Source organism: Numenius arquata, chromosome 9 (assembly GCF_964106895.1).
Source record: "Numenius arquata chromosome 9, bNumArq3.hap1.1, whole genome shotgun sequence".
NCBI classification, from domain to species: domain Eukaryota; kingdom Metazoa; phylum Chordata; class Aves; order Charadriiformes; family Scolopacidae; genus Numenius; species Numenius arquata.
This window is the reverse complement of record NC_133584.1, coordinates 2231884-2376062: the sequence shown is the minus strand read 5'-3', so window position 1 is coordinate 2376062 and position 144179 is coordinate 2231884. Positions and strand designations below refer to the sequence as shown.

General features: G+C 46.2%; 1 protein-coding gene across 2 annotated transcripts; it reads left to right on the top strand.

Moving 5' to 3' along the window:
- The first annotated feature begins 80563 nt into the window (after positions 1-80563).
- Positions 80564-135238, top strand: KCNMB2 (potassium calcium-activated channel subfamily M regulatory beta subunit 2). Of its 2 annotated transcripts, XM_074153586.1 has the most exons (6): positions 80564-80637; positions 82864-83013; positions 117243-117353; positions 124110-124280; positions 127260-127455; positions 132998-135238. In XM_074153586.1, exons 1-6 carry the CDS (start codon positions 80564-80566, stop codon positions 133280-133282), a joined length of 987 nt encoding a protein of 328 aa, XP_074009687.1. In that variant the 3' UTR covers positions 133283-135238. The 2 variants fall into 2 exon arrangements, with proteins under 2 accessions (XP_074009687.1, XP_074009688.1); XM_074153587.1 differs by lacking the exon at positions 82864-83013.
- The last annotated feature ends 8941 nt before the right edge of the window (positions 135239-144179 follow it).

The following is a 144179-nucleotide window of genomic DNA, read 5'->3' as shown; positions in this document are numbered from 1 at the left end:
GAGTCTCCTTCTCTGGAGACATTCAAAACCTGCCTAGACACGTTCCTGTGCAACCTGCTGTGGGCGGACCTGCTCTGGCAGGGGGTTGGACTGGATGATCTCCAGAGGTCCCTTCCAACCCCATAGCATTCTGTGATTCTGTGAATGCTTTCTCTCAAGCAGGATATTTAGCAAGTTGTCCCAGGCTCTGAGTGCCATTTCTCTGCCCAGTGTGGACAGACTATTTCCTTGGTCGAGAGTCCCCTCATGTCAGACCTGTCACAGCTGTCCTTCCGACCCCTTTCCTCTCTGCATTCTCATCTCGGCTTTACTTTCTATTTAGTTGATCCTTAAAATCCTGCTCCACATAACAATCTAACAGTTGCCACCATGACAGTGTGACAGTCTATGTCCGTCTTAGTCACAGGCAGCTGCATCCTGCTTTTCTTTTTTCTTTTTCCCTTCCCCTCTGTCTTTCTCTTCTCTACAACTGACTGTATAGACTCGCACAACACACAGGCTCAGTTCAGAAGAACTAGAGGGAAAATATCAAATACGAAATCAGTCATTATTACTGCAGGTGGGACATATATTAATAAGACAAACTCCTCATTTTCTGAGCCAGAGGTTATATTTAGCATGGGGAGGAACCTTCACTGTGGACATGGAGGAGACCGAGGTACCCACTACAGACATTTCAGGATCCAGTATTAAGTGTGTTCCTTGGCCCAGTCTACACTGGCCTAAACCAGACACGATGCCACCTCTTGAGTCACAGACATTTTCTGTCAAATGCTCGAGATTCAAACTTGCATAATAACAGGGCTGATTATGCTTCAGCATATTTTCTAATAAATTATTTCTTAGAAATCAAGCACTCAACAAATGGGAATTGTAATGAAACGAGACAACAGTGATAATACCATTGCATGTAGTTGGAGTAATGACGAGGCTGGATCAGATAATGAAGGTGTAAAATGGATAAACACTGGCATCTCTAATACCCATAATAAATTTTAGGACATCGAAAAGACTGCATGATATCAACAAATAACAGTTCATAACACTAACGACAACAGTCTCATAGAAAAAAATGATATTTAGAGTGCTAGTCATCAAAGGAAAGCATCCCAAAATGCAGAAACCACCACAGGACCATATAAAATGGATATATCCCGCATGCAAAAGAATCAGAGCGATTCTCCTGCCTGTCCTCAGCTTCTTGGCTCACCCTGGAGCTCACAAAGCACCTCTTGCTCTTCGAGTTCCATCCTCACGTGTGCAACGGGGGTGGGCACCGCTAATGATAACAGCGACTGTAATTCCCATGGCTTTGGCATTAGCAAGTACTGTGCGGATTCCTCTGTCTGAGAGGCAGGAAACCTTGTTAGAACAGAACATTTTATGCCACTTAAAAGTCACCATGTTTATAATGGGGGGGGAGGGGGGAGGAAGGAAGAAGATACTCTGGGCCAGAGCGCTGGCTGCGGGGATGGCATCGCTGCTGGTTTGCTTGGGGTCGCTTTGCCCTCTCTCACCCAAAATACATGCCCTGCGATGGCAGAGGTGAGAGTGGGGAGCACGTTAGACATGACCGTGGTGACAGCTGCTGCGCGGCTCAGATCACACTGCGAGTCCCCTGGTTTCAAAGGGAAAGGGACAGATACGTCTTTCTTAACCGCACAATCCTCACTTTCAGAGTTCAAAAATTAAAAATTAAAGTGAAAACCAACAAATCCGCTGAGGTCCAACAGCCCCAAATTTAGCGATATACGGTAATAAGCCATAAAAGCTCTGCAGGGTCCCTCTGGGTGCCACTGGGGATGAAGAGCGAAGGAGCGAAACCAGATATCTGTCAGCATTAGCGGGCTAATAACCACGTCTCACAGACGGTAGGGCTGTGACTTATCCTTCTCCTCCAGAGCTCCCTCATCATTTTGCAGCTGGGGAACCGAGGCACGGTAACGGCGTTTGTAAAAGAGATTCCTTTCACCATAAGATCATTGTCCAGCAACAGCTGCCCCTGCCAGAGGCACTTGTCTTGCAGTGCCATGAAACCAGACCCAGCCACAGAGATGTTCCACCAGCCCCGTTCCTCCTCAGAGAGCAGTCAAAATACGCTCTGCCTTCACATTGAGTTCAGCTTTGCAGCGGATGCGGCGCGTTTGCAAGGGATAAGCCATCCCTGTCATATACCAAAATTAATTTCTCAGACAAATATCTGCTTCATGGAGAAGCCAAATGAGCAGCAGACACATCAACACAAGCGTGTGGCCAGCAGGACAGTGACGACGTTTGTGATAAAACAGCCTTTCCCTTCGTTCCCTTCCCCAACAGGATAATTTAGTTACAGTGCCATTTTTCCAAGACAACTAAGTGCACAGATTTTTCTCTTTACAGTTGACTGCTGCGGAGTGGCTACGCTTGAGAAAATTAGTTTTTATCATTTTAATCATCTAATCTTCATAAACCTTTTAACGCAAAAACAAAAACTACTTAACGCACAGCAAGATAATTAATATTGAAAATAGACTCTGCGGGGGAACTGTAGTACCTGCTGCCTTGCATTAGACTCCCAGAATAATGAATTAGCCGGGAGCTTTAAGTAAGTTTGTGAGAACAATATAAACAGTACCGACACAGACACTACTTCCGTTCGCTTTAGGTATATCACATCAAGAGGCTACTTAATATCCTGCTAGCCCAGCATTAAGAATAACTTCCCCAGTGTCCCTGCTGAAATCTTAGCGACTCTTCAAAGAAAAATCTTTCGATTTAAAAAATCAGCACTTTAGAATTGACAGCAAAAAGCGGTAAAGGTTTACCTGGCCTGGAAGAGGAGAATTTGCCTTTACCCATACCCCACCAACTGAGGGAGGGAGGCAGGGAAGGATTTGCAGCTGGAACTTGATGGGAGCAGCCCTGGAAGGAGTCAAATTATCTTAACTGTGCTGCCCCCGCCCAGGGCAAAACCTTTTCAGCTGGACCCGGGGCCCAAGATGAGCCTTTCTGCTGCCCTAAGGGGGCAATGAAATTAGATCTTCCTTTTCCCAGCAAACAGCAAATTCATTGGGGTTTGTTTTTTTTTTTTTTCCAAAAAAGAGCGCAGGGAGAGATAGCAACTAATCCTTTCTGCTGAACACATCTACCCCTAAGCAATGTCACACAACTCATTAGTGCCGAGAGCCAGGAGCTGCCAGCAGGGACTGAAAGGACCCCTAAATGCCAAAAATACTGCGCGCCTACAGAGCACTCAACATCTTCAAAGTACACGGCAATTATTAAATAATTATTTAAGGAACTAATTACTGACAGGAGGATGTTGGGTGGATGCCAGGCATCCTTTGAAGGACCCTGTTGAACTTGCTGGGGCTGGTGGTTGATTTGGGGGGTTATGGGTGGTGTTTTGGGGTGGGAGCCCACCTTCAGCTCGCCTGGCTCATAGGAGGATGCTCAGCTTTGGAGTCCCCGATGCCAATGGTCCCTGTCCTGACCCAGACCCTGTACCCATCATTCACAAGGGGCCATTTCCAGATTTGACCCCTCCAGTCTCTATGGCAGTCAGGTATGCAGAAATCTGCATGGCTAATTAGCATGGGCGTGAAAAGTTCGTTATTGCCACAGTTACAGTCACTTCGCAAGGGACTGCTCAAGGATGGGAGGTTAAAAAACCTGTGCTGAAATCCTTCTGTGAAGGAAGTCAAACAAGAATACAGATTCATTTAAAGCTCAGCAGGGACTGGATAAGGATAGCAAAAAAAATAAATAAAAAATCAGAGTGAATTAATGCCGCCAAAGGATTTAAAGGGAATACGAAAGACATTTATTATATGAGTATCAGGGGAAGAAGAGCAAAAATCCTAGAGAGAAAGGATGTCCATTAATTAGTAAACTAGAGTGGGTATGAAACTAATGATGACTAGAATCTATCTTTAATGAGACAGATAAAAGAAATGTGAACAATTCAGAAATGAGGAAAAGCCAATAAAATATCTTTTCTTAGTAATGTGTGAGAAAATACTTGAGGGAAAATGAGCCTATACGTGATTCAGCTGGTAGAGAGGAGCCCAGGACACTGGGCAAAGTGGTGAGAACGCCACACTGCATGTGATTATTTCTCCTAATTTGTGAACAGAAGACTAAGAAGTGACTGAAGCATATATAGACAGTTGAAAGGGGAAATAAATGATCCCAAAACACTGTTTTCTGAAAATCTACCTTTCTAAAATGAAGAAATCAGCCTTGCTTTGGATTGTGAGGAAGACAAAGGCACCCAGAGCAACCAGGCCCATCCAAAAGTCCCCTCAGTGGTCCCTGGGTGGCTGCAGTCCCTGGTGGCAAAGGCCACCGCTGCCCACCAGCCCATTGCTCCTAAATCTGTCACGGGACTCCAGGCAGGCGGTCCCCACGTCCCCAGGCTGGCCAGGCACCATGCCACCATAGAGGGAGCCCTGGGAGGGATGGCTGGCAGGGAAACAGGGATGATGCTGGGCAAGACGTGCTGGGACAGGGCTTTCTGTGGTGTGTGGGGTGACCTTGTCACAAGACAAGAACGGTTTCTTTCAGCAGGTGGAGGGACCACAACCCCTGGGTACAGCGCTCCAGGGAAATTGCTCCCCAGGTGTCGTGGTTTTGGCTGAATTTACCAAAACCGGACCGACAGATGGCCCTCCCCCCACCCCGTTCCCCCCCCCCAAAAGAGGAGAGAGGAGGAGAAAGAGATAAGGAGATTCAGAAGTTTAGAATGAGCTAAACTACTTTAATGAAGAATTAATATTAAAATAAAAATTAAGATGAAAATAATGAAATAGATACAATATATACAAAACCGTATCAAGCTCCCAGGATGACAGTCACGTCACCGGCAGGCACTGGGGAAGTCCCAGACTGGAGTCAGTGACGAATGGGAACTGGATTCCGGCTCTGGAGTCAGGAACACACGGATCGGGATCAAAGGCAGATGAACAGACAGAGTCCTCTCTGGACGTCGGCCATCGCAGGAAGGGGACTGACCCTTTGATCCCTCAGCTTTTATACTGAGCATGGGGCAGATGGGATGGAATACCCCAGTTGGTCAGGTTTGGGTCACCTCTGCTGTCCACTCCTCCCCACCGATGTGACCCCTCTACGTTTTTTTTCTGTTTCTGACCCTCTAAGGGGGCAAATAACAAGATTGGCTGACCTTGGTTGTTATGGCAATAAGTATAAGCAAGGGCCTCCCTGCTCACCATCCCTTGGCATGGAGCACAAACATTGGGCTGATCATTCTGAGAACGAGCAGTTTTCTCCACAATATGCCGTTAATTTCGGAGAGTTAGAGGAGGCCTAGCTAGGATGTAAAGTTACAGAACAGAAAATTGGTTCGGTTTTACTTCAAACCGGGACACCAGGTCATTCTGCAGGATCCCAACCATCTTGGACAGAAATCACAGTCCTGCCCGGGCTTGTGCTGGTAGAATAATGACAGAACTGCTAATTAGCTCAGCCCACAGTCTAGGATTAACATAGTATTTCCCCCCATAAACCCATTTTCAGAGGTTTTGATACACCCAGCTACCTTGGAGGCAGTTCTGGTGGTGGGTGTTTGGGATGCCTGAGAGCTGGCCCCGGCAGCACGGAGCCTCAGACACCATCATTCTAGCACGAATAAATCTCGCCAGACAAACTTGATTGCTTTTTTGATAGAAACAGAAAATTAACGGATGAAAGGAATGCTGGAGCTGTAATATATTTGCATCTTAGCAGTGCATTTGATACTGTGCCTCATGAAATCTTTCTAGAAAAATTAATTTAAATCAGCTTGGAGATGAATACTGTCTCCTTGATTGAAAACGGGCTGGAAGGCTGTAAAGAGAGGTTAACAGTGAGTGGCAAAGCATGGAGTTGAAGATGAGGAGACCATAGAAGAACCACTAAGCTTACTCTTAAATAAGTTTAATATTGTCACTCTTCATCTAGAAATGGAGGAGGAAATGACATTCTAATAATATATGCAGATGAGATGAAATTAGGAAGAACTAAAATCCTCCATAAAAGATGCAAACAGATGCAGGGAGAGAAGCAGCTGGGTCAGGATGCCGTAAAATGAATTCAGGGCTAGTTATGGAACAGGAGAATTTGACCAGTTTTCCTGTTCACTGGAACAAACCAGATCAATCCATTTTCACTGGTAGGAGGAAAGGAATTTTTGGTTCGTAATTTTGCAAGTCTGCTTCTGCAGATGCGAATCTCGCTAGTCTGAAAGACGTATGAAAACCCACTTGTATCCCAGCATCCTCCCTAAATGGGAGGTTTTGAATTACACATGGATATTTGGGTATTTTCTAAGTTAGTGACATAAGGCAGGGTTTTGACTTCCCCATGGGGTGATGCAGCTTAGAGTTCAAACTGCAGCCTTCGGGAGAGATGTGCACCCCCAAAATTACTTGCTGAAAAAAAAAATAATATTCAAATTTCACATTTTAGAATCTGCTGCTAAGTATCTGAAACGGAACAGGAGGTTAAATTCCATCTTCTCCCTCTAAACATGTAGGCACGAGTTAGACCCAAGCTAGAAATGAGATATGGCAGCAAAAGGGCAGCGTGGTTTGAGGCAGGTTCAGACCACCTTTATGTGGCTCTGCTGCTTCTGCACCTGGAACACCGTGTTCAGTTCTGGGAAACTCATTAGCAAGGAGCTATTGAAAAATTGTGGTGAGTTCAGAGAAGAGCAACAAAAATTATCAAGGGGATGGAGAGATTCATTTATAAAGAAAGATTAAAGGAGCTAAATCAGTACTGGAAGGACTGAATTTGTAATACACTGTCACTCAGAGAAAAATGGCTACAGAGAGACATTACAATCCAGCGCTGAAAGGTATAAACACCAAAGACAGAGAGGAATTAAGTAGCACGGTTGGGTGTAAAAGAAAGTTTGAGGAGTCAGAAGGGAGAAAGGGCAACATAGACTAAATCTCCACAAAAAAATCCTGGCAAGAGAAGCCTCACAGGTTGCAACGCTTGAAGTTAGAGGGGAAAAAAAAGCCAGAATCATAGAATGGTTAGAGTTGGAAGAGACCTTAAAGATCATCGAGTTCCAACAGCAGATGTGCAATGGGGGATGATGGCCCAGTCCCCTCAGAGAGCCAGAAGACGACTTTGCTTCTTCCTGCTTTCTGTGGGAAGGGCACAGCTCCCCAGCCGGGGGTTAGATGACAACAGTGATTGTCTGAATATGTATGAGACTATTGTTCACTGCGAGCTGTGGTGACAGTATCATTTCCTTCATATAATTTCAAATTTCCTCTAGTGAGGGTTTAGTTCAGAATGAAGAATTCGGAATCTGGTCTCTGGACAATTTTTTTTTTCCTTGATTATCTGAGAGTTTTTTATGCTTGGTGGGACTGCGGGACCCGACGTGCGCAGAGACTTTCCTCCTCCATGTAAAATTTCCAGTTTAATCTCTCACACTCAGAATCGCTTGATACCACTCTACAGAAGTGCACCTTCGTGTTCTCACGTGTGGCTGCTCTGTGCCAACGGCAACAAGCCCAGGGCAGGTATCCTTACTGCCTTGTCCAAGCCAATACAAGTTATTCTTCAGGATTCCAGCCTCCTAAGGATTGTGTAGCTAATGCAACACAGCATCTCGGTTTTCTCATTTATTTCGCTTTGCTTTATACAGGTTTCACCTCTCAAATATTGATTAAGTGAAGTCAAAGCCTTGTACTAATCAGCGTAGCACAGTTTGCGTTGTTATACACGTTGTACCCATTACGAGTGTTTTTTGTAAAGTAGTTTGTGAGCTATCTGTTTTCAGAATTAGACAAGGTCGGCGTGTTTTAGCTGAGATCAGCTCCTGTGCGTTCAGTACCACCTAGGCTCTGTTGACTAGTAATTTTCTGTGCATTAGAAAAGGTAGTTTGGTCCTCCTCCCCTCCTAGTGATGGTTAATTAAAGCAATTCATGTGAAGTAAATCAACTTCCGCGGGTGATTAGACAAAGGGAAAGATCAGATAGATGAGTAATATCTACCTTGGATATAAGCTTGTGCTATCAGAGGGAAAAAAGTGGAAATAAATGTAATTAAGCCTCTTTGGGAGTACTGTTTGCCCCCATCCCAAAAGTAGCAGCCCAGGAGAAGACAGACGCTCTCGTAGCACTGAGAGCTAAATTCTTCTGTCCCTTTGCACCAGGTAGAACTCCTAAAATGAGCAAAACTTGTTGAGAACTTATCCGGAGAGGGACCACGGACCTGATCTCCGAACGGTGGCAACCAGTGGGGTGAATTCTGCCTACCTGGTCCCTGGCAGCTGTCGAGTGGGAATTTCTAATCTTTGCATAAAGCCAGAGATACAGTCAAATGACTTTGTATTCCTGTCATTTGCATTCTGCCTCCGGACGCTCTCGTTCCTCTTGCTTTGAGTAATATTTTTTCAACCTTGTCTTCTCATTAAAATTTCCTCTTCATTATAGCACATTTCAGTATAATTTCCTCCTGAACCGAGCTCAGGGTACAGCCCAACTAATAAGAATTGCATGATTTGCATTATTATGCACACACAACCCATTATAATTGAATCTTATTCCACTTTAATTGCACATGTTTACAAACACCGTGTTCACTGCAACAGATTATGTATTTTAGTTGATTGTGCCATTAATGATTGAAAAGCCAGTGCCATTTTGCATTAAGCCCATTTTTTGGCTTGCATGACAAGTGGCATAACATAAAACTCTTCTGGAGAGCCACAAGATACATTTCTAACTTTCTCCTGTTTATTTTTAAGTGTTGAGAAGGGTTCTCCCCACATTGAAACCATGCATCCTTTGAAAGGCAACCCTTCCAATCATCCAAACCATCTCCAGCCTTCCAGAGCGTGGCCGGGTTTTGCTCAAATACTCATTCCTGGTTGAATCGGGAGGCCTGATTTATTTTACTTTGCATTTTCGGAGAAGAGCTTTGCGCCCAGAGCTCCTCCTTTTGGGAACCTGCTTAAATGCTCCCCCCCCCCATGCTGACTGCCTGGTGGTTTTTTTTTTCTGGCCAATGCGATAAGGTCAGCAGATGCAAAATTATTTAGGAAACGGAGCTCCCGAGACTTCAGATACTGAAGGGAATTGGAAAATTTGGCAGCACACTGTGCTGTTTTGGTGCAAGGTCAGTCAGATAAGGTCAGGCAGGATGTTAAATCTGGCCCCTGCCTAGTTTGTCATCAGGTTTTATAACATGAACGAGCGAGCCTGACAGACCAGAGTCTCCAGAAGAAAAAAAAAATATTTTAAAAAACCCCAGTGTTTTCACCAAGATTCATGGAAAATATACTTCTTTTTCTGTGCTTTTCCTCAGATGCATTTGCCCTGTGCAGCATTAACAGAGCTGGATGTGCTATATCTGGGCTCTGCTCAGCTTTTTCCTCACATATATTTATCCTGCTGCTCTTTAAGCATCTATGCAGGGCGTATTCTCACCCTGACAGCTGTCCTCCAGACATGAGTAACACCTTGCTGAAGATGCTGACAGGACCAGGTTGCCCAGAGAAGCTGTGGCTGCCCCATCCCTGGAGGGGTTCAAGGCCAGGCTGGATGGGGCTTTGAGCAACCTGGTCTGGTGGGAGGTGTCCCTGCCCAGGGCAGAGGGGTTGGAACTGGATGGTCTTTAAGGTCCCTTCCAACCCAAACCATTCTATGATTCTGTGACCACCAACTGCAAGCGTCTTGTCAAGAGTCCTCAAAACTAGCAGTGTTTTTTGCCACCACTGCTTCACAAACCCAGTGGCTTTTCCCTTGAGCCCCTCCTTCTACACAAAGCCGGGAACTGGGAGCTGACTTCACTGAATTTCACTGAATTTTTTTAGAGTTGGAAGGGACCGTATAGATCATCTAGTCCAACTCCCCTGCTGAAGCAGGATTGCTTAGAGAATGCTACTCAGGACTGCGTCCAGGTAGGTCTTGAAAATCTCCAAAGAAGGGGACTCCACACCCTCCCTGGGCAGCCTGTTCCAGGGCTCTGCCACCCTCACTGTGAAGAAATTCTTTCTCATATTCGAGTGGAACCTCTTATGTTCCAGCTTGTGCCCGTTGCCCCTCGTCCTGTCACTGGGAACCACTGAAAAGAGTCCGGCTCCCTCCTCCTTCAACCCACCCTTGAGATACTTATAGGCATTAATAAGGTCTCCCCTCAGCCTTCTCTTCTCCAGACTAAAGAGTCCCAGCTCTCTCAGCCTTTCCTCATAAGGGAGATGCTCCAATCCCCTAATCATCTTTGTTGCCCTTCGCTGGACTCTTTCCAGTAGTTCCCTGTCCCTCTTGAATTGGGGAGCCCAGAACTGGATGCAATACTCCAGTTGTGGCCTCACCAGTGCAGAGTAGAGGGGGAGAATGACTTCCCTCGAGCTGAATGACTTCACGGCCCCAAACATGCATATTGGCTTGTTAAAATTAATCATCACTGAAGAAAAGACTATTACACTGGTGAAGGAGAAATAAAGGGTTCGTCCTGAGCGGGAGAGAGGTTTTGGCAGAAATCAAAATGCAGGTGATGTGCTCAGCATCTCCAAGATGCGATTGTTTATGTCTTTGACAATAAATAATACATCACAGGCGTTGACAAATGGAGCTTCACAAAAGCCTTGTGGAGTAAATCAGCAGTAGTTATCCAGGACAGGGAGGGAGATGGGGCATAAAAAGGTTAAGCAACTTGACCAAGGGGTTCCAGCAAGCCTGTGGCAATGTGCAGCTCTGGTGACGGCCGAGTCTATGCTGGTAACCACAAGCCCTTTCCCTCCAGATTTTCTCTTGGCTGTTACCGACTGCAAAGGAATGGCCACTGATAACGCATTTGGATACTTAGTTGTCAGGAGGATGTGAAGCCAGGAGATAAATTAATGATTTTTATGTTCTGCGATGGATTTACAGAGAATCTCACAGGCTTTAATTTGGACAGTCTGGGCTCTGCCATGCCTTTTTGGTTTAATCTATTGGATTTGTGATAACTAGAAAGCTCTCCGGTGGGACCGGGGATCTGAAGTGTTTGGGGTGGAATTAAGCAATAGAGTGTGATTCTGTGTTTGTAACAGGAAGGCTTTTGTTTTGTGCTTGTAGGGATTTGGGCAGCAACTGCACTCTTGTTATTAATTGTTGTGCATTATGACTCATAGTAAACTTACTGCATTGTCTAAACTGTTTTCTAGGCATCATGAAATGTTTAGAGGCCTCATATATCTTGAAGCGTGAGATTTTGTCCACCTTTACACAGCCGTGTAAGTAGGGATGGCTGTAAGATTATACGTCGGGAGGTAGGCTGGTAATGCAGGGGTGATCTTGCAGGCATTTATATTTACTATGATTTATGGCAGCTTGCTGTGACTTGGAAGCACTTTGGGCTGAATCAGTTGAATTCACAGGCTGGATTCAGTAAAAACCAGGATCTCGTTGCTCTCACTGCCTTGTCCCTTCTTCCTTCCTTCCTTCCTTCCTTGCAGGACATCCTGCCTGCGTGGCCGGTCATGTCCAGACCCCTGGTCCTCCAAGCACCAGCCAGGGTCATAGCAGGAGGTTCTGGTGAGGCTTGCATTCAAGTTGAGAATTTTTTTTCCGCTTCCAGGGTAGAGGCCAGCACGCCCCTCTTTTCCAAAGTTATTCCAAGCCTGTATCCAGGACCTAGTGCCGCTCAAACGCTTTGCTCCCCTGTGCTGAGCAGTGTGGCAGAAGCGACAGGCATTACTGTTATCACTGTCCTTTGAAATGCCGTCCCCGGGGCAGCTTGACATTTGAAGGATTCGCCGCATGGGGTGAGGTCTGCCGTCAACCTGGGAAGCCAGGATCCGGGAGCGGTGGCTTCACAGAGAACTGTGTGCCCCACATTGAGGAGGTGAAGCCCTTTGTTTGGGGAGAAGAGCTCTGCAGAGCTCTGGAAGGAGCAGTCCCTGTGGCTACAGGAGAAGGGTTGGTACAAGGTCAAAGCTTTTAGAAAGGGCAAAGAGAAAACAACCCATGGGTGCGTGGGCCTGGGTGTATTTGCATGCATGTGCATATGCAAGTAGGTTTTGCGGACAGAATTAGCTCCTGGATGCATTTGGAGGGCTAAGTATGAAGTTGCAGAATACAGCCTCATCTTTCTGTGAACACAACTGCATTAACCTTAAAAGAGGAGGGATTTAAAGCACTGCAATAATGCCGTATTGAGGATGAATCCCTTGCAAAACCCTTGTGCTAAATCAAACTCATTTTAGTTAAATAAGCTCATAAACTCCTCCATCACGCAGACTATTATTTTTTTACGCTTTCAGGACTGAAAAATGGCCAAATGTATTACCATTGTTCTTAACCTGGCAAAAGATATTTGCTCCTGGCCTGAGATGCTGTCTGCCAAGCCTCAGGACTGAAGCAGATTTTTATGCTTGAAGCTTTGTACACAGAAGCCTCGGGGGGGAAAAAAAAATAAATAAAGGAGGGTTTATCACTGACAAGCTGGCACAATCTTAACTAGTGTTGAGCATCTGGAGAATCTGGAAAGCACATCAGACTTGGAGCCAGTGGGGAAAAGAGGAAATTCTGCAGTTACCAGAGTCTTGCCATAAAAGGGACAAATTAAAGGGAGAGGTGATCAGGCAGAGCACTTCAAAGACGGGGTGGTTTGCAGACGGCAAAGCCTGTTGATAAGACCATTAGAAACCAGCCAGCAAAGCGATTAACGAAGTGGAATTGCCTTTTGGTTCTTGGGACCGACAGTCAATTGCATCCCAACGGGATCGCCCCAGATCTGAGGGCAGAAGTCAAGCCACCACTGAAAATCTGTGCTCACAGCCCGCGCTTTCTCACAACCCCCCCAAACACCTCCCCTCCCAGAAATCTCTGATAATCTGAACTTCCCAACCAGGCTGCTTTACTGGGATTTTAGCGGGGAAGGCAGGTAGGGGAGAAAAAAATGAAAAGAAGTGGGGGAATATGATTAGTGGCCCATAGAGCTTAAAGGAAATATTTAGGAGTACGTGGAGTGGGAACCTGGAAGCGAGGATAACTTGGCTCCCGGCCCCAAGAGTTCCCTGAAACCCCGGGAATGCCTGCAATGCAAATGCCACAGCCAGGGCAGGAGGTCACGTCTCAGCACAAGCGTCCCCTGTCCCTGCTCTACGGGAGGGCTCCTGGCTGTGGAGTGGCTCGGTGCTTTCAGCTGATACCCAGGAGCAAATGGAGGGGCTTTCAAACGCCCGAAATACCCGGCGATTAACTCAACGGTGGCTAAAATAAAAGAAGCGTCATGCACGGCAGCGTGCCTGGCATATTTCCAGGCCTTAGCAAATACAAAACCCCATCAGTCTAAAGGAGCATTAGGAGTTTATGATGTGGAAATAACTGGCTGGTGTGTGACGCATTTCCAGCTTATGGTGAGCCGTCTATTAGAAGAAAATGTTTCAGGCATTCCGGGGCTGGAGTCAACCTCGCTGCTGCAGGCCAAATGCCGTGGGCATGAGGCGAGCGTTTCAGAAACGGAATAGCCTACCATGTGCAAAGAGGGAAGAGATCAGGAAACATTAGGCGTAATTACTTCTCAGCTATTTAGATGAGGTGATGGGGAAAAGTCTTCTGTAATAGCTGAGTTCGGGCAGCTGATGCCTGCTATGGTGTCATCTTTGCTGGCTTCCTCTCAGTCTGAGGCATCCACCGGATGGACAGAAACCTTTTACAGTTTGACCATTTGACTTGAAGCAAGCTCTCAGACTGAGAAGGAATCTGCCGAAATGGCAAAAGGGAGTGAACTGCATCTATTTTAACAGAAACAAACAAGAAAAAGGCAGCTCAGTCGTGTCCAGCAATCAAGGTCGGCATGACCTTGCGTTTGAGTAGCAGCCCTCTATCCGCTCCAACAGAGTTGGGTGAGAGTCAGGAGGTCTCAGAGCACTCCATGGATACCACCTGGCCTTACAAATACCTTCAGCAGCAGAAAAAATACTTGCTTTACCGATGAGTAAACTGAAACACAAGGAAATCAAGTCTTGCCCAAGAAGTCAGCAGCACATTCAGCAACCACAGGGACTAAAACTGCCAGGACCTCTTTTTCGCTGCATTCTCCTTAGGAGTAAGCCAGGAAAAAGTCTCAGCATCCACATTCACACATATTGCTCAGTGACAAAAGATGGCAATGAGTCCCTCATCGCTCAAAATAATCCCAAAAGTTGTTCACAAGATCCATAATCATTTCCTTAAGGAGCAATTTTTGAAGAGTGTTTCCTTTCTCAGGAGGAGTTCAGCATTGGAAGAAAATCTTAGGTAGTTTCAGGAGGGCAAGTCTGTTCCTTCCATATCCCCGGGGGTGCAGGAGCTGCCCCGAGGTGTCTGCACTTGGGATGGTGGTAGCAAACCCAATATTGGACCTTTAACTCCAAGGGCTGCTGGTATTCATATAGAGAATACGAGAAGACGTGAACCAAATCTCAGTCAAACTGAAAAAATGGGCCTGTATCTTTTCTCTTTCTTTTAAATACTCATTTTCTGTCCCTCTGGGTCTTTCTAATTCTTCTATCTGCTATTTTTGTCAAAGACACAGGTCTTTATTTGACACAATCTTTTCAATTCCTATGGAAAAAAGAGGAGCTGTAGGCACTTCAGTGCCAGTTACAAAGGACTACAAGAGGGCTTCAGTGAAGATGTCTCTGCTGGAGAAGCTCTAGAAGGTGTCACACAGCACCAAAAGGAAAGGAGATTTGGCCTGAGCTCTTTACCGCTGGGAAACTGTCTTCTCTGCAACGATTACAGATCAAGGTTTATTTTCCCATCTTTAACCCTGTGACACAAAGAAGCTTCCCAAAGGCAAATGTTCATTCTTCTCTCCTGAAGTACCAGGTACTTCTCAAATGCGTATCAAATCTGGACACTCACTCTCACACTTTTATTCTCATTTCAGACAATACCACCTGGATACTCTGCAGAACACTCTTCATGGCCTGAGCTTTTAAAAAGAAAACGTACAGACACTTGCAGGAACAGAGGATCTCCTTTGTTTCCTGACTTGATTGTGACAGTAAATTTATGGACTTTACAAGTACGTTCATGCCCAGAAAGCAGGATCGGTTGCAGGATGAGCTGAGGAGATGCTTGTTCAGATAAGAACAACTCCTTGACTGGCATCCTTGCTGCTTCAGTGACTCCTAAGAAAATGTGTCAAGAGGTATTTTCATGGCTAACATGACATCTCAGCCATGCTGTTCCTCAGCTAGCCTTTCGTACATGAGCCGAGGAGACATCTACTTTATGCCAATAGAAGGAGAACGTTTTGCTGTGCTCCATGAGAATCGTATCATTCTGCTCTAATCCCGCTACCTGCTGAGGTGCATCACTCTTGCATGGAGCTATGGCATTTTCCAGCAGACAAGTGCCAAGCCAACCTCAAGACATGTCGTGCATCAGCACTGCCCTGACTCACAGCACTGCATCTCAGCAACGCGATTAGCAGAAGGCCATCACCAAGCTAACCACATCCATGCAGGTTTTGGTGCAATTAGACTGGGGGCAAAACGAGCTACAAAATCCCTGCGGGAGACTCCACATATCCCAAGAGCACTGGCCTGCGAGGACACTGCAGAAGAGCAGCAGCCCTGTCTGCAGCAGCCCAGACTGCTTGCAGGTCATGGAATTGGAGGGGTTGAAAGGGACCTTCAGAGATGGTCCAACCCCTCTGACAAAGCAGGGTCACCCAGAGCAGGTTGTACAGGAACATGTCCAGGTGGGTTTTGAATGTCTCCAGAGAGAGACTCCACACCCTCTCTGGGCAGCCTCTTCCAGGGCTCTGCCACCCTCAAATTAAAGTTTTTCAGCATGTTCAGGCAGAACTTCCTGTGTTCCAGCTTGTGCCCGTTGCCCCTTGTCCTGTCCCCGCACCACTGAGAAGAGCCGGACCCCATCCTCTTGCTACCCGCCCTTTAGATACTTATAAGCACTGATGAGATCCCCTCTCGGTCTTCTCCAGGCTAAACAGCCCCAGGTCTCTCAGCCTTTTCTCAGCAGGGAGATGCTCCAGACCCTTGATCATCTTTGTAGCCTCCGCTGGATTCTTTCCAGCAGTTCCCTGTCCTTCTTGAACTGGGGAGCCCAGAACTGGTCCCAGTGCTCCAGATGCGGCCTCACCAGGGCAGAGCAGAAGGGGAGGATGACCTCCCTCCACCTGCTGGCCACGCTCTTTTTAAAGCACCCCAGGAGACCATCGGCCTTCTTGGCCACAAGGGCACATTGCTGGCTCATGGTCAACTTGTGGTCCACCAGGACTCCAAGGTCTCTCTCTGCAGAGCTGCAGATGCAACAGCCCTCCAAAGGGACACTGCTTGGTTCATTGCTGCTCCCCAGACGAAGGTGGCAGCTGGAGGTCACTCAGCAGGAGAGACAGAGGAGGGAAAAGCAAAGAAGAACTGCAGTTTCTGAGCTCATGCCTGCCTGCTCCACCTTCTGCTGCTGGCTTCCTGGGAGCTGAGGATCAGACCGGCTCTATTTTCAGGATTTAGATAAAAGTTGCAGTCACAGGTCATGAATCTTTCAGTTGCAAGAAAGCCTGACTCTTTTTTTTTTTTTTTTTTTTGTCCCTTTTTCTGCGGGGCAGGAAGAAGAGAGCAGCCGCTCTGCTCTGCCTGCCAAGCTCGATGTTGCCTGGCTGGAGTGCCCAGCTCGGAGCGAGCTGCTGCTTTCATCCAGAGGCCATAAAGATGCTGACACCCACGAACGTGCACACCAGGGATATTCACGCATGGGCTCACAGAGCTGGCCTTCGGTAGATATTTTCTGCACTCCTGCCTGGTGCGGAGTCTCTTCTCTGAGTCCTCTTCAGCCACTGCCTTGCGGGGGGCGGGGAGGATTTCATAGAATCATCCTGAAACTAAAGATCTCAGAGCAGAAAAACAGAGGGCTGGGAAGGGGTTCTGCGTCACCGAGCCCGATCTGCTGCAATCACAGGCCACCCTTTCGTAAGATCCCTTTCATCCAGAAGCGAAGCTGTACCTTAAAACTAGTTTGTTTTTACCTCCACCTCTTTGTCGAGAGGACTAAATTAGTGCCTCATTCTTCTGATGGCTGGAAACCTCAGAATTTCCAGCCTAAGTTTATCCATGACCCATTTATACCTATTTGTTCTTATGCCAATGCTATTCTTGAGTTTAAATAGCTCTTCTCACTCTCCAGAGTTGACCCTCCTCCCCCCTGCATTTACAGACAGCCATCACATCTCTCAAAGCCAAATAAAGGCTGCGTTTCTCTGCAGCAGATCCTATTTTAACGGACCTTTTCTGAGCTCATATGCCAGGACTGACTACCTCTCTCCAGGAGGGGTCTCATCAGGCCCTGGATCAGTGATGTTCACACTGGATGTCACATGGGTTCACAAATTCCTTCTTCAGTGTCCCTCAGTGCACCCCAGAACAGCCAACTTCACTTTCTTCTCTATCATTTCCAAAAGATATGCCCCATTTCACAGAAATCATGCATGGCACGATTCCCTCAGTGCTCAGCCTTGCTTTCTCTGTGATTACATCCATCTTCACGCTTCCATCTGTCCTGCTGTAGCCCTCAAGAACATCCCTTTTTTATTTAAATGCAGTTTTCTAGACCTCCACGATTGGTCTAATCAACTCTAATTTCATCTCAGCCACAAATGTTAAAGCTTCTCCTTTTGTGCCAGGAACATTAGAAATAGAAATGCAATCAGCCTTCCCCACCAAGCCTAAAGGGACTCCAGGGGCAGCCACTGCACCCCAAACTTTCCCAAATACATTATATACTCTCCCTAACTCTCCAGATGTTTCCTCCACAATTCCACTAATCCCCATTTTCTCCACTTTGACTAATCTTTTCACTATGTCAAATACTTTGTAGAAGTCCAGAGAGATTAAATCTACTGCGCCGCTTTTGTCAAGAAAATCAATTATCTTATCAAATAAAATCACCAAATTCATCTGACACAATACCCTTTTGGTGAAGCCGTATTGCATCCTCTCCTTCAGACACAAGTCCTTCTCCTTCATAAAGCTTTGTGTAACGTCGAGGTCAGACAAACCAGCCCTTAGTCACATCCATCGCATTTTTCTCTTAAAATATACTAAGCGAGTACTATAGGAAGGGGTGAGAGGAGCAGTGCCCTGTCTGGACACAGATTCCCTATGTACTGGCTCCAGCAAAGCCACAGCAGAACAGCAGTTAACCTCTATTACCTGCTTTTTCTACTTTTTTTAATGTTTGGAGTTTTCTACATTCTTTACTTCAGAATTGGTTTGAAATCAGGCTTTTACAGTGTCAAAGTACAGGATCAAACACACCACGTTCTAGAAAAATAACCTAAGACCTGTATTTCCACATGACCACTGGAAACTAAATGCTGTATCTTTTCCCACAGCAATTAGGGAGTCTGTTCCTTAAATCAGGATAGCGAATTGCAAAGTGCATAGAAGCAGGTGATTAGAAATGAAAATAAAATTGACAATATTACATGTGTTTTGCTTGTGTTTGATCCAAAGGCTTCTGGCTGGTGCCACTAACAGGCTATTAGGTGTTCACAGCCTTCTGGCTGGGAATCTAATTCTTAAGCATCTCTGTATCCTGCGGTCACTCATGGAAAAGGACCTGGATTTGGGGACCAGATAGGCGCCTGTGTGCTAAATTTTTGTTAGCAAGTTACTCATATTAACATCTTTTCTCTCCCCTGTTGTCCCTATTCCCTTCATCCTACCCACCAAGGAATCCTTTTTCTTTGCTCAGCCAGGGCTGCTTTATGAGTTTTCCCCCTCAAACCCCTGGTGCTTCACCTTGCTTTGGGGATGTTACCACCCCATAGGATGGCCAGGTGGGATTGTATCCCGCCAGAAAATAAACAGCACCAGCTTTTCATAGACCTAGTGCATGAGTAAGCCCTAAGGAGATCATTAGCCTGCCTGACATGCAGTTTATCCGAGGGAGGAAGATGAGGGCAGAGGAGAGCAGAAGATTAAGGAGAGGTTTCAGTCCCAGAAATGCTGTGCCTTGCACAGGTCATGTCACATCTTTATGCTTTGTTTTTTCTTTCACGTGGCCAATGATACACTCTTGAGCTTGCCCCTTACTATGTTCTTCATTCATGGAATCATAGAATGGTTTGGGTTGGAAGGGACCTTAAAGACTGTCCAGTTCCAACCCCCCTACCAAGGACAGGGACACCTCCCACCAGACCAGGTTGCTCAAATTCCTGTTCAACCTGGCCTTGAACCCCTCCAGGGATGGGGCAGCCACAGCTTCTCTTGGCCAGGGCTCTGCATCTCACCCTCCCTCCTCATTCTTAGATCCATCACAAGATGTAGGAGCACCAAGGCCATGGAAATAGCTACTGGGACAACCTCCAAGCCGTACTGTACAGGACTGCAATATGGTATTTTACTAACTGTTTATACTACATACAAACAACCAAGTTGACGCGTTAATGAAAATTAAGAAAAATGAGTGCGTTTCACTGGAGCTGTTCTAGGACCGTCTCAAACAGCCTTGCATGGACAATTAATCTCCTACTCCTATTATAAAAAAAAAAATGAACGGTCAGTGACTGGGATTAGAAGAGAAAGGAATGAAACCAAAACATGATTATTATAAAAGACAGACCCTAAAAGGATACCACAGTCCAGCTGAAAGTTCAGACAAATTGGAACTTAGTGGCAAAGAAAACCCTGCTTCATTTTCTGTGTTTCACAAAACAGTTTTATGAACCCAGTAAGAAAATTTTAGCAAATCTGATTATGCAGGGAAAAAAGCTCTTGTCATAATTAATCCAATTCAGAAATCAGATGCCAGCAAAGGGGGAAATTTCCTTCTCATTTATATTCCTGTCAGCCCACTGAAATCAGAAGGGCTTCAGGAAAATTTAAGACTTCCTTTGTAAAACTATATTGCTTGAAAGTAACGGGGCTCATAGTTACATTTAGGTGGTTCTCCCATCACACTCAAACATTATTGAGTGTTACTGTTAAACGGACAAAAGATCTCTGGAGAAAAATCCCACTTCAGGATTTAAGTTTTTAAGAGTAAAATGCATTTTTACATCTAGAGTCAGGAATTATAGCAGACAGTAGTAATTATACAGTAGAGAATATATCTCATATATATCATGCCAAATATATAAATGCAGGGTCTTGATCCTCTATTTCATTAAAAATGGCTATATTAAAAATTAATGGCATAAAAATTCTTCACACTGTCTAAAATATTTCACGTGGTCCAAGGAATGTTCTAGTAGCTAAAATACCAAGAGGCTACTGAAATAAAACCCATTAATAACTTTGGGCAGACGGTGTCTTTTTGCTCAGCGGTTAAACAGCTCTTGACACAATGGAGCGGTCCCTGAAAGGGAACCCTGAAAGGACCGAGCTGTCCAAAATAATTAAGGCACATGATTGACTTCTTTGCAAAAAGAGAGGAAAGAAAAAGCAGATCTTCGACTTTTGGGCTCAGACCTGTATTCCTCATCGCGGTGTGTGGGAGAGACATCACTTCCTACCAGTCTAGTAACACTGGCTTCCTAATTGGCTCCAGATCAAGGATCCTTCATGCTATTCTGGGTTTGATGAGGCCAAATTCTGCCCGTTCCCACCAGCACGGGTAGGAGTAACTTTATCAGCTGCTGGGCAGTTGCTCTGTATTTACACTGGTAGAGCTGGGAGCTGAATTGGGTCTCGATACTTTTACCTCTTCAAAAGGTAAAATTTGGATTTCCTCTTGCTTGAAAGCCTATCTTGGAAAACGCACCGAAGTATCTCATTACTGACCTCATCAACGGAGACCCTGCTTTGGCTACCCCCTGAGTTTTCCTGCAGGAAGCCTGGGAAAGCAAAGCCCCATCGCAGGCAGCTTCACGCTCCAGGGCCATCCCCACCATCATCCCAGTGCTCCTCTGCACCATCTACACCACACAGCACCCCACGCGCACCCACAGGGAGAGACCAAGCTGTGCTGCGATACCAGATAGCACCTTTCACGTTTGATGGGTGCCCCCCAAGCTCTTCAAATCTTAAGAGACGACCCTGCTTACATGGGCTTCCCAACCCTTTTTGTGTCAGACAGCATTAAACCTCACCAGAGCAGAGGTTTTGCACTGGGCCAAGAGGGACAGAAAAGGACCTGGGGGTGTTGGTCAACAGACGGCTGATTACAAGCCAGCAGGGTGCCCAGGTGGCCAAGAAGGCCACCAGCCTCCTGGCCTGTATCAGGAATAGTGTGGTGAGTAGAACTAGGGATGTGATAGTCCCCCTGTACTTGGCACTGCTGAGGTTCCACCTCGAGTGCTCTGTCCAGTTTTGGCCCCTCGTGACAAGAAAGACATTGAGGTACTGGAGTGAGTCCAGAGAAGGGCAACAGAGCTGGTGAGGGGTCTGGAGAACAAGGAGAAAGGTCTGGAGAACTTATAAGGAGCAGCTGAGGGAACTGGCATGGTTCAGCCTGGAGAAAAGGAGGCTGAGGGGAGACCTTCTCGCTCTCTACAACTCCCTGAACGGAGGGTGTAGAGAGGTGGGGGTCGGTCTTTTCTCCCGAAAACCCTTTCAGTGTAAAAATTCTTCCCTATATCCATCCTAAACCTCCCCTGGCACAACTTGAGGCCGTTTCTTCTTGTGCTATCGCCTGTTCCTTGGGATTAGGGCTTTTTTACTACTTTCCTGCACCAAGATGTTTGTGAAATACAAGCATGAAAATGAAGTGAAGAAAATACATCCTTCTTGCTGTGGGTGGGAGGAGAGTGGATTAGAGGAGTGAGCGGAGATGTGGTGTGTTTGTGTGTATGGGAGGCACATCAGGGTGCTTTCATCTTTAAACACAGGCAACTGCAGCCAAAAATGCCCCCCCCTCCCCCCCCAGAGCCTGATCCTGCAACATCCAGCTGCTCACGCTGGAGCTGGGACATTCCTTGCCAAAGTAAAGACTCTCTGGGGCTGGTTTTTTTCGGGTCTGTTTTATTCGCTCACCATTAAAACACAGGGTCTAAAGCCCCAGCTGGGAGCCCCTGCAAGAGAAGGGCAGGATTTGTGTACTCCTGGACAAATCCTCACCCAGGGCTTTTTTTTTTTTTTATTGCTAAGGATACGGCCCCTCATCCTGGTGGGGCTGAACTCCACAGCTCGCAGTCACTCTTCTGTGCCTCTCCCTCCCAGGCCACAGTTTAAAATCAAGGTTATTTCTAAGAGTCCCAAAATAGAGCAAGTACAGACACAAAATTTTAGAGAATCTACTTAAAACTCCTCAGAGCAGAAAAAAGGTCAGATTACAGGTGTGTTTATGGACAGGTTATTCCTTTTTCTTTTTTTCTGTTTTTAAAATTACCTGAAGGGGAGAAATAATGAAACATTACTTCAATGGGCATAGTGAGTATAAAATAATTTCTAACAGATGTAAACAAATCGCGTTAGGTAATTAAAAACAGAGATAAGTCACTGGCTAAATTCCTCTGGAGTCCTCTTCACTTCAGCCTTTGATGATACATTAATATTTTTGCATATGCAAGATTGAAAATCATATCAGAGAGGATGGAAAACAGATTTCTTTTATCAATGAAAAAACGTATGTTTATGCCAAAGGAGTATCCCTGTAGCCTGTGTTACAGGCAAAGCTTTATCGTTCTGCTTTTTTCCTCTTGGAAAGCATCTGCATGGTTTCCAAATACCACTTTTTTTTTTTTTTCCCCCCAAAAGTCATTTATCCACGAGCACGTCCTGTGTCCTCAGCTGTGGTGATGATGGGGAAGAGGTGGCAGCTTTGTGCAGGGGCTGTAAGTTTTTCACAGGGGGGAGAGAACTTTGTAGGAAACCTGTATATCTTTGGAGATGTGTGTTGAAGACCAAAACGATACCCTCAGTGGTATAAATCCTGAACAACTCCGCTGCAGTAAATACAGTCAAATCCCTCTCATCACTCCAGATTTACAGGGGAAAACTGAGAAAAGATTTTGAACCCTGGTGAATTTTTGTATGGCATAAATCCTCCACTGGTAGTTTCAGCAGTAGCCACACACCCTGGTCAATAGACACTAGAGGTCAATAAAATTAAAAAGCAGCACCTTGTGGGAGGTTTCTCCTGTCCCTGCCAGCATGTATTTTCTCCAAACAGGCTGGGCTTTGAACTCAGCCCAGGCCATGTCCCTCCTGCTCCTCGGTGGCTGTGAAGCTGCCACAAAAACCCTTCTTCACCCTCCGTGCAGGGCTGCACCACCCGTAGCATCCCATGTAAGCACCCTTGGCAATCATGGACTCAAGAGCCAGGGACATCAAGACAGCAGAAATGGAAGAAAAATCACCAAGTCTTTCCCTGCCACCCCTTTCCCAGGCCTGGCACAACCCCAAACCATCCTGGAGGGGTCAAACCCCCAGCTCTCAGCACAGTCCCGCTCACACACAGCACATCCCGTTGGAACAGGTCCAGAGGAGGCCACAAAGATGATCAAAGTACTGTAGAACTTCTCCTATGAGGACAGGCTGAGAGAGTTGGGGGGCTTCAGCCTGGAGAAGAGAAGGCTCCGGGGAGATCTTAGAGCCCCTTCCAGGCCCTAAAGGGGGCTACAGGAGAGACGGGGAGGGACTCTTGATCAGGGAGGGGAGCCATAGGAGGAGGGGAAAGGGTTTGACGCTGAAAGAGAGGAGATTGAGATGAGATGTGGGGAAGAAATTCTTTGCTGTGAGGGTGGTGAAAGCCTGGCCCAGGTTGCCCAGAGAAGCTGTGGCTGCCCCATCCCTGGAGGGGTTCAAGGCCAGGCTGGATGGGGCTTTGAGCAACCTGGTCTGGTGGGAGGTGTCCCTGACCAGGGCAGGGGGTTGGAACTGGATGATCTTTAAGGACCCTTCCAACTCTAACCGTTCTATGATTAGCATAGAGGCAGAATTTAAAGTTTATCAGCAAGACAGCAATAACACAAGCTTAACAAGACCAGATTTCAGTTGACTTCTTTCAGTTCCCAGCCAAAGCTCAAAAAGCACTTTATAAACAGGGAGGATTATTCTTGGCTAACAAATGGGGAAACTGAGGCACAGTGCTACAAAACGCCCCCTGCGCAGCACGTATCCTGATTCCCAGGCTGTTTTCCTGCCTGCTTCTGTCGTTGCTCCATTGAAAACGCAGTTGGGCACAGCAGAGTCCCCTTCCCTCCCCCTTTGCGTGCTCTCCCTACAACTTGATCTCTCACACCTGGAGCGCAGAGCTTAGCGTACAGCACCGAGTCATCAAAGAAACCCAAACAGGCATTTCACTGATGCAAAAGACCTTTCAAAAAAGGGAGAGAACAGAAATAGAAGCATGAGCTTCATCAGAGAAGTGACTATTCCACCACAGCAAAGCAGCAGCTGAGTAAAGAATAAAAGGAAGAACAGATTAAAGGAGATACTTGAATCCTGAAGAAAGGCAAATGCTGCATAGCAAATGATTTGCAGGGGGGTGGAAAAAAGGCGAGGAAAGAATTATCTAGCAATATCTTGCTAAAGTTGCTGGAGAAGTTATATTAACATAGGGAAGTGTGGATAGAAAAAGCCATCGAGAGTTGATGGAGAAACAACGAGGTGCTGTATGTAGAAATCAGAGAGCATCTAAGTGGCCAATTTGGTTTTTCTGTGAAAGGTGAATAGCACAATGCGTTATCCGTCCCAAAGCGAAGAAATCACAGCAGCGCTGATTGGAGCAGCGCTTCGGGAAATTACTGAACGAGCAAGAAACCACCTCTGATCGCCGCATTCCAGGAGAGGAGTAATTCGGAGAACCGCACACCGAGCTTAGACCAACATGGGCTGCAAGTGTCTGAACAGTAATCCATCGCCTAACAAATGGGAAAGCAGCAGGCAGCGACTGCTGCTCAGCAGAACCGTTCAGAGCAGGAAACCATCTCTGCCCAACAAAATCAGGCTTTGAAAGCCTGAGACACCCAAACCAAGGAGAGTAAAATCACCGGAGCGCAAAATCCTGTTGGAATTACTCAAGGCTGGTGCTGCAGACCGGCCCCAGCAACTGGGTCTGCGTCCTCAGATACGTATTTTACCAGCCTTTAAGCAGCAAACATTGGCTGGGCCCAGCAAGCAGTGCTGTGCAAACAGCCTGGGTTGTTGGATTCAGTTTTGTTGCTGTTCAAACTCACGATCAGTCTTCAGTGATTTACTGAGGGGGATTGGGTACACCCGAAATCATTTCATTTCATCATCTCTGCCAAAAGAATTCAATAGCTTACACTACCCGTCATTTTGAAAGATGCTCTTTGAGGCTGGGTTTCCCCTCCAGGTAATCATAAAAGGCTGCCTGACCTGTATCTGAGCAGAAAACACACCAAAGTTGGTGGAGTGGCCCCTGTTTGCACCAGCAGAAGCAGTCTAAAGAGGGGAAAAAGGTTTATTCTGATGTCTTTGCTGATAGCTCTCTCAAGTATGTCCCATCTCAGCTGCTCCTCGGTACCACTGAGGACTGGGCATTGTTGCAGTAGGTGGAAGCTTTGATATTTCCAAAAATTAGCTGTGCTTCAGGATATATTTGCTCTAGGTAACATCCCAGCTAGCAAGTATTAATTAACTGGCACATGTAGACATGCAAGGAAGCAGTAAGCTCTTGGAGATGGAAAGGGAAGGGAAGGAAGAGTTAAGCAATTTTTATTTTTGCCAGCAAGTATACATACTCCGTTCCCCATCCGCCCCCATAAAGTATGAAATGTAGCAGATGTTTTGAGAACAGCCAGCCTGATCTATCAGCCTCTATATAAATGAAGGTTGAGTTAGTGGAGAAGAAGGCAGAATAATGTTTACAAGAGAAGTGCAAGAAGATTTCCGACACCTGGGCAACTTAATGATGGCAGATGGCAAAAGCTGAAGGCAAAGAGAAGGAGCAAAGCGCACCAGCAGCTGTGGAACAAATGGGGAGTGGAAAGGCCTCGGCTAAAACTGTGCAGGAAGAATTTAATACCAGCAGTTCTGAAAGAATATGCAGAAAGGAGCCTGTGTTTTAACTCCTCAGACAACTATCATCAAAAGTACCCAATGGATTGTCAACCAAGGAGATTTTCACAGCAAGAAGCCATCTATTTGCATCAAATACCGTCAGCCCGCAAAGCGGCAGCTTCTGGGTCATTTAACAACGCTCCAGATGTAGTTATTTTCTCCCAGGCAAGTGGCTCAAAAAGAGCTACGCAAGAAAAAGACACAGTCGGCGTATAAAGGGGGACAATCAGGCAGCGTGGGGAAGCGATTAGCTGGTGGGTGTAATATAACTCAGTTAAACGAACACATTTCCAGGACACTTGGGTGGCCTGTGATTCTCAGCACGACAGAGACTGTGAGACTATGGCCAGACACAGGGTTGCATTTCACCATCAGCAAACAAGGGAGTTCTGACTTTATGCTAAAGATAAAAGTTTCTGACTAGTCACCTGGGAGAGCCTGGCTGAGTGTTTTCCGGTGGTGGCTTGTCACCTACGGCTCTCTGAAGTTGTGGAAGACACAGGTGCTGCCTGTTCTACTGCAGGAAAAAGAAGAGAGACCAGCCAGAGCTGTAAACATAGGGACAGACATCAACTGGCTTTCTTCATAATTCTTGCATTTACAAGACAGAGTTAACTCCTGTAGCTGAGATCACCATTAGGAATTTATCTTCCTCCGCCCTGGACTCGCCCTGTCTGGGGAATAGTCACCATCTGCAAAACTCAGTTCTGAGTTCAAGCTCCACCAAGCCCAAGAGTATCTAGATGTGTGTGACAGAATTTGGCCCCTTTTGAAGGATCCTTTTCCTTGTTAAGACTAATTTTCATTTAACGCTGTAATTATACATACTTAATACAAGCCGTTATCTGCCATACACATAACACGTAGCTCTGCCGGGCTGTCATTGCATTGATCACTGATGCTCTGCGGTGGGACCCAACATGGAAGAAACATCAATAGATCATTCCCGCGATTCCTTTAATACGCCATTCACACCGAGTATCTATGGATTAGCGAGACTCCTTGCTGCTGTTTGAAAAAGACTCAGCAAGTGGGTAGAAAGGATGCTGTCTGATAGGAATGCAACTTCAAAACAAATTCATACTGTTCCTAGAGAATTTGTCTCCACAGGGGAAAAAAAAAGGTTATTGTATGTGTAACCTGCAGCCTTAATTATATTGTGTACTTCCCTGTGCAATTAGAAATGTGTATTTGTAGCAGACAGTTACACTTTCTAGTTATGTATCCATCAAATTCTCATTATAATTAGGATGACTCATAATGAAATTATGCATTAGTTGCCCCATTCATTATATTGTTTGACTTACAGTCAGCATGCAAACTACAAATCTTCAGAATTCCTCCCCTCCTTCATCCTCTTTGGCTGTTTCCTAAGCAAACACCGGTCAGAAAGAGAGATGTTTTAAATTGTTGCAGCTCCTTTGCAAGCAATGAGTTTTCTCGGGGAGGGTCCAGGGCTGCAGAGCTGAGCAGCAATCTCGGCTCCCGCAGAAGTTAATAGGATTGTGCTGTTGGAGGGCAAAGTGAAAGCACATGTGAGCCCTCTGTTTCCCAGGGCAATCCCCCTTTGCAAGATTCATACAGTCCAAGAAGACAGAAAATTGCCCTATCTGATGCAATCAGTGCTCCCTCACTTTCTATATCTTGCTTCCAGCAAGGAGCAGATTGGTGCATCAGAAAAATGCACCAGCAGTAGAGCCATGGCAAGGGTAGGGAGCACACAAGTCCCATCACTTATGGCAGCTGCTGTTGGTCCTCAGTGATTAGAAAAAGCCTGAGGAAAGGGGGAGGATCTCAGAATATCTCCCTAAGATTGAACCATTTTGAACTAATCAGCCCCTAGAACTTTCTGATCATCCTCCATGATGATCACCTTGAATCATTTACCCCCCCTTTCAGTTACCACCCAATGTAAATACATCTTGTCTGTTGGATTAGGCAGCTCTCACAGATAGTTATCACCTGATGACCACCAAGTCTGAGTGACTTTAACCTACCGCAAAGGAGTGAAGCCTTTGGGATGAGGGAGGTCCAAAGGTAATTTATTCACTGCATAAGGGAGGGGGGAGCTTTTTTTTATGTATTCAGTATACATAATTGGTGAACTGTGGACATGGGTGGCAATAATAGAATCATAGAACTGTCTCGGTTGGAAGAGACCTTTCAGTTCATCGAGTCCAAGCATCAACCCAACACTGACAAAACCACCACTAACCCATGTCCCTCAGCACCACGTCTGCCTGGCTTTTAAATTCCTCCAGGGATGGTGACTCACCCACTTCCCTAGGCAACCTGTTCCAATGTTTGACAACCCTTTTGGTCAAGAATTTTTTCCTAATATCCAATCTAAACCTCCCCTGGCACAACCTGAGGCCATTTCCTCTTGTCCCATCGCCTGTTCCTTGGGAGAAGAGACTGACCCCCCCCAGCTATACCCTCCTTTCAGAGAGTTGTAGAGAGTGAGAAGGTCTCCCCCCAGACTCCTCTTCTTGCTTTAACCTGTCATCGAACACTGTTGTGTCCATTTCAGTACTGAAATCTCTCAAAAGATCACCAACACAGTCAGCACACCTAGACCTGTGTGTCTCCAACAGGAATCTCTCTAATGTCTCTTGAACTGCTGTGTCATCCCACTCACAGATCAATTGCACAGTGAGCCCCTTAATGAGACACAAGTATATTGCTCAGGACAAGGAGAACTTTTCCTTTTTCCCCTTTTTTTTTTCTGCCTTAAGGTGAATGTAGTACTTATGAAAAATGCTAAATTAGCGGCAGTGAAAAAATTCTTTAAATTATTCACAAAGCAGGTATTGTTCTGGCAGCTATGCTAGCAGTCTGCATGTGATGGTCCACCCTGAGATTTGTGCCTACAAAATTAAAAGTCCCCTCTGCTCCCACCAATTTGGGGAGAAGCTTAAGGTGCTAATAATCCTCCACTACAAACTGAGAAACAAAACTGGAGCCCTGAGACCTCCCTTCCAAGAGTCTGACTTCGCAAGGTGCAGGGGGTGGAAAGGAGAAGGGAGGATGCCCAAGAGTGACAACAAGCACAGCCTGGAGAAGCAGAGGAGAAATGGAGAAATGTTGATTTGGGGACAAATGTCATGCTTGTGGTATCCCCAGATGTCCCCATCAGCATCTATGGGTGGCTTGCACCAGCAACAAGCTTGCTTTCATTCAATAGTTTGCATAAAGGCCAGTTCAGAAGGAGGAGACCCGTAGCTCACACTGAGCACATGCACTGACGGGCTGTTTGGTAAAGCCCTTGACAGTGGAGGCATCTGGTGTGGCAGTGGCAGGAAGTGATGTGGAAAAAAAGAGGGGTTTAAGCTGCCCATTTCACCATCAGGAAACATAGGAACTTCCACCTAAACATGAGGAGGAACCTTGTTCCTTTGAGGGTGGCAGAGCCCTGGAACAGGCTGCCCAGAGAGGTGGTGGAGTCTCCTTCTCTGGAGACATTCAAAACCCGCCTGGACACGTTCCTGTGGGACCTGCTCTGGGTGACCCTGCTCTGGCAGGGGGTTGGACTGAATGATCTCCAGAGGTCCCTTCCAACCCCATAGCATTCTGTGATTTTCCCCCTGGGAGCAAGGCAGAACTTACCAGCTGGCTCGGCAGAGACCAGCAGCCTCCTCGCCTGCAAGGCAGACTTTCAAATAGTCTGTGACAGTCACCAGTGCAAAGGACCAACAAAAATCCACACCAGAGCTGCTCAAAGGAGAAGGCTCACACCTTAACCAACCCCCAGTGCCCTCAGGCCCCAATCATTTAAAAACCTGATGCATATTTGCCGTTAGTACTTTCTTAACTCCTTAATTCCCACGGCGTGAGGCAGCCACCGATGGGTTTTCACCTTGATCCGCTTTCCTCTTAACCTCTCCAGACGCCGTTCATTTCTGAGATGTCTCCAGGTGTGGAGACATTTGTATTTTCATTTTAAGCCGAGGGCTGTGAACTGGATGGTACCAAAAAAAAAAAAAAAACCAGGCAGGTGCTGAACAAGCAGCAAAATTGCTAACTCCCCACTTGCTCTCTCCCAGCCTGCCCTGGCACCGGGTCGGTCACCTCTCCGGTCCTTCAGCCCCTGTGGCACTGCTGCTGGCAGAGACAGGTCTCTGCTGGTGGCTTTTACATCTGTCCACTAGGGACCACACTGAGATCAGCAACACTGAACTGCCAGCAGACCTTAACGAGCTTTGATCCATCTTGACCCGGGCTGGTGATTAACTGACAACCAAGAAGAAAAAAGGGGCTCCAAGATCTCGGCAGGGCACCAATGTTTCTGACCTGGGGATCTAAAGGTGCAGGTGGTTTTACTGAAAACGGCAGCCTGCAATAGCGTCCTCTCACCGCCCCTCTTCCCCACATCTCGGGCACCGCGAATCCCGTGCATGGCTCCCGTTTCTTCTGTTCATCGTTATCCTGGGTGCTGCCAACTTGCAAATTTAAATTGCGAGACCCCCGCCATCCTCAAACTGTATTTTGCCTTTTGGGAAGCGCAGCATACATCATTAGCTCTGTAAATACAAACCACGGCAGGGTCCAAAGACACACACACACACACTCCTCGCTTGGTGCCACAGCTGCTTTATGTGATGAGTTTTATGAACTTTCAGCTTCCAATCGCTACTTTCACTAACTCCTGCGACAGCCGCGGCTCGCGGTGGGGGCGGACGCTGTCGCGGTCATTTTGCCGTTCGCATCAGTGGTGAGAGCTACGGCACCTTCCCCTTCCCGGGAGTGATTTTCTCCTTAGTTTCAAAACAATGTGCGAAACCCTGCTCTGCAGAAAGGGTAGCCTCTGTAAGTTTAAGGATGACTGAAGCTATTTCTTCTCCCGGGGAGGTTTAAAAGCTACGGAGGGATGAACGGGGTTAGACCTACCGCTGCATTTCTAGCAGCCATCCTATTACGGCGCTGAGTAAAAGCAGGAATGGCACGTCTAGCTTAGGTTAATAAACCCTACCGAGTGCATGCCTTAAAAGCACTGCGAAACAGCCTTAAGTCAGCTTGAGATAACTAATTTCTAGCATGGCTGTCTAGTGTGCCTGTCATTCCTATTGTCCTCCCAAACTATTTCAGACATTTTGAGCAGGGAGAACTAAGCTATGAGTTAGCAGAGGTTGTGACATTAATGGTCCAAAAAGGTTTAAGCACCGGGAGAGAAGGATGACAGCGCTTAACAACTGGTGGCAGTTTGGAGGATTCCGCTGGATCTCTGTTTATTCGTAATTAGGCTTCGCCTGGGAGGAAGATGTGACAACTCTCGGAGGTAGGATTTGCATGGGAAACAAAGGGAGCTGTTGCTGTTCGGTGCCCGTTGTTTGTGCTTGGCTCCTTGGCTTTTCCGAGAGTACCCAGGTCGGCATCGGCGGTGGGGAGGGGGGTGATGGGACCCGGAGGGTGGGGGGAGCAGAACCAAGGGTGGAAATACTGTTGATAGTCCTGCGTTTTATGGCAGAAATGCCTCGAGGACAAACCGGCTCCAATCTCGCCGCCTGCTGAGTGTGCATTCCACGTTGCACTTCCCACGGAGTAAAATGCATAGAGGTCACGCAGGAAAAAAACCCACTTCTTTTCTGCCGAGCCTGCCGGGCTGTTTCTGAGCTGGGAGAAGGGAGAGGGGAAGCTACCCTGAAATAAAACGGGAAGAGGAAAGCTATGGAGCCTGCATGATGAGGGAGACAATGCTATTAATGTGTAAAATGTGTCTGGAGTGAGTGCCACCGATGTCATTTGAAAAGGGGAAAACAGAACCGGGGGGGGGTGGGGGGGGGCAGGAGGGATTTTCCGGGTGAGGAACTCCTTAGGTTATAACCTATTGCAAAACAAAACCAAAAAAAAAAAAAAAAAAGCATGATGTGTCCATCCATTTTGCATAATCAAAGCTTCCTCTGCACTGTTGGCATTTGTTTTGCTGGATGAGAATTGTAGTTTCAGACAGAAAAAGGTATGATTTCCACCCCCCCCCCCCGCCCCATGCCACCTTCCCTCCCTCCCTCCCTCTGAGAAACACCGGTGTGGGGAGGGATGTAAACGACATTCCTTTGGATGCTGGAAGGGCTGGGAGCCAGGGCTGAGGGGGGCATGAATGCTCAGTAGGATAACAGGAAAGCTTCTCCTTGAAGAAGCTTTTTTTTTTTTTTTTTCCCCTGCCAGAGGTCCAGGAGCTGATATGCAAAGTTAGAAACCTCAGGTACTTTTTTTTTTTATTTTTTTATGACATGCCTGTTTAGCATCACTCCACGAGAGAATGTCCAAACATCAATGAGGGGGGTGTGGATGGCAAAGCAGGGCAGCGAGGTCTGTGCGGGGTCCTGGTCGGTGCTGGGCTCCGGGTTTGCGTTTTTATCATCGCGTGTGACCCTCACGCCGAGATCGGCAACGGGAACTTAATGAATGAAAACCTTGTGCCCGTCCATATGCAGAATCCTTAGCGTTCGGGGTGTTCCGTCCCAGCGTCACGTTCCCGGTGTTGACGAATTGTTTCGACTTGTGCCTTAAAGTTTCATTTCCAAACAACAGAGAGACTTCAGAGTGAGCGGTATTTAGTAACAATAAAATGTTCTGCTTGCGGAAATGCTTCTCACAGGAGCTATTAAAAATGCACTTAAAGGAGCTGAGAGTCTTATCTTGCAGCACAGTACCTTTTGCTGTGCTAAATTTTAAAATTAAGGGTATGATGCCGTATTAAATCTACTTTAATGCAGGTGTCGTTAAGCATACTTTACAATACTATTGTCAAAAGCTCACAACTTAGAGAATTCTGTTAGACTGATTGTTTTCATTAAATCTTCATTAGAAAAAAAAAAAACAGTCCTATGTATAGCAGGAACTATTCGTATTTTTTGAATTTACTCATTCTAACTTAATTTGAATTTACTCATTCTAACTAATGTTCCCTTTAAGGAGATTTCAGTGTATTATACTACACTGTAAATAGGTCATGATCTAACTCATTCAATAACAAAACGCTAATGGCAATTTAACAACAGAAGTGCTAAACGCATTCAGCCAAAGTCAATACAGATTGTGCCAAAGAGAAGCAATATTGGATCAGGAATGGTAAGAATTCCTTTTAAGAAACATGACACAAATATTCTGCATTTGATCCAAGCAGTAACTTTTCAGTCAAGTGCATTTCTTGGCATTGCAAATTGAGAGGAAAAAACATCGTTTCAATCTGTGTCATGGACACTATTTGGCATATAATGATAACAGTGAAAACTTTCTTCCAAAGAAATTGTTTCTGGCGGTTTGCAGCGTGGATCAAAGAGATATTACGCAGAGATATTAAATCTGTGTCAGAAACGAGCAGTGCATGTGGAGTAAAATAGCAGTACCTATTTTTTTTCTTCTCCATCTCTCACTTTGTCCAGAGGCTTAGACAATTTTACTTCGGTGCCTTTTTGAGAGAAGGGATTGAAGGGGAAAGACCACAAGGAGGTGGGAGACTGTGTTTGACCTGTGTCCGGCCACTGACTTCGTGGGGGGGGACTTGGGCAAGTCCCCCAGGCTGTGGTAGCCCCGCCTGGCAAAGAAGGATGAGGATGGTGTGCGGGTGGTGCGATGGAAACACAAACAGTGGTGCTGAGGGAATGAGGCTGAAGGAAGAGCTCCCGATAGGGCAAAACGCAAAGCGGAATTCCGTTGCAGGAGCGGGTTCGTATTTCCACCGTAAAATAAGACGTGTTGCAAATCCCGGGCTCCAAAACTAAATCTGCTTTCAAAACTCTTCCAGACAAATTTGCCGCTTACAAAAAAACTTCTGCCAGCGGCAAATAGCCGTTCATCTGAGAGCTTGTCACAAGTGACTCCAAATCTCTCAGCATCCCCTTTGCTCCGTCAACGTACAGCAGATAACGAGACAAACAGCATCAGATTGATTCACTCTGCCGAGAAACAACTTCCCTGTTTTCTTTGGAAAATGTACTTTTTTTTTGCCACAACTCTCACTTGCCCTTCTGCTTATGAATTGTCTATGGAGCTCGTGCAGTTTTCTCATTTATTTGATATTATTTGGGAATTTCTTCAGTGAATACCTCTTGGCTTACAGATCTTACGGGAAAGGCAAATGTTTGCAAATTCATACCGTGTTGCTTGGTTCAGTCATGTGGCGTTCCTTGATGAGATGATTTGTATAGCTAACTCGGCGGAAAGTGAATTGCAAATTTCACGACCAAGGGTACTGTTTCACGTTAGGTTTCCATCACCGTCTGAGCAATCGGGTTTAAAATTCATGTCTTGCAAGTAGTCATACGAGCAACACATAAGCACTGGAGTGCTCCCACCAGACAGATGTGAGAGCCGGGTTAAACAGCTTTCAGTTTCATATGAATATTCATGAAAAGCAGTTGAATTCTTGCAGCTTAGTTAAAACGAATAGTCAGCATCATCCATCGCGCTCTGCATGGGCCACTCTCTCACAGTGTTTGCCACGTCCCCACGTTCTCCCGAACTCTCCCTAATTCCTAAGTCCACAATGCCTGTGGAAACTAACTGTGCAGACAAAATAAAAGGGAAAAAAAACCAAGACCAATGTGGAAATTTCTAAATTTCCTGCCAGTCTTGCACATTGCAGGACATGAAGAGAGCCAACAGGGAGGAGAACATCAGCGCCAATGCAGGGGGGGCAGTCAAGAAAACATTGAAAGAGGGTTAAAATAAGGATGACCACAGAGAGGTCATCAGCCATAGAGAGAGGCAGAGAGGGGATCAGCCATAGAGTATGTACATTAGGAGACAGGGATTCACACTGCATGAGCATACAAACACACAAGTACATTTTTTAGCAATGAATCTAGTGAATTTGGGTCATTAACCTCAAGGTTTATGGTCTTGCCAGACCCATGGCAAGCCCTAGAGCTGTTGCCTCCTGATCCTTCCCCGTGCAGGTCCTACGTGGGTCTCGCTGCAGGACCAGTCAAGCAAGGGGGTGATGTGGTTTAGCTCTTGTCATGCCACAGAGGTATGAAAGAGTTGTGAAAATAACAGACAAGACAAAAACTAACTAACTAACGTCTGGTGCATGGTATAAAAGCAGCGAAAATCAGTTGGGTGAAGAATTTCTGTCAAGTGTTTTATCTCAGAGACCAGAAAAAAAAAAATCAGCTGTCAAAACACCAACCTCTTTTGACTCAGAAGCAAACGAGGAGGAAAAGGTTATAAAGCAGGAATATATTTGCCTTTTGAGTTGTTTTTGCACTGTACTTACGTCAACTAGGAGAAAACCTCCTACCGAGCGAGCTGTATTGTCCAACCACTTCCCGCTTTATGTAGAATAAGTCAGGTGTGTGCTGAATCAACAGGGCTGCTGTGGCTGCACAGAGCCAACCAGCAGTGTTATGCCCCCATTAGATGGCCTTTTCTACCTTTTCCATGATTTTAAAGTCCAATGATCCTAGATATCCCTATTTATTCTAAAAGTAGAAGTGAGCCACACGGTGAGAGTCACTACGGGCATTACATGTGTTCATATTCTGTCAGGGCACACGTAACACCAGATTAATATTGCTTGGGGAGAGTAAGAGAACAAGAAGAATTAGAGGAACTAAAATCAAAGGGTCTTTGCTAGGACGAAAATTGACCCGATGTAGTCTGGAATGGAATTCCAACTTGAAACTCCCCCTGGATACCACTAAAACTCCTGTTAGGCCTTCAGGTACTTTTTCTTTCTTGATATGAAGCTGTCCTATTGCTCGTAACTAACCCCACCTCTGCTTGTGCCAAGTAGGATAATTTTGTATGGACCACGTTTAAAGAAGTAGTTCCTTTTTAAAGGGAAAAAGCAGAAAAAGTCAAATCCCAGCTTTCTCTTCCCACATGGTTGGCTGCCCCTCTGGTCCATGATTTGGTGCCTCTGACGCTCGGTTGAGAGCAGAGAGCTCCCACTCGATGAGCCCTGCAGGGACACGCAGCAACATCTCGGACCTGTAGCATCTTCTTGTAAGATCCTTGAAAGGTTCGAGGCAGCAACACACAGTCACTAGTGCACCTGGGTGTCTCCACTTGTTTATTTATCATCTGTAAGTCCACAGGAGGAGTGACCTGGTGTCTCCGAGGTCCTCAACAGGCTTTCAAAACTACTCCAGTAAATGCACAAGCTCTTTAGGTAACCCTTTGCATCACATAACTGGACAAAACCTCATCAGAGCCTGCACCAGCCTGTCTTGCCTGCTGAACCCTTGGCACTGATCTGCACCACAACTGCCCGTCACGGGGAACGGGTAGATCCCCAAGCAATGGGGAAGGTGTCCTTCAGGGAAAAGGAGAAAAATATCAAACTAGCTGTAGGAGTTAGGTGTCTCCAAAACACTGAAAGGGGGTTATAGCTAGATCCCCAGACTGCAGATGTGATGGACGTAAGCAGCCACGACCTGTCCCCCAGCCACCCCCAGGCACCCAGCAATTTTGTCGAAATTCAGCGTTCCTCCTGCTCTGCATGCCACTGCGTTGTCCTAAACCAGCCACCACCAGAAGGGTTTTGAAGATCAGAGGAGACAAAAGAGCATTTGTCCCATTTCCCCACTTCTCTTTCAGTGAATCAGAGATCAGAGCGGGATTGAAGTTTCTGATGAAGCCCAAAGTGGATCATCTGCCCAAGGTCGCCACCCCAGCAGGAACCCTCTGGATGGCACTGTCCCTCCGTACCTGCTGAGGTGTGGTACCAAAGAAGGGGCAAGATAACATTGCCTGCCTTAAGGAAGTGTTGCAGAAAACATTCAATATACTTGGCTGTATTTTACTTGCGGGCAAGCTATTTTCCACCTCAGCAGAGTGGTACTCCTCGCTGACAACCATTAGTTATTTGCAAATTTAGATAGGCTTTATAAACGTCAGGCTCCTGAGTGAATAAATAATGTTTCAGAGCAATAACTTGAAATAAGTCAAACTAGGAATGCTGAGAAGGCCAGGAGTATGGTCCCTTTGGGACACACTCCCTACCACTTCTAATTAATATCTGGTACTTAAAGCGTCACGGCCCATGGTTAAATCAAAGTCAGAGGAAACAAAGGAATGTTTCCTCTGACTTTGATTTAACCATTCTGGAGACTTGCGTCCCTCTCTCCATCCACAGGAGCAGGTGTGCTCCTCAGTGCTACTGCCAGACCCTCTGACCTCGGTCAGGAGGAGTCTGTGGTTTTTTTCTGGGCGGGGGGACGACAGTCCAAGGGATCCAGCAGCCTGGCTGCCCTGGGGCTGGTGTCACCCCTTGTTCTCCCGTTGCCTTCCCCTTCCCACCCAGCCACCCCCTCCTGCACCTTCCCAGGGTCGCCTGGTCCCCTGGGTAGCCAGTTCAGCTCACAAAACCTTCAGGAAATGGTGATTTGGTTTTAGTTGGCTGAGGGAGCCCAGTTGGGAACCAACAAGCACCACAGCTGGTGCAAGAAAAGCAAGGAGAAGAGTGGGAGTGAGGTATGGGGAGCAAGGAGCAATCACAGTCCTGGAACGGTGCATTTTCTAGCTAAACACCCCTAAATTCCTCTCTCCTAATGACCCAGCGAGACTGATGCAGAAACAGGCTTCAGACAACCACATCTTAACCACAGCCCAAGAGTTATAAAAGAACCAAAAGGCAAAAAAGGACAACAGCTTGCCTGCCCTCGTTGGTCTTCCATAGTCGGGGCCCATCTTGCTAGCGATGAGAGGCTTTTAAGCTTATATGTTGAATTCCAGAGCTGCTCATGAGGTGATAGGGGAAGAATTGACTCAGCTGTGAAAAATAGTCCTTGCAGAGCAGGTGTGAGGAGGACTGTTGTTGTGATTTAGCAAAGTTTACTGATCCAGGAAATAAGAGTTTCAGAAAGAAAGCCCGAGTGGCCAACATCAATGCAACTCGGACACCTTTCAATTCCTTCAACAAAGCATATACACTTCAAGGCAGAGGGAGCAACAATCCAAGCAGGGAACAAACCAAGTTCATTTGTAACCACAGCATTTTAATAACTGGAGGAGCTGCAAATGAAAAGTCTTTTGAAACCCCCTGTTAATGATGTACCAGGGTATAGCATAAACTGCTGACAAATTCCCCCTCTTCATTTGCTTCCATATGACACGTTGATCTTACTCTTTGAAAGCTCTGCTGCTCTCCTAATAATCAATTGCATGAAGTGTGTATTCCCCCCATCTTGCAAAAAGCATCACGGGACACACCGTCTGGTTGTGAAACACCCCACGAAGTCCACAGCAAAATCTTTTTTGGTAGAGTTTAATTAAGACGATCCAGTAATTTGTGTGCAGCTGATTTGGAAGGATTTTGTCACAGGTAAACATGCTTTGAAAAAAAAAAAAATTGCTTTTATCTCTTCTTGCTTTCTGTTTTAGTCGTATTTCAAGTGGATTAGTATAATCTTTCCTCAGCCAAACTCCACAGCCAGTCTATTCCATCATTGTTCTAATTTTGCAAAAAGAAAATGACTGAAAGCAATTAATTAAAAATCTCTTCAGAGATGCATGTGTGGATGCGCTTATTCACTAAGAACTTGCAAAATAACTCTGCATTTTAAAACAATTTATCTGGTGCATTAAGCGTGAACGGGATGTCTTTGTTAGGTGCGCTCGCCTTGAGATGGTTCCCTACATGAATGTGCTTGTCATGTAGAGATATCTGCAGGAACACAGCTCAGGCAGAGAGGATCACCTTTTAAATGAGGTTTGAGTTTCTAGGCGGGTTTCTTTTTTGCTTTTTCACTATGTGATGAGGAAGTCGATTGATCTCAAGCGAGGAGTCATTCTCTGCTGGGACCTGGGCTGTCAAAAGCCATCACAGAACTTGCAAAATTCTGTGGGAACACCAGAGGCTGTAACTCAGCTCCAGAATCAGCAGAGGTGAGGGAAAATTCCCAGTAATTGACAACAGAAGTTTTCTTAGCAATGATATTCTGCCAGAACGAGGCATTATTTTCTGCACACACAGGGGACAATACTAACACAAACAGTAAACTCTACTGACATGAGTGAATTTATCATCAGCGAGAAGACCTAAGCGTGTTCACACTAAAACCTTGGATTTGGATTCACAGACTCTTAAGGTCAATCAAAACCACAAATTCCCATATTGTAAAGCTTCTTTGATTTCTTATGAACCAAATAAAAACTCTAAATTTCCTTGAATCCAGGGTGAGGGAGAAAGAAGTCAGGACTCTTGACCTCAAAGCTGTGCCCTTCTTTAATAAAACTCCAGCACGTCTGTGCCATGAATGAAAATAAGGGCTGGCATCCAGGGCAATGTGCAGAGGTTCTCCTGGCACGGCGGGAGGAAGTTTCCTCCACAGAGGTGTTCCTGCTCCATGGTGAGTGTCCATCTAGTCTGCAAACACGCTTCCCAGGCAACTTAAATATACCTAGAGACGTTCCTAGAAGATTTCATGTACTCCACCTCTTCTTTGAGTGAGAAATCTTGGACAAAGGGATTTCATAGAATCATAGAATGGTAAGAGTTGGAAGGGACCTTAAAGATCATCTAGTTCCAATGCCCCTGCCATGGGCAGGGACACCTCCACTAGACGTTTCCCTGAGGTTTCTCCAGCCCTCATTGTTTCTAAGCTCACTTCTACCCTCTTCAGCCTCCATTAAAACACGCTGTTTGCCTACTCTTTTTCTGCTCTTTCTACTCTCCATTCTCTTGTCTGTGTTTATAAAGCCTCACATATCACAGCCTGCTGGTCACTAGCCAGATATCCAGATGGTAGTTGTGTACCACATTGATAGGTGCCTTAGAGATAGCAGGGAGAGAGAGAGTAAAATTATCACTGGAAGGCTTCAGATGCTCTTTTTGATAAATGGCAGTTGTAGATGTAATTAGCCAGTTCCCTCCTTTGGAGAAGCAGGGGAAGCAACAACCATTGCGGTCCCACAGAGCAAACAGGTGAGGACATATCTCTCGCTATGAGGTTTTAACTTTCCACCCAGAGCAGTGCCAGGGTGATGGTCCATCAATCCATCCCTTTTCCTTGAAAGACACCCGGTTTTCACCTGGGTTTGAAGGTTTCTCTCAGTGCCTGGCACCCCACTGCCTCAGCACCACTACTACATTTGCACAGACAACTGGTTTCTAGAACGAAGAACAAACACTGCTCACCTTAATTGTCCGAGCGTCCCTCCGGCAATAAGCAGGCTAATTGCCTCAGTAAGGCCAGTAATTTGGCTCTAAATCAACAACCAAAATGATTTAAGCATAAGTGCATGAGTTCCTTTATAACTCCAATACTCATTAAACTTTAGTTACATCTTAGAAATGCTGTTTCTTTTCTCCTTCCCATTTGCCAAGGAGAAAGGTAAAAGGATGTGTCAGGAACACCTGGGTTAACCCCAAATGCAAGGACAGGGAAGATGTGTCTCCTTCCCCATTGCTGAAATGCCTTGAGAAGTCTGCCCCATGGGAAGTCCAAGTTACATCATATCTGGAGATCCCAAGGAAGGCACAAACCCACCAAGAATCTTCCAAGAAGGGAAGCATTGCCTGCTGTAGCTGCAAGTTTGACTTATGCCTCAAAGCAGGAGATCATAGAATCATAGAATTATCTCGCTTAGAAGGGACCTTTCAGATCATCAAGTCCAACCATCAAACTAACACTGACAAAAACAACCACTAACCCATGTCCCTCAGCACCATGTCTGCGAGGATTTTGAATACCTCCAGGGATGGTGACTCCACCACTTCCCTGGGCAGCCTGTTCTGATGCTTAATAACTCTTTCAGTGTAAAAATTTTTCCTAGTATCCATCCTAATTAGACCTCCTCTGGAGCAACTTGAGGTCATTTCCTCTTGTCCCCAGACCAAGGGACCTGCTGGACAAGGCGCAGATGGGAAAAGCTTGAAATCCCACCTCCACCAAAGGACATGTGACACAGAACCAGCTCTTGAAGACAAGACCTTTGATGGGTCTTTCAGAGAACTGGTTTTTTTTTTTCAAATAGTGTTTTGGGCTATTTTGACTGGTTCTGTAACCACAGGTCTCGGGCAGAAACCCAGGCTGGGTTACGGTGGGTCATGTCTGTCCCATAAGTTGGGATGAGCTGTTCCTGCTTGCCATGACCCTCGGTGCCACAGGGCCTTTCCATGACCCAAAGCTTTTCCATGAGAAAAAGCTGGCACAGATGCACAACCAAGAGCCTCTGGGGCCTCGAATTAAAATCCCACCACACTTACAGAGCTCAGGGACCTCAGGCTCTAGGCAGGAGGTGAGTGAGGTGGTCAAGAGACCACATTTTGCACCTACAGACATGCCTTGGTCCTCCTGAGGTGTCCAAGTCTCTTACTGGAGCCAAAGCTTTTTTCTAAGCAGCCCCAGTTCGTTGCCTCCCCTCTTACAAAAATCTCTACACGTCTCCAATCATTTTCACCGTCAATCTCTGCACTCTTTTTATATCCATTAAAGACTTTATGAGATAGGATGACCAGAAATGAAAAAAGATTCTGAGGATAAAGCATGCAATTGATTTATGTTAATGGCATTGTAATAATATTTTCAGTGTTTGATTTCTTTTTCATTCTGTACACAGCTAAAATGTTGATTACTTTTCTATTCCTCTCTCGTTTATTGAACAGCCACTTACATTGGGCTCCACAAATTTATTCTCAGGTCTGTCTCCCAAGCAGTTAAAATACAATTAATTTAAAATCCACCAGCACGCGAGAAGTTGAGGTGATTCTTTCCAATCAATCTTACTAGAATTCATCAATGATTTTCACCAGCTGTCATGCTGCTCGTACATTTGTCTTTGTAAAGCTCCTCTGACTTCATTTGCTTTGACATATTTAACAACTGTTAATACCAAAAAAAAAACCCAACCCTGTAATTTCTATTGAACCACGCCATAAGCCTTAGAACTCCCCCAGATGTGCATGAATAAATATAGTCACCTGTGACAGCATCCTTAATGATTTTTGCATTCCGTTAGACCGATAACTTTCATCTCTTGTGCGTCTGTCAGAGATGTAAAAAAGCGAAGCGTGCTAGGATGCGTTAGGAGTTTATAAAGGCAATCAGAGAACAAACGTTATTGCTAAATTTTGCCTTCATAATCTATACTGCCTTGAAAACTACATTAGGTGTCAAATCGCCTTACCCTAAAGGGATTAGAAGATGAAAAGTATCCCTCAGTGACGGAGGGGGGAAAAATAAACTAGACTGTTTTTATGATGGAGTTCGATAACCCAACAGAAGGGATTATACAGCACGGTGCCAGCGATAGCCAGAGACAGAGTATAAAGTCCTGTTTGTCAACTAAAGATGAACAAACTGTTCTGGACAGAAACCAGCTTGATTCTTGTCTCAAAGCTGATACAAAATCAAATACAAGGATTTCATCAGAGGCATGACAAAGCTACTCGCTTTTCTTCTGTTCATTACGAGGTGGCCGTGCACTGCCTTATTTTGGCTGGTGGGAGACAGAAATACAATATCACAAACTCGGAACCAGCAATAACAACACTTTCTCTTCAAAGAGCTGCCAAAATTAAGGGCTAGATTTTTCAAAGGAGCTTGGCATCAAGAGTGCCTTCAGACTTCCCCGGGAAACAGAGAAGCCCCTGAGAACAGGGGCACTGGTCTCTCATTTCCAGCCCGTCCCTCTAGAACAAGGAGCAGGCATCACGCCTCTCCCACGGGTCAGAAACCAGCTGCCATGTGGGCGAGTGGTTTTATGTGAAGGGATTTCAAGGTGGCAAATGGTCACACAAACCTGTTTTGTAACAGTGACACCTCATATCGAAAGTCTCTATTTTTTGGGGGGAGGAAGCACTCACGTTATTAGCTGCTTCAAGCAGAGGCGCAGGAGCAAGTCCCCAGCACGAGATTCGGTTCCTGAGACCTTACAGACAGTGTACGGCAATGTTTGTGTACCTCCAGGCATGATACATAACACAAAGTAGTTACCGAACTAATAAGCATAATTTTATCTAATTGGCATATTTATTATTGATGTGTGAGACACGGTAGCCAATTAAAGCCTCGGGCTGTGCCAGGTGGAAGACAAACACATAGCCATAAAGATCAATTAAATGCATTTAGACGTCGCACATGAATTGCAGCGCTTGGAAAAGGTGTTGGAGAACCCAATGGGGATTGCCCGAGGCGTGGGAAGAGGGGCAGCACCCCACTTCTCCCACCCCACGGATGTGCCAGTGGGCACCACCCCACTCCTCCCACCCCACGGATGTGCCAGTGGGCTTCGGAGTGGTACATCGGAGAGGCACCGAGGAGTTCCTGCATGGAACCAGCTGGGAAAAGGAGCTTGCGGGGGTCACACCACACGGTGAGCCCCCAGGGTGGATTTTAGCAGGACTGCGGTCCCCACTGCAGCCAGAGCCCTCCCACAGCCTCATTTCGTTTTGTGTCCCCCCCTGCCCCAAGCAGGACTGCAAACCAGCTGCAGTCTGAGAGCTCGGGCTCTATCTGCCACAGAAGAAATGAAACCTCGAGCGTACACACGTGCACTGTGTCGGTTTTGCACCTCGATATGTGTTTTTGCAGTGTCTCGGGGGGGCAGGGCAGCTCCAGATGACATCCTGTAAGCTGCTAGGAAAACGGTAACCTCCGGCCACCTTTGCTCTCGCAGGTCACCCTGCAGGGACAAATAGAATCATAGAATTCTTTAGGTTGGAAGGGACCTTTCAGATCATCGAGTCCAACCGTCAACCCAACACTGCCAAAACCACCACTAACCCATGTCCCTCAGCACCACATCTGCCTGGCTTTTAATACCTCCAGGGATGGTGACTCCACCATTTCCCTGGGCAGCCTGTTCCAATGCTTAATAACCTTTTCAGTGTAGAAATTTTTCCTAGTATCCATCCTAAACCTCCCCTGGTATAACTTGAGGCTGTTTTCTCTTGTCCCATTGCCTGTTCCTTGGGGGAAGAGACCGACCCCCACCTCTCTACACCCTCCTTTCAGGGAGTTGTAGAGAGCGAGAAGGTCTCCCCTCAGCCTCCTTTTCTCCAGGCTGAACATCCCCAGCTCCCTCAGCCTCTCCTCATAAGACTTGTGCTCCAGACCCCTCACCAGCTCCGTTGCCCTTCTCTGGACACACTCCAGCACCTCCAGCACCTTTCTTGTCGTGAGAAAAATACATTGACCCGGCATCGGGTGTAGCCCACAAACGTGCTGGGAAAGCGCCGGTGTTGTGCTTCGTACGGGGAATTTCGCACAGACCCCAGCAACTAAACGCAGCTCTCTGGGGCTGCTTGGCTTTCCTGGAGGCCCTTATTCATATTTCTGAACTGTTTGGTGGGAGCAGCAGGGAGGGATGAAAGATGGGGACAGTAGCTGCTGCAAATGAATTGCCACGTCGCGGGTACCGAGTGATTATTTCTCAGCCATCTGAGGCCAGTTGGGTGATAACTAACATCTTGGGGCAGAGAGAAGCAGGGCTGTAGCTTTCTGGCTGGGGAAGTGGAAGGCAGAGGGGTAATTAGAAATCGTACTATTTTCTAGCTCTTTCTCCCTGGCTATTTTTTATCTGGGGGCGGGAGGGGGGTATTTACAGCACCGCGGGAACTGGACCATCTTCTTTCAAAGAGCTTGTTCCCTGCCATTAAATGGCACTGTGTAATACCATAAATCCGGAAGAACGACGTTTTCATTCATGAGCTTTCATAGTAACTACAGAAACAAATCTTCCCTCTCTGAAGAGGTATCTGCCTTTCAGATTCTCAGGCACGCATTTCCCAGGGTAGTATTTTTTTTTTCCATTCCTTCACATGTGTTATTTTATACGTTATATTTCTGGCTTTCACATGCACTTGACTGGGAAACATTGCTTATCCAAACAGAGTTCCTTTTCCATTCTAACTCATCTTTTTCATCTAAAACTTACTTTATTTCCAGGCATGAAAAAACAGTTACAAATTATATCTGACAGCATCTCTCCAGCTCCTGAGATTTCAGATGTGTCTTGTTCCGTGGCATCTTTTCTGCTAAATCGTGTGAATAGGACAGAACATGTGTTGCAAAAGCAGCATTTTATCATAAATTAACCCTGATTTCTTCATTCAGATTCTAGTGATACTGCCAAATTACTTCACCTTCTGCTAGCTCCTGATCGTCTTTACTATCCATCCTCACAATTGAAAAAAATTGAACAGGCTATTACGCGCCAAAAGTAGTTTTTAACACAAGAAAATGAAACATAAAAACAAACGCTGAAACGAATAAACTTCAGCAAATGCAAAGCTGCAGCTGTCATCCTTGTCGTCAAGAGTGGCAACAGCATCACAACAAAAACTGAAAATTCTCAAATTCAATCAATGTTCCATGATTGTACGGTGCCAGGTACTTACTGTACCAGCCCATAGCAAGAACTGATCCCTGCTCAGGGAAGGGTTGGTGTTTCGACTGAAAAGGTGTAGGAAGAGGGATGGTATTTTCCTATTTTAAAGCAGATGAGAAAAGGCACAGAAAAATTACATATGTTGTCCAAAACCATATAGGAAGCCTAAAATAAAGTTAGCAGTCAGTCTCTGAAATCCCAGCATGATGGCTTAACCCCAGTTAATGTCTCCTACTCCTACATTTATGGAATTGCGCCCATTTTTGCCTTATCCCCCCGGGTCAGTGCACTGGTGTGAGAGCTGCAGCAGTCTTCCACAGAAGATACAAGAAATTCCTTAATTGGTAAATGCAGGATAATCTATGCCAATGAAGGTCTTATCCTGACAGAGATTAACTTTAAGCCTTGACACATGAATTTATATGGCTCTTCCAAAATCTAATTTATTAGTGCTAAATATTATTACTCAAATTATTCACGTTACCCACAGACATGTCTGCTCCATCTCAGGAATCACACGACCACAGCGAACTCCTGGTTACCTATTTAATTAGCACAATTGTTTTGTGATGTATGTTAGAGGACAATACGAGACCCACAGTCTTGTCAATTAACGAGTACTACTAGGTTAACGACAGAGGAGAATGAAGGAGGAGCGCAGCATATTTTTGACTAGTCCCAATGTTCACAGGTGAGATTTTAGATCAAGGTAAACAACGCTGAAACGCTGCCAGGCTCGTTTCTCCGGATTTCTGAATGGTTTCCCCTTCACTGTTGCGGTGCCAAGTTTCAAATTTGCTTTGTGCCAAACTTCATACAAACAAACGTGCAGAAAATTCATTTCAAAGGCTGACTTAAACGCTAATACGAGCAAAAACCAGGCGCGAAAGGCGCACTTTTGAGCATTAAGGCTACGGCTGCTCTTTCTGTGATCACCTAAATGAGGAAAAGAAACAATAAAACCAGATTTACTTTCATCTCATCACAGCTAAGCCCTAGGCTTTGCATAAACAGATACCAAACACACCTAAAACTCTTAACCAGCTTTTTTTTTTTTTTTTTTTTTTTCCCCAAGCACACAAAGCAAAGTATAGCCTTGGAGTAGGAGGGAAGGAAAACTTCTTTGCGTCTCTATAGGAACACTTTAAACTCCCTTTTCAAGGTTTATTTTCCCATTACAGCTCCCAGAAACTCATATAATGCTCCAGTTGAGATCAGCGGAATCAGGCACCTGAGGGAAATTTGTGATGAGAAAGCCGCGTGGAAAAAAATGTTATTTTTATACACAAATTTATAAAGTTACTATCAAACTAGTGGGAACTAAAACATTTTTTTTCCCCTTCAGTACCCAAAGATACTAAGATGCCCAAAGTGCCTCAGCACTGAGCACTGGGGGCAGACACATGCAGGTGGTCTCTGGCCACAAGCAGCAGGAGCAGCTCCTCGGATCGGGTCACCCCTGTTCCCCCCTGTCACCTCCTGGGGCAAGGTGAGGCTGGCCAGAAAGCTGCAGCCAATTAGAGGTAATTAACACAGCTGGAAATCCATCCCAGGCAGCTATTAGTGAGACACTGAGGGGAAGGGAGGGGAAGATGAGTCCAGATGCTCTGTTTTTCAGTTTCTCCAGCAGCTACTCAACAGAGAAATGTCAGCAGGAGACTTCCCTCCCGTGTGCCAAGGACAAACACCCCAGGGTGCGGGTCAACCACCCCACCTGCACTCACCCACCTCTACCAGTCCCTCTCCTGCTACCTCCAAATACCCCAGATCACCCTTTGCCCTCTTCTGCTGCCTCCCCAAGGTCTCTCTAGGAGAAGGCTTCCTCCACCCCAAGCCCAGGCTGCCACGGAGCTCCCCAGAAATGGAAGGGGAAGGGTCTGGCCAAGACGAAGGTGTTTTCTCTTAGGTACCTCATCAGAGACATACCTTGAAGGGCCTAGATGTAAATTAAAAGTGGCCTTGGACCCTGCCTGCTTCTGATGAGCTGATGAAAGGGGTTATAAAGCAAGGACCGAGGCAGGACTGTGGTGTTTCAGGGCCACCCTGTCCAAGGGAAGGAGAGCTCTGCTCCCAGCCAGGTTACACAGACCTTCCCAAACCTCCTCTTTTCCACTCCCGAGCACAAGACAAAGCTCCGTGTCATTTGCCCAAATGGCAGCTGCAGCTCGATTGAAGGCAGCCCAGTTTTTCAGATTTGCACTTGCATTCATGGACATTTAGCTTTTTTTACAAACGGGTAATGAGTTTAGGTCAGCTGGGGATGAACCTGGGCTCCTTCCTCCCCTGCAGCAAAGCTCCTACTGCCGTGAACTCGTGCGTGGGCTGAAAGCAGCCCCGGCAGAGGGGCTCCAAAGGCAATAACTCAGTTATCACTGCCCTACAAGATACACAGAACTCCCCAAAAGTTGCTCTTTTTTCTTTGAAAGAACAAAGATGGCACAATCCTCTTCCTCGCAGGCAGCAACCTGACTGCTCTTTCAGCCCCTTGATATACAGCCCTATAAAAACGACAAACCATCCAAGCAAAGCCCCAGGCAGCTTTTTCCAGCTTCTCCCTCCACTCTTGGGCATCTTGGAGAGGACAATCCCGCTGCCACTGAAGGCTGGCTCGGCTTTTCACAGTGCAGGGCTGGCCACCGCTGCACAGCCCGGGCTTTCCAATCAAGCCCAGGTGAGGAGCAATCAGTGCGTGGCACTAATGGCTTCTGCGCTAACCAGCTCTACACGATTTTGCCACAGTAATTACTCTGTAGTCCAGCAGGTAACGACTTCGGGGTAGGGCGAGCTATACACCTACTGCCGGGCGCTTGCTGGTCGTCACTCCAGCACAGCCAGCCCGGTCTTCTGCCAGCTCCTTCTGATTTGCCCTGCTCAAGCTGTAATTTGCTTTTGCGCGCACTTTTCTGCACTGTCTTGTCAGGCAGAGGCAGGGGTAAAGAGCAGATCACTTAGGTAAAATTATCCTCCTACCCTTCCATCCCAATGAAGGACTCATTATGTCCTTCTCCCCCCCATTTTCCCTCATTATGTCCTTCCCCTGACCACAGCTGATCTCTGGCAGCACATGCCCCACAAAGGTGGGTGGACATTTATGGTGCCACTCAAGATAAGTTAAAGCTTTTAATCTTTCAGAGCAATTTGCCTCGCCAGCTGTTAGCCATCCAAGTTTGCTCCAGCTGACTTAAGACCCTCTGGTACCTAAGTGTCTAAAGAGTATAGCGCACTTAAAAACCTCTTCTGCTCTCGTTAACTCTCTCTAGATGGCAGTGGAATATGCAAATATTTGCAGCCCCTTGAAAGCTGTGCTCCGGAGAGCTTTCCTCCAAAGCTGCGGCGAAGGTGTAGAAAGCACGTAGCACAACAAGCCCGGGGGGGGGAAAGCAAGTCTAAGCGCAAAAAAAAATCTTCCAGGCAGCGCTGTGGCAGCACACGGGCTGCATGCTGATGCAGACGATGGGGATGGGAGGTTAAAGCTTTTAAACTCTTGCCTCTCATTTTTGGGCCGGCAGCCTTTCATGCCCAGGCAGCACTATGAGGGTGACCAGCCACGGCACGAAGGATGTCCACGTAAGGATAATTGCAGATACAGAACAGGCAAAAAGAATGGAGAGCTGACAGCATGAAAATGTCAGTTCAGAATTCGGGGGGGGGGGGGAAGTGTAAATCACTCATTTTTAAGGACACGACTAGTCTCCCTATGAAGTACATTCAGAGTAAAATTATCTGAGCTAGGGCAGAGAAAGGTCAGTTAATCTTTTTACTTGGAGTTACTCCCTAGGATGTATTTTTTCTCTTGCTCCGCGCGAGGCTTTGTATCACGGGGGTCCTAATCTTCAGCACAATTAAGAATCATTGAATTTTCATTTTCACAGTTGCTTCGATCCCATCTTGCTGGGGGAAAATGCAGTTTCTAGCCCCACTTCTTCACAGTATTAATTTTTCCATTGGCTTTACGGAAGCTATCAATTTACTGCCTGGCTTTTGTCATGATTTAAAAACATCATCTCGGTAACATTGTTATCTTCCAGCCATATTTCACAGATATTGTGAAACTGGTTTATACTGATATCTTACTAAGCATCTGGCTGACAGGACAATTGCAGGGAAAATATTGCCGGAGATATAAGGCCATTATAAGATAAATAATGAGCTTTAAAGCTTAACAGGTTGTTTTCTTTAGAAGGGATCACAGCGATGTTCCTGCGCACAAAATAGCCACTTGCCATACAAAGGCCGAGGTGGAAAACATCCCTTAATGCATGAAATAAATCCTAGAGAGTGGCTGAACAACAGCTTAATTCTGAGCTGAAGTTTTTCATGGGCTTCTTGAATTATCTAATTTTCCAGAAGTGAGTGACTGCTTCTGGGAGTGTAGGATAGCTAATAACGCATTCCAGAGTCATTAAGGTTTATCATGTAAATCTCTATTCCAGTGCTTTTAAAATGCATATTACTTTCTTGATAAACTATGATGGCTCCTTAGGAGCCGTTAATACGAATTAGGGTGCATACCATACATAGTAGAAAGCCTTATGAGAAGTACTTATTCCACATGCAGGGTAATCAGCTTTTAAATTATATTAAATACTGCAGCTGTAATGTTTTCTCCCCTGTCTCAGGGATCCGACTGCTTTTATAAAAATATTTTTTACTGAATTTCATTTCCTCAGATAAAAGCCCAGGTTTGATTTGTGCAAGGGGGAGGTGAGAAGTTGGAGACTGACAAATTGCAGGGAGGGGGAAGACGAGCTCCTTTCATTTGCACCAGTTAAAACTCCCCAGATAGTGCTTTCACAAACAAATTCTGTAATCTGAAAAGTGTGTTGCTTTTGATCAGAATCTCCCTATGCACATGTGGAGCAGAGTTTCTTGCTTATTATTTTTCCTCTTGGTCCTTATGTTTGGAGCCTTTTTTGAACATAGCGCAGCTTACCTTTCCGCTCCACAGCGAGCTCACTGGGGCAAATTTCTTATTTCCTATAGGCACAGAGGGCTTTGATGTTTATTTACCGCACCATAGCACCACTGCAAACATCATCCCCGTCTGGAAAACCCTACCCTGGTCTATATTAAATGAACGGGATGAGAGAGAGAAAAGTTGCATTGACTTCAACTAGAGCGGGGTCAAATCACAGCATCTCACTTTGGCCTCCTCTGAGCTCGTCCAAGGCAAAAAAAAGGTTTCGAGGCAGGTGTGCTCTGCCAGGTGAAAGAGAGGGACCTGGAAATGAGGTGGTTGCTGGGGGAATGGTGTAAACACGAGCTCAGCTATAATTACGGAGGTCTTTGTCTTGAAATAATGGCTGAGGAAAAAAAATATGAGTAAAAGCCCCAGGATCTGCCCCATGCTGGATAAAGAGACCTGGTGATCACTGCGAGTGGTGCAGGATCTTCACAGACTGGTTATCACAGGTCAAGGGAGGGTGGCTTCATGTGCATGTTGTGACAAATAGAAAGACTGAGTAAAAACTGCCTTCATACAGGGAGAAGACCTGAGGATGGGTGTCGTTTTGCTGTTTCTAACAGAAGGATCCCCAAATCTCTCCATGCGGTGTCCTTGCAGCTTCACCCCAGCATTCCCAAGTCGAGTAGAGAAGGCAACCAGCCCTGCCCTGGCTGGGGACAGGGCAATGCCTATTTGCAAACCTTCTCAGGTGCCTGCAAAATGTGCCTGGGATCAAAATAGCCATGAGGAGGGGTATGTGGAGAGCAGCTGTAGGCACTTGGAGAACAGGAGAGCTGTAAGCTGCTGCAGCACTCGTTTACCCTACACGGTCAGATAAATTAACCTCACAGGGTCTACAAAACCAGGGAGAAAACTCTTTCTCTCTGGCAAATGCTGCTTTCTGTTCAATGGTTACATTTTTTTGCTAGCTTTTGTAGTGTCACAACTTGGTACCAATTACGCATTTGAAGACAACCTGCTGGCAAAAAGCTGTTAGCTTTCCATACCATAATTTTGCTCACTGGAAGATTGCAACAGGCAGCAGCATACCTCAGCAAAGAGGGTTTGTTTATGTGTTAAACCTGCAGGTATCCATCTACAAAGATCTTTATTTATCAGTGATATGGCTTTCTGCTGCTACCTCTGTTGTTGAGCACATCCTATATACTTGTGTGTATCTTCTTGATGGATTAAGACAGGTTGGGTTTGGAGAGAAATGCTGATTTTCAAAACAACCTCAAGCAAAACCTCAAGTGAACTCCCACATCAGATCCCATTTCTGTCTTGTGCATTTTGGAGCCCTGTCTCCATCATTATCACATTATGCCTGAAAGCTTGTGGTTTCAGACTTCGGCGAGACCTGTTGAGAGCAACATAATTGAAATGTGTTAAAAAGCCTTTTTCAACGGCTCCTTTGTCTCACATGATCCATGATGAAATTTCTGAAGGACCGTTTTTCTTCCCCGTGGCTCTGACAGGACAAGAGGAAATGGGCACAAACTTGAATATAACAAGTTCCACCTAAACATGAGGAGGAACTTCTTTACTTTGAGGGTGGCAGAGCCCTGGAAGAGGTTGCCCAGAGAAGTGGTGGAGTCTCCTTCTCTGGAGACATTCCAAACCCACCTGGACACATTCCTGTGCAACCTGCTCTGGGTGGACCTGCTTTGGCAGGGGGTTGGACTGGATGATCTCCAGAGGTCCCTTCCAACCCCACAGCATTCTGTGATTCTTCCCTCAATTTTTTTTTTTTTTTTTTTTCTATAATGAACCTACTTGCTTTAAGTACAAACTTTTACCTTTTTCACACCCTTGGCATGGAAGAAGTTTGGTTTTACTGTGGCAGCCATGCATCAAAGGTAGGATCCTTTCAGACTTCTGTTTTTTCTCTCTCTCTCCTTTGAGCAAAGATTAAAATACGTGAAAAATACGTGGCAGCAAGGCTTATAAAATGCACTTTCTACAGATGTCTGTCTGAACTGTTTCCTTATTGATGAGGAGCATGGGACAGAGAGGCAGATGCAGCCTCAGATTAGCTCTGCTTGTCTCGCAGGTGCGGGGCAGGCGGCTTTGGATGCGCTCCAGGCACCCGGACACCAAACAGAACGGCTGTCAGAATAATGTTGCACTTTCGTAGTACAAAAAGCGGTTCCTCATGGCTTCTCGCACGGCGAGGAGCAGCGCTGTGAAAGATTATAGCGCAGTTGGGAGGTATGGAAAAGGTGATAATTTATATGATAATGTCCGACAGTAATGTATGGTGTATTCGTTCCCATAAAATGCTGAGACACTCTCAGAGTTTATCACTTTCTGCACAATTTTAGCCTCTGCACAATTACACACTAAGGCCTTTGGCTGCCAGGACATGTTGACATTCCTTTTTTGTTCAACTGAGCAAGCATTTGAGCGGTATTCTATTAATCCAGGCCTAGGAGGTGGTTTTGGCATCGGATGCTCCTCTTGCTGCCATATCCAGTGCCTCCAGCCGTTGGCTTCGTGCCTGGGTTTGACGCGGAGGGGACAGCAGGGCTGTGTGAGACAGACAGTTGTAGGCAAACAGATTGGGGTGCTATAAAAATTAACACCCAAGTGTCGGGGAGAGCGTGAGAGCTAAAAATACTCTCCGTGTGCCTACGGCCAAATGCGGAGATTGTATTAGAAGGGCTTTTTCTGTTGTTCTTCACCCCAGCTCCAGGTCATCTCCTCCCAGCAGCTGGTCCAGCAGTGCTTGGGTGCTTCCCCGACAGTTTTGGGGTGGTCACCGATGCCCCTTTTCGTGGTCCTCTCAAAGGGAGGTGGCAGCTGAGCAGCAGGGCTTCAAAGCTGTTTGCAAGTGCGAGCGCGCCCATAGTCACTTTTCCAGCACTTCCCCGCCTTGCTTTCTACCACAACAACCTCTCCAGGTAGATCAGTGACAGACCAAAAACACCTGAGTCCCACTTTCACACCACTCCAGGAGGGTGTGAGCACTGGGAGTACTGGAGAGAGCAACAGAGGGAAAATAACCCTGCAAAACATCTAAGACACTGAGCATTTAATATACACAATTCTGCCGGAGAGACTCACAACTGTGTCTAATGAAATGTGTCTAACTGCGTCCCGAGAACATTTTCTCTGAAGTGTTTACAAAGTGGATTTTGTAACTGTGGAGGGGCAGAGAGAGGGACATCCCAGCTGTGATGGGGCTCATGGGATGGGGGCAGAGGGAGGTGCAAATTCAAGCTACAAACCCGCACAGGCAACAGGCAGAAGCCTGGTTTCACACAGAGAAGCAGCGTACTCAAAAAGCAATGTGGTAGGGAAGCATTTTTTTTTTTTCCTTCTCCTTTGTTTCCTGCTTTTGTGCCTTTCCTTTGAAATTATTGAGAGGTGGAGTTAAATTTACAAGCTGCAAGGACATAGGAAAAGTTGATAGTAGCCACGGGCTCAATCTATAGGGATCGATCCTGCCAGTGATTGAGCTGTCTTCCATTAAAGAGCTGACGGCAGTGCTGGGTGCTCGATTTACCCTTCCACTGCCAGGATATTTTTCACCCAAACCTCCTCTCTGCCCTCTCCAGGGCTGTCAGAAAATCCGTTCATATCGCTAAAGACTTAATTTCCTTGATTGCTGTAGCAATCCAACACACTAATCAAGCAGATGCAAAAATTTCTCGAGCAGACAGTCGTGGTGACCGCAATGTCCCAGAGGGGATTTTTGATGAGACTACGAAGCCAAAGAGGTTTTTCCTCTCAGTTTCAGAGCTCCCAGAAATGATCTCGAGACATTAAAAAAAATTATCCCGACGGTCTCACTGGACCTGCTAGTCACAGCAGCGCCTGGCAGCCTGCATTGGTTCTTCCTGCCTGGGGGAGATTTATTTCCACACAAAGTCAGGTTGCTGCAATAGTCCCCAGAGAGACACTTTTTTGGGAGGATGGAAACTCTGTCACGATATATCACACACAGCTTTCCTCTGCCTCTGGCCCCTGCAGTCTGTCTTCCCATCCCCCAAAAGGCTGGCCTCCTCAATCCACCTGAGGTATTTCAACCTCTCTGACCCATTCCCAATCAATTACCTAATTAAGAGGTTTCCCCTCAAGCTAAAATTCCAAAGTTTAGCAGTTATTAGTTATTTCAAACAAAACACCAAAACAGATCTCCTGTAGCCTGTTAAAACTTCCCTGAGGTTTCAAAGGACCTTGTTTAAAGCTATCACTCATCAGAGTTACGTTTAACCAGCTCCAAAGCAGCTTGTCCTCCAGCAGCAGCTCCACCAAGGACACCAGTGTCATCCCACGCAGGCAGCGGTGGGGCTGGCAGAGGACCACAGCCCCCACCAGAACCACAGCTCAGACCTCTACTTGAGTTTTAAATCCCACAATTACTCCCTGGTACCAAGGGGTGCAGGATTAGGGAGGAAGGCAGGCTGAAGCCACCACGCTTTGGCCAAGAACATGCATCTCCTGCTGTGGAAATCAGGCAGGATGGCATCTGGAGGTTCACTGCAGGCCCCTCTTTTGTAGCAATCAGTGCAGAGAAAATAATGGAAAAATCAGATCACAGAGGTACAAGAAATGAGTAAAAAGCCCATGAAGAATTGGGACCAAGCGTCATTCTGAGAAAACTGCCACTGAGATTTGCCCTGGGTTACTCCAGCCTCAACAATCTCAGCTGAAACATGACTGAAGGCAGTCAGCCGGGAAGGGGAAATTCTTTCAGTTCAGGGTTATTTCTATTTTTAGCATTTCTGTGTTTATTTCTGCATTTCAAACAAAACGCAGGGAAGACGACTACCTGTGCACCAAACTGCAGAGGTAGCTGGAGTAGGTTCAGACCTTGGTGAAGCTGCAGAGGGAGAAGGAGACAGGTTTCATAAGTGGGAAAAGTCAGTGATAACTAGGGCAATTACAGCCCTTTTACCCACCTGGTCAATCCCTCTCCTGGGAATTCTGGGACAAATCAACAATAGGTTATGACCCCCAGATGTTGATTGGGAGCCTATGTTCCATCTGATGATTTTTTAGGTCAACTCCTAGAGATTCACATCAGGAAAAGAGTTATTGGCCAAATGTAGCTATTTTCCCCCCAATTCTTTTAGCAATCCTTCCCAGGGATAATTGGCAAAGAAAGCAGCTACCCTCTATCCATGGGAGAGGGCTCACCCAGGCACATTACTGCCGACAACTATAGCAAGTAGTTAGCAATAATGAATAATTAATGAATAAATAATGTATTTGTGTCTCAATACCCCAAGGTCTTTGGGCACCTTCAGAGAAAATAATTAAAACAATAGATTACAAATAAGATGACAAGTCCCCAGGCAAGCGGATGTACATAAAACCACAGTGATGCAAAAACAAAGAGGGCGTGGATGTGATGCAGAAGCTGAGAAGTTCTTGTGCTTTGCTCTGCAGACCACAAAGCTTCTAATCTTGCACCATGCCCCAACCTTGGAAAGGGAAGAAGCCAAAACCAACGGCAAATACCAGTCCTAGCAAGCAATATTCATGGGTCTTACTGTCATGAAAACATCTTAACGCCAAAGACTTACAACTAGGGAGGGAAAACACAGGTTTTCAGGCTGCAGAGATGCCCAAATCCATGCATACGACCAGCGTGAGGTGCAGGCAGATCCTGGCCCTGTCTCTTGTGAAGACCTTTTCCAGTCCATCCTCCAGAAACCCCAATGGTTTGGGGGGCAAAGAGCAATTCCTGGCTATTTCCAGCTTTGCACATCTTACACAGACCTGTCTGTGTATTACGACTGCTATTAGCTGGGATTACTAATAGCTGGAATTACCCAGAAACCTTCATTAGCAGAAAGCAGCCAAGAGGCAGGCTATATGTACAGACACCTTTGATCTTTGGGATAGTCACAGCCTTCCCCAAGCACAGCCTTTACTGGGGATTAAAGTAAACATCCTCCTCTCCCTGCTCTACACAAACACACACAGTTTTCAAACCCCTTCTTACCAACTTGAATAACACGATCTGAGAAAAACACAATGGGCTAAAAGTGTGTTTTCTAATCAACCTGGCGGAATCGTCACAAGGAAAGATTTCCAGCTGCCATTTGAGAAGCTGCAGGAATTACATTTAAATAAAAGAATTCACCGGGCTGAATGGTTACGAGCAAAACGCAGAATGACTCTGGGGTTGTTTAGTCTCGGGGAGCAGAAGGGGAAAGTGGCTGTTTACAATCTGGAACACCTCCATCCTCTCCATGCAGATGCTCAAAGAAACCTCTTCCCAGATCTTTATTTCTCTCTTGATGGTGCAATACAAAGGTCCCTGGAGGCTGAAAACTAATATTCAGTTCTTCCAGTTGCTTATGAGCACTGTGAAGCCAACATTTCCCCACCGCAGAGAAAGAGCGTAGTTGTTGTCACGTACGCCATATATCCAACCTACAGCATTACCAGTTATCACATTATACTTTCAATTTTACGGCACAGTTTGGCCATGCTGCAACTTTACTCCGTTTACAGCATGAGCAGAAATCTCCCACTGGCTTAAGCTCAGTGATCCAGCAGAAAACTAACCCCATAACTCTAAAGACAACTCAACTTGCCACCCACGTGTTGGTATTGGATGAAGAAAGAGGCAAAACCTGCACACCTAGGAGCGGAGGGTGGGACAGCTTCCTTCAGCAGCTCCCGCAGTTAGTTCAGCATCAGTCACTCGGGAAATTTCACCTTGGTTTTCATTGCTTCCCTCATTCCATTCCCCATTACATTTGTAATTGTCTCAGAGAAGCTCATCATTAGGTTTCTCCATCCTTTCCGAACTCCTCCCCGGGGCTCGATGCAGTGATGGGGAAAGCGTGAACATCCTCGTATATTAACATAACACTTGTCAACAGCAACACTTCCCCACCTCCTGAAGCAACGGCGCTTTTAGAGAGGGGAGAAAGCTGCAAGCATCGAGTGAACACCTCAAAACCTTTGCAGACAAATCAGGACCCAGTTTCATGTGGTCCCATGACCACAAGGCTCTTTTAGAGACACTGCAGAGTCAGTGGGAATTGTATGTCACAGCCTCCCATCGGCACCTTCCTGGATTTGGGATTAGACCTCCACTGTAGCCCCACACTTTGGGGTTGTCCCTCCACTGAGGAAGTCTCAGGGTGGACGTGTCAGTCCTTCTTCTTGGTGACACTAAGCATAACAGGCGGGTGCAGGTTACAAAGGCACTTTTTCTAGTGAAGAACAGTAACCTTTGGAGATCCAACTGCCTCCCCTCTTCCAGTAAAGCTCAGGGTAGTGGAAGAAGTCAGGTTTCTGGATACTGTTGATTCCCCAAATGAGCTTGTAAAATTAGGCTGGACATACACAGATAATCTATGAAACCAACTCCAGCACCAGTCAGTATCATAACATGGTGATAAACTATCTCCCATGGTTATTTTTTCCCTCCCTCCAACTATTCAGGCCCAATTACAAGCACTCTAGTCACCTGGGACCTGATCCAAAACACACAGAAGTCAATAGAAATTCTCCCACTGAAGCCAAGGCAAACTTTTAGGTTTGTATTAGACAATCATTACCACTCTTCCTTAGTATTTTGTTCTCCAAAACAACCCATTCTACTGTTTGATAGAGTTTGCTTTCTATTTCAGGTCTAGCTGAGGGTCTCAGGTATCCAGAGCATCTTTCTTTCTGACATCACCAGTATCCCCACATCATCTTGCCATACCATCAAGTTTGCAGCCAGGCTCAGCTCAGACCAGGCTGGATGGAGGAGGCTGAGTCCTGGCCACAGCTTACTACTAGTGTAGGGAGTTTAGGTAAAATGTAGGTTCCCTGAGCTTCCAGAAAGGTTGTTGTGTCCCTAAACTTGCCGAAATGTAAGCTCAGGGTGCAATAAAGCAGCTGCTGTTTAGAAATCCTCCTTCATACTTGAAAGTTATACCTATTTTTAAATAAATGTTTTCTTGTCTGTTTGCCAGGAGAACTGTGATCAGTATGTGCTATAGAGCTCTAGAAGTGTGTAAATAATTACTGTTCCAGAGCTGTTCAACCAGGTCGCCTCTAATGAGCTTTTTTTGGTGAGTTTTTTCGCTGTTTGTGCTGCTGTGTTTTGTTTTTCGAAACGGTAGATTAAAGGGTTATTTTGGTAGGAAAGAGACATCTTGGTAATATTGAAAATGAAATGTCCTAAATCAGAGCCTAGGAATGTATTATTTCACGCACTAGCTACTGAATGATGAATTAATAACAGTATCTCAAATATATCTTCCATCAATATGCTTCTTCAGATTCCATCAGCATTTAATTAACATAAATTATATGACATGAGGAGGATTCAGGCAGCCATCAAAAAGAACACTTCTCTTGTAAGCTACTGAAATTCTTGTGGCTTCTGCAAGGCAGCAATTTTTTCTTTTTTCCCCACCTAGAACTTCATCACAAAACAAATATTTTCACAGCAAATTTGGAGCTGAGTTTTTCTAGACTTTCTCAGGATAGGATATTGGATCTTTGGCTTTAGTTCAGGTCATCTTCTAAGCTTTATGCCAAGGAATAGCAGTTATACAAAGTAAATAATGGCGGTATGTAGCTGCCAAGGGACCTTCAGCTGTCCCTATAGCCCCACAGTGAGGTGGGACATCAGTAAACCACACAAGCCATTTCTCATTTAAGCATCTTAAGTCAAAAGAAAATAGCTATGACTGTCCTAAAACGCCTGGGTATTTTTTTAAAATCTCATATCAATAGAAAAGGTCTTATTGCAAAGAGAAGCAGACTGACTCCAGGAACAGGGAAGTTTAGGTATGCAGTGGAAATGTCAGCCAAATGACCAGAATGATGAGGAGGGAGAGAACAGCTGTAGTCCCCCATCGGGCTGAACGGCTTCCAAGTGCTCATTTGCAAAAAGAGGGGAACCAAGTGCAAAAGGCAAGAGGGAAAGACAAAGACACACAGGCTCCTAATGGCAGAAACGGGGATACTGCTTTTTCTGTGTGCCTTTCCGAAGCTGAGAGGGAGGTGCCTGCTTTAACCTACAACAAAGAGCTAAAAGCTGGCTGAGTTAAACCAACAAAAAGTTGTTTGCATTAAGAATCACATTAAAAGCAAGTTTTGCTATTGGGTTTTTTTGTGGCTCATGCTTTGATTTACCTGCATTCTTTTGCCGTTAAATTTTGTCCAGTGAAAAAGTTGATTCTGAAGTGACCTGACAAACCAGAATATTTCATCCCTGTAGATGTGGTTATTCTTTAAACTAGGACAGGGGATTGCTAAGAAGTGTCCAGCTCCCTCAGCCTATTACTCCAGGGAGGGCAGGTAGCGCAGTGCAGCAGCACAGATGCTGCTGTGCAGGCAAGGATGGCAGAGCCGCGTCTACCTCTCGAAAGTACCTTATTCCAGAGATCAGCAGAGACTACAGAAGATTTCTGATACGTAACAAAGAGCAGATCCTCACCCCAAAAGTCTTTGGGGACTTTGAGTCAGGAGGCTGAATCTCCTTTGCATCACATGAAGGAGAAAGCACAGCAATATAAATAACCAGAGTTAATGTATACTGCAAGCGGTGGGGAAAAGATGAGCCCTGTGTTCAGTTACACTGTTCTAGTCCATATAATCCGCTCCAAATTAGTTAATATAAAGCTCGCTATCCAATAGCCCTCCCTGCTATTGTTACGAGTTGCCGTGTAGTAACAGCGCTAAGCACCACGCAATCCTGCAGTGGGCAGCTGCTCCTTCTCCAAAGGGTTCAGGAGAGACCAAATAAACCAAGGAAAAATAGTAATACCACAAAGCCTCAAAGATTTGGGAGCAAGTCGGTAACTGAGGCAGGGATAAGGACCATGTCCTTCTTGTCCCTGCTGCACGAAGCGGACTCCACAACATGTCTCCTGGTCCTTCTTTGGATTCTTTGGATGTAAGATGCTGCGCTAAGACTCCAGTGTTAACGACCATAGTTTCCATAGGTATCTTACAGTTCTATAAAGGCTTACAAATAAACCAGCAAGCATGGAACAGTCCCTTGAACAGGACAGTTCTTTCCTAAATTAGAAGATATAGGGTGTCACCATAAAAACATCAAAGATACACCCACCAAAAGCACTCCTGAAGGAAACCATTTTCAAAGCATGCCCGCCCCATCCAGGCCCACAGCCAAAGTAGCTGTGAGTATTTGTGAAGCCCATCTCAAGCTCTGGTCCAAGAAGAAGCTTCATTTTGGGTTTTTTCCTCATTAAAGCAAATCACAAATTTGAACCTCAGAGCTTGGAAAGGGGAATGGTGGGACCATCATTTTCGTATCTCCATTCACTTCCACCCCATCCTTTCCCATATCTAGAATTGAATGCCTCAAGAACAGCTCTTCAAAAGCACTAATAATATCCCTTAATCATCCCCCCACCACAAGATACTACTTAAACCACATGGGAAGATGGAACCATCATCCCTCCTTCACCCACAGTTCAGCACATCCCGACTGTATCTTTACATCACCTACACATCTTTGGGTGCACGTTGACACCGCAAAAATACCAGCAGAAGCAGCTCCCAGCAGCAGAGGTAATGGCACAGACAGGAGATTTAGTACCACCGAGGATCTGGTATTTTTACAGCAGTGACTGAGATTTTCAGCAGGGAAGCAAACTGTCCAAATCTAATTACAACTCAGTGTGAATTGGACTCTTAACCTCTTGGGTCATTTTTTCTTAAAAAAAAAAAAACAAAACAAAACAAAAAAAAAAAAACAAACCCACACATCCAGGCCAGAATTAGTAACAAAAGCATTTTGGGTTTTTTTTTTTCACCCCCCTTTGCGCTTGCATTTTTCATTCCACAAGTATGAAGCAATACTGTGCTATGACAGGCAGTCAGAGCTAAGCTGAAATGCCGCTTCTGCTATAATCCCTCTCTTTCGGTTGCTCATTTCCCTTTCTCATGACATTCTCAAGAGGCTTATTAATAACAACTGGGAGACAGATTTTTCCCATCTAGAGAACTACAGAACTTTCCCGACTAGAACTTTGTAACAGGTTCATTTTCCCTGGAACGTATTACTGAGATTTCTTCCCCAGACATCCCCCCTCCATGCCCTGCTCCTCAAGACCAGTGGTATTTCAAGAAATTAAGTTAGCTCCACTAACTGTGTTATATCCTCCATTCTTGACAAACCACCCTTGATTGCCTTAATGTTCTCATTATGTTTGATACATTGCATCACTGTTCATTTATTATAGCATTTTAACTTGGGTTCACATTATATATCATTGGTGGCACTCTCTGGGATAAAGGGCAATGAAAACTTTAATTGCCTGATAAATTATTAAGGACACTCCTTTAATTGGGTAATGTGGTGTTTACATCTTTGAAGCAAATACTTATGGAATCTGTATGGGTGCGGATTTTTGCTAAACACACGGCTACCGGCCATCATCTCCCCTGGAGAATAATAGTTTTATCGGGCTATTAAAATAAACGCCACACGGGGTAGATTGTGCCAGATGCCAGGCGAGATCTGCAGCTGGAAATGAAGAGGCGAGTCGCCATCAAAGTCAAAGGAGTTACATTGACTTACATCAGCCGAGGGACCAGTCTTCTGCGTCCAATGGATTTCGCTTAAAGCGAGGCAAAATAGCAAGAGACCTACATTTTTTTTTTCCACCGCTTTAGCTAACCTAGTTCATTTGAACTGAAGTGGGTCACAGTGTACCCACACAAGGAGTTCAGCAGCAAACCCAACTTCAGAAGGAGCGCGGGGGAAATGCAGCTGGGGAGAGGGAGCGCATGTCGCGTTAAACAAGAGCCCGGCATGACAGAAAGCCAGTCTTCTAGCTTTTCTCTTGCAATGCAGGTCAAAAATAAAACATCCCCTGGAAGGGCACAGCCTACACCATCTCTTCCAGCCCGTAGGGAAAAGATGGGGACTTACAGCTGAGGGGGAAAGGCACACTCCTGCCCCAGACCTCGCCGCTCACAGCTTTCTCTCCTCTCTTTTTCATCTCTCTACTTTGAAACTGAGATTTCTTGAAGTTTTGCGACATCCCTTCTTTCCCAAGCCGTGTGAATGCGAAAATATTTGTCGCATCCTTTCCAGCCATATGCTATGCTTCTTGCTTATTAAAATAGGGAGAAGGGAGCAGATTGTCTAGGATGAAGCTTTGTGTTGCTTAGAGGTATTCAAGAAATAGGCTTTTCAGGATAAGTTAACATTTCAAAGGTGTTTCATATCTGTTTGTTATCAGCTTTTGGTAACACAGTATGCCTGAGCTCAGACCCTGCATACAAAATACCACCAAAATAAATCATACTCCATCTCACTCCGCCTCAACCCCTGTGTGTCGAGCTCATCACAGGTTGAAGGTAAAGAGGTCCTAAGCCTACAGAGGACAAAATCGCTCTTCTTTTATGTCGGTAAATGCTCAGCGGCTCCATTTTCAGCTGGTTTTGAAGCAGCCCCGCCATGATTCAGGGCAGTCTGTCCTGGGACCACCAGGACTAAGAGACATGAGGTAGGCAGGAACATCTAAAGAGCCTTGGGGAGGTGAAGAGAGGGGAAACAAGACTGTATTAATACCTTCTTTTAGCAATTTGGGCACAAATATTCACCTCTCTTCATTAAAGGGACTTGTCACTTGCAGAGAGCCACAGCAAGAGGCAGGCACAATTGCACCCAAATGAGATCAGCTGGAAGATGGGCGGCACCATCACCAAGCAGATGTAGTGGGGGAACCTCTCCTGTAGCCCTCCGGTAGATCCTGTGACTTCCTTCTCTCCCAAAACATGGTTTTCACTAGAATTACACAGCCAAGGGCCACCTGGCTTTCACTTTATTTGGAGCTCCACTCTCATTCCTCCATGGCCAGAGGACAACAAAGCAATTTGGGAAGAAAATATACAAATATATATATTTTTTCACATGTACATCATACATATCTACACACATTACTTTTCCTAAGGAAAGATGACACTTCAGTGTCTTTGTTTTCTTTACCTGTCAAGAGGCCACTGTGCTTTGTTGGGGTAGGAATTCAGCCCCACGACCTTGTGTGCACAGCAATAGCTGGTTCTGGCCCCCCCTTTCCTGCATCACTTGGGTGAAAATGCAGTTAAGCCTTACAGATAAAAAGAGCACTCTGCCCTTTGAAGGGCTGCTGAGGAAAACGCAGTCACAGACCTACTGCTTACTGTTGGGGAATCTCAATAACAAAGCCAAATTACGTGAAATCCCAGCTGATGCCTCCTTACAAAAGTTGAGGTTGAACCACTGCATCCAGAAAAACATCTAATTCAGTGCCCAGATCTTAAGAAAAATCAATCCCTGAGAACAAGCACCCAAAATGAGAACAAGTGTAGATGGAGAAATTCCTCAGGTTAATGCTTCCAAACAGATCAATGCACAAACTCCTGTGGATTGATTTCCAGGAGCTCCAGCTCCACATTATCTCTTCAGGATAATCCTAATCCACGACAGATCTATGAAACCAGGGAGTGAGGCTATACTTGCAGTTTCTTGCCCCTTCTTCTCCAATTCTTCTCCTTTCTACTCCCCCTAGACTCTGGCACCTTGTCCACCCCCTCCAGGCAAGCCCAGGAGAGCCTTTCCTGCTCTCCATTGCCTCTCCATCTTGTCCTCCACCACAGAGCAGTTCCGCTCAGCCTTTCAAGGGGGCTTCTACCCCTGCTAACCACTTTTCTGCTCCAATTTGCGGGGTTTTCAGCAGAGAAAAAGGCCCAGTAGTATCAAGAGGCTGGGCAGGAACAAGGGCTGCCAGGGGAGGGTCAGTGAATTCTAGATGTGCAGGAGAACATCTCCTTCCCCAGCCAGCTGTGAAGCAGGCACAGCCTATTCGCTCGTTTTAGCATCTCTGCTGTACCACACCATGCTAATGGAAGGTGGAAAGAACTCAGCCCAACTGTGCCCTCGTTTTTATGGGATCCATCCCTTCTCCTCCTTTCACTGAGAACCTTTTAAATCGCATCACAAGAGGGCCCCTTTGGCAGTCAAAACATCATCGCCTTGCTCAATCGGTTATACCGGCGGGGCAGCCAAGCTGTGTTACATCGATTGTGCCCTTAATGGGTGCGAAGACCCCCAGCATACGGCTCAATAACCATTACACTTACCTCAAGGTAAAGTTTCCCTCCCCTACCCACTCTATCAGAGGAGAGTAGGCTCAGAGAACACAACAGAGAGAAATGAAACAGCTTTAAATGCATGTTTTGGAGGATGGTGGTGGCGTTTAAGCATCTTCAGCTTCACACACAGTTGACAGGGAAGCCCCAGGGGACCGTGGCACAGTGGAGCCTGGCTGGGTGTGATTCCTGCCTGCAAAGCATCCTGGAGGAGAGGAACTTCATACCATTGCCTTCATTCCGTGTGAGACTGAAGGAAAGTGCCCGTCCCAAGGGCCACCGACAACGGTGTGGCTGCTGCCCTGTGTCACACCAGCCGCTGACAGCCCACTGCCCAATTTGGCCTTTCTCCCAACAGCTCCATCCAAATTCAATGGGTGCCACTTCCCACTCCACCTCTGCATTTCATTCTGCTTTTGGCTGCCCACACGCAGCTCCCAAAGCTTTTGACCTGCTCGTGTTTTATGCTCTCGAGGTCTACTGTTCTCACGTTGACGTTAGCTTTACCACCATCCTCTCCAAGTCAGTGCTTTACCATACAAAATATAGCAAGAGCAAAGCGAATATGCCTCCGATTGCCTTGTTGGACAGGACAAATTGCCGAGCAGAAAGACAGCCACGTGGTGGGTCAAACAGCCACTGCTGACCCATGACCATGCTCCTGGGGCTCCGTTGGCTGCCTCTGCTCAAGCCTACCAGGTCTTGCTGGGAATATGAGGCTCCTCAGGACTCGGGCTCAACCCGAGGTGGACAAGGTGAAGGGGACAGTGGAGGAAAGGGCTTGTCTGGCTGGAGAAACATTTAAAATAGAAATCCATCTTCGAAGGAAAAGATCCCACTCTGTTTTCCATACCCCACCACAGCCCCGCTGGAGGCTTCCTCACCTGGCTGCAGCCTCAGTGGTGTCACACAGCTGTACAGTGACATAAAAGACCAAAAAAAAAAGTGCCTATAAATCCTGTTCTGAATCATAAATGCTCTCAAATGCTATAGGCTGACAATGACACAGGCTAAAAATAATATAGAATTTAATTTGTAGCGCTCTACAAACTATTACAAACAGGCAGTGGGAAATAGCTTCCTATTTTCTTCCCTTTACCTCAAGGCATTTCTTATCTGCCTTTGCCAGGGGTGACCATCTATCGCACCTCCTCACATGTGCTGGAAAAAAACAGGCATGTTGCATCTGATTATGCTGCTTTATCTCTACCAGTGTTTTAGGAGCCGTTTCCACTTTGGTTATGTTAATCTGATATCATTATTTCTGAGCAGGTTGCTGCAGCAGAGGGACTAAGAGCTGCCTTGCAGAGGCCAAACCCGGTGTAATCAAATACTCTGCTTCTGTATTTCAGACACTGATTTCAAAGGGTGCCACTGCACTATTTCTTTGATGTCAGAGGCAAAGTAAAATTAAAACTTCCAGGGAAGATTTAGACGAGGCAATACGTATACAACAGGGGAGATAGTAAGGGTCCCACGTTGTGCGAAAGGGTATGGGAGCAGGGAGGAAAGCACTCCAAAACCTCTCGTAGCAGAACCAAAGCTGCCTCCAAATCTGACCATGTCTCCTTGAAGGCTGGAGCAGTTGAAGTGACTTTCAGCCCCAGCTGAGCCCCACATCCCCATAGGGGTATGGCAGCATCTCACTTCCCCCTGAGCCCTGCAGCTCCAGCACAGGGGCTGCAGCCCAGCTCCTGCCAAAGCAGGAACATGGGCACCAAGAAAATCACTCATTTCCACAACATCACCTTTAATTTAGCATTCGGGTTGCCCACAACAGATGGCTGGAAAGGGTGGACGGACAGCCTTGCACCAGGGGACCAGGAGAGCAGAGCAGGGCGAGACACGGCGCTGCAACATACGCCCAGGAACAGGCTCCCACACATGGCTAAACAGCTCCAGATGCTGCAGTCAAGTAGTTTGGAGTGTCATGTTTTAGCAATAAAAGCGAGAACATTGTGGGAAACAACCTTTGATATCCATACCGAAATCTCAAGCATCAGAGCACTCAGGCCCTACTTCTTCAGCATCAAAGCTGCTATGTCAGGAAGAGCGATGCACGTTTCATTTCAAGTCTACTTTAAATATTTTTAAATCTAGCTTTTTTTTTTTTTTAAATTAAGGGGCATTTTTAAACCAGAAAACTAATTCAAAACAGAGTCCAAGAGTTTTGTTTGGAAAGTATCAAAACAACATTTTATGAGCTTTGAAACAAAGAGAGTGACAATTTCAGAAATTGTTATCCTCCTTTTCTCTGCAGCCAAAACTATCCTTCTGAGTTAGGTCGTTTCTGTGAAAAGTTTGAGTACTTGGAGGTAGAAAAATTCCACTGACCTCATTCAACCCTAGTGCTGGAGACGTCAAACAGAGTTGTAGTTTGCCAAGACCTGCACATCTACCTGATGCAAGGCAGCTTTCCCGAGGTCGCAAATCCATTTGTTCCTGGACTGAGTGGACAATTTTGCAGTAAATAAACCTCAGTTCGTCAATTTACCTTTGACTGCAACTATTTTTTTTGTCATTCGGACATATATCCTAAGAAAAAAGATACGTCCCTCCCATGCTCCTAGTTACAACCAAGAAGAAAAACCAGGAACAGGGATATCAGCTTATTCAGAATTCCGCCTCTTCAGCAGCTCCAGCCCCATCACACACCAGCGCCCATGCAAAGACTTCAGTTGTGTGAGCCATGGAGGAATTAGGCCAAACCATGCTGTTAAGACCAGAGTGCGGGCATCCCTGAGGATGCTGCTTTTTCTGCTGCTTTCAAATTATTGAACTACAGCAACGGAGGCTTGTACCACTCATGGTGACACTTCCAGGAGTAATTCCAGCACTCACTTGACTCGGCAGCGTGTCCATCCTCCCTGTGGCATGGCAGTGATGTGCTGGAGCAGGCATAGGTTCCACTGCTTGATGCTTTAGGGGACTCGGAGGGAGCTGGCGTATCCTTGCAGTGAGGCTGCCAGAAATAAGCACTGATTTTGGCACATCAGATACCTGCAAGGAAGAGGGGCGGCTGGACCGGCAGAGAAGAGCACTCAGGAAGCATTAGTGACTTCTGCAACCTGTTGCCCATCCTTCCCCTCCCTGCACTTCACAAAAAAAAACATATAAAGAAGGATCGACAGCAGAAGTGTGTCATCTACTCTCTCTGCAGGGATTAAAAAACTGGTATAAATTATCCTTTTCATTAATTACTTGATCCTGCTTAATCCCCAGTAGATGATGTTGACCTCGATAGACCAAATCTAGGTTTCTTAGCCTACGCCACCTCTTTACACTGTTTCCTGGTTTCCGTGGCAGAGCTACTTCCCAGCTCTGTTACATCCTGGCCGGCTTCCACCATGGCTCAGCAAATCCACAGCATCTCCTCCGCGAGTCCTGCCAGCTGCAGGGAGCAAACCCAAGCCCTCCTGCACTCCTCGGGTGTTTCTGTCATACTGCCCAAAAATGTTGTAAATGCTTCAGAAAGGACAAAGTGTTCGACACGTCCCCCACCCTGGAAGTCCAGGGAGATTTTACATCCTTCCTGCACATAAAATTTGAGAGAGCTCAAGGTTGTTGGACATCCCAGGCCAAACTAGTCCCAACAGAAGAGCATGAAAACACAACATAAAGCAGGCAGCACTATGGATCATCCCAAGCAAGTTCTAAGGGATATCATAACCATGACATATAAATTGATTTTTTTCAGCCTAAACTCAATGGCTACTTATCTGTACTAGCAAAATTAACATTCAATTAGATCTGCTAAATAATTCATGGCAATACATTTGATGTGGTAGCAGGTTTCAGCAGTGAATCATCAGTGTTTCACGTTATTGCCCTGACAGTAACCAGGATTATTTCTTAAATGAAGGCATGTCCCGTTGTTTCCACCATCCACACCCAGAATCTTCTGGGGCTTGAAGCTTCACCATTTCATATTGCCCAAGGCTACATTTGAAGGGATAAAAGGGATGGTTGCTATTGAGATTTTTAGTTTAAAGCAATTTAACCATACATAGAAGCTCAATTTACTGCTGGATTTTTTTTTCCAGCAATGAAACACATTTGGAGCTCAGCAAATCTTTTGTAGTGAAGTGATGCAAAACCACTGTTTAGTCATGCAAATGAAATGAGAGTTAACTAAAAAACATTCTGGGGACGATGAACCTTTTGCCAAAACTCACAGCAAAGATTTCTATTGTCAATCAAAAGGCACAAACATTTCCAAATTGTCTTTTATGCGTGTGCATTGTTGGGAGAAGGGCAAGAAAGAGAGAGTAAACACCTCCTGCAGCCTCTGAGGTACCCAGGGTATGAAGCATTGCAGGAGAGACGCGAATAGTTTCCTAAGGAATTTCTGAACAGACACATGGCATTACTACTACAAGTTGAGAGAGGAGAAAACAGTTTTCCATCCATCTCTGAAGCACCACATCCTTTACCATATCCATCCCTTTCCACTGTCGTATACGAGACCAGAGCGGACTCTCAAAGAACAAGCCTTTTGCAAGCAAACCACAGAACTCACCCTGTTTTGCTTTGCAGTCTGAACCTCTTTTTCTCTTGGTCAGACATGCTCTTCTCCCAAAGCAAACCCAGTGTCTTCCCCACCGAAGCCTGGGGAGCAATCTCAGCTTTGGCCCAAGACACCCAAAGACAAGCTGGCTCCTGGCCTCGGTGGCTTTCCACTTTGGCATTTGAAAACCTTCTCATTAACTGCTTTTTATACACAGGGAACCTAAAAACAGCAGCTGGGAGGTCTGTTGGTTTGGAAACTAAGAGCCTGCAATCATGCCTCCTACTAGCTCCATCGTTTTGTTTATTTGTGCAGTTGTGTTTTACACCCTCCCCTGCAGAGGAGGTATAATTAAAGCCACCTGGAAACGTGAAGTGCCTTTCACCACACAGCCAGCTGACAGCGAAGCCACTAACCCCAGCCTTGCAGGACAGTATATTCCTCTTAACTCAGTTTTACGTCCTCTCTCAAACCCAGTCTGGCTCCATCTCTGCTCCCCAAGGATGGGCAATTGGGTAAATGTGTGGTATCCCCTTCCCCTGGAGGTACCAGGTCCTGACCTTCAGCTTGGAGCACCCACAGCACCACAAAAATCAGACCTGCACACACTTAATAGCCCAAAAGAAGGGTGACATTTTGTAAACAGGGTTTAGCTGGTTGTAGATAAAATTTGAGCTCTCTATAACCCTATAGAGATTACTGGAGACTCTCCTATTGCTGAGGGATCAAAGATGAATAGCCATTTTAGCCTGTGCTTCCACAGCAGCTTTTACAACATTAGCTATAATGACCAGGTGCTCAGCTGGTATAAACTGCTTCAACTTTATTTTCTCTGCTAGCAATAAGAGGCAGTTCACATCATCCAAGGACTTCTTGCAAGGTCAGTATTAGATAAAGCTGATACACGGGTCATGCTAAACTGCGCGGCATTTACCCATTTTCCTGTTTCTGCGGAGATCTCCACAGATGCTAACTCAACTCATTAAGATACCATCTCTGCTGCAGACACTGGAGTTTTTTGACATATAAGATCAGCAACAGATATTTTAAAAGAAAAAAAAATAAAGAAAAAAAACCCTCCCACCACTTGCTACCATGAGGCTGACATGGCAGGACTGGTATGAAAGGCTGAGGGACTTGGGTCTGTTTAGTCTGTAGAAGAGAAGACTGAGGGGGGATCTAATCAACACCTATAAATACTTAAAGGGTGGGTGTCAAGAGGATGGGGCCAGTCTTTTTTAGTGGTGCCCAGTGACAGGACAAGAGGAAACGGGCACAAACTTGAATATAACAAGTTCCACCTAAGCATGAGGAGGAACTTCTTTCCCGTGAGGGTGGCAGAGCCCTGGAACAGGCTGCCCAGAGAGGTGGTGGAGTCTCCTTCTCTGGAGACATTCAAACCCACCTGGACACGTTCCTGTGCAACCTGCTGTGGGTGGACCTGCTCTGGCAGGGGATTGGACTGGATGATCTCCAGAGGTTCCTTCCAACCCCATGCGATTCTGTGATTCTGTACCCACTGGTCCTGCACAGCCCATGGCAAGAAAGGAACGTGAGCACTAGCCCCAGGTACCAGGCACAGGCTAGCTGTTTCCAAATTCCCTGTTTGTCCCCTGCATTACACCGTGGAAACTTGAGGGCCAGCCAGGGAAAAAAGGTCATTGCCATCATGATGGCAAGGAAACATCGCAGCTGCAGACTCAAGCCTCAGGCTATGGGTGTCTCAGTGAGACAGACTGCAATGCTCAAGAGATACCGGTGGTATCTCTAGCTGGCGGTAGCTCAGCAAGCAGCAGCATCCCCCGTTATGAATGAACCTGCCATCCCACACTACGCACGAAAAATACAGAGCCTGGTTTATCTCTAAGACTTCAGTTCCGTCCAGAGCTACAAACTGCCTGTGAAAGCCAGAGAGGAAGCCCGATTCGAAAGCTTTGGAAAGGGAAAGATGAAAAACCAACCACACAGGGGCTCTAAGAACAAAGCGTTAACTCCATCCACACTTCCCTGATAACGCAGCCGAGTAAACGGCAGCGTCGATCACGTCCTGCAGCAAAAGTAGGCAGCATCCATCATAAGAGCCTGAACAGCAGAGGTTAAGAGATGCATTGCGGGAGCCTCTCTTGCATTATGAAAAAAAAAAAAAAAAAAAAAAAAGTTAGTGAATTAGTCATAGAGAGATTAGCAAAACATAGGCAAGGCTGGAGAGCACTTGAGCACGATGCCAAAACCCACAAGCCACTGAACGGCTCTGCTGTTTTGCAAGCAAAATGGCTATTCACGCCACTAAGACCAGGAGTGACAGCGCTGACAAGATTTATCAAAGAAGATCTACTCTGGACTCAATGAAAAATTGCCCCAGTAAAAACCCTGCCAGCTCTGCTGACGTATATTATCTTTACTAGAAAGGCCTCTCTGATACCCAAATTCAATAGGAGTTTTAGCAACTCATTTCTTGGTATAAGCTTCTGTGTATGAATTCAGTACAGACAGATGGACCGGGAGGGAGCTTCGGAAAAACATCCTTGTATTAAATCGGGGCTACATTTGTCAGTGGGTGTAGCAAAGGGGAGGGTTTAAAGTAGGGTTTGTTCTGCAAAGCACATTTATAAGTGAGATGGTATATTACTTCAGGGCCTGTGTTGCCCCCAGAGTGTGCATTTAGCCCCCCCTCAGTCCCAATGAGTTAGCTGCTGTGTGGGGAGACTGATGCCATTGCCCTCAGGGTGCAATAATTAGCATTCTTCCATTTTTCTTGACCAATACCTACACACGTTCCAAACTAGACACAAAAAGAAAAGCAAGAAACCTTACCAATGGAAAATCCGTGAAGGAGGATGGATCAGGATATAACAACCCCTCCCTCCAAGTTTCCCCACCAGAGCTGCTGGGTCAGGAGATGGCAGGGGTGGCTGTAACAAGCGCTGTCTCCCTGCCAAGCAAGGATGGGAAACAGCAATAACTGTCACTTCCCATTTTTCTTTCCAGTGAGACGATGCAGAGGTACGAAAGGAGCAGTTTGCCCCCAGTTTGCTGCTCTCCCAGGGAGGAGCAGGGAGATGCAGCACGGGACATCCCCAACACAAAAAAGCTCAAAGTGCCTCCACGCTCCCAACCTGCAGCTTCCCCAGACTTCGCTTTTGTGACTGCCGCTTTGCACAAGCTCCCCAAGCTTTCCTGACCCCCAGCCCACTGAGGAGGTGTACGTGCACACAATGAGGTGTGCTGAAAAATCAGCGTTTCAGACCACTAAACCCACCCGCTTTGACCCGTGGATAAATAGGTGTAATCCAGAGGTGGCATTAAGGCAAGTCTCGCAGTATAGACAAATAGCAACTTGTTTTTAGTGTCATATTTATACCACTGGATGGCCAGTTCTCCCAAATTAAATGTCCTCCAGAGAGACAAAGACCAACAAAATTTGCAGTACGTTGTTATTGCAATGGGCAGGTGAGGGAAAACATCCAACGGGCCCGGGAGTCCATCCACACAAGGGGAGGCAAGGAGTCTCAGCAGTGGCAAATGACACAGAGCATTTAACTTAAACTCTGCCAGAAGAAGAGGAATAAAGGCTGACAGACCTGTTGTTCTAACAAAAAGTTTATCATGGTCTCGGTGGAAACGAGGTGTCGGTCCCTGCCCCGACTGGCAAAACACGAAGCGACAAGGCGAGTGGATTGACCGGAATCCCAATTACGTGGCGCTGGGTTCGGACAACAAGGGTGCAACGTTCGACTCTCTTGCAACACTTCAAAACCCTTAAAAGACAGCTCTAAACAAAAAGCCAAGACGCAAATCTCACTTCTCGCCTGCTAGAAAAGAATAATGAATTTCCCACAACGGCCTCTGAAAGATTAGGCGCGTTATTGTTAAGTCTGTGTAAGAAGTGGACATTAATTAATGCTGAACTGCAAAGAAATTCCAGTAGTACCACATATTTCACTCCTGCTGCTGCAGCAATGAGTTCATTATGAATAAAGAAATTAAAAACATATATCAGAAGGCAAAGTTAGTGATTTTCCACTTATTGTTAAGCGCGAGCAAAATATACCACTGGACTAGGGCGGAAGAGGAGGAACGTATCTCAGCTCTTGTTACAGGATAAGATCACAGCCCAAAGCACATCCTTTGCCAAGAATGAAGTGTTTCTCGAGCGATTTCCAAGATACGCACTGTGACCTTGAGCCAAACACTTAACATCTACCACCCGGCAGAGGTTTTCTATCTACAAAACCGCAACAGCAGCACTTACCTGCTGCAAATTCAGAGTCAGGTTTAGGGTGCGGGGACCACTTTGCTGCTCTGTCCTCGTGGAGCAGATGGTACAACGGTCCTGGGCATCCTTGAGGCTCCTCCAGCCGCAACAAGGAGATGGTGAAATCACCTCTGAGGGAAGCACGGGTGGAACCAGAGACACCTGGGCATGGTGGCTGGCAGGAGCACTGAGAAGCCCAGCAAGGGGTCGTTATGGCCAATCAAGGGGAAAATTGGGCTCAAAGGAAGAGCCAGAGGTAAGACAGGACCAGCTGAGGTGGATGAAGCAGACCAAGCAGTAGAGGGTCAGGCAACCAAAGTTGCATTTGTGGTGCCAGTAGGCTTTTTGCTTTACCAAAGATTTACTTTGCTTTGGCTTTTTGCTTTACCAAAGATTAAGAAAACCCAAAGGTGTAGGATTGTATAATCATCCTTAAACACAAGTGCCAAAGCCACAGCTGCAGTAAATCAGTGATGCTCCAAGGACACCCGAGAGTGGCTCAGCTCCACAAGCAGACCTGGCCCAGGGACACCAGCTCTTTTCTTCAGCATTTGCCCGTTCCCAAGACATCTGTCACCTTGCAAATTAACCCAGGCTGACACTCAGCCAGGCACGTCTGCAGCTGCAGTGAACCTTCCCGCAAGTTCCCCTCTCAGATATTTTTTTCCGTAGCCCTTGCTTTCATATCTTTACTATTTTTACTACTTCCATTAGTCTTTTTGGCTTGAAGCGAGCAGTTTGCCTTCACGTTATTTCCATCATTGCTCTGCGTGTATCCGATACGTGTGTCACTGACTGCAAAATTCCACAAAGCTTAGCTAAATCCATGTTGTCTGGTAAATAATAGCAGCGTGTCCCCCCGTTCAAAGGAAGCGATGAGAGGTTTATTAATGTAGCATCAGATGAATTCCTGTTTCATATAATTATGCATTGAATTTAAAAAGAGATGTCATGCAGGCAATCTTTAGAGTCATAATAGACAATCTGTAAGAAAGAACAAAGGAAAATAATTTTAATAATACATTATGCCCTGAGCAAGAAATATGCTTCATGTATCATACATGAGAAAAGAGAGTTATTTGATGTAAAACGGAATTGTGACCTTGCTGCAGGAGCGTTCATTACCTAACGCTGCAACAAGCAAATTAATGGATTTTGGAATGGTGCAAATAATAGTAATAATAATCATTTTGTTTCCTGGCGTTTGCTTGCTGACAGCCAGATTTAGCAGCAAGCATTTTGTATTATTATTTATAAAAGGGCTTGCAAATAGAATGCCACATAACCTTAAAGACATTACAGAAGCATGTGTCTAGTGCAAAGGTATTACACATGAATAATCGAGGTTTTGTAAGTGCTTATAGGGAGTGAAATCCCAGAAACAAAACGCTGGCTGCCAGAAGTGTATATGCTTTATGCAAGGCCAGGTGTGTACGTGGTACCACCAAGTATGCGTCAATCTGGCATTTGAATCCCTACATAGGCAGGTTGTGATTATGGTTACTATGGAAGTTATGCTGTTTCATATGCATTTTGCACATGATAAACCATTGTGTGATAATAAGTCACACAAAAATAAGTTAATATTGTTTAAGGAAACTGTGGAAGCGTTGAATCACCAGGTCTGGACATCACTCTCTCTCTGCAGAAAGTCCCTCCCTTGCTAAGCAGTAAGGGATAAGTCTGAATTATCTCCTCCAGTATCTCCCAGTTCAGTTCTTGGCCCTTCTGGGCTGGAATGGAGCTGCCCGGAGCCCTGTCCCACCTCCCCACCACTGCACCAGCTCAAAATACCAGCAGCAGATCTGCCCTTTAGCAGCCGAGGGAGAAAGTTCTCCCTTCCCACCCCCTCGGCCAGCCTGCCTGCAGAGCCCTGGGAACGGGCGGCGAGAGTGATAGATGTGTTATTTGGGGTGAAAATTTACTGCAAGAGCGAACTGCTGCTCCGGGAGAGGGAAAAAGCTGGTGGTTCCACAGTGGCAGAGACGGCACAGAAGGATGTGCTGCCAAAAAAATCAAGAAAGGGAGCAGGAAAACACTATATGGCGGCGGGGGCGGGGGGGGGGAAGTTTACCTCAATAAATCTGGACAAAACCTAAATCAGGCCTTAGGAGCAGCTTGTGATGGAGCGAGTATTCTGCAAGGAGCTGGCAAGATTGCCTTTATTTTTCAACAAAGATCACAAATAGGTTTCTAAAGCGCCTGGATGTGTTTAAAATGGTAAAGTTATTAGGCAAGTAAGTACAATAAAAGAAACATCTCCGCAAACGGAAAAGCCCCCGGGCATATGCGCCTTCAAACTGCTATTGGAATTTTAAACCCCGATAATTGCTTTATAATGTAAGCAATTGCATTATGAGCGTGAACGGGTACCTTCCGTCACCTCCCCCAGCGAAGTACCCTCTGGGTGCAGGAGGCTTAAGCATAACTCACAGCGTAACTGATGGCACGTGCTAAAGTGAGCTCATTTTAATGGTCAAACCTGGCTGTTCTGTCATCGTTTGTGCAGAGGGAGAAAGCCCCGTGCCGTGGGGCAGCGGAGCGTGGGATGGGAGCTCCGGCAGCTCCCCCCAAAATGGACACAGTTTTGTGTCTCTAAATTTGTGATTTATTAGAACTCCACTGGAACAAAGCAACTTTTTTTTAACAGGGCTGATTTCCCCACCTCTAAGTGAAAAAAAATTAAAATAGAGAGGGCTGAAAACAAACCCGACTGTCCTTTCTTTCAGGCTTGCTCTGAATTTAGCATCTTTGGAGGCCACATCTAGAATATTTTCTGTCTCCCCTGGGTCCCAGATGTTTCTTTTCACCCATCGCTGCCCAGAATGATGCCCAGCAGTTGGCAGGGGAACCCAGTGCCCCACTTCTACCCACTAACACATACAGTAAATCACCAGAAAAGAACCAACCCACCCCACCGTGTCACAGAGGGGCTAAAATTAGCAGCAAAATTGCCTGGAGGTACAGGAGTGCCTGGATTTTGTAGGTGGCAACCAGCAGCTCCCCAAAGCCAGAGCAGGATCTCTGTGTAGTTGGCCTCCTGTGAGCTGGTACCCAAAGAGCTATAGGTGACCCACCTATAGCTGGCGAGGTCTTCCAACGCGTTTGCTGCTTATGCTTTCCATAGAATTTGGGCTGGTGTGAGTGCCTGCACAGGCCGAGTTTCACAAATCAGCTTCGCAGATTCCGAGAGAGGAAACGCCGTGTTTTGTCCAAGTTAAAGGTTCTGAAGCATTTAATTGGAAAGCTTTAGCAGCCCCATACTGGGGAGGAGCAGCTTGGGAATTTGGCAGGAGTGTCAAAAGTGTGCCTTTTGCTATTTCTGGGGAAGAAAAAACAACAACAATCACCACCACCAAAAAAAAAAAAAACCCCAACCAAAAAAAAAACCACCCAGCCAAACTGGCCAACTTGTGAACCTATCAAGGCTTGCAAACACTCAGTAAAGACCTGCTCAAACAAACGTCGCTGCCAAATGCAGCCAAGTGCAGACACTGGAACAGGCTGCCCAGGGAAGTGGTTGAGTCACCATCCCTGAATATGTTTAAGAGTCATTCAGATGCAGTGCTGGGGGATATGGTGTAGGGGAGAACTTTGTAGAGTAGGGTTGATGGTTGGACTCGATGATCCCAAGTGTCTTTTCCAACCTGAATGATTCTATGATTCTAAATTCAGCAGCCAGGCTTGGTCCTGGATCTCCTTCTTCCCACCAGACCCCAGGAGGGGACACTGCCTGGCCCCTGTCCCTTCCCACGGACCCCGGCGTGACCTGGGATCATCCACACTCAGGATCCCAGCCTGGTTTTCCCTACACTGTACCCGTCCCCCTGCCCTTCCAGCAGCACTACAGTCGTCATCGTTATCACCCCTGAGAGCATTGCAGTTTTCTGTACTTGCAGTTCCTCAATTACATTGATTATCACATTAAACGTTCCTGGTGCTACAGGAACAGACTAAAAATAATAAGCTTGTATCTTCCTAATACAAATGAAACCCATTTGTACTACTGAAAGTATAGTGGGCTTATTGTTTCTCAGTAATGAAGCTTTCATCTCAAGAGATCCAATTCATAAAAAAATACTTGCCAAGGCTGTGCACAAATCTTTTTTTTTTTTTTTCCCCTTTTTTTTTTTTACTGCCACTGACATTCCTTTAAGTTCAAATCTGATTCAGGATTAGACCAGTAATTGAAATAAAATGGAAAAGCCACAAAAAAGCAAAGAAAAACCCCACCTCCGATGGCAGCTCCGTGCCCACCCCAGGCTGCGGGCGCCCTGATCCATGAACCTTCCCCTGCTATAAATAGCTGCAGCCACCTTTGCTCCGTTTCCCAAAATAGAAACACATTGCAAAGGAGATGGGAACAGCAAAACACTGTACATAAGCTTTTTTTTTATATATATAAATATGAATTTGTAACCAAAACAACCCGAGGCAGGCAGCAACCCAGCCTGGGAGATGCTGTCTGCAGGCACCTGCAGGGGAACCGACCGAAGGCTGTAGGCACCAGCTGGGGGGCTGAGAAACAAGCAGGTTTCGATGCTTTTCCACTTTTCCCAGTGCCAAGCTCCAAGTCACAACAGTGCGATTAAAATGTATAACATAAAAATTGAGATGTGCCCCTCTGGCTGCTCCAGAGCTTCAGCAAAGGTAATCAGTCCATCTTCAGGTCTACCCACCATTTCCATGGGGCAGGAGGGGCTCCAGGGGAGTGACCCCTGCTCCAGGAGAGTCGTGTGGTGGGACATGGCACCCAAGCTCTGCCCTGATGCTCTCCCTGGGGGACATACAATTCCTGCTACCCCCAGGCAAAACAAAAATGAGCCTGTTTTTCCCAGTCTGGTGGTTTCAGCCGCACCATGGTCGCAGAATGGCACCAGGTATCAGAGACCCCAACACCAGGCACCGGTGCTGTTGGACCTGACCTCCCTCCATCCAGGGAGTCTGGAGATGAAGCCATCAGGGACATGCCCCACAGACCTTCCCATCAGGGGCTCCGTCTTCTTCCCCGCTTCCCTCCCACGGAGAGGCAGAGACATCTGACAGCAGCCAAAGCTTTGCTCTTGCTTTCAAGCTTCAGAAATAAAACTAAAAGGCAGGAAAGAGGCGGAGGAGAGGCTTCCCCTTGTATTTTCCTTGGGGCCTGAAACAGTAGCACCCAGCGGCAGCGTGGGATGGGGGAAGGACCAGCATCTCTCTCTCCTTTTACCCCGATTGAGGGTGGGGAGAGTCGGGCCTCGCTTATCACAACTTCGATTATCTAAAAACCCATCCCTTATCCAGAATGAGGTTTGGATTGGACCTGGACCCATGTCACATTCCTGGCATAGGTCAACTGGATCAAAAATAAGCATGAGTTTCTTAACCCTCAGATTTTGCCCCCAAATGGCCAGCGCTTGCAGTATGTGATAGCCCTGCTGCCAGAGCTGCCTGCGGAGCCTTCCTCCGGCTGCTGGGCTCTTCCCTGAGGGTGGCCAGGCTTTAATGGTGAGCTCAAAAGCCTCTTGCAGGGATAAAAGACACCTCACGGACTTGGTGGTTTGTTGCCATTTGTTGTATTTATTCAGAGGAATTAGTGCCATGGGACAGAAAGGACCAATGAAAAAACATGGGGAGGAAGGTGACTTGCCCGGTCTCGGCTGTGAACCTTCCTCACTCTTCATCCTCCCTCTGTCAGATTCTGGAGACTGCTGGAAGGGTTTTTGCATGAGAAATCTAGGAATGATTTTTGATTCCTAATTTATCTCGTGAAAGGAATTAAAAGCAGCTCAGCTGCACCTGCTTAGAGCAGTCTGTCTGTCCCCTTCTCTATCCCACTGGGCTCAGCATCACAGAGTGTGAGAAACTTAATCGCACCCTCCAAATCACGGCAAACCCCTCCCAGACCAATGGGACCAGGACCTAGCACGGAGTGATCATCTCTCGTTGCAGAGCTTGGGCATTCATGGGTCAAACTCTTCACTTAGCTGGTAATTTGTGTTCAAAAAGTCAGTGTATTTCAAACATGAAGCATTAACTTTTCCAGCAATGCTGGCTCCCAGGAAAAAAAAAAAAAACCCAAACAACTCTTCAGCAAGCACCTTCCCTGTGCCTGGAGCAGAGGCAGAGCTTTGCTGGGCACCCCCAGGGGGGTCAGGCAGCGGGGGGGCTCATTATGGGAGCAGAAGGGCTATGAGGCAGCATCAAACACTCTGGGTACAGCTCCTGCAGAAAGTGACCCTCTCACTGAATCTTTGTAACTGGCGATCGGTCCCACACAGGGTCAGAAATTTGGCTTACTAAAGCATGAACTGCTGAGCCCCTCGTTAGATGCCCACACCACCTTCTCCTGCGGGATTAATTACCCCGCAGATGGGGTTACTGGCCCCGGAGCAGCAAAAAAGGATTTCTAGCAGAGATGGGGCAGCCAGGGCACTTTTCCCACCCCTGGGGTGATACCACAGTTTCACAGAGAGGCTGCTTCCCATGCACATCAGAAAACACCCAGTAGCCGCACACACACAAGGCATACGTTCCTGTATAAGGTGTCTATATGGTGTCGCTCCTCTTTCTGCTTTCACTGTATTTTATCTTTAAATTAGGAGAGCTTTTTTGTAACAAACCATCAGAGAGGAACAGCTAGTTACCAAGGAGATTCTCTGATGAATCAGAGACTGACTGGTATAAGATCTAGACAGGCTGTGGCTTCTTAATTCGTGAGACCTTACATTTTAAACGTGGCGGGGGGGGGGGGGGGGGGGGGACGACGACGAAGGGACAGGGGGGGAGATCCTATCGCAACCAACTGTGGACCACACCAGCAAAAGCAGCTTTTATTTTTGCCATGGGAGCAAATAGCAAGTGCAGAGCATGGGAAATCAGTGAGCAGCCCGAGATGAACGGGAACTCCCCAGCACGCTCTTGACTCAGGAAAAAAAGCAAATACTACCCAAGGACAAAGTGGTCCGATGGAGGTGACTGAGGGAAAGGCTGGGGAGCTCCCAATTTCACACCGGCACAAGCGAGGATCTGCAGGGTCGAGAAAGAGCTGCACGCCTGCTTCCACACAGCCCTGGCATTTCGGGAAGTAAAGGTTACACGGCCAGGCGAGGTGCTGCCTGTCCACAGGCTCAGCGTAATAGTGGGATCACCCCGAGCCCACTTTTCTGCCCAATTCCTGCATTTTTTCCTCCGAGAAATGAATTTTGCCAAGTGACAGCAAAGGGACCGACCTTGCACCGAGCATCCTGCCCGCACGGGGATGGCCATCATGCCCCGGAGGAGCTCAGGCAGCACAGATGGGAAAAGGAGTTTTTATAAAGGTGGGGACAACAAGGAGCTTCGTGACAAAGTTTGGAGAGAGAAAGCTCAGCTTTCTTGGGCTGACGTTATTCAGAGGGTCTTCAACACCCTCTTCCTTCTGGCAGCTCGTTTCTGAATAATTGCTGAACACCGGTGCTTCGCCTCTACTTGAAAATACACAAAGTAATTAAAACTGCCTGGGAACTGCGAGAGCAATGAGAAATATTTGGAGACACCAAGAGATGAGATACACGGAAACCTCCTGCTTGTAGATGGGCTGTTTTCCCAAAGGTGGAAACTACAGAAGTATGTAGATGAGAGGGGAAAACTCCCTGTCGGATCCCATTGAAATCTCCATTTTGGGCACTGCTGCTCCACTGCTGCTCAGGTAAACCTCATCCTTTATCGGGGGAAGCTGCAGGATGCGCCGAGGTGTTCGGGACGGGGACATTGCCAAGAGCTTAGAGGGGCTACTGTGAAGTATCTGGGAGTGAAGATTAAAGCATGTGTTAGAGCAAATTCAGGCTTTACTGATTGTTTTTTACTGATGCTAAGTGCGCCCTGGAAAAGGGTTTCTTAGAGCAGTTATGTTTGGCCAGAAGCTGGTGCAAGCCAGGCTTTAACTGAGGATTCAAGTGAAGGACGTTTTATAGGCAAACAGTTTCAAAGTGCTGTTTTACGATATAAATTACACTCGCTCGTCTGAGGAGCGACTTCTGTGTCGGTAGCGTTTGTGGGGCTGGAGGTTGAGGCTTACAGTAGTATTTTAGTGATGCATATCCTAACGTTATTGTGGGGGACAACCCAAATACCCTGTGGGCCTCCTGTCTGGAAAGCAGAATACTCCAGAACGCTGCGACAGAGGCTGAAAACAGCACAGGGGGTAGGGAAAGGGCACAAGAAACACTTGCTGATAACAAGCTGCTTTCGGCACCACAAAAAGAAAATTTGTCGGGAAATTCCAAGCCCTGGCTCACAGCCCGTAGGTCCCTCCAACTTCACACCCCGGGGGCTTGCATAGCCTTTGCTTGCTGCGCTTCCCAGCTGTGCCGGGCAAATTAAAGGTGTAGCGGCAGCAAATTAAAACAGGCTGCCAGCTTTCATGCCACTTAGTGGGCTGTTGGGTCTTATTTGACTTCATATTTACGATCTTTAGTCACTTTAGGGTGAAGCAGACGTCTGCTTCATTTTGCATTTAAAACGGAGAAGGGCTGGGACAGCAGTAACTCACACAAACTTCCCACGGGCAGAGCACACGCTTCCCCCTACTCCCCGGCTTACAAACACCGTGCGATGCCACAGCAGAGCCATTATTCCAGCCTTGGGCTGATTTGGGATATCCCCACTCCCCAGAAAACATCGAGAGCTTATTTTTCCAAGCTTGTACAACAAGCAGCTGCTAGAACATCACCTGTGTCTTACACAGTGTTTTGCGTCCAAGAAGAGCAAAGAGGCAAGTTAAGGATTTACAAATGGAGAAACTGAGGCAGTTCAATACTTGGATAAATTATTTGGGAATATTTCAATAATTTGGATAAAAACCTGCAGCTGAACAGGAAGAGTGCCCAGGTAGGAACTTAAGTCCTCACTTCCACCGCTTTGCAGTAACCATTAGTCTGGACAGCCTTGGCAATTCATTGCTAATGTGACTTTTGCTATGCAGCAAAGCTGGTCTGAACACAGGGACTAAGAGTAGCATCATCCCTGTGCGGTGCGGTCCCTGGGCTGGATGAGCACCTGCATTCTGCCTCTGCTTGTAAATTTTGACTGCAGTAAATGAGTAGGAGGTTGAAAATGGTCTAAACCACTGGCTTTGGAGTTAGATTTGTTGCCACGAGCATTTTTCTGGGTAAATACCTACAATAAGATCAAGACAAGAAGTGGGGATCCGTGAGGAATATGAACTGGCAGGTGCAGGATGGTTTCCACCAAGCCACAGTGCTTGACAGCACATCTGGTCCCTTGGTACTAAATTGGTGGTAGAGTGGGGAGAGATTTTGTTATAGATAAAGCTAAAATACAAAGAAACCCATGTAGTTTGTTCCAGCCCTCTGCATGCATTCTTACACGGTGTTTCTGAGAAATCAGTTATTCCCGGCACATATAGTGTCTGTTGCTGAGCGCAGAGTCCAGGCGCTGGGGAAACTTATGAAGCAGCCATACAGATTAGCTCTCACTTGTAATCCACTCAGTCCCACTAGAAGAAATCCTGTCTCTCCCCAGGAGGGCTTTGTTGCCTTGCTAGAAATCCCCTTATTCACCGGCAGCCCCTTGGCAGGGCAGGTGGGTTCTGTGCCAGCTTCAGCCATTGACTTGTCCCCACCCAAAAAAAGTGCTTAGGTGGAGCCCACGGGGTTTTTTCACCCTGTGTCCCCAGTGTGGTATTTTTCCCACCCTGTCCCCGCAGCGTGGTGCCCCAGCATTGCCTTAGCTCAGCTGGTCACCCCAGGGGACACCCCAGGAGTCCCAAGGCTGCAGTGGGTTGAGCAAGCCAAGTTTGGCAGCAGGACATGGGACCAGCCCAACCCCTCGCCCACCCTGGAAGGCAAAGCTGAGCGTTGGCACAGCAGGGAGGAGCAGGATCCTTCCCAACAACCTTCTCCAAATGACCCAGATTGCGTCATCGGGCTCTGGAGGGAGCCCGCAGCTGGTGCTCTTCCGATGGGAGCATAGGATTTACAACATGGGGCCCAAGAGACACAAGGAGCACAGCCATGGGGAAGGAAAGCAGAAGGCTCCAGCACCCTTCACACCTTCAGAGCTGGTAAATCTTTCTTATTTCCCTTTCTAATCTTTTTCTTTTAAATAAACTAGAGAAGTCACCACAACACTGTGCCGCTTTGCCCAGTGGCAGGGTGTTGGGGAGACCTGGATGCCGAGAGCCAAACGTTGCCTTCCAGGCTACTATTCAAAAGCTCAGAGGCAACCTAACAGCCTAGAGCATTGCATGTGTCCAGGATGACCCAAAATTTCTCCCTTTGATATTTAATGATCATTTGGTACATAGGTGTACCAATAACCGTGTATGTTGTGCCAGGAGAGGGGTTGTGGTAGCAAAGGAGCCTCCTGGATTTTTCATGCTTGTTTAGAGGCTAGAAACACAAATATTGATGTTTGTAGTATCCCTCCAGGTGAAGGGGAGCAAAACCCAGTCAGTGAAGGGGTCTGTGTGAACCCCCCCAAAGTGATGCCTGGGGGACCATGCCAGAAGTCCCCCACCCCCATGAGGGTCTCCCTTTGGGACCCTGCAGTGTCTCTTGGGCTGAGCAATGCCTTTTGGCTCAGATAATCTTGTTTAAATGCAATAAGCATCCTCCTCTACGCAGCTGCAAGCCACAAGCACCATTATTCTGGGCATATAAAGCCACTTAGAGCAACATCACCTCTCTCTTAATGGAAGAGAGGCATCACAGCAGTAGCTACACTATGGACCATTAATTTACTGCCAGGTGGCTTGACCCTAGACTTTACCATGCATTTAAGTAGAGGTCTACAGCAGAGGTAGCACAGTGCAACCGTAGAAATGCACTTTTACAGGAGCAGTTTTAGTGCCAGTTGAACTCCCTCCAGCTCCCGTGTGGCCGGGGACACACTCGTAGGCACCCCTGTGCAGGTGAATGTTGCTGGGTGGAAAATTTGGTTGTTTACAACAGGCGGTGTGATTTCAATAGGTGTTCCACCAGAAATGAAGCAAGACGGGAAGTATGGTGTTAAAACAGGAATTAATTGTCATTTCGGTAGAGCGTCTCCTTCAGTACAGAACTGGGAATCTGCGCTCCTGATGCAGCCCCAAAGGTGCTCATAACCCTCGTGCTTCAAGCACGCCTCGATATTCTTTGCCAGGCTGGGTCCAAATCAGGTTGGCATCACTTCGCACCACCCTCACCCTTCAGCACGGGCACATCCCTGCCACTTGGCACTCAGAAATCGTTTCCCAGCTGCACTGCCAGGGGTGTGCAGGAGGGATAACAGGCCCAATTTTCTACACAACACCAGTCAATTTAACTCCCGATTCGCTCAGCAGAGCCATGCCCATTTCTAAAACAGGTCAGCTGCCCCCCCTCAGTTGGTAAGCTGGTCTTGCAAACTGGTCTGTGTCCAGCAGCAGTTTTATGCTCCTGCTAATATCAGTGGGGATTTTAAATTGCCTTTAATTAGAGCTTTGAAAGATCCCACTGTTTCTCAGCAATTAGCTTCTGTACTGGTTTTATTTGAACAGTAGTACTCTGTGCTAGAGATGTGGCGAGCTTGGAAAATTGTCCTTTTTTCACGCTGCTCCTGACTCTTAACTCTGTTGTTGATGTGTAAAGGTCTGGTGGGGAGACAAAATGTCTCACAGGAAGAAAGAATGAATGAAAACCTAGAAATAGCTTAAGCCCATCCACATCCTACCCCCGTGCTCACGGTTGGGTTTATTCTGCTTAAAACCAAAGTCTGTCTCCACTAACACACAGTTAATTAGCATGGTTTTGACGAGCACTGGAAGTTTCAGAGGAGAGGGAGGGTGATGGAAGGCATCCCGCTGCTGCCAGAGGACCTGCCAGGTCTCGGCACCACAAGCTGCCTCCCAGCTATTAGCAGGGCAGCCTTAGATGGCAGAGGTTGCTCCTGGATGGGGTTTTGCTCTCGGCACAAGGTCTTGGTGTGGAAGGAAATGACCTTTCCTTCCCCCTCTCCAGCCTGCCTCCAGCCCTCTCCCCTCCCACTGTGTGGGGCATCCCCTGGCTCTATCCCCTTATTAGATTTCCCCTTGTTCTCCCTTCCCAGCTCAGGCTAAAATGCTACATCTGACACTGAAATCTGCTTTATCTCACACCACTCTGCCCCCCATCTCATGGTCTCCTGTGCTCCTGCCCCTCTGCATCCCCCCCGCGCCAGCTCCGGAGCTGGTGTGACACCATCCCAGGGATGGTGTCCCAGGGACCATTTAACACCATCCCAGGGATGGTGTGCTTTCACCCCCTTGAAACAAGCCTCCAGCCAAGTTATTAAAGTCATTTAATACCACTTGTCTGACCGGTACAGAAGTTACACTACTTAAAATAATTGCATTTCTCACTAGTTACAGATAAAACAGACCCTTTTTAATCATGAAGATACGGCCTGATGTGCATTACAAGATATTAACAACCCCATAAGTGAAATAACAGATACAGGACCAAAAGCAAAGTTATAAGTGCTCTCAGATGCCTGCAGATTAATCATTTTATATCTCCATGGGAGCATTCACCAAAGCTTTCCATCACTGTATGGTCTTAAAGCCACAGGACAGCTCTGTCCCCAGTTTCAGCTCTGCCTTGTCTATAGGAGGCAAAAGCAGGGAAGGAAGGTGCTTGTTTGTCTCCAAACACAAGCTGAAAACAGAACCTGGAAGTTTTGATTCCTTGTTTTCTGTTTCACCCAGTAGAAAAAATAGTCTCTTGTTGTGTCAATCCTTTACAGTGATTATAAAATTGATACTTCTTTCAAAATGTTTTTTCTTCAAAGTACACATCCACCCTGGATCTCAGGGGCTCAAACTGTACTCTTGGTATTTTGGGAATTGATTGCAGCCTCCTGATCCATGAAAAATAAGCAACAGCTCCAGCAAAACAAGAGCACGGGTGCTGCTAAAATGGCAATCACTCTTCAGGATCCTACCCTGCAGTTACACAGCCTGAGGCAGAAACCCACTGCCTCCTCCTTGCAGCCCCGGAGGAGATTTCCCTCTGAGGATTAAATAGATGACCACAGAGCAGCTAGCTGACCCCTCTGCATCCCTATCAAGTGCTGTAAGCACTGGAGAAGCGGCACAGCTTTGCCTTAATTGCATAAGCACACAGCTTGTTCAAACTCCTCTCGGGCCCATATTCAAGGATTTAAAGCTGTCTTTAGTGTAGTCACCGCCTCAAGTACATCAGTCTCCTTCCCGTACACATCAGCTCCCATCCTTACTCCTGCCATACAAATCAAGACCATTTCATTTTATGCTGTCGAATCAGAAAGACCAGCAAGTGAGTAATGTCAGAGAGAGGCAGGCAAAATTTTTGAGCAGAAAAACTCTACCAAATTCCACCATAAAGGATCGGGTGAGTTTAATCTGTCCCCTTTTTCATCCTTACAATCACACTCTCAACCCAGAAATAGCAAATTCCACTCAGGGCACCACTGGGCTCCCCAGTTCCAGAAGGACAGCCAACTGCTGGAGAGGGTACAGCAAAGGGCTACAAAGATGACAAGGGGCCTGGAGCATCTCTCTGATGAGGAGAGGCTGAGGTGCTTGGGTCTTTTTAGTCTGGAGAAGACTGGGGGGGGCGGTCTGATCAACACCTATAAATACTTAAAGGGTGGGTGTCAAGAGGATGGGGCCAGTCTTTTTCCAATGGTGCCCAGTGACAGGACAAGAGGAAATGGGCACAAACTTGAACATTAGAAGTTCCACCTAAGCATGAGGAGGAGCTTCTTTACTTTGAGGGTGGCAGAGCCCTGGAAGAGGCTGCCCAGAGAGGTGGTGGAGTCTCCTTCTCTGGAGACATTCAAAACCCTCCTGGGCACGTTCCTGTGCTTTGGCAGGGGGTGGGACTAGATGATCTCCAGAGGTCCCTTCCAACCCCGTGCAATTCTGTGACTGTTGTGAAGCACTGCTCTTGGCCGAGTGCCCAGCATCCTCCACAGGAGGGACCATCATCTCACACAAGCAAGCAGCCACTCCAGCCTGCCCAGTTTTGTAGCCACCTGATACAAGTACCCAGCCACAGCCATAAGTCAATCAGACCATCTGCAGTTTCCACAGGCAAGCTCATCATGTGAGAAAAATGCATCGCTTATTGTCACCATGGTTAACGGCCATGAACCTGGAGGCTGAAATTTCAGTTCACACCAAGGAATACAATGGTCAGTAACAGATTCAGCCCACAAATAACCAGAGAAGTCCTGACCAATGGAGCAGGGAGAGAAAGGAGGACTCATTTATTTCTCAATTGTTTGTAATCTCCGCAAAACTAGCAAAATTGGCTCCCTCAGAGTTATATTTAATAAGTTATTGCTACAGTCTCGCCCAGAACTCCTCCAGCGATATGTCATTAGATCTGCTGTCTGGTGCTACAGGCAGCTGCTCCCATCCAATAAAGCTGATTAGAGCAACTGCACTCATTCATGGAGAAGACATGGCTTCGGAGTTAGAGCATCAAGCCAAGACCAACCAAGTGCTCAGGTTGAGCCATTAACATCCTTAAAGACCCTCTAGACAGTCCTGGATGTACAGCACATGCTGTAAGGACAGGTTATTTATTAGGGGGAGGTAGGCAGCGAGAAGGGAAAGCAAGTCCCTCGCCCCTGATCACAAGCATTAAAGATTGGGGCTCCATGTCACAAACCATGGCCAAACTATTGCCTCTTCAAGAGGCTGGCTAAAATCCAGCCCTCAAAAGTGTTGACAACAGTAGCATGTTGTTAGGTGTCCCGAGGTAGAAGAAGTCAGGTCAGGCAGCCTTCTGCTGGGCCCCAGGGCGGGGACAGGATCACCATCAAGGGCTACCAGGGACAAGCCCCCCAATAGCCCAAATCTCTACCATTTTACACCTTCTCCAAATTTACCTTTTCTTCCTCCACCTTCAGCTGAAACCTGTGGCTGTGCCATGCTCACCCTACGCCTCGATAATCAGGGATGCATCCCCCACCACCACCAAGGAGGTTGCCACCAGCACCCATCCCCTTTGCAAGACTGCAAAATAAAGCTCTATTTTCCATATTTTTATATTCCAAATTTCCTATGACTAGGTGCCCACACTCCTCTTCTCCCGGATGCACCCTCCTGTTCCCCCTGAGCTGCACCCCCAGCATCACCTCTGGGTGGCCACAGGAGCACTCAGGCTCTGTCTCATGCTATTAACCCACTCTCCCACCCGGTACCAGCTCTCTCCTCACAGACAGCACCAATCAGCCTCCCTCAGGCAAGGTCTTATTACTCAGAGTGGAATTTTCCAAATATTGACTCATTTTAGCCTAAATAGTATCATTCTGTTATTATTATTCTCTAAAGCTGGCTCTGTTTCACCTTCTACAACACTTCAAGTGTGACTTGGCTGCATCAAAGATAACTCACACGTAATAGCAGCAGAACCAGGCTGGGTTTAGTACAACCCATCAGCTAAACTAAAACTCTGAGACCCCCATCTGCTCCCATCAAACAGTGATGGGCGTAAATCAATACACTCATTTCTGCACAGCTCCTCCATGACCACATGCCTACAGAAAAAGAAAAGCCAGGCATTCAGCCTTACTGGACCATAGATTACAGTAAAACAACAAAAAAAGTGGCATCTTGGTGCAGTACAACATACATACTTTAGCCTAGAAGGCTGCAATAAAAGGAGTAAAGATACTTTAAGAAACAACGCACAAATAAGGAGGAAATACTCCAGAATACTGGACACAATACCTTGGATGTACAAGCAGAGCTTTTCCTGTCTTGCAAACTTCTTTCCCCATTTCAAACAGCTCTCAATTCTTCAGCACACCACCTCCAAAAAGCTGCTTTCTTCAAAGTAGCCCAGCAAGAAACTCCACAGAACTGTCCCCAACAAACCAACTACCGCATCTCCTGGGTGAACTATTTATCTGCTCTTAATCTAGCCTTGATCATGAGCACCTGGAACCAGCAACTGCCCAGCACATCCTGGGCTGATTGCTCTGGATTGCCATAGTATCATTCATTTTAACAGATCCCTAATGACAATTGGTATCAGCTGAGGACCTAGGAGCTGCTTCCTTTATTTGTTTATGAGCCCAGGCAGTGTTGGGAGATAACATTGTAGGAAAAAAAAAAAAAAGAAAAAAAAAGCTGTTTTTTCTATTAAGCCTGGAATCAGGGCAGTAGCAAAAGTTTAGTTGTTTACATTCATTATACCTCCAAAATTCGGGTATGAGGTTCAGCATCCACTTATTTAGCAACAGCTTCAAGGGACGGTGAGGAGGATGTTTAGGATGTTTTCATGTGGCTTGTGTTGCTAAGGAAACTGCCTCCGTGATGCCTGTGTGCTCACTGCAGCTGGCTCGCTTGGGCTTTGCTTCCCAGAGGAAGGGGCGAGTCATGGCACAAACCTGCTAAGGAATGCCTTTATCACATACTTCCACTCACGTGAAAATATACGTTAGTAGTAGTAGTTAATAATAAAAACCACTAGCAGTAGTAGAACTATATTAATACTTTTGCTAGTAGTAGCATGCTGTGTATTAACAATTACATCCAACGCTTCAAATAGACACAGGAAAAATAAAAACACTATTTTTTCCTCATACTCTTACAGCTTCTGGAAATGTTAGGGTATAATATGAGGATATGTTGTGCCAAAAATGTCTTGATGATACAACACTCTGAACACCAGTGTTTTCTCATTCCCCTCACATGATACAACCAACGCCTGAGTTACTAACCCACCTAGTCCTTTCTGAAACTATCACCAGAAACAGATGTTTGAGTGAGTTGCGCGTTGAGTAGGCTTCAATTTGCAGTCGTGGTGTAAAAGAAGAAAGGCATGGTTATTGACCTTTACCAAACCAGTCAGGTGTGCTTACATACAGAAAGGTGCTGGTATATGAATGTGATATCCATATGATAATTATGGGTATAAGATATATATATATATACTCTCCACCTGTAAATTATGTGGTCCCTCTATACCCTCATGCACCTTGTCTCTGAGAAGCCACCAAAGAAGTGGCTCTTGTTTTATTTCTTTATGTTTGTTTCAGGGTTTTTTATGTTTTGATTTTGTTTCTGCAAATAGTGATGAGTTTGATATAGGGCCAGGTGGCTTGAGGTACCGTAAATTGTGAATATTTCAGAGAGGCCCGTTTCAGAGAGGCTTTCATTAACACTGACAGACATTATACGTTTGTACTTAAGGCTCCATCTGGATAATCATCCAAAAGCTTAGCTGAGCTTGCTGAGCCTCATAGGTCTCCAGCGTGTCCTGGGCTTCTTCTGATTGATCATGGAAAGATACGGCAACCAGGAGCCTGAATGGGGCCCAACTGCTCCTTCTTGAAAATCGGGCCAAACCTTTGCTCTGGGCAGTGGCAGCTGGTATTTCTTACCCCACTTTTTTTTTCCTTTGGGAACCTCACGTGTCCCTTACTTTGGGCAATACCCATTCGGCATTGCCCTGGAATAAAACTGGAATGGATCCCAGGGAGCTGGTAGTGTTTCTGCCAAAGTGAATGGTACCTCAAGATGCACTGAATCAGAGAGATGAGCATTCAATGAGTTGTTTAACTCTGTGTGCCTTCCTGTAATGCATTTTCACTACACTTTCAGACTTTTAAGATTTTCCATCTGGCATTCATAAAAGAGAGTATCTAAGGGTTAAGGGCTTAAGCAATGGGGGTCATTTCTTATGTCTGCTACCACACAGCATGGAGAAAGCTGGAAATGCCTCTTTCCTCCCCTGCTCCTCCACTGGGGGCTCATTTCATTTTCCTGTGCAGGAGGAGCTGGGCTGCCTAATTTTTCCATTTTGCTGTCAGACAGTTCTGTAAGTGTCAGAAAAAGAAAAGGCAGAGGCACTGCTGGTGGTTGTCCTAGCAGAGGGAGCTGCCGGTCAGCAGGTGGGCACTTCCAGTGCTGTGATTTGGGTGCTCCAGCCTCCTGTTGGGGTACTTGTGGGAACCTCATGAGGATGCCAGGCAGGTTTTGTTTCTGATTATGGAAGTCTGCAAGTGCCAAGATGATAATTTAACCCTTGAGGGCTTGCGTTCAGCACTGGCAGCCCATCAGACTGTGGAGCACCCACCCCAGTGGGCCAGCTTGGTGGCTCACCATAGCTTTGATTGGTGGTTTTGTGGACCATGCTCTCAGGGGCTTCATGATCTATGTCTGACTGTTTCCTTCAGGCAGGCTGCCTTCCAGCAAGCCCTCATCATTCATCTTAAAAGAGACTGCATTACAGATGGGCTTTTTAGCACCCTCTGAGCCCCATGGCTGGGCAGTCCCACAGTGTCCTCTTCCCACATCCGCTCACCTCCCTGCTTTGCAGCAGCCACCAGACTGGGAGGACACTGGAATATGATTTAATGGTGGATTTAGTCTCAACAAATGCAACAGGTCACTTAAAGGCAAGGGTCCTCCACACCCCTACAGAGGGTTTGCCAAGGTTGTGTTGAATTTACCAGCAAGTTTTTTTTTTAATATTTACCATATCTACTGTCTTTTGTGCAAATATTGTGTTAGTTTAGCCAACACCCACCATACCTCTTGTACCTTTGATTTTTTAGGCCCTGCTGTGGAGATTGCCTATATGCTATGTTAGGTGCTTCCATTTGCTCGTGTAAGCTGCCATTTCTCCAAATATCGAATCATTAATAGACTTCTATGCAAATGTCTCTCAAACGTAGAAGAATGACATTTAATATTGCTTCTCACTGGTCTAATGGGAGGTTTTTACTTGTTTTTACAGTAAAATCATTGTTGCAATTTATCAGCCACGCAAGTTAACAACCTTTTTATGGCTTGGATAGCAAACTTCACCGTAAAACTTTGCTCAGTGATTTGTAGTACCCCTTCCAGCTGCAGCTGCTGCATTATGTCTTCTTAAATTTGGGGTGTTTGGCCTCAGGATTCCCAGTTTCGTTCAAAATTTTCTTGTAGTACAAGGCTTAGAAGTTGACGTGAGTTAATACCCAAACCTCCCTCTGCTCTTGAGGCTGCAATGGTCCAACATTACCTCCGAGTAAGGGGATGAGATTCCATCTGGTGAACCTTGGCTCAGACAACTGATGAATTTATCTGTTGCTACCAGCTGTGAAACAGCAGGGTGCCCGAGATGAGCATCCGCAGCATCCACCCCCGCAGGCCGGGATGTTGTTCTTTGTTTCTGGATCTAGATAAAAATTCATCGGCCTTTTGAGGAAGGAGAAGGGCGTAAGGGTTAATAGTACAACACCACCACGTTGGGTGACAGTTCCGCCTGACGTGACAGGAGTCTTGTGGGAACACTGCTTTTGTGGGGTTTTTGTTATTTACTTGGACCGATCAGCAAGAGGAGGGCTAATCTTATGTGATGTCAGCCACGTATTCTCAGATGAGAACATGTAGAAATGGTTTATTTTAGATCCATCCAACAACCAACCAGTGCACACAGAGTAGCTTTGGATGCAAGGATTCAAAGCCTATTCCTCAAAGCCCTTCCCAAGATTTAACCCAAGAGCCTCAAGTGAGCATTTGACTTTAAATCCACTGATCATCTTTCTAATAATTTGTAAAAAAAGACAGCTGATATCTGAACTAAGACTTATAATACTTGTATATAATACTGTAGCATCACACATTGCCTCCAAGGAAGCCAGACAACTGAACTCAAAAAAATACTTAAAATTATTTGCAGGTTTTGTGCCTCTATTTTCCACAACCCAACTGGCTGTAAAGAGAATTTCATTTGTTTCCAGACTGCCTTAAAAAACCCTTCCCTTAGCTTTGACCTCAAATCCTTCTGCTCTAGACAGGGCTGAGAAAAGATTGTTCCTCAGGACTCCAGCACTTGTTAATTCTCTTAAAGAGATTACTCAAATCTCCTAAACAAATATCAGACTAGATTTTGGATTAAGCATGGGTGCTACAATGACCTTGCTGATAAAATCGTCGTGATCTAACCTCACAAGTTGGAGAGGGAAGCCTTGGATGTAATTTTGACTCGGTAGGTACTGCCATGGTAAGTTATCGGGCTGCTCTGCATCTCTGCTCCCCTATCTCTAATATTTTGCAAAGTTACTTGAGAACTAATGCAAAAAATGCCAGATCTTCGTGGGAAAGACAATATACCGACAAAGGCAGTGGGGCTACGCACAACCTGCTGTTTTCTTTTACTAATGCTTATTGCTTTTTTTTTTTTTTCCCATTTCTCACATTTGAGCTGTGTGGTTCATTTCGGTGTCAGCACGAGGCTGGTTTGCGCCGCATCCTGACTCCCGTGTTAATTAAAGCACCGTTGTTCGGAAGTGGGTTTAACGGAGTGCGTTTGGCAGGGTGCGGGCAGGCTGGGGACCCCCGGGTCCATCACACACCCTTCGTCTCTCCCACCACCTTCGGGTGATTTCCCCGCTTGGCAGCTACTAGCCAGGGATATTTATATCCTGGGTCTATCCATGCGGCTTTCTTTGTGTCCCGCTTGGGCTTCAGAAATAATTAACCCTGCAAAGGCAGATGTGGGGTTTGGCCACGCATTTTCTTAAGAACGAGGAGTGGCACAACAAGGTCTGCATTAAGTGTTTTTTGTCATTTTGTTGTGGCCAGGAACAAAGCCCAGAAATTTTATCCCTGATGAGCATTTCACGGAAGAGAAATCATTAAGTTCAAAACTGTATCCCTTTCAACCTACATTTCTTCTGTTGTTGTTCTGTTACTGTTCCTCTATAAGCCCATCAGATTTCCTTGCAAAATCTCTAGCATCTGTAATGGAAACAATTTCAAATCCAATAAGAATTCACAGACTATTTAAAAAAAAAAAAATTCCTTGGAGGGCGAAGCCCATAATGACTGAAGCACTTAAATCTACTTTCAAATTGTTTTGCTCAATTTTCAGTTTAATTTACTCATTTGCTAACCCTGATTTTCCAGTACTGTGCTTACAATATCTAACCAAATACCACTCATGTGGAAACATATTAAAAATTCTGCAACAAGCTGGAACTTATGGCTTCAAAACTCTTCTCAGCTTCGCTTCTCAACCATCAACATGGAATGGTGGGTCTGCCTTCCTCTCCTCAAAAACATATTAGTTGAGTTCACCGTTCCCTTCCTGAGCTCTGTGTTCCAGTTCACTCTCACTGTTGTTTCGTTATGGCAAAATTATCCCACCTCCACTAAAATTCAAGTATACATGATGCGGAAATATCAACTTTTCTGAAAGAATTTCAGAAGAGGGATCTGATTTTGCTCCGATCACAAGGGGTGACATTTGAACAGTCAGATCCAAAGGCAACATCCCCATCGCACTGCTCCTGCTTCCCCTGTCCCCGATGGAGCGGGGCTGGGTCTCGCTGCACGGCAAATCCCACCCTCTCTGATCCCAGCTGGGCTCCCAGGGATAAAAGCGTCCATAAGGATCCCAGGCTGAGGCTGAAAGAGCATCTCCAGAGGAGGCAGCTGGAAGTCGCTTTGTACTCGGTCATGCTGGCTCCTTTCCCTCCACAGCTGCCTCCTTCCCTCCCTTCAGGGGGTTACATTTCTGTGAGCTAATTTAAGGAGAAAAGCCTTTTAAATCCGGTATCTTACAGACTCAAAGTGTGGATTTTTTTTTTTTTATTTTGAATAAAATATGAATATTAAGCTCTTTAGGCAGGGACTTTATCTTCCAACCTCTCTTCAAAGCACTTAGCATGCTGCTGGTATTGCAGGTGTGAATACTACAAATAATATAATACAGTTCGGATCGTGGAGATCTGTTTCATTAAGAAGGGGCTCAGAAAGCATATCTCTATGTTGTGATAGAAGAGGCTCAGGTATGAGGAGGGCTCCCCCAGACGTTAGTGCTGAGCCTTGCCCTGGAAAAGCTTGTGGTCAAGAACCTATTTTGATTTAGGTTTCCTCGTAATTCACATAGCTCTTCTTGTTTTGCTTCCACCAGTTAAAAAAAAAAAAAAAAAAAAAGGGACACCCTTCCCAAGAAACAAAAATTGAGTTTAGGATACAGAGCACTCATTTGAGAAGTAGACGAGAGCTGCTTAACCCTGCAAGATAACAGCATGTAGTAGTTCAGGGCAGAAAGCTAGAATGAATTTCCTAACCAGCTGAAGGCAAAAAGGTAAAAAGGACTTAAGAAAGAAAAATCCTTGTAGAAAAGAATATGTCATTAACTGAAAAAGTAATTTAACAGAATAGTAATGTTCTCATACCACTGAGCAAATCTAATACCAACTCTCCAAATCTAATAAGATCTCTGCAAAAGCAAAGAAGTTCAATCTGAAGAGCACTCTTTCGAGGCTGAGGCCAATGTCCATTAAGTACAATAGAAACACTCCATCAGCTTCAATACAAGCCAGATCAGGCATCCACTGGATTTGGATTGTCTGTGGCTGTTATTGTCTCTACAGAATATTCCACTCAAGCTCGCCACGGCGATTGAAGCAACGTCTAATTTCCACAACAATACAAGCAAATTCTCAATATGCTCCGCTCTTGAACACAAAGCGCAGCAGGCACCGCTGTGTTTGCGCCAGAGCATCTTGTCAAATGCTTCCTCCGTTAAACAAGAACCAAATTCATAGAATCATTCAGGTTGGAAAAGACCCTTGGGATCATCGAGTCCAACCATCAACCCTACTCTACAAAGTTTTTCCCTACACCATATCCCCCAACACCACATCTAAACGACTCTTAAACACATTCAGGGATGGTGACTCAACCACCTCCCTGGGGGTTCCAGTGTCTGATCACTCTTACTGTGAGGAACTTCTTCCTAATGTCCAGTCTAAACCTACCCTGTTGCAACTTGAAGACATTCTCTCTTGTTCTATCGCTATTTGCTTGTGAGAAGAGACCAGCACCAACCGCTCTACAATGTCCTTTCAAGTAGTTATAGAGAGTGATGAGGTCTCCCCTCAGTCTCCTCTTTCTCAAACTAAACAGTCCCAGCTCCCTCAATCGTTTTTCATACGACTTATGCTCCAGGCCCTTCACCAGCTTCATTGCCCTCCTCTGTACCCGCTCCAGCGCCTCGATCTCTCTCTTGTATTGAGGTGCCCAAAACTGGACACAATACTCCAGGTGTGGCCTCACCAGTGCTGAGTACAGGGGCACAATCACCTCCCTACTTCTGCTGGTCACACTATTTCTCATACAAGCCAGGATGCCATTGGCTTTCTTGGCCACCTGGGCACACTGCTGGCTCATATTCAGCCACTTGTCAATCAGAACCCCCGAGTCCTTTTCCACCAGGCAGCTTTCCAACCACACTTCCCCAAGCCTGTATCGACGCATGGGGTTGTTGTGGCCCAAGTGCAGGACCTGGCACTTGGTCTTGTTGAATTTCATACCATTAAGGTTCGCCGATCGATCCAACCTATCTAGGTCTCTCTGTAGAGCCTCCCTGTCCACATGCAGATCAACGCTCCCGCTTAACTTGGTGTCATCTGCAAACTTGCAGATGATGCACTCTATGAATTGGCCCAAAAAAATCACAAGCGGGTGGGAAGGCAAACATCAGACTTTAGATGAAGTGTAATCAATAGGTAGATTCCACACAAGAATCCTAGGCTCATGCTCTGAGGGATCCATGATGATCAAGAGGAGGCAGAGCACCCATCTTGCCATGATTATGCCATCGTATTTATTTCACTACTGGCCACTTCATTGTACTTCAGCTAGTTCTTTATTGCACACATCAGCTGGAAATGATCAGCTTCGTTACCCATAGCTCCTAAAGGTTCCATGCTCTAATCCACGTGGAATTCAACATACATGGAAAAGGCTGGCCATGCAATGGTGTTTCGTACAATGCAACTGCTGTGCTATCTCAGTCTGTCACTTTTGGCAGGTCCCAGCAATGTCTCCCAGTTGAGCGTTCCATTAACTTTTTCACCTCTTATTTCTTAAAAAGCCCAGAAGTAATCTTAATCCCCCTTATCTCTCTACACTATTATCTTGCTGCATTCCTGGTGGCTTCACAGTGAGATTTTGTGGAACTGTGTTTTTCCACTTAGCCCAAAATTGGCTTGGAGGAAGACAGCGCAAAGAGGTCTTTCCTTAAGCAAGCTAGAAATAGGAGTGGAAGTCTTAGTTTGTGCCTGGTTTTAATTCAGATCAGATTAGAGGAGGGTTTGTTTTACTGCAGTTTAAGAGAAGGGAGCATCTCTCATTTGAGATGGGAGATTGATTCCTATTAGATCCTCCCTTTAGATTAGTTCTTTGGAGGAGCTCAGAATGATCCATACACTCTTGTCTGCTGGGACCAGCAATTAAACCACCCATCATCCCTGGAAAGACTGTCATCATGATGTCAGTAGCATCCTTTCCCATGATGAACTGAGGGAGTCTATAATGGAAAAAGGAGGTGGAAGACTGGCAACTGCTAAAATACAACTAGCCAGGAAGAAAAGGTACAACACCCACTTACTTTAGCATGGGATTGAAGTAGTTTTATGGATCATACATTTGTACTAGCTTGCTGTATTAATAAGTTCAGTACAGAAGCTTTCACATTTGAAGCAAACCTCTCTGTCTATTGCTTTGGAAAGAGCAGTCCGAGAGCTATTGATCTATTTATACAGATAAGCACCCGACAGAGTTATCGGAATCAATGCAAACACTCAGAAAAAAAGATTCAATATAAATAATAATAAATAAGTAAAGACCCAGGAAATAGAAATGTACAATTTAAAACTAATTGAAATGCTGACCCAAAGAATAGCTGGTTACATGCATTTCTGCAAAGGCAATTCCGAGAAAGGGAAAGAGAGTGCAGAAAGTAAGTGGATGACTTCCAAGGTGGCAGACAAGCAGCATCCAACTCAAAGGAAATGGACAAGGGTTGGAAAGCGGTGGAAGCAATATTGGATTTTTTTCCCTTTTTTTTTTTATATATGAATTTAAAATTACTTTATGCAAAACAAGGTCTGAGCACTGTTACTGAAATCAGCCCAGGAGAGAGTAAAGGAGCAGCACGGGTATCTGCCTACATATGTTTTCCATGGCTGGGCAGCCTAATTTTGCACCCATGTTCTTTTTTGAGGTTAAGGGAAGTTTTGACATGAACCCTGTTTGGTTGGTTTGCTGCGACATTTTTCACCTGCCTTCACTTGCCTCTGAAGCTGCCATGGGATGGGTTGGGATGGGATGGACCAGCCACCACCACCACCAGCCCTTCAAAGTACATGTCAGTTCACGATTTAGGCTGATTACCATATGGTACGCTTTGGGTCACACCTGTCCTACACTGTTGTGTGGCCAGCCTATCTTCAAAATATTATTTAAATTCTTCTTTGAGGCCTGATGAAGTCCAGGAGCCCCAGCTGCTCAGTGCTGGGTACAGCAGTAAAGAAAGGCCAACTCCAGCCCTGGACAACTCACATCATGCTCTAGTTTCATTTCAGGTGTGGCCCAGTGAAAAATATAAAGGCAGGTTCAGACCAAGTGCTGCCTCACCCACTTCAGTGCATTACATCTTACCCTACAAGGTAAATCCCAGTTGGGAACAGTCATGCTTTGCTTGGCTCTGTATGAGCAACAGCAACAGCGCAGTATTCTGGGCAGAAAAGGTCACAAGACATACAATTTCATCTCATCTACTTTAGTGTACCTGAAAATATTAAGAGCTTGCAAAAATTTACAATAATTATCAGCTGAAAAAAAAAAATTGGTTTAGCCTTGGAAGGCTGAGTCCTTCAGGAGAAATTCACTAGGTTTTGCCAGCAAGATTTAAACTTCTACTAAAATAAGGAAATAGGCTCCATTGCAGTCCCAATGCAGTAAAACAGACATACATCTTATGCGCTTTTTCTGCGAACATCTGATGTGAATCAGCATTGTTTGTACCTCAGTTGGCTCATCCCAGAAATCAAGCGCCTCCTCTCCCCAAAGGCAGCGTGAGCACCCTGGGAACATGAGCAAGCAGGAGTTTGGCACCTCCGGGCTCCTTGGTACAGCCACGCAGACACAAAGCCAAGCATCTGCAGTGACTGCAGAGGTCACGGGACAGTTGCTTTGCGGGTACCAGTCAATGCAGCCCTGCTGAAGTTGCTGGAAGTGCCCTGGTGGGCACCAAACCTGGGCATTAAGTGCCAAGAGGACAGATCCAGGTCGTCAGAAAGAACAGAGAGTGGGAAGAGACAGGAAACACCCGACAAATAGGAAAGGAGAAGAAGATCAGGAGGCGACCTCAGGTTACCAAGCACAATGTTTAAAAGAAAAAAGGAAAAAAGTACTTTGACAGAGAACATAATTAAACTGTGGAGCTTCTTGGCAGAAGACCCAATGAAGGTGACAACGGGAGATGGCTTGGGACAGAGGTTAGACCAGCTCTGAGGATCTGGTTAGACCACCTCAGGATGCCAGGAGGGTGTATGAGGTCTCACAGGCTGGTCACAGCACCCCTTGCAGCTTGGTGCAGGTCCATCTGTACTTACTGTTCCTCACACCCATCCCTAAGCACCCACCAGCGGGTGCTGGGCACTGAATGGGGTAGACCTGGGCTCTCACCCAGCACCTCTACTCCTTAAATAATTTCCAGAAGGGAGAATCAGAGGGCAGGTCACAGGCTGATGTAATTCAGCTCCTCTGAAATCAAAACAGACATCAGGATGCAGCTAAAGGACTGCTCAACTCAGTGCCGGAGGGAGGGGAACACTGCTGAGTTTCATTCATGGTCCACAGCACACCAAGGAAAAGAAAGGGAGAGGTTACAGAAAAAAAAATAAAATAAACTTGATAAAAAACCAAGATATTTTCAAAAAGTTAACCAGAAGCCAAGATTTATCCAGACCTGTTCTTATTTAACCTTCAGTGTGAGTTCAGGTCTTAGCCTTCCTATTCTTGGTAACAGCTGATGAAGGCGGTGTAACAAGGTATTAATAAACATCTGCCCAGCTCTTAGATTAATATAGGGAAGAATTAATGGAAGTCTTAGCACATTCACATTTTCTAATTATGGCAGATGACTTTATTTATAGAAATAATAGGGAGAGTGGAAATTGTCACTGACACCATGTCAATATACCTAATGAAACCCAATCATTTAATTGCATTACACTTGGCTAAGGAGTCGTATCAATAAAAAGCCCTCCTTAGTCAGAGCAGTTCAGTGGTCAGTATGTACTTTGTGTTAGAAAGCTATTAAGATTAATTTTTTTTCAGTGAATCATTGGGAAAATAAGTCATCTCTGACACCTATTCCTGTCCTTCTGACCCCGAGAGGGATGGGGCTGGGGGGCAAACCTTTCCATCAGGAGAGGTGAAAAGCTGCTTGCGGAGCCTTTGGGTTTTCATGCTCATTTCTGGACACCCCTTGCATCCCAAAGCATCCAAAATAATAAAATAACACTCAAACATCAGCTCTGCTTCGTGTGGTGCCCTCCTCTTCACCACAATAAAGTATCACCAGCGCTTCTCTGGGAACAATATCGTACTGTACCACCGGGATAAATAAAGTGCAATTTTAAACCTTGATATGTTTACGCCTCCTCAGAGAGGGGGAAAAGCCTATAAACTCCTGCTAAAGGAGACATGGGCTGTTCAGTTCATTTGCAGCTTTTTAGGTGAAACCCTGAAGCCGGTTTTCATCGGGAGGTGCGGGCATTGGTGTTAGGGAGCTGCTGGGGTTTAAGGAGGCTTCGGACTGACTGTGGCTGTTTCTCAAGGTTTTGAAATACATTTCATAATGTTCAGCTCAGACAGGCAGCTAGGGAAGTTTGGCTCTTTCCTCCCAGAAGCAGGGAAACATAAAATAAAGCTACAATTACGGTGACAGATGGTCTATTACACAGAGAGCATTGCTAGTAATTTTGTTCCTTGCACATTGAAGGAGGAGATCGGGACTGATGCTGAAGAGCCAAAAAAGTCCTCCAGTTCTCTCCTCTTCTTCCAAAAATGTGTTTCCTAACCATTCTGATCTTCCAAAGCTATCAGTCTGAATTAATGAAAACAGAGCAAGGAAATGTTACTATTTCTATTAATTATAGAGGCAGGTTTGTGCAATAAACAGAATTCATATCCCTACAGTGCAGCCTAAGTACCTATAATTCAGCTGCTCCGCTCACAACTGCGGCATCTTCTTCACATTGTTTTACAAATTAGCAAACCTGAGATCAGCAGCCGTGCACACCGCGATGACATTTAGTTTAACTACGGGAGATCTGATCTGCTGAAAGCCACGGGTGGTCTTCCAGTGTGCTGCTTTCCACCGCAGTTGTGTTACAGCTCCCGAATTAAGTACTCCTAGATCAGCTCCATGTTTTCCATAGAAGTGGAAACACAGATGCTTAGGAAATACTGCCTGTTACTTATTGCAGTTGCTGGTACTCGGCCAAAGTAAGACTTGGGGCGATGCTCTTTCAGAGACGAGCAGAAAGGGGGACCAGGATACTCCTGGAGCCAACCTGACTCTCCAAGTCAGTCAACCTGACTTTTTTTTTTTTTTTTATTTACTGCAGCACGAGAACCCACACATGGATATCTTTGTTCATTGGCCAATGCCCAATATTTGTGTACTCCACAGGAATTCATTTTGGGCATCAAAACCTGCAGAAACAGAACTGGGTGTGCTGGGTCCTACTCAGTCCCTCCTCTCCCGCCACCTTAACACCAGTGTTGGCGTACTGTAGTAGGACTGATGGTAGCAACAGTTTGGATGAGCATCTTCTCTCACCCTGTGGTCACCTGCACGTCACACCAAGCCTGGGACTAGAAAGACCCAGAAGGAGCTGGCTGTGGAAAGCAGTGTTACTCCAGCAGTGGTGAAGGAAGCGAGAGCTATCGAGGTGGTGGTAGAAGAAAAGCAAAATTCCTGGGGCATAAAGGGAAGCTGGAAAGGTACAGAGTAATGGTTATTCTTGTTCTGCTCCAGCTTTCCACCTTCGAGATTAAAAAAACCTTTTGTTTTCTCTGTACCTGAGTGAGAGGAAGCAAATGGACAACTCCCAGTTGGCAAGTGAGTTTCATAGCAGGGCTCAGAACTTTGCACCCACAAACTGGTCTGGCTGGTGAACACTCTGGCCACTGAAATACTCTGGTAGCAACATTCTCCAGACCACTGTTGATGGCAACGTGTTCTGATAGAAATTTCTCCATCAGGATAAAGAGAAAAAGAAAAGGCACTTCTATGGGCTATGGTGCCAAAGGTTGATATTCTATATATTTATATTTCCACTACTCAGAGTGCTGCTGGAGTTACATTTTAAGCATCTGACTCAGGCATTTGAGTGGAAAGGTGATAAAAATGCTTGACTTTGATCGAATACTAGACTTGAATTTCCATTGTGACAGAAGGTAAAAATAAATACAAACAGTATGAAGAAATCAAAAAGGTACAATTGGACAAAACGTTCCACATCATTTTTTTAAATCTTTACAGCTACTGGAAATCTTTTGGGCTGGCATGAAGGTCACAATTCAGTTTTTGAGCATTCTTTCAGCAGGGATTATATTTAGATACCAAACCTCCTGCTTGTTTAAGGAGAGTATTTTTTCAATTACATCCAACATTAGTCCAGCTGCTAGGATTCCCCAAGGGACCACAGCAAACTGAAGAAATGCCTTTGCTCTGGTGCCAGCAGGTCCTAGGGCATCTCCCTACCCCTTCCCTTTGCCTCTGCATTCAGCTCCTGACCTCGCTGATGTAAATAAGAAGAGAATCGAGTACCCAGTGTCTTCTGAAGTACATATCAAAGAGCATTGAAATGATAGACTTCATTAAGCTTGTGCATCAGCTTTATAAGGGAAAAAAAAAAGCTGAGCCAGGGAATTGGCAACAGCATTTCCAACATAAGGAAGAGGTGGGAGCAAAAGTTGCATTTTACACCCTATGAATTAAAAATGCAGTCCATATTACAGCAGCCTCTGATAACAGTTTCTGTAATTGAATTACTACTATCAAATTAATATGGAGAAAAGCTCCCCGAACACATTAGGAGGAAGACTACCAGCTTTTATTTACCTACTACACTGTATTACAGCAAAAGGCACACACGAGTTACAACAGGGCCAGCTCAAGCCATCTGCCTGGTGTTAGCTGGTACCTTAACAAGTTTTCCCACAGGTATGTCCACTTAAATTGATCTAAATAAATCAAAGAATTCAAATACCAGCTTTTAGTTACAAGGTAGAATCTTGGGAATGTAGGAAAGAAAGATTTTTGGCTAAACTTACCTTCACAGCCTCCTCAGCCACAAGCTATGCTGTAAAGCACCTTTATAATGAGATAGACACCCCCTGTAGCCCGTGGGAGGCGGAAATGGCCTTCAAGATTTCAAGGTCAATGTGAAAACACAGCTTTTCTGCATTTTGATCTGAATGTAATTCAGGTGATTACTGGAGCTCAGGGATCCTTAGGAGAGACAGAAACCAGGAAGAGCTTTCATAAAAGTAGCAAAAAGGGTGAAAATTAACAGGCAGTTGCTAAGCTGCCCTAAAAAGTAGAGAATACAGACATAACCCGCACATCCTGATTTTGAACGTCTGTTTCCTTGGTTTGTTAATGGAACTATCAAATGCTTAGTACAGGCCTTTTGTTGTTGGGAGGAAGGTGGGCGGAGGCTGGCCAAATGATGGGTACCCTATAGAAAAAGACCAGAGAAGGTAAGATGGTACAGCTGGATCTGGTGGTAATTATTTGAACAAATCCCATCTGTGTGGACTCAAGGGTAGGGGCAAGCTCTTGCTCTCTGGGCAGGCTTCTAACATGTCTTCAACACAAGTTTTAGCAGCCAGAAGCTGCTTTTAATCGCCCATGTGACATTTGGTGTGTTAGGATGCTGAATTTTGTCTTGATGCTGATAGTTGCTGTCACTCAGCAACTGCTGGGTGGCAGCTGGGTGGCATCGGCAGCACAGCCCTGGTGCCCAGAGCAAAGCTGGTAGAGCACAGGGATGATCCATCCCGGTGAAATGCTATGGGGCTCTCCAGCTGTGGAGTATCCCCAAGACAGAGATGAGGTGTTCATCTGACCGTGACTCCTTGATGGTGGGGAGTTTGGTGCCTAGAGCAGATGAACCACTTCTTGCTTTCCTGTTGCAAGTGCCGGTCCCCAAAGCACCAGCTTTTAGTGTGTGAAAGGGGATGGTGCACAGAGATGCTGGAGAAAAGTGGGAGCTTTTTACCTGACAAAGGGTACAACACATGTGGACTTCACACACAGAATCATAGAACCATAGAATGGTTTGGGTCAGAAGGGGCCTTAAAGATCATGCAGTTCCACCCCCCTGCCCTGGGCAGGGACACCTCCCACCAGACCAGGTTGCTCAAAGCCCCATCCAGCCTGGCCTTGAACCCCTCCAGGGATGTGGCAGCCACAGCTTCTCTGGGCAACCTGGGCCCCCTCACCACCCTTACAGGAAAGAATTTCTTCTAATCTAAATCTCCCCTCTTTCAGTTTAAAACCATTACTGCTTGTCCTATCACTCCACTCCCTGATGAAGAGTCCCTCCCCATCCCTCCTGTAACCCCCTTTAGGGCCTGGAAGGGCCTCTAAGGTCTCCCCGGAGCCTTCTCTTCTCCAGGCTGAACAACCCCAACTCTCTCAGCCTGTCCTCATAGGAGAGGTGCTCCAGCCCTCTGATCATCTTCATGGCCCTCAGTGGACATGTGGTATGTTCTGGACACCACCACTGTGTAAGGGGTTGCCGGAGGTGGGTAGGAAGCCACCCACCCACACTAAGATGCCCATGCACAGCCTTGCAGTCCCACCCAGCAGCGGAGCAGAGGAGTGGAGAGTGGGATGGCCGCTGAAATAACGGGATTTAAGGACCTGAGTTAGAGTTTAGGGACCTGAGTTAGGACCTCTCCTTGATCTACAGCCTGCCCTGGTCATCAAAAGCCGGACCACTGGGCAGCGATGTGGTCAGGTGAACCCACCTGTGTAGGAGAATCTGTTTGGTGCCAGACCTCTCACTGACTTTGCATGAAAGGCAATTCTTGCTGGCTATTTTGCACTTGAACTTCTGTACCGAGATGGATATCTTCCAGGAGCTGCTCCAAAATACCTTCCCACAAATGGCCCAGCAACTGAAAATCTATTCCTGCACCCTGACAATTTCAGTGCATCACCAGCACACAGTTTTGCTGCCACCAGTTCCTTAAGGCAGTTTCGCCCAGCGCTGTTGAAAAGGAAAACATTCGCCATGCCCTGGGGGAAATGAAGCGTGGAAGTCCCGTTATCGCTGACAGAAGTTGCGCCTCTAATTCCCCATCTGCTCTTCTGAATGTTAACCTACCGTACTGGCACATAAACTTAATTTATAAATAGGGATTCCAAATAGAAAGCAACAAAATATTAGTCAGCCAGGCTGGTGGTGTCTGCAGAAATGTGGTGTGGGCACTCATGTTTCAAGAAAGGGAAATTATAGGATAAAATAATGTTGTTGTTTTATGTTGATTGAGGAAAAATGCTGGCACAGAATAGGACGAAGCAATGGGTCAAAACCAGATTTATTTATTTTTTGGATCTTTAATCCATATGCGATGCTGCACAGCTCCTCCTTCCTATTCTTATTGTTATTTGTGTTTAGCAACCAAGTAAAATAGCACACGAGGCAAGAAATCTGAGAAGAGAGTAATAATGTGATGCATAGTGTTAACTCACTGGTTTTGGAAATACCCATTTATCTTGGTTAAATGAAAGCTTAGCCCAAGTACTAAGCCAAGTAATCATGATTAGGGAGAGAAAAAGACATTCACCTCCTTGGAAACTCAATACTCTTCAACAGTAATAGCACTGCAGTGATATTGTTCGAAGCTGGACATTTGCTGTAATTAATATAGATTATTGCCATATGAGGAATGGAAATGTCTGCGCCTGCTCCTACCATTGTTTTCATTTCTACACCAGTTATGAGACCAAAATACATTGTTTTTTTCTTTCATGGGCATGGCCCCTTCACTGTTCGAAGTTCTCCGCTGGCCTCAGAGGACTGCAGAGATTTTGTTCTCTTTGTTGGTTCAAAGCTGCCCAGAGGGCATATGTACCCTGTTCTCTCTTAGAGAAACTTTGCTTTTGTTCTTTCTTGTTATCTTTTTTCCTGACTCTCAAGAAAAATTGGTTTTATGCTAAAAAAGTATATTACAAGAACACATCTCTAAAGAGACTCACAAGCTCTCAAGCTATTGGTTTTCTAAGGAGGCTAAATCTGCATCTGCACCATCCAGTGTATGATGCACTGAACTCATCCACAAAGCAGGTGATTTAGTGATTGCACTGATTTTTGACCTAATAGGCTGGTGCAGCACGGTGCTAAGCCCGGCTCATCAGCCTCATCTCAGCAGTCATTTGACTCATTGACTCCGCCACTCATTTCCCATCCACCTCATACCACCACTTCTGTAGATTGCATTACTACCTTTCTGCAATACGCAGCCATTCCTACTCTCTCTTGTGTGTGCACATCACTATTATCTTTTATGTTGAGTTCCCTGCCTTCCTAATACTCTGCCTTAATGTAACTCACTTAATTTCTATCTTTCTCCCAGCCTTGCTCCTCAGGCTGGATTTGGTCTGTGTCCTAACTATGGATGAATCCATTAGAAACACTTCCTTCTTCTTATGCTGGAAATTTTTCTGTGGGGCATGTACCTTCCCTGTGGGAATTAGGATTTTGCGTTGTTTTTTCCAATCAGGCAGTAGCTTTCTGTCCCTAATATGTGACTTTGAGATTCTTACCAGTGGGCAAAGCAACCAGGGAGCTCCAGAGAGCACATGCATGAGCTCAACGGTCCATGCAGATGTAGCCATATTGCACACAACTTAGACTCAAGAGCCAATAGGTGGCTTCCTCTACAGAATTACATTTTTTAAAAAATCAGAACACTTAAAATATTAAATTCTCTGAAATTCACATTAAATGTATGCAGGAAAAAAATATTTCCGGTGCTTTTCTACAGCACTTGGGTTCAAAATTCTGTGTTGAGCATTTGACACGAGAGTTGATCATATTCAACTAAGAGGGCTACAGATGGTGAAGTCCATGTCCTGAAAGGATGAAGAGCCACCGCAGAATGTTTATGCTGCAAAATTTACCCTTTTGTAATAAGATAAAGAGGAAAGATGCTTATGACCTTAAAGGTCTTTTCCAACCTAAACGATTCTATGACTCTATGAGATCCAAGCTGGGTGTTTGCTTTTACCGCAGAGGTGCTTATCTCACAGCTCCGTGCCTCGGTATCAGTGGTATGGAGGTATTATGTCTGTCAGTGGTATCAGTGGTATTATGTCTGTCTTTCCCCATCAAGCACTTTTTTCTTAGTTTCAAGGGAGACAGTTTCTACCCGTTGTCTGTCATAACCAGGTTTCTGAGCTGATGTGGTCACAGCCTGTGACATCCCGCTGCATTTGGAGGTCCTCCAGCAGGTCCAAGAGACCAGTCGCGAGGGAAGCACGACTACCAGGCAGCTGGAGAACAGAGCTCATGCTCCTCTCCTTCTCTCAATCTGGCAATCTCAGACATTTAGATCCCAACTAGCTATTATTTGCATATGTCAGCAGATTTAACACAAGATCGTTCTTTGATAGCACGTGGGTTAATAACTTGCTTGAATTTCCAGGTCACACTGGCAGGGCTGATCCAGCACCCACTGGCCACTCTTTTACCTGCACAAACCCAATGCAAAACCAGTTGCCTGCTGTGGGGAAGTGGTTTTACACCAGTGCCCAAGGCAGGAAGCCAACCTGCTTACTGGGGGAGGCAGTGCGGGCTGGTGGACTCGGGTGCTGGTCTGAACCAGGGATGAAACCAGTGAAGGGCTTGTGTAAGTCATGATTTTCAGTAAGATGTGGTCTTTAGTGGGATGTGACACGTGAAACCTCAGCTGTGGTCTGGTGTCCGTGCTGCCTGCCCACCCGTCATTAGCAGTGCACGCGTCCGGCCAGCTGCAGCCTGCTAGGTCCTCGTTAAAATTAACAAGCAGACCAAATGCAGACTGCTGTATTTTGCCACTGAAAATAAAGTCAAACAACAGCTAAAATAGAGGAGAGGGAGGGGGGGGAGAGAAGACCAACCAAAGGCAACACAAGAGTTGTATTTATGTTTTAATCCCATCTCTTTTAGTGCCTGTGATGAGCACTGTAACTAAAGGAATCTAACTGAATTAGAATTTCAATATGTCCTGAGCAGATTGGAGCTGTTTCCATTGACGAGCAGCACATCCCAGCTGTAATTGCCTGCTTGCTTATCCACACAGCTCTTTACAGCTAATCCAAATGTGGACTCAAAAATAAATAGTGCCAGAGCATTCACTTCCCGCTGGGCAGTAGTTTTAGTTCGCCTCTGCCTTTGCTTTGTTCCGGCTGGTGCTCTCCATGGCACAGGGACTGACTCAAAGGAGATAAAAGATGATTGACCCGCTCAAGGAATTAGGTGGGAGAAAACCCACTCCTGCCGTATCTGCCCTGCCTGTTTGTGCTTCTCCTCTGGGTGCTGCTCTGCATCTGTTTATCTTTCTCTGCCCTCACCTCCCTCCCCAGCCACATCGCTGGCGTGGTCTGCTTCTCCTTTGTGGCTTGCCCAAGGGCGGCTGGTCCCCTCCCTGTCCCCAGCAGCCCATCACCCTTCCCCTCCCTGTGCTCCCACCTGCAAACGCGCCGTCAGGGTATTTTAGCACTGCTTTCCTGAAAGGAAACACTCTCTTCAGGGATATTTAAAAGCCATGTACTGCTCAGATCAGGGCTTCTCTGGAGGGGTGTAAAGCTGAGGCACAGTTGTACAAAGCTGGGGCTGGAACGGGATGTCCCCACAGATGGGACTTGGCGCTTCCCCAAAGCAAGGCTCTGCCTTTTCTCTCTGAATCTGTATGTGTCTTGGCTCTCCTCCCTCCTGGCTGGGTGGAAGGTGGCTGTCCACCATCTTTTAGGCTATTTTCTCCACTACATCCACCACAGGCTTCCTGGGCGACTTTGGCCAAGTCTCAGCAGCCTCTGTGCCTCTCTTCGTCACCTGTAGAATAGCAGTGCCAACACCCTGTTGCTTCACAGTCTGGGCTGTAGATCTCAGGGCCTTGAGATGACAGTAGTGGTGCAGGAACATGGGTTGAGTCAGAAGCCACTTCATATCAGCATAGTCAGAGGTGTGCAGCTCCCACTGTGCAACCAATTATTCCTAAAAATAGTCTTTTTCGTATCTAAAAGAGGCTTCTCTAAGATCTGGTCAAGTGGGTACCCACAAAATCTCAGCTGGGGAGAAGGTCATTCCCTCTTGATGACCATCAAAGAGACTGACTCCAGCGTGGAGCTGGAGCTGGAAACGCCTCCCAGCCCTGGGAGTGGAGGAGCATTTCACAGGCAGATTGTGCCCTTCTCTGACGCCAGGGAGCAGCTGAGATGATGAATATAGTGCTTGTCCAATGTGTCACTTGCTACGTAAATTCAAATTCGGCACAGAAAGCTAAAAATGTTTGCAGAGTCCTGACAGGCAAAGGGGACAATTATCCTCAGCTGTTCCTCACAAACGTTGATCCTCGGTGGCTGCAACGTGCCAAGAGAGGCATTGCCTCGTGCTTGGATTGCAAACTCACCAGCACCAAAACATGAGGATGGTAGTAAGGGCTGGCTCTTCACTAGATGCTCTGCTATCTGGAGGCGACCGGAAAGTGTCCTCTGCCAGGTACAGTGATGGGAGCTGTGTCTGAAGTGTCAGAGGTGGCCAGAGAGCCGCCAAAGAAGGGAAGCTGGGACTCTCTTGCTTGTGATGATAGGCAGTAGCTCCCTCCTTCACAGCTGACCTGAGGACACAGGAATTTCTCCCAAAAATTGCTGTTTCAGTCAGCTAAATCCGAATAATTAAGACTCACACAGTGCAACCAGGGTGAGTGCATTAATCCATCATGGGATGGTAAAGTATAGGAAGAGGCATTGAGGGGAAAAAAAAAAAGAAAAAATGGAGAAGAAAGTTAAAGTTAAAAAGATCAGGAAGAATAAAGACTATAAAGCCTACAGTCGTGCTGTGTGAGCTACTTAGACTCATACTAGGCAGGGATGTCTTGGGAAAGAGGAAGCCTAGGGATGACATGCATCATTAAATGGTAAGGTTTTGAAGTGTTTTTTTCAAAACACGCAAAGTCAACAATGGAGAAAAAAAACACCATGAGGAGGAAACCTGGAAGATCTAGAGGTTACTTTGGAAAATTCAATTTTGAAGTGTGAACATATTACATGTTGTCATGTTGCAAAGAGGTATAGATACTTCAGCCTTTCTGAATACCCCTCTTACCCCTGTATATACTGGAGAGAGGGAATTAACCATCATAAAGGATGACTTGAAGTTAAAAGAAAGTTTGCCTTTGAAAACGAACCCAAATGTCGCTGTGTTCTGCACACAACTAAGCTGCATCCCCATATGATGGCTTCAGTTGTCACTTGCAGCCCCGTTCCTCTCCTCCTTTGGACATGTAGTGCCTAAGACATGTACCATGGGAGCCCAACAAGACTTGCCCTGGATCTCCTTCATTCAACTCAAAAACTAGATGGAGAGCTCAGCTCTGAGCTCTGGGCATATTTAGGAGAAGGGCCAGAAATCAAGGTGAATCCATTAATGAAGCCTCATTAGCCATCAGTCTTCCTAAACTCTTGTCAGCACATTAGCACCAGCTGCCCGTTGCCCGTTTTTCCCTTGCCATAATGAGGAACCCCAAATCCAAGGTCGTCTGCCAGTTGGATTAGTCTGTCAGTGCAGCCAGAGAATGCTCCTGAAATGCTCCAGCGAGAACAGTTATTTATGTCACTCTGTCCTGCACCGTGCCCATTAGCTCGCGGTGCAGCAAAGTCCGGTCACGAGGCAGAAATACACCATTTGGTATTGTTGTTGTTGCTGCTGCCTCACAATTTAGTGTTGCTGCTGCCAGAGCATTAAACGTTCCCTAAGTGGTAACTGTCTTCTCCTAATGCAGATGCATTTCTTTTATGAGTTAGCTCATTGCTGTTCTTCTTGGTCCGTGCTTGCTGTTCTTCTGCCATGGTGGCAGAGAAGTGGAATTAGGGCAAGCAGACACCATGCTCAGGTGGAGACCTGCAGAGAAAACAGGTATTTTGACTACACAAGTAATACTGAATTGTGTCAGAAGAGGGCAATTGCCAGCCAGGTGCTCACCTGGGTTCTGGTTTGCATCATCAGTGCCAGTGTGTGAAACCTCCCTTGGTATTCATGTCTTGGGTCTTTCATGTCACACCACGGCCACGGACACAGTGGGTCTGCCTCAGATACCCCAGGCAGATGCCTGCTCAGTTTTTACCACCCATTTGTGTCTTTCCTCACCCTCTCCCTGCTGTAGCTCTTCTTCCATCTACACCTTCATGTTGCCATCGATCATATCTCAAAGTCAGAAATCTCAGGCACTGGTTTTTAGTCCTGGGTCCAGCTCTTACATTCTTTCTATACCAGGACTAGCGAACTCCCCTGGATCATCTCCTGAATCAAACAGAAGCATCTTAATTTAGTAGTTACCTTCACCACTTTGCCTGGGAAACTCTTCCACGCACTAAGGCACCTGAATGACAGGCTAACTGGCAATGAGGCTACACTTTACATCAGGAATTCAACAGGCCATTTTATTTATTCTTCCACCCTTCACCACACAATACCTCTCCCTGTTTTCTGGCTCAGAAAAGCCGTGGGAATCAGACATGAGCGTGGGTAAGACCTATTGGGGCATAACGTCTTACTGTCCATATTCAGTAAATTCCCCCCAAAGTGTACCACCATCCCCTTGTGGGCTGCCTTTGATGCCTGGTTTCAGCCTCTTCCTTTTCCCACGGGTGATGATGGGTGGGACTACCCCAAAAAAAGGCTCTTCAGCCATGAAAGAGACCAAATATCTCCAAGCATTCAACAGCAGCCACCCTGTTTGTCCAAGAACTGGCACTGACCGCTTTGTGATGGCACGGAGAGAGGTCAACATGTTGGACCAGCAGGAAAACTTCAGGGCTCACAGGGAACTACCTCAGGGTTCAAATTAATCATCTGGCTGGGAAATACTGGGATGAAGGATGCAGAGCACGTGGCAGCATGGCCACGGGTGTATTCAGACAAAGCTTAAGAGGTCAGTGATTGTATCTTTAGGTGAATGTTTAGCTTTTGTTGACTTTTGATGACTCAGGGTGTCTTTTATGAGGCAAAATTAATGCAAGTGCTTCTCTTTTTACAGTGGCCACATTGCCCAGGAAATGAAATGCCATAAGGGGAGCAGAGCTCATTAGTTTGGTGCCGTAAATGGTTCTCCAAGGTCTCAGAAACCCTATGATTAACATAAATATAGACAGAAGCAATTACAAATAAACACACATATAAAAATCATCTTTCCATCTAAAAATGCAGTCCACAATATCCCTCTTTGGCTGTTCACAGACATGGTGACCTAGAGGTAAGGGACATTTCATACCGATCTTGACATAAACCAAAGCCTGAGGAAGGAAACCAGCCAGCCCAGGGTGAAAGTGAGGACAACAGAGCACATAATGTAGTTACCAAGGTACCAGCTCAAGATTTTGAGATTCACCCTTGGAATTACATCCTTTTTGGAGCAATTTGCAGCAAATGCTGCCCCAGTACGTTATCTTCACACTGCAGTCCTCACTCAGGTGGTTGCTGTTGGGTGGACGTGTTGACTCTCCTTAGGACAGGGCAGAGTAGTTCTAATCTTATAAGAACTATCTCAAGTCTTCATTTTGCAATGGCTGAAAAAGTAGAAACCTTGTCAGGTTTTCTAGTAAGGTCTATAAAATTCTTCAGAAGATGATGATCTTCAAGAGGAGGATGAGAATGGAGGAAGATGGGAGGTATGGGCCAGCCCCATGGAGACCCACTGTGTCAGCATCATGGGCCCTTAGAGCTGCTCCTCAGCCGGTGCAGAGCAGTGAAGTGCCCTGGGCACAGGTCTACATGTATTATTTGTAGGAGATAGTACACTTTTTAGGCTGCATCTCTCCCTTAAACATTGTGGATTTATTCAGAACAGACCCGAACACCAAGAACAAGGAGTGTATGGTAGAAACTCAAGCGTGGCCTCCTCACCTGTCTCTGTGGCAACCACGCTGAGAGACAACTGTGTTGATGCTGCACTGGGTAAATAGTGAAGGAGACAGCAATTTTCAGGCAAAGTCGAGCAGAAAGCCCAGGGTCCAGCCCAGCATCTTGACTCTAGCACAAGTCACACCAAGTACAGCAGTTTGCTGGTACACCGCCTTGTAGGAATATCTCCTCCAGACTCCTGATAGTCAAAAAGCAGCTTGAAGAACCTCTTCTAAACTGTTTTTTAACAGGTATTGTCATGACTTTAGGTGGTCCATCTGTTCCAGCAATAGCACAATCCACTTTTACTCTAAATGCCAGGCTGACATCCTGCGGTAATGAGTTTCACAGGCTGATTACTTGTTGCATGATAAAAATATGTTGCCGGCATCTGAGTCAGAGAGGCAATGGGAAAGAAAAAAAAGTAATGCTATGTGTTTTTTCAGTGGTGCCCAGGGATAGGACAAGAGGAAATGGGCACAAACTTGAATATAAGAAGTTCCACCTAAACATGAGGAGGAACTTCTTTCCTGTGAGGGTGGCAGAGCCCTGGAACAGGCTGCCCAGAGAGGTGGTGGAGTCTCCTTCTCTGGAGACGTTCCAAACCCTGCCTGGACACGTTCCTGTGCAACCTGCTCTGGGTGGACCTGCTTTGGCTGGGGGGTTGGGCTAGATGATCTCCAGAGGTCCCTTCCAACCCCATGCGATTCTGTGATTCTGTGATTCTGTTTTCTCAGAAAAGAGCGAGGGGACAGGGAGGGAATGGGGTTCGTGGGTTTAACTCAGGGAAGAAAACGGCATGGAAGTTTGCTAACTGACCTGGCGGAGCAGGACATGGTGGTGTAGGTTGGAACCATTCTGAGTCCTCTGAAGGCCTTCAAAAGAGGGTCTTGGGGAGTTTGTGTTATTACTGTTCTGCAAAAGGCTCTTACCTTACCTTACCTCTAACCCCAGCCTAAAGGAACCATGAACTTTGGTGGCTGACAGCTGACTTCTGCTGTGATGTCATCAGTGTAACAATTTTATACAAAATTAGGTGTGTCGTTGTGTGTTAAATTGTGGTGGTTAGTTTGGATTGCCCAGCTAATGAAGCAGGCAGCATTAATGCCACCACATATGGACCGCTCCAGGGCACTGGCACCGTAAGGGAGCCTGAAACCTGTAAGGGGTTTTTTTGTGTGTGTATGGTTGGACTCGATGGTCTCAGAGGTCCTTTCCAACCATGAAGATTCTGTGATTCTGTGAAATGACTCTGACTTTGGGGGCAAGAAAGTCACCCCTTTTCCTCCTCTTGCATCCCCTCGGTGGGACAGACCCCCCCCTTGCCCAGCTCTCACCCTGGTGATGCTCCTACGATTTTCTGTGGAGCTTGCAAATCTGCCTCCCTGCCCATGCCGTCATGCCCAGGTATCCCTGTAGACACAGACAGGCAGGAAAAGCTGCTGATCACCTCTAATGTGTGCCCAAATTTTGCTTAATTAAGAACAAACTCTCTAATAGCATCTCCCACCGGCTCTGGGGCCGCTCAGGCAGTGGCAGCACCGCCAGCCAGGCTTTCCTGTCGCTCAGCTCGCGTGTGACATCCTAAAGGGTGCGGTGGCAAAAATCTGATTTTATTTTCCAGCAGTGAGGGACTCAGCCTGGGACAGGTCTCGTCTAATACCCCAGCGTGGCCTCCAGGCCCTTGGATAGTGGCTTTGAGCCCTCTTGCATTGCTCGATTCAGAAGCACCAGCTCATTTGGTGCGGGCTCGACCATCGCTGTTGTGCTGTCTGGGGTAGCATAGGGGCTACATCTTCCACACCATACAAGACCCAAGGTCCTGCAACCCAAATTTCTGGCCACCATCCCTATAAAAACACTTCTTAGTCAGTGGCTAGATTGGTTAGATCCTGGTAGACGCTATTTCACCTTCTAAACTATAGTTATCTCAGGGAGGAAATGCCTCTCCGCATTGTTTATTCCCCAATACTTCACTACAGTGGTTGTAAGAAAAAAAAAGACACTTTGGGGACTCTCAGAGCTGCACAGATGACTACAGACTCAGGAAAAAAATTGGAGGAGATTCCCCTCCTTCTGCCTGCCTTCTTTTGGGCCACCTTCTTGTCCAATTTGCTGTGCATGAATGCGGCACTAATTGTAATTTCAAAGAAAGTCCCTGCCTGCGACCTGGAAGCCCAGGTTCCGAGCCATCATCGCAGAGCATCCCAGCAACAAGGGAGCAGCAGGACTCCAGCAGGGAGGAGGTGACGGGGTCACCAGTCTGGCCAGTTTGCCCAGCCAGGGTGTGAGTTTGGCCAGTTTGCCCAGCCAGGACTAGCTCTGACTCATGGACCCCATGGTGGGGCTCTGGGCTGACTCCAGATGGAGATCCCAGTCCCTTGGCACCCATCAGGATGGGTTCTGGCTCCCCATCTGCCTACGGATGGATTCTGGCTCCCGTCCATGTCAGTCTTCCCCTGCAGCCACCTCTAGAAGATTTCAATATTCTCCCAGGTTCACCGCTATGCAAATATTGAAATTAGCCCTTTGCATGATTAGGTAGATAGTGACAGTACAGACTCTTTCAGGCAAGGAGCACTGAGGAATTCACGTGCCTTCTCTGCTGACAGCACCAACACCCAGGTTTACTTCTCAGTGAGCTAAAGAATGCCCCCCAGTATATGAAAAACTTCAGCATTAAAGCACTTGGTATCTGAATATATTTCCTTTTTATTCTTAAGCCTTTCTCTGAACGCAGTAAAAGCACAAAGTGCTGTGCCATGAAATAATGTGAAATACTGCCCTCACCAAGAGGGGCCCAGTTCTCAGAGATCAACAATTTTGACTGAGCCTCACTGAAAGCAGGAGCAGATTAGGAAGAGCTACGAGGGGAGCTGTAGCCCCACCAGCAGGTCCAGTACAGCCTGTACTTCCAGCCTGGTGATGACGTTACCACCTGGAAAGATGGCTACTCAAATTCAGTTGATCTAGGGTAACCAAAACCTGCTAGGAATGACATAGATATAGTGAATGTGCCTTGAATCAGGGCAAGAGCGCAGCAACACTTTTTGAGATCCTTTCAACTCTGTATTTCTGATTCTGAGAGACCTACTTCAAGTACAGGCTTCAAATTCAGTCCTTAAAATGAAACCCCTTGGGCTTTTCCCCTCTTCAGAAGATCCTGAGGGCCTGAGAGAAGGCAGAAGGTCTTATACCCTGCTGTGAAAATAAGCAGTCCCTGGGCAGGAACCTAACTGGTCTGTCCAAGTGGCCTCAGGACAGTAATTTCTCTGTGGGAAAAACCGTCTTTGTCACATCAGTTATATTTCCACAAAATGCCGCATTTATGTCTCGTACTTGTGCCTCATTCAGGCACTTTCCTTGAGAGTCTCATTGTGCTGAGAGCTGCCGTGCAACCAATAAGCTGTAATGAACATGTGTGATTAAACAACAGCCACTTTCTACCCCCAAAATACTGCCATAAAAACACTGAATGCAGCTGTTACCTTTTCTTAAACTATCGGTATTTTCTTATCTGTGGTACAAACCCTTTGCACTGTGCAGCATAGATAAGCCTGGAGAAAAGGAAGCTGAGGGGGGACCTCATAGCTCTCTAAAAACTCCCTGAAAGGAAGGTGTAGCCAGGGGGTCAGTCTCTTCTCCCAAGTAACAGGTGATGGGACAAGAGGAAACGGCGTCAAGTTTCTCCAGGGGAGGTTTGGATTGGATATTAGGAAAAATTTTTACACTGAAAGGGTTATCAAGCATTGGAATGGGCTGCCCAGGGAAGTGGTTGAGTCACCATAGAATCATAGAATCACAGAATCATAGAATGGTTTGGGTTGGAAGGGACCTTAAAGATCATCAGGTTCCAACCCCCCTGCCCTGGGCAGGGACACCTCCCACCAGACCAGGTTGCTCAAAGCCCCATCCAACCTGGCCTTAAACACTTCCAGGGGTGGGGCATCCACAACTTGTCTGGACAACCATCCCTGGAGATACTTAAAAGATGGGTTGACATAGTGACTAGTGACATGGTTTAGTGATGGTTTTTGTCAGTGTTGGGTTGATGGTTGGGCTTGATGATCTGAAAGGTCCCTTCCAACTTAGAGAATTCTATGATTAGCCAGGATCACATTTTACTAGTGGGACTAATGAGATTTATCCTTCATTCCCACCCACTGATCTGTCATCCCCATTATTTTACATCTTACCTTGAGTTAACAAATGGTCCATCTTCAGAGCACAACTGGGCACAGCCACAGGGGATTTGGCACGCTGGATATAATGTGTTCTGCCGCGTTGGACAGGCAGTGACAAAAATTATCCCTCTTCCCCCAGGTCTTTCCATCGTCCCACTGCAGCAAGCAAAGCCAACACTGGGCAACCCTCTAAAATGTTTATTTGGACCAGTGGCCGGAGCTCTACATCTTACAGACATGATGAGAAAAGGTAAATGGCATCTATGCTGATTGTCTCTTGGGGGTTTGGATCTTTAGGAGTATGGCCTGTAGTGTCTCTTCAGTGGTGGCACTGAGGGAGGAAAGAGGGATGCAAGGGGTGTCCCTCCCTTGTCTCTCACCCCCCAACAAGATTACCAGCCGATGAGTGCCAGGGTTGTCGTGCCAAGCCAAAACAGAGTGGAGGGACAATGCCAGAGCCATGGCCAAAGTCTTCCGTGTTCTCAGGACATCAGCAGCACGCCGTGACCATCTCCAAGGTCAGCACACACACACATCGCACATTTAACATCACACTAATCCCCAGCCACAGGTTTGCAACCTCAGCTCTAGCGCCTGTGAAACCTTTATGTCTTTTTCAGCTGTCTTGCTCCCAGCCATCAGCCCACACCTCCCTCCAGGCAACACACACACAGTGCCTCCTCTCCCCCAGCTAGATCATTGCCCTGTCCCACTCTTACACATCTGGATGATGCATCCAGCTGTCGGAGATGTTTTCTGTTTATATGAACGTGTGTGTGAGGATGACCACGAGCACAGTACACTGCACAGTGTCTGGGGTATGAAAAGCAGCTTGAAAGTGATCTGGGAGCCCACCAGCCCACCTAAGTGCTCTTGCTGGATGGAACAAGCTGAAGGAGACAGAGGAATAAATGAGTTACTGGGTCTCTCAGTGGAGCAGGGAACTACACAAAAGAGAAAGAAAGGGAAGGAGAAGTTTTAAGTCCACAGACAAAGGCAACACTCAGTTGGGAATGAAAGAAGTTAAATATCACTGATGAAAGAACAATAGTCAGTAATGCTCAGACTCATCCTTCCAAAATCTCTCTCCTTTGCAGTGAGATTTGCTGGACAGCTTGTCTTGCCGCAACTGCACACATTTCCCTTTCTTTTCTTTTCTTTCCCCCTTCCCTCCCTTGCCTCCTCTCCTTCAGTTCCCCTTGAAGTCACTGCTAAATGCAATCACAAAAAATCAGACTCCGGTGAAACAAAAACAGAGGTCAATGTATCTACATGTGCCAATTAGCAAAACACACTCTTCTGCTATTCTAATGAGACATTACCGCTTGCATCTGCTTGAGAAAATGTGCTCATGAGTTCAGGCAGCAGAGCTGTCCTCAGGACACTGAGTTTCTTTGGAGAATTTGCCCATTTGCTGAACTTTTCTGCAAAGGTTGCAGAGGTATCCAGCTGTTTTGGTAATCCAGTCCCAAACAGATATTTAGAAGCCACAAAGGCCAGCTTGGCAGCAGGTTTCCATGGACCTTTGGAGCTGGTTATCTAACGAACTAGGGTTAGATGTACTTCTGCAAGTCTCCTCTTTAATTGAATTTTCCCCAGGCTAATATTCCTCTGCCTTAAGGCACTGTCATGGACAGAATGGTCCAAGGTTAGACGCTTAGAGGAGATATCTGCCTACACGTTGGGCTGGCTGGAAGCCACAAGCTCCTGATTAGCATGGCCTTCAACTCAAGCCATGCCTTTCAGTGGGACTTATTAACTTGGGCTGAGAGCTGTGCTAAACAGGGCTCACCTGTTTCTGGTCACTTAAACCCTTGGCAGAGCTCTGCCTGCAGAAATAGGGATGTATGGAGCAGCATCTCTGTGCTTACACACTGGCTGTGGTCATTTCAGGTGTCTTTTCAAGCCTTTGAGTGGGTTTATTTCCCAGAAGGAGTTGCTCATACCCTGGGAGTGATTAATAAGATGCAGGAGGAAAAGGGAGGGAGAGAAAATGGAAATCAGAGAGTGCTGACCGCAGCCTCAGGACTGCAGAGGAGAGGTGTGAACACAGGGTGAGTGTTGCTGGTGGGAGAAACTCATCCACCAGCGGCTGGCAGTGATTTTAACACATGTAAGGTCACCAGTAGCAATCCCTGTATCAAACAAGAAGCGCAGTTTAAAGAAAATACTTCTCCTAAATGACCCTTTCCTAGGAATTGTTGTTCTTGTCAAGAGGATGGGGCCAGTCTTTTTTCAGTGGTGCCCAGGGATAGGACAAGAGGTAATGCACAATGCACAAACTTGAATATAAGAAGTTCCACCTAAGCATGAGGAGGAACTTCTTTACTTTGAGGGTGGCAGAGCCCTGGAAGAGGCTGCCCAGGGAGGTGGTGGAGTTTCCTTCTCTGGAGACATTCAAACCCCACCTGGACATGTTCCTGTGCAACCTGCTCTGGGTGGACCTGCTTTGGCAGGGAATTGGGCTAGATGATCTCCAGAGGTCCCTTCCAACCCCATAGCATTCTGTGATTCTTTAAACTTCAGACGGGAAGATTGTCAGTTGGAGGAACAAACTTGTCACCTAACACATGTTACAACCACGGACTTCTGAGGGATTGCACTGTAATAATAACCTGTGCGGCAACGTCTCTTGCTGTGGAGGAATCACCTCCTCCTGGGTGGAAGGTCTCTCTCAGGCATCTCTTTTTGCAGGATCACACCCAAAATTTATCTATTTCATTGCTGGTTTAGACATCTGCTGTTCCCCAACTGGCATTTTTTATGCTTCAGAAACCTAGCCCTCATTACTTCTCAGCTAATTATGCTTTTGACAAGATTGTGAGCTTGGAAAACCAAAACACTGGTTTGGTTTGGTTCGATTTGGTCCAGTTTGGTGGGAAAGAGGGAAAGAATTGAATGAACGAAATCTGTTCATATCAATAGGAATCCTTCTACAACCATCACCGGGACTTTTGTGAGAGCTCCAGAGAGATTTCCTGTTGCCATAGCTCTAACAACAAAAAATGATGCAGCTTAATGTACCCTGTAGAGAAAAACGTAAAGAAATTGGCTTCTGAGCAGAGAAGTCCCTGAGCGTTGGGAATTCTGCAGGTGAGAAACGGAAGGTTTTTTTGACCCTTGCATTCAAGGATTTCTGATATCAGTAGACACCTCAACATGAGGTAATTTGAGTGACAACTGCATAATGACTGTGATATCAGAGAAGGGAATGTGAATTCAAAGTCACTCTGAATAATCCAGGCAGGCAGGTATCCCCACCTGACAAGCCCCGTGACCGCATAGTGACGGAGGAGGCAGCGTCTCCCTCAGCATCACACCACGGTCCATTTGCAAGGGGAAGGAAGTTGAGGGTAGGCAATTTGTGTTTATTTAAAAAGAATAAAATAAAAACAAAGTAATGGCAGGTGCCTGGTTATCCAGATTTCCATGGAGGAAACTAGACCCGCTTTGCAGCTCTCCTAGATCTACCCATTTTGGAACAAAACAAGAATTGTACTAGGTCAGAAGAAGCATTACTTTAGCCTCTCCTTCTCTACGTGGGCTTGCCCAGTTGGAAGCCCTTGGCATACCGGACCGTTCCTATATATGTACCAATAAATTCATCATATCCCCAGAGCTGCGGCGTAGTCCTGCACCAGCAGAGCACACAGGATGCATGTGGCATGTCTTGTCCTTCACATAAAAGGTCATGTCCCTCATGATGGCAAAGAAAGGTCTTGGCTGCAGCAAATACAAGCAACTCTACGGAAGATGTAGAATTTCTTATTAAGGCTTAAACCAGCACTGTAATTCTCCTTGGCTGTCCCATGTTCAGGCTAATGTAACCTGGGCTGCCGAATTTCATCACGCAGGTCCTCCCTAAGCCCTCCTCCGGAGATCACATCAGGAGCTGCTGACCACACTGCAGAGGGATCCCGGCTGCTGTGCGGAGAGATCCGGAGAGGGAAATCTCTGCCCTGTCCCCAGCAGGCACAGTCACAGCCGAGATTCCCTCTCTCTGGCAGCTGAGCCCGGGTAGAGCCGCCAGCCGCTATCCTCTGAGCAATTTGACAAAAGTGACACTGAGATTTAGCAGGGGAGAACTTCAGTTTGGAAACTATCAGGAGAACAAAGACCTTTTGTCCTTGGAGGCTCGATTTCTATTAAATGTCTTTGCACAGGGCAGAGAGGCCCCCATCTTCTGACGGCTGGGACTTCTTTAAAAACAAACAGCCCCCCCTCCTCGGTGTCGTATTTGGGGAGTTATCACTTAATCATAAGTATTAGACAGAGTCACCTGGATGAGGAGTGTCTGGGATGCAGTGATCTGTGCTTAACCACACCGCAGCAGTCAGCTAATTGAGGCTGTGCAGCCCTGGGACCCAAAATCAGCCGGCTGAGCACAGCGCTCTTCCAGCTCACCGAGCAGAAAGAGGTCCCTGGGCTGCGCCAAAAGTTCACACATCCACAAAATCCACCCCCCTTCCTCCGCGGAGCAGCACACACACACGTGTGGGCCACACCGTTCCATCCAGAGCTAAGGAGATGCTAAGGCCACTCTGTTACTGGCAAAATATTCTGCACAACATACCATGTTGCCCAAACCCAGGGTTCTCAGGGCCAAAAACGTGAAGTTTTGTAATAGCAGATGTTCCCCGTATCACACTGAGCAAATTGTTACCTCCCTGGAGCTGGCAGGAGCGGGGAGGAGGAGGAGGAGGAGGAGGGATGGTTTCTCAGCGTGTCTCCCGGGCTGCAGCAGGACCACCGCATCGCTCACCAGCACGTCCCACGCCACCACACACCTTGACGTTGCCACCAGACCGACTCCTGGCAGGCATTCGGGAGGAAAAAAAGCCCTCAGTAAGGTGCACCAGGCCACCGCTTTCCCGTTGTTCGGGGCTTTGACTAACAAATATTTGCAAAAGAGCAAGCGAAGGGCTGCTCCGAGCACGACCCCCCGGGGCAGAGCTTTATTTAGCTTTATTTACCGTGGCAGGCGAGCGTGGGAGACCCGCCTGGCAGCCGGTCACCACACACCGTCCCCCTTGCCAGCCACCTGCCAGACAGACCATTTCTACAGCACACCCCTCCGTCCGTCCTGTTTCTACCCCTTCTTGCACAGTTCTTGGCTCAAGGCCGCAGGGGAAGCATTTGTAACCACTTTCAATTAGCTATTTGTTTTTAAATTGCCCGTTTGTACCCCTTTTATGTCCTAGCCGCCCGGGTGACGGCAGTGAGCGATTGCGGCGTCCCTGCTTTATGTCCACGGGCTGACATAAGTTATGCTGCTGTGGTCGGTTAATGTGCTGGAACTGCACGACAATCTCTGCCTTCCCGCCTGCCTCCGGTCAGGAGCCATGCAAATCCGAATAGCGGCTCCCAGAGTTAAATACAGTTTGATAAATAATAATAGAAAAGTAATATTAGATTATTACTCCACACTACTTCTTTGAAGGCAAGTGTATCTGCCGGTTCACAACGTATTTTTTTTCCTCCCCAACGCCAGAGAAAGATTTGACAGGATGAATTACCGTTTCGTTTCCAACTAGGAGAACACTGACAAGTTTTAAAGGATGGTTTTGAAGAGAAACCATAGGCATCTAAAGATATAAATTACAGTTGGATGAAGAAACCTCAAGGGGTCTTAGGTACGGGAGGCTATCGACTGCAGTACCATCTAAGCTAAATTTTTGCGATAAAACCCCACACCATATGTCCTTTTCCTGGCTGTGACTCACCATCTAAATACAAACTCGATTCCAGTTTCAGGGATTTTATGATTAAACCTCTTTTCTTGTTTCTGCTGCGTTTATGTATGATTTTACTTATGTCCTAACTCTATTTCTTCGTCCCTGTTGGTGAATGTAAAAGTTATTATGGTCGGTCTGACACACGGTGCTTTTTTCCCCAAGGTTGAGTGAAACTTGGTTTTCAGCTTAAATGAGCGGTGGGTTTGCTAGAGCCCAAAGTGATGACGATGTTGCTCACCTGCCATTTTGCAGAAAGTAGAAGAGGAACTTCTTCCACTATGTCCATGTTATGGTGGTGCCAGGGCTCAGAGGCGTGCGGTTCACATGCTTCGGGTGCTGCCTGGATGATTCAAAAGAACCGTTAACAGAAAACACAGGAGATTTTGACCAGCCTCAGGTCTGTAAGTACATTTTAAACCCACAGAGTTTGAGTGTGTTTGAAATGTACTCAAATATTTCCTTCTTCACCATTGTGTCCTCATGACCCATTGAATCATCAAAGGCTCCGAGATGAAAGAAGGACTTGTGGTTAGAAAAATGCAAAGGACTCTCTGCTGAAGGGGGAATGGTTTGTTGTATCTTCTTTTTTTTTTTTTAATCCCAGAACAAATAGCTTTGGTGGATAATTTTCTGCGAGCATTTCACTGTAATGAGTAACTGGGCTTCCAGAAAGCTAGTTTATAAACAAAGTAAATAAGCTCCCAATCAAAAAACCCACAGAAATCAATTGCAAAATCCCCATAGTGTTTCATGAGCTTTGAGTCACACTCAGGACGGAAAATTACCCAAGCCGCTAGCCTGCAGGGAATCTAAAAAGAACATGGTCCTTTCAGATAATTTTAGTGACGATTTTCTTCAGGCTGTTTTCCACGTATGGTAACATAAGAACTGCTACCATATTCAGCTGAAGAAAAGACACCTCATATACCTAAACATCTTCTAGTGGCCTAAGTCGGCATTGACAGGTCAAATTCACCTGTGGGATAAGTCAACTGAGCCAATTAAGCTGTACCAAAGAAGGATTTACTGAGCTGGCACAAGGGTCTAATCTTTATATTTGTTCTAAGAGGTTTTTACCTTTTCAGAAATGGCTATAATTTATTTTGGAGATGAGTAAGTTTCCACCAGGTCAGAGTGAATCCGATGAAAAAGGACATCTGAGGACCTTTAAGCCTTTCTCTCTCACGAGATGGGTATGGAGGTGGAACCATGTAGAGGGTTCATTGATTAACTATGAACTTCACATAAGAATGTATTATTTTCAACCTCAGAAATATTTACCAAAAAATCAGGGATCACGACCTACTGGACAAAAGGAAAACAGTCACCGCCCTAAAAGCCGGAGAAGACCGGGCCATACTCCTCGGGCTGGCCATGATGGTGTGCTCTATCATGATGTTCTTCCTCCTGGGAATCACCCTGCTGCGGTCTTACATGCAAAGGTAATTTCGTGAGGGTTACCCTGATCTCACACTCCCTGCTCCACCTGACTTCTCTTGGCTTACTCCTTTGACTCTTTTTATTAAAGGTTTAGAGTTTTTCCTTTGTTCAACACACATTCGCCACTTCCATACCCCAGTATAAATTAGGCATAACTACAGTGAATGCGAGTTGAGCAATACCGGCATAAGCGAGGGAAGAATTAGAGCCTGCTGAACCCTGTGAGCCTCCCAGGGGCCGTTGCTGCAGAGCCCAAACTGAGGAAAAAAAAACAGCAAAAACATTTAGCAGCCTGGAGAAACAACGCACTTTCAAATGAAGAATGGAGAATTAATTTGAGAAAGAAATCAAGCTGCTTTGTAGCATGTAGTTTTCCATGTCGGTTATTGCTTTCATTTTAACAAGTGAAATCCTCCTGAAATATAGTAATTTGCTGAAAGTGAAAGATCATCTTTCATCATTACTGGGCTGCACTTAATTTTTCTGAGGCCTTCTCTGGCTTCCTTCTCTGTCACGGAGCAGAGAGTTTGGGCTGCGATTCATTAGCAGCATTTGAAACCAGTTCTCAAGCACCCAGCCCTATTCGAAATCCAGCCCAGACCATAATAAGGCTGTCAGCAATGTTTTTTCTGCCCTGATCAGTGGAGTTAGAAGAATGAAAAACATGCAATTGGGGATCAAAACATTAGTCTGTCATGCCCAAAACCACCCTGAGACAGCGGCCAATGCTTGGCATGTTTTGGCTTATCCGCCACAGGCTGCTTCTTTAGGCATATACAATAAGTGCCTACAGTTAACTGGTGTGAACATCCTCAATCATACCGGTGCACCTGCAGGAAAATAATCCTTCTTGACCTTGCGACAATGAGGAAAAAGTAGCAATGCCTGAGGATGAATTGTACTGATTTGCAGCGTCTTATTTGTGCAATAAAGATACTTGTCCCTTTTTAAATCCAGGCAAAGTTCAGATTTTGAGAACCGAGATCAAGACCTGCTAAGCATCCGAGGGCACTTGCTTTTCCAAATTGCTCTCCCAGACCTTTGAGCAATATCAGGGTCAGTTGCAGAGGCTGCTAAGGTCAAAACTGCTCATGTGGAAAGAGAGGATTTATATTACAAACTACGTGAAAAAATTGCCAGAAGATATCAAAGCACCCACAAAGTATTAAATATTCCATCTTCACAGGTCTGGTAGGTAGGTGTCACTTTATTACCCCCATGCATGAATAAAACAGCAGCCAGAAAGGTGAAAGTGAGGCAAAGATGACAACCCAAGAGTCTTTGTGTCACTTCTCTTCACACAGCCACATCTCCTTAGCGGTTATTCTCCTTTACAGAAACTGAAAAACACTGCCTGGGAGGTGTGGGGGAAAAATCTGATTTCCCCCCAGAAATCATAGCATAATTTAATATAAATGTAAAATGGAATATACAAGGAGAATTACTGCCAAAGTAGAATACCAAGAGAATTAGTCGGAAATCTTTGATATCGCTTAGCGTGTAAAGCCTTTGGTAGGTTTGGCGAGGGACAGGCAGAGCCTCAGCCTGCTGATGGCAGGACAGACATGAGCGGGGCTAAAGGGGAGCCCTGGGGGGGAAACCACCCCCCAAGCCTGGGAAGAGCCTCGCACAGAGCCCTCTGCTCTCGTTCCCAAGGAAAATACTGACATAGATTTTTAAATACATGCACGAAACCCAAGTGAGCATTGGCAGTGCACACCATCGTTCCAGTTTCAGCCTCTGGTGAATTGGAGATAAGCTGAAATCCTCCAGAGTGATTACAACTGCTGCTTTAACTTACGGAATATGGAGCAAACTACCACTAGAAAAAGCCTTTCCACAGGTGGTGCTGCATGTGGTACCACCTGTGCATTACTGTGTCTTCATGCCTATGAATATACGCACCGTGGGAATTCAAAGTCTTCCTCCCAGCCTTCACTTTGAATTGAACTGGATGTTGTGGTTCACCACCGAGTTTTGTTCCAGGGTGTCCCATCAGGCAGCACCACACACGTTGTGCTCTCCACAGGGCAGGCTGCTCGGTTTTCCTCTCTGATACTTCTAATATACCTTCTCCAGACTAAAAGTCTCCAGATTTAGCCCCAGACTAAATACATAGATATGAGAAAATTGGGTATTTTTGTGCCCAAAGCACAAACTTTGGGTGCTACAGAATAATACACTGTCTGCGATGTGCGACATGAGAAAGTCCAGCCTTTGCTCAAAGTCCTGCAACATGTAGAAATTGGCCAAGAAAGCCAACGGCATCCTGGCTTGTATGAGAAATAGTGTGACCAGCAGAAGTAGGGAGGTGATTGTGCCCCTGTACTCAGCACTGGTGAGGCCACACCTGGAGTATTGTGTCCAGTTTTGGGCACCTCAATACAAGAGAGATATCGAGGTGCTGGAGCAAGTGCAGAGGAGGGCAACGAAGCTGGTGAAGGGCCTGGACAATAAATCTTATGAAGAGCAATTGAAGGAGCTGGGACTGTTTAGTTTGAGAAAGAGGAGACTGAGGGGAGACCTCATCACTCTCTACAACTACTTGAAAGGACACTGTAGAGAGGTTGGTGCTGGTCTCTTCTCACAGGTAATTAGCGATAGAACAAGAGGGAGTGGCTTCAAGCTGCCACAGGGTAGGTTTAGACTAGACACTAGGAAACAATTCTTCACAGTAAGAGTGGTCAGACACTGGAACAGGCTGCCCAGGGAGGGGATTGAGTCACCATCCCTGAATGTGTTTAAGAGTCGTTCACATGCGGTCCTGGGGGATAAGGTGTAGGGGAGAACTTTGTAGAGTAGGGTTGATGGTTGGACTCGATGATCCCAAGGGTCTTTTCCAACCTGAATGATTCTATGATTCTATGTACCATCTCCTGCAAGATGCCCCTCAGTATATGCCTGACTCAAAGCCTGAGCTGTGTTTAGTGCTTATTTCCCATTCCTGCCATGCTCTAACCTCTTTTTTTTTTCCTGCTTAGTGTCTGGACAGAAGAGGCTCAGTGCTCGCTTCTCAACGCATCCATCACGGAAACCTTCAACTGCTCATTTAGCTGCGGTCCAGACTGCTGGAAAATCTCTCAGTACCCCTGCCTCCAGGTGTACGTTAATCTCACCTCTTCTGGCCAGAAGCTTCTGCTCTACCACACTGAGGAAACAATGAAAATTAATTCCGAGGTAGGAGCACTGAATAAAATTTCTTCCTAAATGGGTTTCTGGAGGGCTGCTCACCCCGTTATACCCATTCCTCACTTTAAAGCAGTATAAGGCTTCCAGCTCCTGCTTCCTTGGTAAATACAGAGCAGAGAGCGCAGAAATCGGGGCACAAACTGAGGTCACATCTCTGGAGGGGGCAGTTTTCCACCTCTGTCCCATGCAGGGAGTGCATCAAGATGGTAGGGAGAGCTGAGAAGAGAGCCAAGACCTCCGTGTCTAACCACAGACGTGCCTCCATCTCGATCTCTGGTGACCAACTCTGCACCCTGAGCATCTCCACCGAGGTCAGATGTGCCGCTGGGGTCAAGGCACAGCACTTAACCCCTGCAGATGCTGCAAAGATGCTGAAAGTTTGGGGAGCGGGAACTCAGAATCACGGAATTGTCAGAGTTGGAAGGGACCTCTAGAGATCATCTAGTCCAACTCCCCTGCCAAAGCAGGATTGCCCAGAGCACATCACTCAGGACTGCATCAAGGTGGGTCTTGAAAATTTCCAGAGTAGGGCACTCCACGACCTCCCTGGGCAGCCTGTTCCGGTGCTCTGTCACCCAATTGTCAAGATAAAAGCAGCAACATAAAAATTAAAGGCCTGGCTTTGGGGCATGTATAAGCTGAGGAGTCAGTCTGATTCCAGACACTGAACCAAAAAAAAAACAAAAACTTTTTAACAAATCAGCAGAAGAATTCCTCCCTCTGCTTCGGCAAGTACAGAATCCAGCGTGACTCCATCCAGGTGGGAAGGAGCCAGCCCCTGTCTGGAGGCTCTAACGAACATGGCGGATGCACAGAAGGCATCTCCTCGCCCTCCCGCAGCCCCAGCTGCGCGGCTGAGCCGATGCTGTGCATCAAACCCCGGCACGACACCGCCTCTTCACAGGTGGCTGGCTGCTCCAGGGCAGGATCGGACCCAGGAATGTCCCTTTCCCACCTTCCCTTCTCTGTATCTATCGCGTGGGTACCTCCAATCGCAGCCAGCCGGGACACAGCAAAGTCATTAGACCCTCAAGTGCCAGATTTGCATTAACTACTTCGTTATCCAAGGTCACCGAACCCCAAACTGCGGGCGCTCAGCAAAGCAGAGCCCCGGTTCAGGCTGCTGACAATGAAACCTATTGCGTTTCTATTTATGGTAGCAGCTCACTCGACCAAATTACTTCTGCATATTAAGATGAAGCGATATTAAAATTAGTCAAAGCACGGAGTGGTTGCACCGGGCCGGTTATTCCGCGGGATAATTAGCTCCTGTGGCTGAGAGACCGAGTCCTCTGGATCTGAAGTGTAAAAGGGAGAAAAGTGCCCCATCGTGTCCCCCCCCCCGGGTTCAGCATCACTGCAGAACAGAGACACTCGTGAAACCTGTGGCAGGACAGACCCCGCTTTCTGCTGGGGCAGGAGCAAAAATCCAGTGATGCTTGTGCCGCAATTTGGTTAAAAGAGATCAGATCGGTCACCACGCTCCACTGGATTCAAATAAATCAGGACATTCAGCATAAATCTCCGCATTCTGCTATTGATGATTTTTGCGTGCTGAAATGGACTTTGAAATTTTCCCAGGTGCCACCTCCTCTTCATTTGATGTAGGTACAGTTAATTCTTCTCCAGCCCAAGGTTGTTTTACAGGTTAAGCTCTGCTCTCGGGAGGATCCCTAGGTTTTCCTGACATGCTGCTGGCAACGTGACCTGAATCCAAAGGCAGTTTCGAATGGAAGTTTGCAATGTCTATAAAACACCCGGTTTCTTGTGCTTGGCGGAGACTCCAGCACAATCCCTGACAGGCTCTCCCTGTCCCTGGACCGGAGACGAGCAGCCCTGAGCAGGGTGATGCTCCAGCTGGGTTCTCTCTCTCCTTCTCCTATTCAGATCTGCATTTCCTAACTTTCTCCTTACCAAATAAATTTTTAAAAAAAGCCTTCCCTGGCTGGCTGAGCCCTGGCGTTACTGGGGACATTGCGGAGCCCGGTGCTGACCCTCCGAGGGTGACACCAGTGACCTTTAAGAGGTCCCGCATCCCCCTGCCAATCTCTCTGCCTGGCTGAGCAGAGCAGCGTCTGGAGCCCGGCTCTCTCCTCACCCCTCCCTGCCAGCCAGCGTGGACGGAGCAAAACCCACTTTGATTTTTAAGTAATGATTCGTCTAAGGAGACTTGCCGTCATCCCACAAGGTGCGGTAAGGAGTGGGTGCGATTTGTATGGAGCTCCACAGCGCGCAGCTGCCAGTCTCCGGTGGGAATCAGCGGGAAGTCGATGGATACCGGTTGAGCTGCTCCAGCCTCTCCCAGAGAGGTGCAGGAGATTTTTCACCGTTTTTCATTGCTCTCACTGTGCATACTTTACCTCTAGCCTTTCCGACAAGTCCAGCCCCTTGTCAATACTACAACCGTCACGGCTTAAATGCTTTCACGGCTACACTTTTCCTTTCTCGGCTGTCAGAGGCTGAAACAGCCTCTGGGAGAGGTAAATCGGCCGGTGTCCCCTCACACCCGCACCACGGAGCCAGGCTGTCACCCCGAGGAAGGGCTGCAGCAGTTAAAGCAGTTCTAGAGGCCCCATTTCCATCCCGTACTATATCATTTTGATTCTTTTCGTGTCATCGGAGCCGCTGCTGATTTATACCCGTGCTCCATAAGTGAGATAACAAGCAGGCTTTAATCACCAGAATCACCCTTGTGCCAGCTAGAACTGCCTGAGACTGAGAAATGGTGGGGGATCTCACCGTTTCCCGTGGAAGGGCTGGGTGTTTATAACCCAGGGAGGAGTGTGCCCGGAGCGGGGGGAGCAGCGATGATCGGCTGCCGGTCCCATCAGGCTCATTTCTGGGCTGGGGCTGCAGAATTCCAGCTGCAGGAATCGATATCTGGCCAGCACAGACACAAAGCTCCTCCCCTTCAGCCCTGGGTTCAAACCCGTGGCGCTTTCCAAGAGAGCTGTACATCGACATCCCGACCCCTTTCTCACAGAGATCGCAGGGACACACACCCCAGCCGCAGACATATGACAAGAGCCGGTTATTTCACTGCCACCCTGAACTGGGAGCCTCTCTGGCAATAGGGTTGTCTCAAATATAACTGCCCCCAGCGTTCCTGGAGGTGTTGTGTGATCTCCACCATTGGAGGCATTCATAAGTTGAGTGGATAAGTCCTGGAGAAACTCTGTACTGAGGATGGCGTTGGAGTGGGCAAGTCCAGAGGTGGTTCATACAGGCCACCTCTCCAGTCCTTTAAATTAGAAAAGCTGAGCTGGAAATGTAATAACAAGTTCGCTCTGTAGCTGCCTACTACATCCTTCTCATCACCAGGTTGCAAGTAACACAAGAACCACTTTTCTCACGTTGTGTCACAGAATCCTCGCTTGAGGTGGAGAGACAGACATTGTTTACTTTCAGATTTGCAGATTTCCAAGTGTTTGACAATGCCGAGGTGTAAGAGAACAGCAGAGGTTTAGTAGTCTGCAGTCACAGGTACAGCATAACAACTGTGGGTATGAAATTCCCTGCCAGCTCCCATTTTAATCTCCTCACTCAGGATAGTAACAGCTGGGACTTCAAGAAACAAAAATGTATAGCACCAAACTTGCAAGAAAAAAAAGAAAAAAAAAAAGCATCTGAGCTGGAAATACCGCTGTTACGACAGTGATAGCTCATAATTTAGTAAAAGAAAATGAGGTACGCTTCACTGAGAAATTCCCCTACTTATTAGATTATGATCTATTAAAGAGTCATAAGCACTGGAAGAGGGCTCTTGGCTTTGGCCATTTAAGACAAAGCTGAGCAGAGTGCAAGAGAATATCCTGGAGGGAGCAGACCTGCACCAGCAGGAAGATGGATGAGATATTACTGCTCTGATATTTTCCATCTCTAATTTCTAGAGCTCTATGAAATATTCATAGTGGCAGCGCTGCCATGCTCTACCCTTAATGCTCCAGTCTGCTAAGGCCAGGCAATCTTTCTGCCGCGCTTCAAATCATATTCTGTGCTAATAAACTTGCCAATGAATCAATCAAATCCTGTTATGAGGGTAATTCTTTGATCGTTATTAGGACAAGAGATTTTTCACAGTACCTTACAAAAAAGTCATGGCATAGTCATGAAAAAGAACTGAGGGACATTTATAAAGTATATACATTAACACAATAATAATCAAAAGCCATGGGTCACATTATTTTAATCAAAACATCTTTTTTTCCCTTGCAAAACTCACTTCCTCTCATTAAATTATTTGGAGCTACTTTAGGTGTCACCTGGGATAAGAGGGTTTGGCAGCACAGGTATGGAGCATGGTGGAACCCATGGTCACCCCATAACTGGGGTTATGGTGGGACCCATGACTACCCCATAATTAGGAGGGAGTAGTGACCTTCTGGGTGACCGCACACACATTCAATGAGAAGTTAAGTCACAGATTCCCACCCCTCCTGAAGCAGGACTTACCTGTGTAGGGAATTTAATCAAAATCCCGGGCAGGTGTAAAAACCTTCAGGTGTGGAGGGAGTGAGCATCTAGAAAAGAGGAGGGAGTGAGGTGCCCTGGGATGCTCCCGTCAACCTTAGTCCAAACCAGCAGCAAGAACAAATTCAGATATTTCTGCTCTAGATCAAAATCCATATGTAGCCTCAGTCCTCGTGTGTCTGCCCACCACCTCACCAGCCCACGCCAGCTCTTTGCAGGAGCGGTCAGTACAGCCCAGGGCCACTGTCCTACATGTCCCATGGAATATCTTCAATGCATGGACTCCATAAGCTAATTTTATAATTAGCTTGTTTTTAGTATTCTTTGGGAATGCTAGGTTGAAAACGCGTTAGAAAGAGCCACCCCCAAATCTTTTCTTTGTGACTGAGACTGAAATTCAAGCAGCGTCTTCAGAGAGAAGGAGCTGTCGGACTTGGGCTAGGGTCAAGAGCAAGAACAAGACTACAAGCCATCCTGGCAGCCAGGCTGATCTTCAGCTTGAGGTTGAATAAAAGTTTTCTGGGGTTTCAGTAGGAAAATCGCGTTTTATCTATGTGTCCCTAATGGAGGCATTACCCCCCAGGGAAAATTTCTATAAAGGTCTCTCATCAGCCTCCTCCTCCGTGAGTGAACTCTTGTGCCCACTACGATCACTTTGATCCGATCCAAGCGAGATCTGAACCACCAGATTTGTATTTACAGAGAGTCAATTACCCGTCTAACTGCCAGCGTATGCATGCCACTTCAGATGAAGAGGTACTTCATCAGTTCCGTTTTTGCATGTGTAAATTAGCAATAATAATATATTCACCTATCTCATGAGGCCGCTGCGCAGATTAAAGCATTAACGTTTGTACAGCACTTGGAGGCTCTCCAATGGGAAATTCTGTAGATGTGCAAAATATTGAGTTTTGTCTGTGATAAATTTATTATTAGCCTAATGGTATTCCACTCATATTATGAAAAGCATAATCATCTTGAGATTTTGCTGCTTGCCACCTGAAAGCAGACATTGTATCTGGTTTGGAGACGCATTTCTCTCCCTCTGATTTCTTCCCAGTGTTCCTACATACCCAAGTGTGGCAAGAATTACGAGGAATCCATGTCGCTGGTGAACGTCGTGATGGAAAACTTCAGAAAGTACCAACGCTTCTCCTGCTTCTACGACCCTGAAGGTGTGCAGAAGAACGTGATATTAACCAAACTGTACAGCTCCAACGTGCTGTTCCACTCCCTCTTCTGGCCCACCTGCATGATGATCGGCGGGGTGGCCATCGTCGCCATGGTCAAGCTGACTCAGTACCTTTCCCTCCTCTGCGAGAGAATCCAAAGGATCAACAGATAAAAAACCAAGACTTGTCTGAGATTCGATTACAGCTAAAATACTGTTTTCTCATTCTTCACCAAAGAACCTTAAGTTTGTAATGTGCGAGTCTGTTATAAGTTCCTTACTATATTCTTATAAGTAGAGCAATAATGCAAAAGCTGTTCTATATGCAAACATGATGTTGTTATTATGCAGACAACTGAAAAAAAAATTTAACATTTTGTGTTGACCGTCTATATGATCTTGTTTTATGCTGAGACTAGTCCTCCTTCTTTTCTACAGCCAAAATAGGGCTCAATGTGACCATTTCACTGAATTTTTGGAGTTGGATTTGCCAAGCTTAATCAATTGACATTTTCAATGTAAAGGATTCTGGGGAAAATTCACCCCTGGGCAAAGGGCAGCCAACCGCTCGCGCATCACTGAGGTCTTACATCTGGCTTGGTCCATTCAATGGATTTGTGGCTTTGCTTTTTTTACTATTGGCTACAGGGAGGGGGGAAAAAATCATTGAAAGGGTTTTGGTTTGGGGTTTTTTTGGTTGGTTTTTGGTTTTTTTTTTTTTTTATGGTAAGATGGCACAAAAGGGATGTATTTTGAGGCCAGGATAAGCACAAAGTATCTTCAGCCTAAGAAGGACTTAGTGATGCCTCGTGTTTGCTCCCTCAGTTCAGAAGTAAATTTTACTCTATGGTGTTCAAAGTGTTTTCCAAAAGACCTTAGAGTTTTATTTTATTTCGTGCTATAATTTCCTTCTGTCTTCTCAGCCTCATCTTTGTCATTTGCAGAAGCTGCAGCCAAAAAACAAAAATCACCTTGTTCCATTTTCTATTCCAGTCTGAGCCCTATTGATGGAGATGGGACCAGAACACCTTATGTAAATGTTTATTACTCATTTGTCTTGTATTCGCTACCATATCACTGTAAAGAAAAAAAATAACACAATCAGCTATTTTTTCATTTTTTACTTCCAACTATTTTAGATTTTTTTACTTGATATATATATACAGATATATATAAAAAGAAAAAGCTATATTATATCTAGTTGTGTATTGGAACTTGATTATGGGGTTGGTTTTTTTCCTTGTTTTTACCAACTGGAAAGCGAACAATAGCACTCCTGTATTTATAACCTTCATACTTGGATAATATAACATGGAGGAGCAGCACTGCGGGATCTTATCCAATATTCATGATGTTGTTTCAGTCAAAGGTCTCTGTTGCTGTGACATCCGAATTGACAAAAATCTCATCTAATTCTATGGCTCTATTAACTGAATTGTTAGATAATCATCATAATACATCTGGAAATCTCTCCTGACCTTAACTCAGTATGCAGCGCTGGCTGACGTGAATTATGATTTAAAAGGCCCAGGTGCAATGATTTATTGGAACAACTGAGATTATGACTAAGATGCTGTCCTATTTGTCAAATATTTACCATGGGGATCTTACCACTGTAATTCCATGCACACTGCGGTCACGATTTCTGCATAATTTATCTTTATTCCCCTGTAGGAAGCATTCCTTCTTATGTTATGTTTTAAAGACACAGTTCCTCACTTTGCACTCAGCCTGAAGGACAAACGCGAGGCAGCTCCTGTGAGCACCCTGTGAACTCACTGTCCGACAGCTCAAAGAAACCATTCACAGGCCTATTCAAACCAAGAAACTAACTTTCCCCCTCTCAGAAAGACTGCAAAGCAAGTATTCTGCCTACTTCATCTATATATAAGTACCTTTCCGCAATGTAGCATTAAAAATTTCAAGATGTTACAAAACTTTACGAGTCATGCAAGTGTAACGTGAGCTGTAAAAAAATAAGAAAAAAAAAAAGAGAGAGTTCTCAGCAGTAAAAATGAACCTGCAATCTTGTAATCAGTCGTATAATTTTCCTTAGGTAAATAAATTCCTGGAGGGCGGGGGTATAATCAGGGCTCCAAAAACATGTAATAAAAATATTAAATCTTCCACATTTCAATATCTCCTGCCTTTGGATCTCGCTTGTTTCACCAAACTGTTCTTTGTAGCTTCAGCTCCTCAAGAAATGAGGAACGCTGATGCAAGAGGGAAATCATAACAGTTTATTTGCAAAAATGTTGTTTTGATCAGTCTGTGGGATTCACAGAAACCATCACCAGTGGATCTGGGCACCTTCGGCGTCAGAGGGACTGGAGTCAATGGGACTTTGGCATCAGTGGGACTGGTGGACCAACAGCAACCTCTACTCAACCACATGTCAACCAGCAGAAAGCGTGACACACCCAGTGCCAGCATGGATGGGGGGGACAGAGAGAGGGGACCTCAGCCCCACTGCGATGGTACCCCACGAGGATTCCCCACCTGGTGCCCATGATGCAAGGGTCTCCAGATGCTCATCTCATCATTGCTACAAAACCTTATTCTGCAGGTTTTGCCAAGAAGGGAGGTATCTTGGTGAGGTCCCCAGAGCTGCACAGCCATGAAGGCATCTTGACCCATTTCTAGACAGCCCGGGTGGCTCCCAGAGAGCATCTTCATCCTTAACAAAGTTGTTTTTCCTTACAGCAGAGAGCTTTGATCCATGGCCAGTGTTGCCATCCTCGTAGACATCCTTCATCCATCTCCCCACCATCCACTCGGTCACCGATGCCGAAAGAAGGACCAAGGGCAATTGCCGAGGGCAATTCACAAAACAGAAATAGTGTATGGCATCAGTAGCCAAGAGCTGTGATAGCTTTTCCACACCGTCACTGACACCAGTGTTGGCTGTTTACATGACAATTTACATGGCCTGCGATAAAGTCGCTCCTCGGTTGTGGTGTGTGACATTTTCGGCGCCCGTATTTGTGCGTTTTGGTTCTGGTGACAGGAAAGCTGATTGTTCCTGACATTTACACATCAAACGCTGCTTTCAACACATTGCGCCATAAACATTTCCCCAGCGCTCCTGTGGGTGAAACATCTTGACGCTGCTGCAGTCTATAATCATTTTGTTGACATTAACGGAGAGATCCATGGGATTGCAACACCACTTGAGTAATTGGATGGGGTGAGGTAAAACAATAATTTTAAAGGGAATCATCTGTCTGATCACCGGCAGAGTTAACCCCCTACTGCAGCGTTAGAATTGCAAACACGATTTTGACAACTCCTGCTGCCCCGAAGAGAGGTTGCGTTTCAGAGGGGATATTACCCTGCACTGTTTCTTTCTCTGCTTCCATTTAAATAGCACATTTATCCCCCGACGTTCCTGTAGGCAGCTCGAATGAATGAGAAATACATGGCAGGGAAATTCAGCGATCGGACATATCCATCTGGTTTCTGAGACCAGTTTTGACTCTTCCCAGCACAAATATTTCACCTCTTGCTGTCCTGACATTGGGGCATTGGGGACAGCAGGGAGCAACCAGTGAATGGAAAAGTGCGATATGAAAACAGCAGCACAGGATTCAAAGGCATTATGAGCCTATGAGAGGCACCCCTGGGGGGATTTAAAGCATGCATAAGTATGCCAGGTGCCAAATTCACATGGCCTTTTAATAGTTGTTATTTTCTTAATTAGCTTATTTATGTTAGGTCTTATTTCTATTCTGGAACACCTAAATCTGAAGTGTGAACATCCCTGCTGTAATACTCTGAAACTTGGCACCTTGCAGCAGACTTACTAAATGTCACCCGCTAGGACAACAGAGAGCTTATTTTCCTCAGCTTTTCTAATTGAGGAGACATCATTCTATCTCACTGAATGTAGCCAGAGCACAAGCGTACCCAACTCCAGTGTGAGTTTGAGGTGAATGGAGAAGGAGAGAGGGTTTAGGAAACACAAGAGAAGTCACAAATGCAGTGATTTCAGACCTGAGGGACAAGAAGAGAATGAAGTCCCAGGACAAGGCTGGGGATGCTGCTGGCTTTGCATCATCATCTCCATCCTCATCACCAGCCATAGGAGAGTTCAATGGAAGAAGGTGCTAAAAGGATGTTCCAAGCAGACTCCTGTGCCTGTTTGACTACAAAAGCCCTGACTTTATACCAACTCAACTGTACAAGTATAACCTCCAGAGGGAACGGCAATTTCAGGGTAATAGAATCTTAAAAACTGGTCAGCTCATTTCCCTTCTCACACCGTCATGCCCTTATTAAAATATCCGCAGGCATTCAAGTGGATTGAACCAATATCTGCAGCAAAACAACTTTCTGCAGAGACTCAGAGTCCGAGAACAGTAGCATCAGCTCTCCAGTAGCCGCTGTACTGCTCATCATCTGTCAAAGACTTGGGAAAAAAACCTCACTTTTCTGCTCCACTGAACGCTTGTCACTTCCCAGCATTTGATTTTTCAGAAACAGACCGGCACAGTTTGTGGTGTACCCAAACCTCTCACAACCATGTACAAACTTTGCCAAATTGATTTGTTTTTCCTTTTTTTGCACAGGAAAAAGCGAAAAGCCAGGGCAAATATAAATTATTTTGTTTCAGTGTTTTGAAAACCAGAGGTTTCCATTTTTCAGTTTGAACTGATGTTGACTGTTAAAGGCCAGGGGAGGGGGGGTGACCTTAGGTTTTTTTAATAGGAAAGCTTGAAAAATAAATATAATTGTTCATGACATAAAACAAAACTATTGGCAATTGCTTGGTTCACCAAACACTTTGAACATTTTTTTTTTTGAGACCTTTCCTTCCTTCCATTTCTCTCACCCACCAGCAAAGCGCAGAATCAGTCACACAGACATGACCACCATTTTTAAATACACCATCTCTAATGCTTTTTTTTTTTTCAAAAGGTAGATTAATTTGGTTTGGAAAAAAATACACAAACAAAATTTGAACCTGAATGGAGTGATTTGCCACTATTCCACTATCTTTATATTGGCCCAACTTTATTTTTTTCCCCAGGTTTTTCAGTTTGCCGAAAATTTTGGAGATTTTCATTTTTTCATCCCATACGCAGTACACCAAAAAAAACCAACTGAAATGCTGTGGAATCAAGAACATGCTTCCCATGCAACTTGGGCTAAAATGTTCAAGAAAAAGTCTCCTAGGGTAGATTTTTTAATATACCTTATGGTAAGGTATATGGGGAAGGTGGGAGATTTCATCATCATCTCATAGAATGGTTTGGGTTGGAGGGGACCTTAAAGACCATCCAGTTCCAACCACCCCGCCGTCTCTCTCCTTAAAGTCTCCAACCTGGCTATTCTTTTGCATAACTACAGTTAGTATTCTGTATTTGATTATAAAAGCACTTTTTAATACCCAGACACTCGCTGCAAAAAAAAAAAAAAAAAAAAAAAAAAGGATCTATTGTGCCAGAGGCTCCCGGGCAGCTCCAGACCCAAAAATCAAGTGGGTAAAAAGGAAGAGCACTTTGAAACCCTTCCACATGGAGGGCACTTATGGTTTTAATCACCGTGCATGTAAACTTTGTTATAAATCCCCTTATCTCTTCCTCTCCTCTCTTTGGCAGTGGGTTGGGGGGAAGCTCCATCTGTCATTCTGATTTTGGCCAATTTGGCCTAAATTGCAACAGATTTGTCACGGATTAAGTAGGAAGCAAAGTCTGATGACTAAGCAGCAACACCTTAATCACTCCCCTTCCGAGCAAGGGTTCAAAGCCATCAATACAGCAAGACAAGCTGGACGATACAACAGGAGTTTGCTAAAAGTGCAGCAGGCTGCAAAACCCAACACGGAGGGAGCCCTGGTGGAATTAGTTGCCTTTTCCTCTGCACCACTTAACCATGTGCTTAAAATCAAGTGGGAAAGCAAGTTATTACCAAAAGCATCGCGTTTTCCACCGCCAGCCACTCTGTTTCATCCCCAGCACATTCCGGCTCCCAGCCCTGCAAGGAGAACCAGCCTTAGAGGGAATTCAGATCCTCTCCTGCCAAAACCAGAAGGGCTTTACATGATATCCCTGACCAGCGGGTTAACCCTGAGATAGGAGCCAGGAGGGAGGGACTGCAGCCCTGGGCAGCTTCAAGATGTCCCTGCCCCAACAGCAAGTGGTGTCCCCATAGCTCTGTGGACACGGTGTACGTGCAGGAATTTGGGAGGCGCTCGCTGCTCCTGATTCTCCAGTGTCCTGCCATTAGCTCTGTGCTGCCGAGCAGTCACCTGAAGAAGGGAAAACCTCTGCAGTCCCAGGTTTCTGCTGCCATCTCTGGCAGTCCTTCATCCCCAGCCAATAACATTCTGGCCGCAAATAGCAAATTAATGATCTAGGAAATTTATTGTTCCCTCATACCCTTTTAGAGTCCTCTCTCAGCCCTTCTGGCCTCTCTCCAGGTGAGGATTTGGCTGTGCTGGTCAACACATGCAGGAAAGCAGAAGAGGGAAAGCCAAAATGCCACCCACCTCCCATCATCCGAGCTGTGTAAACAGGGTCAGCACTAACCTGAATTCAGATGCCTGGGCAAGGAGGCTTGGCTGTCACCCGCCATTTGACTTTGGTGCTGGCCATCACCACCAGCAGCTTGCTGTGGACTCATTACCACAAATGACTCAAAGGTCCCCAAAGGGGACTGAGGAAGGAGCATCCAGGGCCCTCTCATGCAGCTGGTGGGCACTAACCCTTCTGCTGGGCTGAACCACATCCCTGGCCACCAAACCCTGCTGCCCCATGCCTCAGGTAACCCTCAAAGCTCTCACGAGAGCCAGACAGGAGATGGCAGTCCATCCTGGGCATGTCACCAGCCACAGGGCACCAAGTAAGTCCCAAGTAGCCACTTCATACCTTCCGCATCTGCGGTGCGGGTATCTTGGTTGTGATTTTTATCCCCCACATGCGGTGGTTTGCAGTGGAACTGCCCAGAGCATGGCAATGCCATTGCCCTGAGCTCACAAGCCATCTGGCCATTGCAGGGGCTGTTCATGCACACCCATGGCTGAGCTTGTTCTCTTCTCCAGTGTGTGACTGGAAATATGCAGCTCCATCCTTCCCTCATGTCGCCTTAGCTGTTTAACAAGCGAGGCCAACAATTACTTCCAGCCCTGGATAAAAATCTCCTGCCCCAGCACTGTTAAATTATGTAGAACAAGATTATAATTACATCCTAAAAAAAAAAAAAATACCAAACTCTACACTTAAAAGAACGTTGTTCAGATTGCAAAAGCAAGCACTCAAAAGTTACAGAATGCCAGAAATAAAGCTGCCTGAAGAGCCTCCGTGCAGCATGACTTGTACATATGCATTATGACACGGGCTCTAACCATACAGTGATATACCATTTTTCACAGGACCCCTGGCCCTGCCCCAAACGAATGACGTTTAGTTAATGAGTTGTTCTTCAACATCTATTTTAACTCTTGCTGCCCAGTGTGTGCCCTCAATGCCTTATTGCACCGCTGCCAAACCCTGCTCTGCCAGCAGAACTGTTTGGCTCCTTCTCCAGGGTGCAAAACAGCTCCATCCAGAGATGGCCAAGCCACCACTGAACGGCCCAGCTCGGAGGTGGACACCGGCTGGCACTCAGATTAACCTGTTTTTCCACGGCAGAGCATCATGCAAAGTCATCTACGAGGGTCTGGTTCCCAGGACAGGGTCGTAGCCAAGGTACCACATGGTCAGAGCAAGGATGGAAGAGGGAGACATGTCTGATGTCCCCGTCTCTGGCCATTCTCCAAATAAATTAAAACTCTATTGACATGGAGACTTTACAGCCACCAGAGACCATGTTTGTCCGGTTCCTCCTGGCCTTACCCATATGCCACCCCAAAGATCAGGGTGTTTGTGCACTTGAAAAAGAACTGGTCAAAACCAGCCATCAGCCCCACAGATAGACCCAGTCCTGTTGCCCCCACAGAGGATTCTTCCCAGAAAATCCACACAGGAAGCCATGAGTGTCCACCTGGATTTATCACCAGCCATCAACCAGCAGCAGCCATGGTGCACATCACCATGTTCTAGCATAATGTGGTGAAACATGATAAGGCAAAGCAACAACCAGGGAGAAATGAAGCAAAACTGATTGACTTACCTGGATTGTTTCAAAACTTTGTCCCCTGGTGACTTCTGCTTCACAGACATTGGAGACAGTGTAATGTGGTCTCTCATTGGCCCTTGTTTTCAGTGTCTTTTTTTTTTTTAAAAAAAATTTGGTTTGAATCTGGCAGAGTTCCTGCTCAGTGACTCCAGGGTATCTACAGCATAGGAAATAGAAAGAATTAATGCAATCTCAACGCTTAACACATTTACACTGTGTGGCATCTCCTGTTTCTTGGGAAGCAAATAAGCATATGCAAGTTGTAAAGCATTAAGCTTTTTGAACTGAAAAAAATAATAAATTATGTTTACCTTCTCGGTATTACACAGTTCTATGGAAGACGAGACAGACTAACAATGTACTAAGACAGGGACTGTGAAGCAGTTCAAGACTTTTCTATGCATCCCCTTGACTGGGTTTCAAGCTGGACCTGAGCCTCACCTTCTATGTCTAATTGCAGTTGGGCTTGGGGTGGGGGGGGGCTCAGAAGTACAAGTCCTGGTGCTAACTTCATGTTTCAGGGGGTTTTAGCAAAGAGAAGGAAGAGGGAGACTGGAAGGACTAAAACCAGCAAAATTTCATGGGAGGTCAGGAGCTCCCTTTCATAGAACAGGTCAATGACACAGGAAATTGTCCCGTTTGTGTCTCTCCCATGTTAACCGGTATCAGCTGTTTGCTCCCCATGCCCAGGAGCATCCATCTGGGATCTCCCACTGCAGACCATGAGCTCTTTGGGCACGAAGCCATCTTCTGCTCTGGTTTTACAGAGCTGAGCCTTGACATACACAGCTGAACCCACCTTACAGCCACCAAAGTAAGCATGAGCCCCAGAACCAACTTTATGGCTGATTTTCCAGTGAAATAAACCTTTGTGCAGCCTGGAACATGGGGACGGTTGGGTCTCTGAGCTCTTTTCCCCAGGGCTGAAACCCAGCAGGATGGGAACCGCACAGGGCACAACCACAAAACCTCTTTATGAGTCACCAGCAAGAAATTTTAACCCATCAGCCCAGGGCACATCCAGGATACACAGGACTGTGTCATCAGCCCAGGCTTGGCTGGGGTAACACGTAGGTGTTTGCTTGGGAAATTTTTCCTTTCCTTTTTATTTTTGGGGTCTATTTTCAATGCTATTGGTCATATCTTTGCAATCTGTTTGTACAGCATTCATCTTCTCACCAGTGATGAAAGGCAGCGCCCTTAAGGACTTTTTTGTTAGCTTTTTAGTTGAGTTGTTTAAACTGATAGTTTCAGCTAGGGAAAAATACCCTAGAAAGTGTGATGATTTTATTAAATAAAGGAGAGAGCATCCCACCCCGTGCACCACACCTGCATGTTCAAATGGTCTTTTATAAGATGGGCTGGCACAAGGACAACCTTTAAAAATGATAGTGCATTTCCTTGCATAAATGCAGCCTATAAATGCACATGCCTGTGCTTATGAGTGGAATTGTCTTTCTCATGAATTTGGGGACTCACTTTCAGTTGTGGAAGGTGGCTCAAGTCAGGAAAATGCAGGTCTGTCTTGCAGAAGGGGTTTGCAGCTAAAAACATTCCTTCTGCAGGGTTTTTTTCTGGAAAAAATGAGTAACGAGAAGTTCCAAGTTCAGTGTATCCATGGTTTGGGCCAAGTTTTGCTTTCAAAGCCTGCTACAACGTCCACCAAAATCCAACCACTCTCCAGCTGCTTGTGGTTGTACCCCAGGGCTGGGTCCTCGCAAGGGGGTCACCAGGCAGCATCCACTCCTTCACACACTATCTTTGGCAGAGAATAACTGAAATCCAGGCTTTTCCAGCCTGTTCTGCCAACCAAGCATCTTCTGTGCATTTTGGACAGACCCCAAAGCTCTCCAACTCAGTTTATCTTTGAGTTTTAAACTGCCACACGAGTTGGCAGGACCCACATTAGACCGACAGCACAACAGAGCACAACCTCCAGCATTCCATAAAATCCCACTTTGAATCCTGTTTTTCTCTCTCCTGCTTTATTTCACTTGACATTATTCCCTGTATTTGACCCCTTCTCTTCCTTTCCCTGCACTTCCTTAAGTGGAATTAAGCATTCCAGTAGCTCCCAGCCCAGATTTGCAGGGAGATACCAGCTTCCATAGAGCAATTCTGCCTTGCTCTGGCAGAGGAAAAAATCCCTCCTGCTCCAGCCAGAGCAGGGAAGTGCTAAGATATCGACACACATGAATCTCAATCAACCTGAAGTTTAAAAAAAAAAAAAAAAAAAAAAAGAATTCCCTGCAGGAGCAGTACAGTTCCTTCCTCGGAGAGCTGCTGATTAGCAAGGTTAATTGCGTACCTGCCAACAGCAGTCAGTGCGAGTTTGCCCATGCCTTGTCAGGGACAAGCACCGATAACAGCATCCTCACTATCCTTGGGTGTCTAAGCACGTGCTGGCAGCTATGAGCTCCGGCTCTGCAGGGCTGGACTGGGAATTTGTGAGCAAGAAGATCCAGAGCTGAGGTCGGGCAACTCAGTTCATCACTGAGCCACACCAGTGCCTCTGCGGGTGCATCGCCTCCGCCCTGGGCACCAGCTGGGACAGAGCTACTGGCCATGAAGAGGCTGAGTGGTGTTTGTTACGGAATCCCATCCTTTACCCCGGCCTGGGCCACTTGGGCAGGGCAGGAGCAGCCCCATCCTCAGTGAAAGGCTTCCCCAGTAACATCCCCTCCTACAGCTGTCCGAGATATTTCTCACAGAAGCAGGATAACTGATTTTTTCAGCAAAATATTTTTCTATCAGATAATAGCATTTCTTATCCCAAAATTTCCAGAGGGGGTTGTGACAGTATCAATAACATTTTATCTCAAAAACTACAAAAAAGAAGGGCATTTGGCCTCTTCAGATGAGGATTTTCTGTTTGCGGTTCAAAGTAACACATTCCTGACTTTATTTTCTATTATAAAAAAAAAAAAATCAAACATCATTTTGGTGTCAAAAC

Bases quoted from the DNA above. Each gene is read 5' to 3' on its own strand.
- KCNMB2 (XM_074153586.1), top strand. From the start codon at position 80,564: ATGAGAGGGGAAAACTCCCTGTCGGATCCCATTGAAATCTCCATTTTG. The intron at 117,354-124,109 runs GTAAATGGCATC...TTTCAACCTCAG, and splicing joins TACAGACATGATGAGAAAAG to AAATATTTACCAAAAAATCA. The intron at 124,281-127,259 runs GTAATTTCGTGA...TTTCCTGCTTAG, and splicing joins CTGCGGTCTTACATGCAAAG to TGTCTGGACAGAAGAGGCTC.